The following is a 116354-nucleotide window of genomic DNA, read 5'->3' on the forward strand; positions in this document are numbered from 1 at the left end:
TGTACCTGTCTGGACACGCCCCTCTGCTGACTGCTCCTGTGGCTCCTCCCACAGACCCTGGTATAAAGGCGATTGGAGGCACTGCTCCCCCCTCAGTCTCCAGGATGTTGTGTGGTCGTTTCTTGCAGCTAATAAAAGCCTATCGTTCACCTCCCGTCTCCGAGAGTTATTGATGGTGCATCACTCCTCATCGTCTGTGATTAAACCGACAGCAGTGGTATCAACAGTGGATTCATAGATGGAATTTGAGCTGTGCCGAGCCACACGGTCATGTCTGTAGAGAGAGTAGAGCTATGGGCTAAGCACACATCCTCAAGGTGTTCCTGTTTTGATTGTCAGTAAGGGGGAGATTTTAGATGAACGTAAGACAAAGGAGCAGAATTAGGCTATTTAGCCAATTGGGCCAGCTCTGCTATTCCACTATGGCTGATATATTACCCCTCTCAACCCCTGTCTCCTGCCTTCTCCCCATAACCTTTAAGGCCTGTCTAATCAACAGCTTATCAGCTTCTGCTTTAAATATACTCAATGACTTGGCCTCCACAGCCATCTTGAGCAATAATTCACCACCCTCTAGCTGAAGAAATTCCTCCAGATGTCCCTCTGTTCTGAGGCTATGTCCTCTGGTCCTAGACTTCCCAACTATAGGAAGTATCCTCTCCACATCCACTCTATCGAGGCCTTTCAATATTCAGCTTGTTTCAATTAGAACCCCCTCATTCCTCTAAACTCCAGCAAGTACAGGCCCAGGGCCACCTTCATACATTAACCCATTTCATTTCCAAAATTATTTTTGTGAACCTCCTCTGGACCTTCTCCAGTGCCAGCACATCTCTTCTTAAATAAGGGGCCGAAAACTACTCACAATACTCAAAGTACAGTCTGACCAATGCCTCATAAAGGCTCAGCATTACATCCTTGCTCTTATATTTTAGTCCCCTCGAAATGCATTACATTGCATTTGCCTTCCTCATTACCAACTCACTTGCAAGTTAGCCTTCAAAGAATCCTATACAAGGACACCCAAGTCCCTTTTTGATTTCCGAATTTTCAGCAAATCATAGAAACATAGAAACCCTACAGCTCAACACAGGCCCTTCGGCCCACAATGCTGTGCCGAACATGTACTTACTTGAGAAATTACCTAGGGTTACCCATAGCCCTCTATTTTTCTAAGCTCCATGTACCATAAAACCAGCAAATTTATTGATGGCGATTGGGTTGTGCCTAGGCATGCAGTCATGACTGTAGAGAGAGCAGAGCAGTTGGCCAAGTACACACCTTTGGATGCACTGGCATTGGGGAGGAGGAGTTGTTTCTGATCCGCACAGACTGTTGCCTCCTGGTGAGGAAGTCAAGGACTCAACTGTAGAGGGAAGTACAGAGTCCCGGGTTTTGAAGCTTGTTGATTAGTACTGTTGGACTCTGATGGTTTTGAGGTTCTTCTGAAGTAAAGAATAAGGCATAAAACTTGTTGCTTATGATTGTTTTATTAATTGTTACAGCAACAGAGGAAACGAGGGGAGAAACATGAGAAATGAAGATGGAGCAAGAAAAATGAGGCAAAGAACAGAGGGAGAGTGTTGTGTATTTAATATTTCCGTAATATTTGAATAATCTTGTGTATAGATTGGTTGATTAAGCAGATTGTAGATTGTAAAGTCAAGGTTCTATCTCACTGGCCAAACCCATCCCTACTCAATCTCCCCGTAATACATCCACACTACATTGCCATCAACTCCACTCCACCACTACCCCCCTGCCTCGCCCTGATTCCACCCCTCACACCCACACTGGGGACGGTTTCCAGTGGCAAATTAACCAATCAAACCAGAGGGTAGATGCTTAAGCTGAGGCGGATGGGATCTGGGTGAGTTTTGGTCATTTAATTGATGACTGCTACGTGTACTGAGATACAGTGAAAAGCTTTGTCTTGCACACTGTGCATACAGATCAGATCGTTACACAGTGCACGGAGATACACAATGCCGAGTGAGCACTGCAGGAAAACTTTCCGTGTGGTTATTGGTATGAGAATTGGTTGACTGGATTAGAGAGTATGTCAAATGAGCATAGGTTGAGAAAATTCAAGCTTTTCTCTTCAGAAAGAAGGAGGATTGTTGTGTATTTAATATTTCAGTAATATTTGAGTATTCTTGTATATATATTGCTTGATTAAGCATTCTTGCTTCTTTAAATAATTTGTTACAAGTTATATGTACAGTATATATATGTGAATTGTATACGTCATCATGCTAACGTGATACATAGCACCTCGCTTAAAGCAAACACAAAATTAGACGTGTTTCAGACTCATGACTTTTGTTGCAATTAGTTTAATGTTTTGAAGTTACAATACATTACAAAGATGAGAAGCAACATGATAGAGGTGTACAACGGGATAGGAGGTGTAGATCGAACGAAGAGTCAGAGACTTTTTCCTGAGACAGAAGTGGCTAATACAAAGCGGGCATAAATTTAAGTGATCAGAGGAAAGTATAGAGGGGATGTCAGGGGCAAGTTTTTTACACAGAGACTGGTGGGTGTGTGGAACATCCTGCCAGGGGTGGTGATAGAGGTAGATACATTAGGGACATTTAAGAAACTCTTAGAGGGGCATATGGAAGATAGAAGAATGGAGGTAATGTAGGAGGGAAGGGTTAGATTGATCCTGGAGTAGGTTAAAAGGTCAGCGCCAAAGGACCTGTACTGTGCTGTAGTGATCTATAATATGTTCTATTACTGTTCTATGTACCGCGATACCGAGAAAATCTTTTGTTTTTGTACAATCCTGACAGATAGTTACATACATAGGTATGTCGTGTCAGGCCTGCTCCCACTGACACCTCCCAGCCTGAACATTGAGGCACCTCCCAGTCTAACAGAATTCACCTGATGTTCATTCCACACTCTTCACCTGCTGCCTATTTAATCCCAGTTCTCATGCTTACTCCTTGTTCACTCATTGAACCAGCTGGCCTCAACCAGTGGCTCCTGCTTTCACTCTCCCCGGCCTAAAGTTTAACTTGTTGCCTGTTGTGCTTGGTTTCTGTTCTCACTTGTGTTGTAGCCCATTGTTAGTGTTAGTATTTACTGCTGAGTCTTGTCCAGTGCCCTGCATTTGGGTCAAGTCTCCTCTAGGTTTCCTGACACACTGAAGTTACACACTGTAGTGTTGTATCTGAAGGGAATACATCTTTACTGTATGAGAGGTCTGATCCAAGATGGGAAATGGATCAGAAATATCGTGCAGTTGTCAATACATCCAATTGGGAGATGGGAGTTCTGAAAAATATTCCTTACACATGGAGAGGTGAGAATCTGGGTCTGGCTCCCACTGGGAGTGGCCCACGTCAGGCACACTGACAGGGTTAAGGATAAACTTCAACTCATTTAGAATGCTGCTGTTAGGCTTTTTACTAAAACCAGTATGAGGGAACTTATCACTCCCATTCAAGCTACTTTGCATTAGATTCCTATATCTTTTAGAATTGATTTTAAAGTTCCCTTACTTGTTTTTAAAGATTTCAATGGTCTAGGACCAGAGTATATCACAGAATCGTTTTTGTTTTATAATCCTGCTTGAACTCTCAGATCTTCTTCTGCTGATCTCTTAAATTTAAACAATCTCCCTTAAAAGATTATTGGCAAGTCAGCTTTTTTGAACTACGCTCCTAAACTGTGGAATTCAATCTCTAAAACTATAAGGGATGAAAACTCAGTTGACACTTTTAAACACCATCTCAAAACCTATTTATTTAACCTTGCTTTTAACTAACTTTTATTCATCTTTTATTTTCATATTTATTTTTGACTTGTATTTTATTTTGATGTTTACAGTTTATCTCATTGTAAAGCCCTTCAAACTACATCATCTGGATGAAAAGTGCTGGATAAATAAAGTTATTATTGTTGTATTTTTTTCTCATCACAAGTTGGTAAAACCTGAGGTACAGGCATAGCCAAGCACACTCATTTCTCAATGGTTAGGAACTTTTGGACAATTCTAGTGGTGTTTAGTATTATGGCTTTCTGGATATTTACACAAGTATTGCTGTGTATCCCTAATTGTTTAATGCAGTTGTGTAGTAGCTTTGGATGATACCAGTTGCAGATATTGCTACTGGGACAATGTATACCCTGTTCATGTTTCAAAGTCTTTCAATTTCCTCATTTATCTCAACATATTTCTGTTTTTTTCACTCATTGATATCTGTAATTTGTGTGCGTTTCTGTGTAGCAGGGTGAAGATATGTCTCTACCAGAGGAGGTGTAATTCACTCATTCCCTCCACTAGCCCGTAGGTCACCTCTGGATAAGGTGTAGCACCTGCTTAGCTATGGTTCTTACCACCCCCCCCCCCCCCCCCCCCACCGATCTGGGTCACATGAAGCCATGGGAGCAGCTGGTGCAGATCACAAGTCCTGGTTATGTGACCACTGACGCCAGGCAGACAAACTCTGAAGAGTATTGATAATGGCTGGGGTCACCCATCTTGTAAAGACACTGCCCTGAAGAAGGCAATGGCAAACCACTTCTGTAAAAAAAATTTGCCAAGAACAATTATGCTCCTGGAAAGACCATGATCGCCCACGTCACGAACGAACGATATGTGTTTGGAATGGCTATATCTGTTAAGTAAGTTCTTCTTACTTGTTTATCCTGTAATATTTTATCAGACTGATATTATGGATTGGTCGTAATATAATTTGTAGGATTCTGACTCTAAAACTGGGTCAGGCTTGTATTTATAGTAGGGTATTGTCTTATGCATTTGTATTTTAAAGCAAGGGTTTGGTGAATGCTGTTTGTGCCCATGTAAGTAATCAGATTGAGTTAAACTGCTCCAGGATCCTGTAATGTGTTGGACTGTTTTTGGTTTCTCTTCACATTTTATGCATTTATCATCTTGAATTTGTTGGACTTTATCATGTATTTTGGAATTTTTTCCTGTTAACCGCCTACTCCTCTATTGCCACAAGAAACCCCTCTTTTTAGAATCAAATCCTTTTTGGTAGTCAATATAACAGCATGAATGATTTCTGCTTTTCCAACAGGCTTGATTTATAATTACGGAATCTATTATCAGTTGTCCTTTACATCCTTATGGCTTCCTTTCTGCTCTTCTGTAAGTCTATTGTGAATACCTAAGTGAGTGGTGATTAGTTGCAAGATGCACGATGTTACAATTTTATATATGGTTTGTAAGCAGGTAATAGGACAATGTTTTGATGGATCTTTTGTGATGTCCCCTTTAGGTAAAAGATATGTTTTACCTTCTGTCAAAAATTCAGGCACTTTTTCAGGATTTAAAAATATTGTTGATATGTATTAATAGATATAGATGAAGGCAAGTACATTGTTATATCAATAATTATGAATATTATCACTTCCAGTACTTTTCCAGTTGTGGGTATTTTTATAACCGCTTTCAGCATATCCATTGTAACTTCAGGTGTTTTCATTCCTTCAATTGTGTGTGTGCATTTTTTCCCTCCCTAATCCATCCTGCTTCATGATTGTATCTCACCCTAATTGACCAGATATTAGACCAAAAGTTCATTATCTCTGTTGGTAATTCTGTGCTGGTGCTGGTGACTATTTGGTGTGTTGAATTTAGTTTCAGTGTCCCATATAAACCTTTTTCATTGTTTCAGAACTGATAATTCTGTTTTCTTCATTTGGCATGTTTAATGTATTTAATTCAATCTGGCTTTGTGTGCACCAAGGTTCTGTTTAGTGTATCTATAAACTCTACAGTGCTTTTGTTAGGCTGATTGTACTTGCATGGGCCTTCATACTTCCTTAATATTCCCTTAGCTTTCCTCTTAACTTTCTTGCTCAGGCTATCTATTTTATACTCCATTAGGTATTTCTGCTCCTAAGGTTTCAATTTGTTTTTTAATGTCTTCTGCCATTTCAGTGTTCTCATTTCATTACTCAGTTTTGAGTTTCTATTAATGCATTCCTCTATTTTGAAGCCATTGCCATTAATGCTGCACTATGTTATTGAGTGTACTTCTTCAAATGTTTCAAGTTTTCCTAAATGTTGTGGTAATATAATACTGTTGAGAATATTAACAGCTTTTGCAAATTTTGATGAAGTATTTGGTTTTCATATGTAGGGCCTTGTTGTTGGGTCAATGCCCAAACATTCTGTTAGTGTGGTGTTAAATATAAAGATAACTTTGTCTGTAAGCTCAGTTTTGTCATCAGCATTCTGCAAAGGCTCTAGATCGGTGTTATTGCTGTCAATGTCCAGCTGTGAAACAGTTGAAACAGTCATATTTTCATCAATGCTTCAGTGGGTGGCATCTTCATTATTTTCTTGCGTGGTATTGTTGTGATCTTTAGGTTGGTTTCTTTCTAGCTCTTGTGCAGCTACATGTTTGATTTGGTTATCATGTCTTTAGGCATTAGGTTATTTTTCCTATCACTCTACATTAATCTGCGATTTGTTGTGCATTCACTTGCAAGGAGGGATATTGCATAATAAACTGTTGATGAAGTTTGTCCCTGTATGCTGTCATGTTGGTTCCAAGTTCCATTACTTGGTAATATACAAGCACAATGAATGTGTTTACTTCTAATGACCATTTCATGTGTGTCTTTCTTCTCTTAGTCCCCGCTTGGTGATGCAATAATGTCAGTGCCAGACTCCGGAGCGAAGGTTCCTGAGTTCGAATCTAAGTCGGGTTGAGCGTCGAGCTGGCAACTTGGACTCGTAAAAACAAGAATAGCTTGCTACGGAAACACTGTCATGATGGTGCCCCGATAACTCCACTGCCGAGTTAAGGCCTATTCTTCTTCTTTTCTTCTCATAACTGCTTGAGTGTTCTCAGTTGTAAGTGAACTGCTACCCTAACAAATACTTGCAGCAGTCACTGCCTGAGGTGTTGAGGTGCTACTTTAAACACTGACTGTATCTTTTTCAGATTTCCTGCCTGCCTTTTCAGCACTAGCAGTTCACTTACTGTCATGCCCAGGCATGCCCTGGTAATCTCTACACAACGGCCAGAACACTTTATTCCATAGATATATCTCCAATTCTAAAGCTTTTTTCTACCTACAGCCTGGAGAATAGACACGGACCAGAGCACTGCCCAATCTGGATTTGTTTGTTTGGACCTGAAGAGCTTTCCTCAATCTGCCACCTGGAGGTGTGCTCGATTAGGGGACAGTAAACCCCTCGTGGTCTGCTCAGATTGAGGGGATGTCTTCCGGGGAGGGTCATGCTCTTCCATTGGTTAACCTTTTCTTCCATAGTGATAATCCCTTCATTTTTCATGGTTGTGCTCTCACTTAAATTTAGAGTGGTGTGCACTTCTTATCATGAATTGCATGTGCTCACGTGAGGTGCTGAATCCTGTTTTCATTGATGAAAATATATCCTTAGAAGTTACTATTATTATTAAATCACATAAAAGAGAAGAGCGGAAGGTGAGGAGTGATGCAGTTGGAGACAGGAAAGAGAAAACTAGCTTGGTTCAGCAGGGAGCAGAAAGATGAATTGCCATTTTCCATTTTAATCTTCAAATATTTCATGTAACCTTTCTTCTTTTTAATTTTACTTTGGAAAATATTGGTTTAAAATATAACTATTCGGTTATATAATGATTTCACAGGCAGATAGGTTTGTAAAGAGAGCTTTTGGCACATCGGCCTTCCTAAATCAAAGTATTGAGTACAGGAGTTGGGCTGTTATGTTGAAGTTGGATAAGGCACTGGTGAAGCTTGATTTGAAGTATTGTGCACAGGTTTAGTCACCTACCTACAGGAAAGATATCAATAAGATTGAAAGAGTACAGGGAAATTTTACAAGGATGCTGTCAGGACTTGAGGACCTGAGTTATAAGGGAAGGTTGAATAGGTTAGGATTTTAATCCCTAGAACGTAGGAGAATGAGGGGAGATTTGATAGAGTATACAAAATTATGGGAGATGTAGATGGGGTAAATACAGGCAGGTATTTTCCACTGTGGGTGGATGAGTCTCAAACTAGTTTCAGTGATAGTTTCAGTGATAGTTTCAGAGTGATAGGTGAAATATCTGATACCAAATCCCCACCAGTCCTAGGTAAGAGTGAATGTTGATGAAACTTGTAAAGTTGCTTTGCTCTCCAGCTAAAACTCATTCTCTACACACACTGAGAATTTTGACTCAAGTAGCACGAGTCATAGTGTCATAGAACATTCCAGCACAAAAACAGGCTCTTTGGCTCATCTAGTCCATGCTGAACTTTTATTCTGCCTAATCTCATTGACCCACTGCTGGTCCATATCTCTCCATACCCTTCCCATCCATGTATCTATCCAAATTTCTCTTAAACGTTGAAATTGAACCTGAATCCACTACTTCCACTGGCAGCTCATTCCATACTCTTACCACCTTCTGAGTGAAGAAGTTCCCCCTCAGGTTCCCCTTAAATATTTCACCTATTGCTCTGAAACAAGATATTATTGTCCACAGAACTGCCACTCACTGGATATTTTTTTGTTTTTTGCACCATTCTCTGGAAACTCTAGAGACTGTGAAAAGCAGTTTCTGAAATACTCAAACCACCCCATCTGGCACCAACAATCGTTCCAAGGTCAAAGTCACTTAGATCATATTTCTTCATCATTCTGATGTTTGGTCTGAACAACAACTGAACCTCTTGACCATGTCTGCATGCTTTTGTGCATCGAGTTGCTGCCACATGATTGGCTGATTAGATACTTGCATCAATGAGCAGGTGTACATGTGTACCTAATAAAGTGGCCACTGAGTGTAAGCCATCATATATTAAAGACAAATTTCTTTCTTTCTCAGTCATTGTAACTGTTCCTCAAAGAGTGGTGTAGCAGAGTCATTGAATATTTTTAAAGGTGAATAGATCACTTGTTAAATTAGGCAGGTGAAAGGCAATGTGGAGATAAGCAGGAATGCCAAGTTGAAGTGAAGTTATTCATGCTCACATTGCTCTTAAGTCTATGGTCTTAACGTTAGGTCATCAAAGCTCCCCCCCCCCCCCCCACCCCACCACCACCACTATGATAGGATTTTTTTAATGCTCTGGTCTAATATTTTCAGAGGGCAGGAAAATGATGGATCGATTTGTAGCCAGGCTGACTGGGGCAGAAAGGTGTTCAGCAGTAGGTAGGAGAGCAGGAGCCCTGGAGGGGAGATTTGTAAAGGGCAGACACGTTGGGCCTACTTTAACACCTGCAACCATATACAGTGTGTCACACAGACCCTTTGTACTCTGAGCATACAAAGTTGTTGAACAACTGAAAACTGAAATAATATTATTGTGGAATATAACTTTATTCTGCAGCATAAGGACAGGAATACAACATTAACATAGAGGTCATAGGTTAAGGGTGAAAGCTGAAATATTCAAGGGGGGTGAACTTCACTCAGAGGGTGGAACAAGCTGCCAGAAGAGGTGAATGTGAGTTTGATTTCAACATTTGAGAGAAGTTTGGACGAGTGCATGGATGGGAGGGGTATGGAGGGCTACGGTCTAGGTGCAGGTCAGTGGGACTAGGCAGAGTAACAGTTGAGCATGGACTAGATGGGCCGAAGCAACTGCTTCTGTACTGTGCTCTGTGCCACTGAAGTTGTATTGTCCATGCATCTGTTTAGGAGTTCACTACACCGCAGGGTTTAACCACGATATAAGTGACTCCCTCAGCCTCATTCCTGCATTCTGTGCTGTTGATGTGCGGGCATTGGAGAAGACCCGAGGAGGTTCACGAGAATAATTCCAGGAATGAAAGGGTCAATGTACGAGGAGCGTTTGATGGCTCTGGGCCTGCACTCACTGAAGTTTAGAAGAATCAGGGAAACCTACTGAGTACTGAAATCTCTAGAGTACATGTGGAGATGTGGGTGAGTCTTGGACCAGAGGGCACACCTTCAGAGAGATGTCCCTTAGACAAAGGGTGTAAATCTGAAATTCATTGCCACAGACGCCTGTGGAGGCCAAGTTATTGGATATATTTGAAGTAAAAGTTGATAGGTCCTTGATTAGCCAGGGTGTCAATGTTATAGGGGAAGACAGGAGATTAGAATTGAGAGATATCGACTCTGTCATGTTGGAATGTCAGAGCAAACTTGATGGGCTGAATGGACTAATTCTGCTCCTATTTCTTGTGTGTGGGTGAGGTGCTGAGTCAAAACTAGAATTGTGATCAACATCTGACAAACACCAAACATGGGACAGACTAACTCACAAACGAACGCAAACTAACTCTGAGAATTCTCTCTGCTGTGGCTGTAAAACATTCAGCGGGAAGTCCAATAACTTCTGGAGAGGAGAAGCAGCAGCACTGGGTCAGAATCATGGAGCTTGTCTCTACTCGGCCTGGGTCTCTGGTTCATCGCCTTCCTTCCCAGTGAGCCACCAGGTGATCATCTCTCCCTTCCCCTAAGAGGAAGAATATAGCAAACAGTGATGAAGGTTTAGTCTGACACATACAGCGTGGAAATTGTGCTTTCGACCCATTGAGTCTGTGCTACCCACTTGCACCAATCCCATTTCATTCTCCCCACATTCCCAACAACTCCCTCAGATTATTAATTTAGAGATACCGTGCAGAATAGGCCCTTCCAAACCTTCCAACCACATCACCCGGTAATCCCAGATTTAACCCTAGCCTAATCACAGGACAAATTATACAAAGACCAATTAACTTACTAACCAGTACATCTGTAGACTTTGAGAGGAAGCCCATGTGAACACGGGAAGGAGCATACCAACTTTCCTACAGAGGACGCTGGAACTGAACTCCGAATTCTGGAACCTGTAATAGGGTCCTGCTAGTTGCTATGCTCCCATGCGCCTAACCTGCTGAGTCTATTTATTTCTTGGACTTCAGCTGAAACCAGGGATGGAAAATTGATTCTTTGTGTATACACAACTCCTTATCACCTTTAGAAGAAATTTGCTTCTTAATTCCAAATTGAATTTTACTAAGATATTTTGACACCTCATTTTAAATTTGCTCAATTTAATCTGCATATGACTGTTTTCTAAATGGAGAGGAAGTACAAAAAACTGAGGTGCAGAGGGACTTGGGAGACCTTGTGCAGGATTTGCCGAAGGTTAATTTGCAGGTTGAGTCTGGTGAGGAAGGTGAACGCAATGTTAGCATTCATTTCAAGTGGACTAGATGTGCTGAAACTGGAGAGAGTTCGACGAAGGGTCATGAAAATGAGTCCAGGATTGAATGGCTTGTCATATGAAGAGTCTTTGATGGCTCTGAGCCTGTATTCACTGGAACTCAGAAGAATGAGGGGTGACTTCAGTGAAACCTATCAAATTATAAAAGCCCTCGATGGAGTGGATATGGAGAGCTTGTTTCCTATAGTGGGAGAGTCTAAGACCAGAGTTCACAGACTCAGAATAGAGGTGCATCCTTTTAGAACAGGCTTGAGAAAGAATGTGTTCAGCCAGAGAGTGGTGAATCTGTGGAATTCTTTACCACAGGCAGATGTGGACGCCAAGTTTTTACAAAGTTGTATATTTAAGGCAGAGGTTGATAGATTCTTGATTGGTCAGAGCATGAAGGGATACGGGGAGAAGGCAGGAGATTGGGGCTGAGAGGAAGATTGGATCAGCCAAGATGAAATGGCTGGGAACAGCCCGTAAGTAGAAGATAGAGGTGAGATTTGATGTAGGTATACAATTACCAACTTGTGTGATATGTAGAGGAAATATTTTCAAAATGAGATGTCAAAAATATGTCAACAAAGTCCAATTTGGTGAAAGGTGAAATGTTTAATGGGAATATGAGAGGAATCCTCTTCACACAGTCTGGTCTAAAGTCACTTTTTGACGTTAAGGAGAGTAGATTTCTTTCTCCCTCAAGAGAATTGGTATTTATTTTTTCACAATTAGTGAGGCTCTCTCTTGATTCCAGAATTATTTCATTAATCTTAAATTGAAAGCTGACATGGTGGGATTTGAATCCGGGTCTCCAGAGAGATAGTCCTGGCCTCTGGTTACCGGTCCAGTAATTTAATCATTATGCTGCCAGAGTAAAGTGGACTAGTGGCTTGTAAACAAGCTCACCGAAATTGTAGCTAGTCTATTGAAAGTTGACTGATAATTTGGTAGCAAACCATACCTTCACAAGGAGTGGACCACGGCAGGCCAGAACATAACCTCCAATTTCTTTCAGCAGGTCGGAAGTACTGGAGCTGCATTGTATTTTCAAAGCTGAGAGGAAAAAATGGCAACTATCAACATTCATTAAATTGGTTTAATCTGAAAGAGGGGGTATCTTATTGAAATCTTGTGAAAATTATTTATTTACTTATTTAGAGAGAGTATTTGTGACAGGTCCTTCTGGCCCAAACAACTGCTCTGTCCAGTTTCCACCTATTAAATCCTAGCCTAATCACAGGACTATCCACAATGGCCAATAACAAAATGGCCGGCATGTCTTTGGAGCGTGGGAGGAAACCGGAGCATGCAAAAGAAACCCATACACACAGGGAAGGAATTTATAAACTCCTTACAGATTGCGTCAGAAGTGAACTCCATACTCCGGTGTTCTGAGCTGTAATAGCATCGAACTAACTGCTACACCGTAGCTTTAGAAATCAAATTTGAAGGCAGAGTACAGGGTTAATGGCAGGATCTTAGCAGCATGGATGAACAAAGGAATCTTGAGATCCACGTCCATAGATCCCTCAAAATTGTCACGCAAGTTGATAGGGTGGTTAAGAAGGTTGGTCTTCATTAGTCAAGAGATTGAGTTCAAGAGCCCTGATGTAATATTGCAGCTCCATAAAACCCTGGCTAGACCACACTTGGAATGTTGTGTTCAGTTCTGGTCACCTCATTATAGGAAGGATGTGGAAGCTATAGAATGTGCAGAGGAGATTTACCAGAATGCTGCCTGGATTTTGAGTGTTCTGTGATGATAGGTTGAGTGAGCTTGGACTTTTCTCTTTGGAATGAAGGACAAGGAGAGGTGACGTGATAGAGGTGTCAAGATGATAAGTGGCATAGATCAGGTGTACAGTCTGAGACTTTTTCCCAGTGTGTAAGTAGCTAATAAAAGAAGACATGATTCTAAGGTGATTAGAGGAAAGTACAGGGGCATATCAGAGGTAGTTTTTTTTAAGAGTGGTGCATACATGAAATGCCCTGCCATGGGCAGTGGTAGAGGCAAATACATTACAAACATTTAAGAGACTCTTAGAAAGTCATGTGAATAATATAAAAAAATGGAGGGCTATGTGGGAGGGGATGGTTATATTGATCTTGGAGTAGATTAAAAGGTCAGAACAACATCATAGAGCTGAACTGTGCTCTACTGCTCTATGTTCATATGTTCTATGCTGAAAGTCACTGAAAGGTCTAAAATCTTACCTTCACTCGTTGACTCCATCCTTGACGCAGTATTCACTGTGTCTCCAAATAAGCAGTATCGAGGCATTTTGGTTCCAACCACACCCGCTACAACAGGACCTATCAAAGTTCAAAACTCAGTGTAAATGATCAAAGTACACAGTGTATCTGTCACCATATACTGTACAACCCTGAGATTCATTCCCTTGCAGGCATTCACAATAGAACAAAGAAATACAACAGAATCAATGGAAAACTACACACAAAGGCTGACAAATGACTAATGTTCAAAAAAGTCAAACTGTACAAATACAAAAAATAATGAATAAATAGGTGCAGAAGCCTGAAAACACATACTCAGTGATTCAGAAACAACTTCTTCCCTTTTGCCATCTGATTTCTGGATGGACATTGAACCCATGAATACCACCTCACTTTTTGTTCTGTCTTTGCACTAACTATTTTAATTATTTAATTTGCATATTTATATACTTATGTAATTTATTTTTTTCTACGTTATCATGTATGGCATTAGACTGCTGCCGCAAAGTTAAATTTCACGACATCTGCCAGCGATATTAAACCTGATTCTGATGCTGATAAGTTGTATTGAGGACGAGTTGTAGACTCCCTGCAACTGAGTGCATAGGCTGTGTGCTGCGATCAGTTCAGAGTTGAGGTGAGTGAAGTTACCTGTTGGTTGTACAGTAATAAATGTTCCTGAACCTGCTGGTGTGGGACCTCAGGCTCAAATCAGGGAGAGGCAGATGGAGAAAGCTGTTAGACCTTCACACTGCCAACTCCGTTCAGGCAATGAAAGGGGCGCGTGGTAGCACGGTGGTTACTGCAATGTTATCACAGCACCCGCAACACGAGTTCAGTTGCTGCCACTTTCTGTAAGGAGTTTGTACGTCCTCCCAATGACCATGTGTGCTTCCTCCGCTTTCCTCCCATATTCCAAAGATGTGCAGCTTAGTGTTATGAAGTTGTGATGATTGTAGGAATGCTGTGTTGGCACCGGAAACTTTGTGACGCTTGCGGGCTGCCCCCAGCACATCCTCGGACTGTGGTCATTGACACAAATGACACACTCACTGAATGCTTCAATGTACATGTGACAATTAAAGCTAATGTTTATTTTTTTTAATCAGGTTATTTACACATTGAAGGTGTTAAATATTTGTCTTTATCTCTGCGTAGATAGACCTGGAGGAAATCTGTTCAAGGGGGATCTGTGCTACACGAGAGAGACCTCCGCTGTGCACAGAGAACAAGTGGCAACTATGAGAGGAAAGGCTGAACAACCAAGCGACCCAACCACTAACGACAGACACCACCTAGAATATATGGATCCCAGATGGGCTCCTACAGCCACCTGAGGACCACCAATAGACAGCCCCTCAACAGAACATTGTACTTGAATCCAGAGATCACAGAAAGAGAGGAGGAGGTAGCCCCCAGCCTCAACATGAATTGGGCCTAGTGGGGGAACGGTCCAGGTTCAAGTACACCCATTATCAAAGTATGTATACAGTATACAAGCCTGAGATTCATCTTCCCACAGACAGCCACGAAACAAAGAAACACCATGGAAAACATCAAACACCCAATGGCCAATTAAAAGAACAAATCGCACAAATGACAAAAAACGAGCAAAAAAAAAACACACAATATATAAAATGTCAAACCACAGAGTCATTGAAACACTCTAGGAATGTTCGCGTTAGTTCAGTTCAGTTGCTTGTGGTAGCTGTGGTAGATCGTCACACTGTCTACTCCGCTCAGGGAATGGCATAGCTGTCAGCGTGACGCTACTGGAACACCAGCACCAGCCCCTCGTGTGTTTGCTGAGTCTCTGCGCTTCATCTTGTGGCATTTATGATCCCATAAAGGGGTCATTAAGATGGCTCCAATAAGTGGTGACGCTGCGCTGCAGCTCCAATGGGAATCATCAAATATTCCTGTTTAGGACCCACTACATCTGAAACCCACAGTCACAGCCGCGGGTAAGCAACTTCATTCTAAGATGTTTTTAAAAATCTCAATGTTTCAGGAACAACTTCTTCCCCTTCACCATCAGATTTCTGAATGGACAGTGAACCCATAAACACTACCTCATGTTTTTCTCTCTCTTTGCACTACCTATTTAATTTATTATCTGTATGTGTGTGCCTATTGTCGTAGTTTTTGTTATTATGTGTTGTAATGTACTGCTGCCACAAAACAACAGATTTCACAATATTTGATATGAATCTTCTGATTCTGACAGATTCTTTTCATTGCTGTTATCCTGATTGAGCTTGATTTGAGGCATGAGGGCCTGATTCCCAAGGGGAGGTACCTGTCTGACAGAGCAGTTGTGATAATGATCGTGATAGAACTGAATTAAATTTCCTTTTACGAGAAGGGTAGACATTAGGAGCAACGGGTGACACTGGGTCGGTTCGAGATATATTCGGGGCTCAGAACGGTTTGGGGTTTATGGTAGTGTGAGATGTTGGTGGGGTTTTGTAATTGATCATGCTTTGTAGTTGGGGCTGGTGTTAGCATTCACACTTGTTTCTTGCTGACAACACCACCATTAGACAACAGAGAATCATTAAGTCATTCGGCCCATCAAGTGTACTCTGCCATTCCATCCCCCCATTCTCCTGCCTTCTCCCTGTAATCTTTGACACTTTACTAATCAAGATCCGATCAACCTCCATTTTAAATATACTCAATGACTTGGCCTCCACCACTGTCAATTCCACAGACTCATTATTCCACAGGTTTCAATGAGATTCCCCCCCCCCCCCCCCACGTCATTCTTTTAAGCTCCAGCGAGTACAGGCCCAGAGCCATACGTTAGCCCTTTCATTCCCAGAATCATTCTCATGAATCTCCTCTACACCCTCACCAGTGCCAGCACATCTTTTCTTAGATAAGGGGCTCAAAAGTGCTCCAAGTGTGGTCTGACCAATGCTTTATACAGCCTCAGTATTTCATCCTTGCTCGTATATTCTAGTCCTCTCAATGTGACTACCATTTTCCTTCCCTGCCATTGACTCAGCCTACGATTAACCTTTAGGGGATCCTGCACAAGTACTCCCGTGTCCTCGGTGCGCGGGGTCTTTGATGAGCTAGAATGCTGGCTGCAGTGAGAAGTGTAGACGGTCCGTGGAGGGCAGCCTGGTTTCTGTGATGAGATGTGGCCACAGCTCTCTGCAGTTTCTCTGACCACTTGTCTGTTACGCCAATTCATGTCTACTGGCCACTAATTAAACAAATCGGGCCAGTTTAAAGGGAGATAAAGACCTGGTCAGAAGGCACAAATCCAGCATTGCAGGACTGTTTAGGTGAAAAACTGTTAGGATGGGAAACAGCTTCTTCCCCGAGGTTGTGAGACTACTGAACGTCCCCACCACCACCCTGGCCTCATCATATATGAACTTCCAGAAGCATTATACTGTTTATCTTTTAACTTGTATCGAATATGCACCATATTATTTGTTAATTAATTTGCTGTAATATTATTTGTGTTGTGTGTGTTAGACCAGAAGATACAGGAGCAGAAGTAGGCCATTCAGCCCATTGAGTTTGCTCCACCATTCAATCATGGGCTGATCCAATTCTTCCAGTCATCCCCACTCCCCTGCCTTCTCCCCATACCCTTTGATGCCCTGGCTAATCAAAAACCTATCTATCTCTGCCTTAAATGCACCCAATGACTTGGCCTCCACAGCCGCTCTTGGCAACAAATTCCACAGATTTACCACCCTCTGACTAAAGTGATTTCTCCGTATCTCTGTTCTAAATGGACATCCTTCAATCCTGTAGTCGTGCCCTCTTATCCTAGAATCCCCTACCATGGAAAATAATTTTGCCATATCTGATCTGTTCAGGCCTTTTAACATTTGGAATGTTTCTATGAGATCCCCCCTCAGTCTCCTGAATTCCAGGGAATACAGCCCAAGAGCTGCCAGACGTTCCTCATATGGTAACCCTTTCATTCCTGGAATCATTCTCGTGAATCTTCTCTGAACCCTCTCCAATGTCAGTATATCCTTTCTAAAATAAGGAGCCCAAAACTGCACACAATGCTCCAAGTGTGGTCTCACGAGTGCCTTATACAGAACCTCAACATCACATCCCTGCTCTTATATTCTATACCTCTAGAAATGAATGTCAATATTGCAGTCGCCTTCTTCACCACTGACTCAACCTGGAAGTTAACCTTTAGGGTGTCCTGCACAAGGACTCCCAAGTCCCTTTGCATCTCTGCATTTTGAATTCTCTCCCCATCTAAATAATAGTCTGCCAGTTTTTTCTCATCCACCAAAGTGCATGACCATACACTTTCCAACATTGTATTTCATTTGCCACTTCTTTGCCCATTCCCCTAAACTATCCAAGTCTCTCTGCAGGCTCTCTGTTTCCTCAACACTACCTGCTCCTCCACCTATCTTTGTACTATTGGCAAATTTAGCCACAAATCCATTAATTCCATAGTTCAAATCATTAGTGTACATTGTAAAAAGCAGCGGTCCCAGCACCAACCCCTGTGGAACTCCACTGGTAACCGGCAGCCAGCCAGAATAGGATCCCCTTATTCCCACTCTCTGTTTTCTGCCGACCAGCCAATGATCCACCCATGCTGGTAACTCCTCTGTAAGTCCATGGGCTCTTATCTTGCTAAGCAGCCTCATGTGTGGCACCTTGTCAAAGGCCTTTTGAAAATCCAAGTACACCACATCTACTACATCTCTTTTGTCTACCCTGCTTGTAATTTCCTCAAATAATTGCAGTAGGTTAGTCAGGCAGGATTTTCCTTTCAGGAAACCATGATGGCTTTGGCCTATCTTGTCATGTGTCATCAGGTCCTCTGTAATCTCATCCCTAACTATCGATTCCAACAACTTCCCAACCACTGATATCAGTCTAACAGGTCTATAGTTTCCTTTCTGCTGCCTCCCACCCTTCTTAAATAGCAGAGTAACATTTGCAATTTTCCAGTCATCCGGTCTATTGATTCTTGAAAGATCATTGTTAATGCCTCGGCAATTTCTCCAGATACTTCCTTCAGAACCTGAGGGTACATTCCATCAGGTCCAGGAGATTTTATCCACCCTCATAACCATTAAGCTTCCTGAGTACCTTCTCAGTTGTAATTTTCACTGCACATTTGTGTTATACATATGTACTGTGGTATACATGTGTGTGGTTGAATTACAGTAATCTGAACTTGATCTTGAACTTGAAGGTGTTACCTGAGTGGATGCCTGCCCGGATTTTCAACTTCTTATCTGGTATGTGTGGGATCACGAAGGACCTGCAGACGGAAACCAGATCCAGGGCCATGCTGGCAATCTCTCCCGCGTGGTTTAGGCCATTTTCTTTGGGAACTCCAGATACGACCATATCTGTGAGGGGAAAGCAAGAGAGACCATGAGTGTCAGCTCTTGGCACCTGATGGGCTTCCATAATCCATCTGTTAATCCCACGGGAACACCGGCATGTGATCAATCACCACTAATCTTCAAGCAGACAATACTGATATCACAGCCATTTGACAAGGTCTCTCATGGGAGGCTCACCCAGAAGATTAGGATGCATGGGATCCATTGTGAATTGTCGATTTGGATTCAGAATTGACTTGTCTATAAAAAATGGTCAAGGGGCTTGTTCTGACTAGATTCCATGCTTAGTGCTGTTCCACAGAGAACTGTACCGAGAGCTTTGCTGTCAGTGATGTACTGTATATAGATGTGGATGGGTGGTTAGTAAGTTTGCAGATGATACAATGATTCGTAGTCCTGTGGATAGCGTAGAGTATTGCCAACAGTTGGAGTGGGATATTGGTAGGCAGATTGAGTTTGGAGTTTAACACAACCAATTGTGAAATGTTGCACTTTGGAAGATCCAGTATCCAAGGACAGTACACTGAGAGGAAAGTTGAGGTTGTGTTATGCTGGTGGCAGAAGCCACAGTGACACTTGTGGGCAGCCCCCAGCACATCCTTGGACTGTTTTGCTGTTGACGCAAACAATGCATTTCACTGTAAGTTTCAATGTCCGTGTGATAAGTAAAGCTGATCTTTAATCTTTAGCATACGCAGAAGAAATTCTGCAAATGCAGGAAGTCCAGAGCAACACGCACACTCAGTGCTGGAGGAACTCAGCAGGTCAGGCGGCGTCTATGGAAATGAATAAACAGTCAATGTCTCGGGCTGAGACCCTTCTTCAGGACTGAAGAGAAAGGGGAAAGATGCCAGAATACAAATGTGGTGGAGGGAAGACAGATCGGCTAGAAGGTGATGGGCAGAGACAGGTTGCTGGGGAAGAGGAGGTGAAGTGAGAAGCTGGAAGGTCATAGGTGGGAAAGGCAAAAGGCTGGAAAAAAAGGAATCTGATAGGAGAGCAGAGTGGACCATGGGAGAAAGAGACTTCAATCTTTCAAATTTGATCAATGCCACACTTTACTGAGTAAAAGCCCCAGAAAGGTGAAAGTTTATTTGTTTAGGGATACAGCGCAGAACAGGCCCTTCGAGCCACACTGCCCAGTAAACCCCTATTTACCCCCAGCCTAATCACGGGACAATTTACAATGACCAATTAACCTATTAACAGATACGTCTTTTGACTGTGGGAGGAAACCAAAGGACCCAGAGAAAACCCACATATTCCATGGGGAGGACGTACTGACTCCCTACAGCTGGAGTCACAATTGAATTCCGAATTCTGATGTGCCGAGCTGTGAGAGTGCTGTGTTAGCCTTTACACTACCGTGACATACAAAAAATGTGCCGGACGAACTGTGGGAAAATCTACTTACACGCATCACCGATCGTCTCCACCTTGTAGACGTCATGGTGGTCGATGATGTCATCAAAGGTGGTGTACAGGCAGTTGAGGAAGTGCACAACTTCATAGGGAGTGCTGGCACTGGACAACTGGGTGAAGCCAACTATATCACTGCAAGAGGTGAACACAACGGTTAATGGAATCAATGACCCAACAATACCAAGCTCAGGGGTCAGGGGTTAGATTAGGTACCCGGAAAGGGCTACAGAGGTGGTGTGGAACCAGAGATGATAATAGTGTTTAAGAAGCTGTCAGACACATTGTTATGATTGTGTTTTCTAGTGGTGTATTGGATCTGGAATAACAATTATTTTGTTCTCCTTTACACTTGTGCTCTGGAAATGACATTAAGCAATCTTGAATCTTGAACTAGTTGTAGCTGTCTCACTTTGGGAAAGATGTGATTGTGCTGGAGAGAGTGCAGAGGAGATTCACCAGGATGGTGCCTGGATTGGAGGACTTCAGTTACAGGGAGAGATTGGAGAGGCTGGGCTTGTGCTCCCTGGAGTGAAGGAAGCTGAGGAGTGATCTGAGAGTTATGAGGGGCTTAGAGGAGGAGTGTGTGGCATGTCCAGGGACGGGTAGTTCCTCTGGTGAAAGGGCAGCTCACTCATCTTTGAGCCCCACTGGGCACTCAGCTCTTCCCTGCGACTCCACGTAGCTGTTTGGATGAGACAGTGGCCACTCCCAAGTACACCACTTCAAAAGGCAGGCTGAACCAGGTGAGATCTCATACCCCAGGGAGAAAGGGACAGGTCTGTCCTAGCATGCAAAGTCAACTCCAGCGGACTGGGCAGATGGGATCAGCAGTGAGATCCAAGGGCCAGTCAGGTGGATGTGCTACTCTCCTTGGAGAGCGAAGGGCATGACGAGGCACACAGGAACTCATGGGCATTCACAGCAACCACACAAGACCCTGGATTGTCCTGACTACTTGTACCACTGGACCCAGATTTCTGAGGTCAAGAGAGCACCCCCAGTGCAACAGCTTTCCCACTTTAAATACCCTCCTGCACAGGTCTCCTTTTCCAAAAGACCATAAAATCATAAGGTAGCAGAATTAGGCCATTTAGCCCATCGAGTCTGCTGCATTATGGCTGATTTATTTTCCCTCTCAACCCCATTCTCCTGCCCTCTCCATGAAACTTTTGACACCCTGACTAATCAAGAACCAATCAAGCTCTGCCTTAAATATACCCAATAACTTGGCCTCCAGAGCTGTCTGTGGCAATGAATTCCACAGATTCATCACTCTGGCTAAAAAAATTCCTCCTCATCTCTGTTCTATAGGAATGTTCTTTTATTCTGAGGCTGTGCTCTCTGGTCCTAAACTCCTCCACTATTGGAAACATCCTCTCTAATTCCACTCTTTCCAGCCCTTTCAATATTTGATAGGCGTTAATGATATTCCACCCCCCCCCACTCCCAATTTCTTCTAAACTCTAGGGAATACAGGCCCAGCGACATCAAAAACTCCTCATGCATTAACCCTTTCATTCACGGGATCATTTTTCATGAACCTTCTCTGGACCTACTCCAGTGTGAGCACATTCTTTATTAGCTAGTGGGACCAATGAAGGCATTGTTCTGGCCGTGCCAGTGCACTGTCATTGGATACAATGGATAACCAACAGAGGGTATGGAGGGAAATGGGCCATACACAGAGAGAAGACATTTAATTTATCAAGTTCGGCATGATAACATTGGCTGAAGGGCCAGTTCCTGTGTTGTACTATGCTCAGTGTTAATCTGCTAAATCTCTGGGTCGTCCTCGGATGGGAGTTGTCCTGGCTGCACTCACCAGAGTTTAGAAGAACGAGGAGGGTGTATTATCAAAACTGATGGAACTTTGGAAAGCACGGTGGTGTAGCAGGGTGTCAAGGCAGCATGGTCTTAGGTGCCACAGTAGCATAGCGGTTAGCGCGATGCTTTTACGGCTTGGGGCGTCAGAGTTCAGTTCCAATGCCGTCTGTAAGGAGCTTGTACATTCCCCCTGTGGGTGCATGACTTTCCCCCAGGTGCTCTGGATGCCTCCCATAGTCCTCTGGTTAGCAGGTTAACTGGTAAATCTTGCCCTGTGATTAGGCATGGGATAATCAGAGGGCTGTAGGACAGCACAGTTCATTGGGCTGAAAGGGCCTGCTCAGTGCTGTATCTCTGAATAAATAATAAGACAGAACAGATGTTGAGAGAGCAGACTTGATGGTCAAATGGCCTAATTCTGCTGCTGTGTGTTACAGACTTATGGTTGGGTGGGGTTTGGATTGCTGATGGTAGGAACAGGATTTGGCTGTGCTTGGATGCAAACTTCAGGATGGGAATGTCCATGTTTGTGCTCCGGCGGGACGGACCGTGGCCCTGCTCCGGCGGGATAGACGTGGCCGAACTCAGGACTGTCTATTTTCAATCATGCTGGGATTGGCTCTGTTTGGATTGAATGCAGTTTGGCAGTGACAGGTTTGTTTGGGATTGTCCATGGTCAGGTGGGTGGATTGGGTTGGAATTGGCAATGGCTGTCCATGGTTGGCTCCATTTGGGACTGGCCATCACTGGGTGAAATTGGTCAAGGTTGGGTCAGTTTTGGATTGGCCTTGATTGAATGGGATTGGCCATGGTTGGGCCAATTTGAGATTGGCTGTGATAGGCTGGTATTGGACATGATTGTGTGGGATAGGGATTGATCACGTTTGGACTGGGTTTTGATTGGCTGTTTGGAATTGGCTTTGTTTCAGTTGGGAGTATCTACGGTCTGCTGGATTGGACTGGCTTCATTTAGGTGGGATGGGACTGGCTCTAGCTGGATGGGATCAGATTTTAATGTGACCCTAAATGGACATCCAAGGATTGCAGCAGAGATTTAAGGTGTCCTTTAGAGGTAATGTTTTTCCACAGCCTGTCGAGGCAGCTGCAACAAAGTGGTCCAACTTACTCACACCTGTGAGTTAATGTAAAACACTGTGCTAACATGCCTGAAATAGACCGTGGCGCTGGAGTAACTGTGTGCCTCAGATACGATCCCCTGGCGAAGGTCATCAGCCACTTGTCTAGGTAACATACCTGGAGGCATAGAACATCAACCCATCAGTTTACAAACAGCCTGAATGTTGGTTCAGAACAATGGGGTGGAAGATGAACCAAGCTTCCTTACTATACAGGAGGGAGTCTGTCTTCTGCTTCTCCTGGAGCAGGTCTTGAGTCCTTTCAGCCACAATAACTTCCAAATGCTTGCTGTACTTTTCCATCTGAAACAAAAGTAGTTCAGTTATCTGAAGTAACACACAAATTTGTCCCCCTTGGTTCAGTCCGTTCCCACTGACATCCACGACACTTCACACACTTGTAAACTCTTCAATCACTTTCAGTCCCCTGTGCTGATTGGCTCATTTTCAGTGTGGGTGTAACCAGTTCCAGTTCTGTAAGCTGATTGGCCAGGGAGAGTGAACTGGCAATTTTAGCAAAAGCACATAGTCATACAGCACAGAAAGTGGCCCTTTGGCCCAATTGGTCCGTGCCGACCATGAAGACAAACAAGCAAACCCCATTTGCTTTAAAGTACAGTACTACAGAGAAAATTTATTATCAAAGGCACATAAATATCCCTATATAACTACCTTGAGTTCCTTAATGTTGTTATAGCCAGGAGTGGTAATTGGAACAAGCTCCCACTACCTATTAAATGCTCTCAATTCCATGTGTCTCAAATAGCCTCAGAATACCAAGTCCATTTCCTAGCCTTCACACTTGGCTCAGCTACTAAACCCGGTGGAATTATTTCTACTGACAGAAGAGGGGACAAAAGTAGGTTACTATCGCCTTATAGCTGTTCTGGACAGATAAGGCTCGTCAGCCATGATTGCAGTTCATCTAGGATAAGGTAGACTCTGATCTCAAAACTGGTGGCTATAAACGGGAAAGGCTTCGGGAGTAAACCCCGGAGCTTGAATCCCTAAGGCAGTCCTGCATTGAGTTCAACACTGACCGGTAACTCCTGCGGTGCCACTGGTGCCAAACTGTATCGGTCGCTGCTGTTCCTTTGGGCTCATCAGATGCAAGGAGAGGGGGAGCCCGCTGCACGGGGAACCCTCGCTCTCCATAACATATTGCTCCGGCTCGCACATTCATGGACATCTAGGACGCAACATCCATGGTCAACCCCGATCACATCATCACCCACCCCAGATATTCTCTCTTCTCTCCTCTCCTTTTAGCCAGATGATACAAAGCTTGAAAGAACATGCCACCAGGCTCAAGGACAGCTTCTACCCACTGTTATAAGACTATTGAATGATTCTCTAATATGGTAAGATGGACACTTGACCTTACAATCTACTTTGTTATGATCATGCACCTTATTGTCTACCAGCCCTGCAGTTTCTTTGTAATTGTGACACTTTATTGTTTTACTTTATGCTATCTCAATGCATTTTTGAAATGAAAGGATTCATATGGACAGTAATCAAGACAAGATTTACAAAACCTTGATACATGTAGCAATAATAAACCAATTCCAATTCCAATTCCCACTCCAAGGTGTTCTAAGGGGATGGGAACCGTTGGTGACCCTGTCCTACCCAAACCAGGCTGGCGGTGTGTGGGGGATGCTGTGAGCCAATGAGAGTGGCCCCCAAATCCCAGCTGAGTAACTACTGGCCCATCACTCAACCAATCGGAAAAGAGTTCTTACCAAGTTCATCATCATGTCCACAGGGCTCACTTTATGGGGATTCATTTTATCAAGCATCTTCTTAACTTGTTCAAACGTTGGCCTCAGGAGAGGGTTGTGAGCCCAACACTTGCTAATCAGCTTTCCAAAAGAAAACACAGAACAATATAAGAATGACTCTTGAAACCAAGTGAAGGATTGTTAAGATTATGTCACTAACAATGGTAATAGATGCAGTAAGGCAATTGGCCCATCATACCCACGGTAGTTCTTTGGAAGAGTCTTCCATTAAGCCTGGATTTTTGTCTTTGGAGCAAAGAATGATGGGAAGTGACTTGATGGAGATGTATAAGGTGATAAGAGGCATTGATAGATTGGACTGTCAAAAGTTTTTTTGCCCAGGGCATAAATGGCTAATAAGAGGGGCATAATTTTAAGGTGATTGGAGGATGTCAGAGGTAGGTGTTTTACAGAGTGTGGCAGGTGGGTGGATGCTGCTTGACCTACTGAGTTCCTCCAGTAGCTTGTTATAAAACTATTGAACAGTTCCTGGAAAAATGATATGATTGTTACCCTTTTACAGATGTACCATGGAGAGCGTTCTAACTGGTTATATCACTGTCTGGTATGGAGGGCCACTGCACAGGATCAGAAAAAACTGCAGCAAGTTATAAACTCAGCCAGCTGCATCATCAAGGACTCATTCAAGAAGTAATGCCTCAAAAAGGTGGCATCCATCGTTAAGGACTCCCATCATCCAGAACATTGTCTGCAGAATGGGAGATCATGGAGTGAGTTGTAGACAACTCCTCGTGGACTTTACACACCAGTTTTAAAAAGCGAGGGGGCCTGTTGCAACTTGTCTGCTGAATGGGAGATTTCTTGGGTTAATAGTAACTAGGGTTAACTAGCAAGAGCCAATAAAAAGATGCAAGATTTAAGTTGTTGGAGCAGTTATTATTGGAGTGGGCCAGTGTTAGAGTGGTCAGGTTTTGGTTCAACAGGCTTAGGTGAGAACTGGCAGAGTCTAGAACTTAAGTTGGAGAAATTAGAGGCATAACAAGTGTAGGCCAAGCAGTAAAATTCTCCTCCTGTGAGATGTGGTTTTTTGGTGTACCTACCAGTCTCCCCAAGGACTACATTTGCAAGAAGTTGCACCCAACTTCAACTCCTGACTGACAAGGTCAAGGAACTGGAGCTGGAGCTGGACATATTCAGGACCATCTGGGAGGCTGAACCTGAGGTGGTCACACCCATTGCAGACTTCAGATATTAGATGGGTGACCACCAGGAGAAGCAAGGGCAGTAATCAATCAGTGCTGAGTTCCCCAGTGGCCATTCCCCTCAGCAACAATACTGCCGGGGGAAATGACCTATCCGGACACAGCAACACAGCCAGGCCATTGCACTGTAGCCAACACTGAGGCCCAGAAAGGAAAGGTAAAGTCAGGCGGAGTAATAGTGATAGACTCGATAGTTAGATGGGTTGACAGGAAATTCTATGGACACAAGAGAAGCAAGGGTGTCTCAGAGGGACTGCAGAAGATTCTCAAGAAGGAGGGTGAGCAGCACATTAGTGCCAATGACAAAGGCAGAAAAGGAGACAAAAGTCCTGCATTGTGAATATAGGAAGCTTGGGAAGAGACTGAAGAGCAGGATCTCCAAGGTAGTAATCTCTGTATCTTCCCAATTCTACATGCTAGTCAGGGCAGGAATAAGATGTTAGTTCAGGTGAATGAGTGGCCAAGGAAGTGGTGCAAGGTGCAGGGTTTCAGATTTCTGGATCATTGCAATCTCTTCTGGGGAAGGTAAGACCTGTTCAGATAGGATGGACTTGAACCCAAGGGTCATAGGTGAGATCTTAACATCCAAGGATACACAATGTATCAAAAAGACAGGCAAGTATGCAAAGAGGGTGGCACGGCTCTGTCGGTAAAAAATGAAATCAATTCCTTAGAAAGAGGTGTCTTTGGATCAGAAGATATAGAATCCTTGTGGGTATAGAAACTGCAGTAGTAAAAAGACCCTGCATATATGGGAGGTATATACAGGCCCTCAAACAGTAGCCAGGTTGTGGAGTATAAATTTCAATGGGAGATAGAGAAAGTATGTAATAAAGGCAATCTTACGATAGTCATGAGGGATTTCAATATGCAGGTAAATTGGAAAAAAACCAGTTGGTGCTGGATCCCAAAAAATAATTTGTAGAATGCCTATGAGATGGCTTTTTAGAGCTTAAGGCAGAGGAACCCTTAGGAGACAGTGATCATAAAATGATAGAATTTACCCTGCAGTTTGAGAAGGAAAAAATACAGTCAAGTGTATTATTATTACAGTGGAGTAAAGGTTCCTTAAGGTTGTCATTGCTGAGGAAGGGAGGTAGTGGGGAATAGCTCCAGCTGCCTATTAAATGCATCTCAAATAGCCTCCGACAAGTTCCTTGGCTTCACATGTGGCTTAGCTACCAAGCCCGGTGGAAATATTTCTACTGATAGGAGAAGGGGCAAAGGTGGGTTACTGGCGCCTTAAAAACATTACTTCAGTCAAATGGGACTCAGCAGCTGCGGTTGGTAGCTCATCTAGGAGAAGGAATTCAGATCTCAAACCTCTGCTGCCTTGCAGCTGTACCCACTCATGGAGAAGGCTCTGAGGAAAATTTCAGAGCCAGCGTCCCTAAAGAAGTCCAACATTGAGTTCAATGCTGACTGGCATCTCCTGCGATGCCACTGATACCAAACTGTACCAGTTTCTGCTGTTCCTTTGGATTCATCAGCTGTGTGGAAAGGGGGAGCCTGCTGCATGGGCAACAACCTGCTCTCCATATCGTACTGCCCTGGCTTGCATATCACGTGGACCGGTAGGACACAACATCCATGACCCCAACCAACAGAGGCATGGGAGAGGAGCTGGCCACAGTTGAATGGAAGGAGACACTAGCAGGGATGATAAAACAGCAATGGCAGGAGATTCTGAGTTTAGAATGTCCAAGATAGAAACATCCCGAAGAAGTACTCTAAAGGGAGGCTGAGGCAGTTGTGGCTGACAAGGGAAGTCAAAGACAACATAAAAGCAAAGGAGAGGGCATATGCAGTAATAGAGCAAAAATTAGTTGGAAGATTGGGAACTTTTTAAAAACCAAAAGAAGACAATTTAAAAAAGATGAGAGAAAAGATGAAATATGAAGTTAAGCTAATCTATATTATCAAAGAGGATACTAAAAGTTCTTCAGATATATAAAGATTAGAAGAGAGGTGAGAGTGCATATTGGACCACTGGAAAATGATACTGGAAAAGTAGTAATGGCGGACAAAGAAATGGCAGACAAGCTTAATAAGTATTTTGCATTTATCATCGCTGTGGAAATCTCTAGCAGTATAATCAAATATTTGACTATCAGGGGCAGAATTGAGTGTCAATGCTATTACTAAGGAGAAGGTAACTGGAAAACTGAAAGGTCTGAAGGTAGATAAGTCACTTGAACCAGATGAACTACAGCTCAGGGTTCGGAAAGAGATGGCTGAAGAGATGATGAAGGCGTTAATTATTTTTCAAGAATCACTGGATTCTGGAATGTTTCCGGAGGAGTGGAAAATTGCAAATGTCACTCCACTCTTTAAGAAGGAAGGAAAAGTATAGGCCTGTTAGCCAACCTCAGTGGTTGGGAAGATGTTGGAGTCCATTAGATTGGGACAGGTTGTTCTCTGGCAAGGATGTGATTGGTAAGTGGGAGACCTTCAAAGGAGAAATTTTTGAGAGTGCAGAGTTTGTATGTTCCTGTCAGGATTAAAAGCAAAATGAATAAGAATAAGGAACCTTGGTTCTCGAGGGATATTGGAACTCTGATAAAGAAGAAGAGAGAGATGTATAAAATGTATAGGCAACAGGGAGGAAATAAGATGCTCGAGGAGCATAAAAAGAGTAAGAAAATACTTAAGAAAGAAATCAGGAGGGCTAAAGGAAGACATGAGGTTGCTTTGGCAGTCAGGGTGAAGGATAATCCTAAGAGCTTCTACAGGTATGTTAAGAGCAAAAGGATAGTAAGGGATAAAATTGGTCCTCTTGAAGATAAGAGTGGTCGGCTATGTATGGAACCAAAAGAAATGGGAGAGATATTAAAAGGGTTTTTTGCATCTGTATTTACTAAGGAAACTGGAATGGAGTCTGTGGAAACAAGGCAAACAAGTAGGGAGGTCATGGAACTTATACAGATTGAAGAGGAGGAGGTGTTTGCTGTCTTGAGGCAAATCAGAGTAGATAAATCCCCAGGACCTGACAGGGTATTCCCTCGGACCTTGAGGGAGACTAGTGTTGAAACTGCAGGGGCCCTGGCAGAAATATTTAAAATGTCGATATCCACGGGTCAGGTGCCGGAGGATTGGAGGATAGCTCATGTAGTTCCATTGTTTAAAAAAGGCTCAAAAAGTAAGCTGGGAAATTATAGGCTGGTAAGTTTGACATCGGTAGTAGATAAATTATTGGAAGGAATACTAAGAGATAGGATCTACAAGTATTTGGATAGACAGGGACTTATTAGAAAAAGTCAGCATGGCTTTATGCATGGTAGGTCATGTTTAACCAATCTATTAGAGTTTTTCGAGGAAGTTACCAGGAAAGTGGATGAAGGGAAGGCAGTGGATGTTGTCTACATGGACTTCAGTAAAGCCTTTGACAAGGTCCTGCATGGGAGGTTAGTTAGGAAGATTCAGTCGCTAGGTATACATGGAGAGGTAGTAAATTGGATTAGACATTGGCTCAATGGGAGAAGCCAGAGAGCGGTAGTGGAGGATTGCTTCTCTGAGTGGAGGCCTGTGACTAGTGGTGTGCCACAGGGATCAGTGCTGGGTCCATTGTTATTTGTCATCTATATCAATGATCTGGATGATAATGTGGCAAATTGGATCAGCAAATTTGCTGATGATACAAAGATTGGAGGTGTAGTGGACAGTGAGGAAGGTTTTCAAAGCTTGCAGAGGGATTTGGACCAGTTGGAGGAATGTGCAGAAAAATGGCAGATGGAGTTTAATGCGGACAAGTGTGAGGTATTGCACTTCGGAAAGTCAAACCAAGGTAGAACATACAAGGTAAATGGTAGGACACTGAAGAGTGCAGTAGAACAGAGGGATCTGGGAGTACAGATACATAATTCCCTAGAAGTGGCGTCACAAGTAGATAGGGTTGTAAAGAGAGCTTTTGGTACATTGGCCTTTATAAATCAAAGTATTGAGTATAAGAGTTGGAATGTAATGGTGAGGTTGTATAAGACATTGGTGAGACCAAATTTGAAGTATTGTGTGCAGTTTTGGTCACCTAATTACAGGAAGGATATCAATAAGGTTGAAAGAGTGCAGAAAATGTTTACAAGGATGTTGCTGGGACTTGAGAAACTGAGTTACAGAGAAAGGTTGAATAGGTTAGGACTTTATTCCCTGGAGCGTAGGAGGGGTGATTTGATAGAGGTGTATAAAATTATGATGGGTATAGATAGAGTGAATGCAAGCAGGCTTTTTCCACTGAGGCCAGGGGAGAAAAAAAACAGAGGTCATGGGTTAAGGGTGAAGGGGGAAAAGTTTAAAGGGAACATTAGGGGGGCTTCTTCAAGCAGAGAGTGTTGGGAGTGTGGAATGAGCTGCCAGGTGAAGTGGTGAATGCGGGCTCACTTTTGACATTTAAGAAAAACTTGGACAGGTATATGGATGAGAGGGGTTTGGAGGGATATGGCCCAGGTGCAGGTCGGTGGGACTAGGCAGAAAAATGATTCAGCACAGCCAAGAAGGGCCAAAAGGCCTGTTTCTGTGCTGTAGTGTTCTATGGTTCTATTATTAAAGATGAGGTTTCAGGGCACATGGAGGTGCTCACATGAACAGAGCATTGGCTGACTGGCAGGAGTCAGGGTGAGAATTAAGGGGCCCTAGTGGTATTGGAACGGCTTCTTTTCACATTATATGTTAATGACTTGGATGATGGGATTAATGGCTTTGTGGCCAAATTTGCAGGTGATACAAGGATAGGTGGAGGGGCAGGTAGTGTTCAGGAAGCAGGGAGAATGCAGAAGGATTTGGACAGATTGGGAGAATGGGCAAAGTGGTAGATAGAATACGTATAGTGAAGGGAAATGTATGGTCATTTACATTAGGAGACTATTTTCTAAATAAGGAGGGTTTTTTTAAACTGAGGCTAAATGGCCTATAATTTTCTTTCTTTGGCTTCTCTCCCTTCTCAAAGAGTGAAATGACATTTGCAATCTTCCAATCCTCCAGAAACATTCCAGAATCTAGAGATTCTCAAAAAATAATTAATGCCTTCATGCTCTCATCAATCATCTCCCACCTTGGAGTTCTTGTGGAACTCCCTAAAGGTTAACTTGCATTTTGAGTTAGTGGGAGGAAGGCAAAGGTAATGTTAGCATCCATTTCAAGAAAACTAGAATACAAGAGCAAGGGTGTGATGCTGAAACTTTATAAAACACTGCTCAAACCATACTTGGAGTATTGTGAGCAGTTTTGGATCCCTTATCTAAGAAAAGATGTGCTGGTATTGGAGAGGGTTCAGAACATGAAGGGGATTTCATTGAAACCTATCGAATATTGTAAAGCCTTGATAGAGTGGATGTGGAGATGATTTTTCCTATAGTGGATGAGTCTAGGACCAGACGGCACACAACCTCAGAACAGATGACATACATTTGGAATAAAACTGAGGATGAATATCTTTAGCCAGAGGGTGATGGATCTGTGGAACTCATTGCCACAGAAGGCTGCAGAGGCCATGTCATTAAGCCTACTGTATTTAAAGCAGATGTTAATAGGTTGTTGGTTAGTCAGGGGATCAAAGGTTATGGGGAGAAGGCAGGAGAAAAACATCGAGCAGTGTCTTAAGGATATGACTAAACACATAGATGAGGGTAGAGCCGTAGATGTAATGTATATGGATTTCAGCAAGGTATTTGATAAGGTACCCCATGCAAGGCTTTTTGAGAAAGTAAGGAGGCATGAGATCCAAGGGGACATTGCTTTGTGGATCCAGAACTGGCTTGCCCACAGAAGGCAAAGAGTGGTTGTAGATGGGTCATATTCTGCATGGAGGCCAGTGACCAGTGGTGTGCCTCAGGGATCTGTTCTGGGACCCCTACTCTTTGTGCTTTTAATGAATGACCTGGATGAGGAAGTGGAGGGATGGGTTAGTAATTTTGCTGATGACACAAAGGATGGGGGTGTTGTGGATAGTGTGGAGGGCTGTCAGAGGTTACAGCAGGACATTGATAGGATGCAAAACTGGGTTGAGAAGTGGCAGATGGAGTTCAACCCAGGTAAGTGTGAAGTGGTTCATTTTGGTAGGTGAAATATGATGGCAGAATATAGCATTAATGATAAGACTCTTGGCAGTGTGGAGGATCAGAGGGATCTTGGGGTCCGAGTCCATATACCACTCAAAGCTGCTACGCAGGTTGATTGTCATTAAGAAAGCATACGGTGCGTTGGCCTCCATCGATCGTGGGATTGTGTTTAAGGGCCGAGAGGTAATGTTGCAGCTATATAGGACCCTGGTCAGACCCCACTTGGAGTACTGTGCTCAATTCTGGTCGCCTCACTACAGGAAAGACGTGGAAACCATCAAAAGGGTGCAGGGGTTATTTACAAAGATATTGCCTGGATTGGGGAGCATGCCTTATGAGAATAGGTTGAGTGAACTTGGCCTTTTCTCCTTGGAATGACGGAGGATGAGAGGTGACCTGATAGAGGTGTACAAGATAATGAGAGGCATTGATTGTGTGGATAGTGAGAGGCTTTTTCCCAGGGCTGGAATGGCTAGCATGAGAGGGCATATTTTTAAGGTGCTTGGAAGTAGGTATAGAGGAGATGTCTGGGGTAAGTTTTTTTTACACAGAGTGGTGAGTGCGTGGAATAGGCTGCCAGTGGTGGTGGTGGAGGCGGAAATGATAGGGTCTTTTAAGAGACTCCTAGATGGCTACATGGAGCTTAGAAAAATAGACAGCTATGGGTAAAGCCTAGGTAGGTCTAAGGTAAGGACATGTTCAGCACAGCTTTGCTGGCTGAAGGGTCTGTATTGTGCTGTCGGTTTTCTATGTTTCTAAACCAGCCATGATGGAATGGCAGAGCAGACGATGGGCCTATGTTTTATGGTCTTATTTACGAGGAGAAGGCAGGAGAATGGGGTTGAGAGGGATAATAAATCAAACGTGATCAAATGGTGGAGCAGACTCAAATGGCTGAATGGCCTAATTCTGCTCCATTGTCTTATAACATATAACCATATAACAATTACAGCACGGAAACAGGCCATTTCGGCCCTTCTAGTCCGTGCCGAACGCTTACTCTCTCCTAGTCCCACCGACCTGCACTCAACCCATAACCCTCCATTCCTTTCCTGTCCATATACCTATCCAATTTTTTTTTAATGACAAAATCAAACCTGCCTTTACCATTTCTACCGGAAACTCGTTCCACACAGCTACCACTCTCTGAGTAAAGAAGTTCCCGCTCGTGTTACCCCTAAACTTTTGCCCCCTAACTCTCAACTCATGTCCTCTTGTTTGAACCTCCCCTACATCAACTATGTCAAAGTCTATCCACGTCAACTCTATCTATCCCCCTCATAATTTTAAATACCTCTATCAAGTCCCCCCTCAATCCTCTATGCTCCAAAGAATAAAGACCTAACTTGTTCAACCTTTCTCTGTAACTTAGGTGCTGAAACCCAGGTAACATTCTAGTAAATCTTCTCTGTACTCTCTCTATTTTGTTGACATCTTTCCTATAATTTGGTGACCAGAACTGGACACAATACTCCAAAATTGGCCTCACCAGTGCCTTGTACAATTTTAACATTACATCCCAACTCCTATACTCAATGCTCTGATTTATAAAGGCCAGCATACCAAAAGCTTTCTTCACCCTATCTACATGAGACTCCACCTTCAGGGAACTATGCACCATTATTCCTAGATCACTCTGTTCTACTGCATTCTTCAATGCCCTACCATTTACGATGTATGTCCTATTTTGATTATTCCTACCAAAAGGTAGCACCTCACACTTATCAGCATTAAACTCCATCTGCCATCATTCAGCCCACTCTTCTAACTGGCCTAAATCTCTGCAAGCTTTGAAAACCTACTTCATTATCCACAATGCCACCTATCTTAGTATCATCTGCATACTTACTAATCCAATTTACCACCCCATCATCCAGATCATTAATGTATATGGCAAACAACATTGGACACAGTACAGATCCCTGAGGCACACCACTAGTCACCGGCCTCCAACCTGACAAACAGTTATCCACCACTACTCTCTGGCATCTTCCATCCAGCCATTGTTGAATCCATTTTACTACTTCAATATTCATACCTAATGATTGTACCTTCCTAACTAACCTTCCGTGCGGAACCTTGTCAAAGGCCTAACTGAAGTCCATATAGACAACATCCACTGCTTTACCCTCATCAACTTTCCTTGTAACCTCTTCAAAAAATTCAATAAGATTTGTCAAACACGACCTTCCATGCAACATGTCTTCCACATGGTCTTCAAACATGACCTTTCACATCTTGTGGTCTTAGAGCGGCAGAATGGATTCGTTTAACCAGGCATCAAGGTCTCGAGGTCATGTATACAGACAGCTTCTACCACGCTTTTATCAGACCATTGACTCAGAATCAGACGTACGTTATGAAATATCTTATTTCGTGACAGTACATAAAAATCTTAAAATTACAATACAATATATAAAAATATTTCAATTTAATGTAAATTCATTTTAATGAATGGACCACACGTACAATAAGGTTGGACCCTTGATCTCACAGTCAATCTCGTTATGGCCCTTGTGACATTAATAAACCTATTCCATTTCTTTTTAATTCGAACACCTCTACCTCTGTGTGAATGTACTAACTACATTGGTGCATAATCAGTTGGATCTAATGTTCTATTAAAAAAATACTTGAGGACCGAGTTTCACATTTATTTATATTATTTTTATTTACGGATGCAATGTGGTAACAAGCCCTTTGAGTCAAGGAGCAACGCTCCCTCTATTTTGTTTTACATTGCGGGGCAGTTTAATATTAATATGATATAAAAGAAAATTCCAGAGGCACGGCAGCAAAGGCTACATGTGTGGGAGCATTTCCGCTGCCGCGCACCCGTGCAACTTAGAGGGTTGCAATCCAATGCCAATGAGCCTGATTGCACCCATGAGACCAATTAACCCACAGTAGCCACCGGTACATCTTGAAATGTGGGAGGAAACTGGAGAACCCAGAGGAAACACACATAGTCACAGGGAAAATGTGCAAAAGCCTTACATACAACAGTAGGAATTGAACCCAGGTCTCTGGAGCTATAAAACTATTGCGCTAACTGCAATGCTATCACACTGCCCTAGTGTGTTACCTCATCGTAGTCTTCCTGCGCCGGGCAATCACTGTCAGACTTTCCGGCACGAATTTCAGGAAGATTAGGACGCCAGGTCAGCTCGACTTTGTTCAGGTCGACATCGCCCTGCGTACAGAGTGGGTAAAATGCAGTGCGGTTTCAGTGATCACGAGACACGAGTTAGAACCTACAAAGGTGGCAATGAGGAAAACATGAGCAACACACCGACACAAAATGCTGGAGGAACTCGGCGGGTCCAGTCAATGTTTCGGGCCGAGACCCTTCATCAGGACTCAAGGGTCTTGGCCTGCAGCATCGACTGATTATTCCTCTCCATAGATACCGCCTGATCTGCTGTGTTCCTCCAGCATTTTGTGTCGGTGTGTTGCTCAGGATTTCCAGCATCTGGAGAAACTTCGATTTAATATTTTTATTTAGAGACACAGCATGACAGCAGGCAATTCTGGCTCAACAAGCCCGTCCCACCCAATTGAGCTACTAAGCGGTACATCTTTGGACTGTGGGAGGAAACCCGAGCCGTCGGAGGCAACCCGCGCAGTCACAGGAAGAACGTACAAGCTCCTTCCAGACAGCAGCGGAAGCTGAGCCCGGATTGTCAGAGTTCTAACAGCTTTATGCTAACAGCTACCCCGCGGTACCACCCTTCTCTTTATTAATAAAGAAAGCATTTTTACATACCGGCAGTGGATCGCATCGTGTCGCGATTTCAAGCAATATTATAGAGTAGCTGGAAACACAAACAATGCAGAATTTGTCTGGGAGGAGCAAGTTCACCATTTAATACCACTTAACGACAAGAAAACAAATACGGCTTGTGCTACACTCAAAGAACTGGGAGCTCTGTTTGGTCAGTCTGTTACATACAACACAACCGCCCAGTAATGTGGGTGCATGGGGTGTCCGGGGAGAGGTAGAACCCCCGGTGAAGGGGCTTGTCATGTCCATTCCAGGGCAGCTCACTCACCTTTGGTCCCCACCGGACACTCAGCTCTCACCTGTGGTTCTACCTGCGACAGCGGCCACACCCGGTGCACTGACGGGCTGAACTAGGTAGGGGCAGCCACTGGGCCCCAAACCCCGGTGAGATAGGGACATGCCTGGCCTAGCATAGGCAGATGAGATCTATAGTGAGATCCAACGGCCAGGGAGGTGGCTCTGCTACACTCTGTGGAGGGCGAGGGGCACGATGAGACACAGAAGTCGTCATCATCATCCACTGTGAACAAGGAAAACCGCAGTTTGTGACACCTGTTCATAGCACTGGCCTCGGACTTCTGAAGTCGAGAGTGTGGAACAGGCCCAGTGCAACATTCTTTTCCACTTTAAAAGCACCGGACAACCATCAGTACCGGACCTTCAGTCCATGATGTTGTGCCAACCTTTCAACCTACTCCAAGATCAATCCTTCCCTCACACATAGCCCTCCATTTTTCCTAAATCCATGTGCCTATCTAAGAGTCTCTTAAATGCTCCTAATGTATCTGCCTCTACCACCACCCCTGCCAGTGCATTCCAGACACCCACCAATCTCTCTGTCAATAAGCTTTCAAATCGTATCAATGGCTTTAAAAACATATGGTGGCATTGCTATAAGGCTATTGAACGGTTTCCTATAACGATAAGACTCTTGACCTCATTATGCCCCGCACCTTGTTGTCTACCTGCACTACACTTCCTCTGTAACTGTGACACACACTCTGTTATACCACCTCAATGCACAGATGTGATGAAATGATCTGTATGGATCAGCCGGTCAGGCAGCATCTATGGAGGGGAATTAATAGTCACCGTTTCCAGCTAAAACCCTTCGTCAGAACTGATGATAAATAGATCAGTTGCTTCTACCGGGAATCGCAGAGACTGTTCCTGCTCCTAACGCATGCAGTACATGGGGATGTAGGAATTTGTTTAAAAAAAACATTTTGCAATTCTCCAAATTCTATATGAAATAAAGTTTAAAAATTATCATGCCTTCCTCAGAAAACATTTACACCCACCCAGCCCAAATCTTGTTGTCTGTCTGATAGGATTGGGCCGAGCCAGCATGGATTTACCAAGGGTAAATCATGCTTGACTAATCTGTTGGAGTTTTTCGAGGATGTAACCAGGAAGTTAGACAGGGGAGATCCAATGGATGTAGTGTACCTTGATTTTCAGAAGGCATTTGATAAGGTCCCACATAGAAGATTGGTGGGTAAAATCAAAGCTCAGGGCATTGGGGGGAAGGCATTGACATGGATAGAAAACTGGTTGGCAGATAGAAAGCAAAGGGTAGTGGTGAATGGGTGTTTCTCGGAATGGCAGGTGGTGACTAGTGGGGTGCCACAGGGCTCGGTATTGGGACCACAGCTGTTTACCATTTACGTTAACGATTTGGATGAAGGCATAGAAAATAACATCAGCAAATTTGCTGATGATACTAAGCTGGGTGGCAGTGTGACATGTGATGAGGATGTTAGGAGAATTCAGGGTGACTTGGATAGGCTGGGTGAGTGGGCAGATACTTGGCAGATGGTGTTTAATGTGAATAAGTGTGAGGTTATCCACTTTGGGAGTAAGAACAGGAAGGCAGATTATTATCTGAACGGTGTAGAGTTGGGTAAGGGAGTAATACAAAGAGATCTCGGAGTCCTTGTTCATCAGTCACTGCAGGTGAATGAGCAAGTGCAGCAGGCAGTGAAGAAGGCTAATGGAATGTTGGCCTTTATTACAAAAGGAATTGAGTACAAGAGCAAGGAAATCCTCTTGCATTTGTACAGAGCCCTGGTGAGACCACACCTGGAGTATTGTGTACAGTTTTGGTCTCCAGGGTTAAGGAAGGACATCCTGGCTGTAGAGGAAGTGCAGCGTAGATTCACGAGGTTAATTCCTGGGATGTCTGGACTGTCTTACGCAGAGAGGTTAGAGAGACTGGGCTTGTACACGCTGGAATTAAGGAGATTGAGAGGGGATCTGATTGAAACCTATAAGATTATTAAGGGATTGGACAAGATAGAGGCAGGAAATATGTTCCAGATGCTGGGAGAGTCCAGTACCAGAGGGCATGGTTTGAGAATAAGGGGTAGGTCATTTAGGACAGAGTTAAGGAAAAACTTCTTCTCCCAGAGAGTTGTGGGGGTCTGGAATGCACTGCCTCGGAAGGTAGTGGAGGCCAATTCTCTGGATGCTTTCAAGAAGGAGCTAGATAGGTATCTTATGGATAGGGGAATCAAGGGATATGGGGACAAGGCAGGAACCGGGTATTGATAGTAGATGATCAGCCATGATCTCAAAATAGCGGTGCAGGCTTGAAGGGCCGAATGGTCTACTTCTGCACCTATTGTCTATGTCTGGGATTTGGACAAGAATTCCAGGCTGACCAGCTGGACATGTCCTCCTGCCCCGCACTTTGCAACTCCCACATTCTATTTCCCATTGCAACGCACACAAAATGCTGCAGGGGCTCAGCAGGTCAGGCAGCATCTATGGAAATGAATGAAGAGTCGATGCTTCAAGCCATTTCAGTTCCATAGATGCTGCCTGACCTGCTGAGTTCCTCCAGTATTTTGTGTGTGTTGATCTGAATTTACAGCATCTGCAGACCGTTTGTGTCTGTATTGTCTATTTTTCTCCTGTCTGTGCTCCCACTCTCTGCCCTCTCCCATTCAATCCCTGAACTAGTAATTGCAGTCATCCTGGTTTCTCTCTATCAGAGACACCCCCTCCCTGTATCTTCTACAAGCTTAAACCAACTTCTACAAATCTACCACCACCCAGCTCATCAACCATCTTATTTAGAGATATGGTGTGAGTCACGCCACCCAGCAAATCCCAACCTGACGCTAGCCTGATCATAGAACAATTTACAATGACCAATTAACCGACTAACCGGTAAGTTTTTGGACTGTGGGAGGAAGCCAGAGCACCCGGTGAAGAGCCACACATTCCAACGAGGAGGGCGTACACACTCTTTACAGATTGAACTCCAAACCCTGACATCCCAAACGGTAATAACATTGCACTAATCGCTACACTACCATATCATTCCCCCCTCCCATTCCAAGTACCCACTATGCATGCAGTCCATCTGCAGGCTTCACAACCCCCTCCTCTATCTGGTCTTGGTTCCATTTGCCATGTATCTCTCCCCATCATTACCTCCTTTATTTACTAGTTCAGCACTGGCAACTTTTCACGCTCCTGCTCATCTCCCTACAAAACCTCTCTCCCACCTTTGCACTGCCCTCCACAGACCTGACACCCTCTCCCTCTCTTCCCCCTCCCATCCTTTTCCCTTCTCATTCCCCCATTCCCTCCCCCTCCTGCCCTTTTCACCCTTTTCCCCTCTCATTCCCCATTCCCTCTCACTCCCCCGCCCTTTTCCCCTCTCATTCTCCTATCCCCTCTCCCTCTCCCCCTTTCCTTCTGGCCAATTCTTTACTCCACTCTCATTCCTGAAGCAGGGTTTCAACCAGAAATTTTGACAATTCCTCCCCACTCTACTGATGTTGCTCAACCTGCAGTGTTTCTCCAGCAGATCTGAATGTTGGTCCACATTCCAATACCCTCAGTCTCTTTGTGTCCCAGCTTTACAAGCTTCTAGTATCTCCCAGCACAGGAAAATCTGCAGATGGTGGGAATCCAAAGCAACAAAGACAAAAAGCTGGAGGAACTCAGCAGGTCAGGCAGCATCTGCGGAAAGGAGTACACAGTCGACATTTCGGGCCTAGACACTTCTTCAGGATTCACTCTTCATTTAGTATCTCCTTCGCAGTTCTGACGAGGACTCTTTGAACTTGTTGGATTTTGGAAGTCAGGAAAGAGGCACAAAACTTGTTGCTTCACAGTTGTCAGGAAGCATCAATAGAGCAAAAAGAATTGGAAGCAGACAGGAACAGAAGGGAGGAGAAGCAAAAGATGGCAGAACCACGTGCTCAGATCTCTTTATACCCCAAAGATAAAGAAACATTCCATTCAAATTTTCAGATAAGATTCAGTCAGATGGCACCTATTCAAATAACACAATACCAAGAGAGATTCCAGAGCTTTCCAGAATGTTAAAAAGGACTCTAATCATGTGAGGACACAATGAATAATGGCATATACATACTGTGACCACTAGGGAACATCCTAAAGAGTTACGTGTATATAAGCAGTTATAAAAAATAAGAGCCAAAAATTCAAGCTGCAAAGAAAATAACAATTAAACAGTCTAATCAAACAAACTGAAAAGTGCCTCAGTTTCTCACCCCACAGATGCTGCCTGGTGGGTAGATTGTTTCCAGTGTTTCAGGTTTTGATTTAGGTGCCCAGCATTTGCACTTTACGATTCAGTTACCTTGTTTTTCATTTTCTGTTCCATTTACTTCATATTGTTGTAACTTATACTAAATTATAAACCTTGCACTGTAAACCTGAAGCAAAATTACAAATTTCACAACATCTGCCAGGGATAATAAACCTGATTTTGATTCAGCAGTGAATAAACGCCGTCAATGCAGTTATCACCTTTGACACATTGACAGGAACCTGGGGGGTATTGTAGAACAGAGGGAGCGAGGGGTACAGGTACAGGGTGTCCCGGGGAGTGTTGTAGAACAGAGAGAGTGAGGGGTACAGGTACAGGGTGTCCCGGGGAGTGTTGTAGATCAGAGGGAGCGAGGGGTACAGGTACAGGGTGTCCCGGGGAGTGTTGTAGAACAGAGGGAGCGAGGGGTACAGGTACAGGGTGTCCTGGGGAGTGTTGTAGAACAGAGGGAGTGAGGGGTACAGGTACAGGGTGTCCCGGGGAGTGTTGTAGATCAGAGGGAGCGAGGGGTACAGGTACAGGGTGTCCTGGGGAGTGTTGTAGAACAGAGAGAGCGAGGGGTACAGGTACAGGGTGTCCCAGGGAGTGTTGTAGAACAGAGGGAGTGAGGGGTACAGGTACAGGGTGTCCCGGGGAGTGTTGTAGATCAGAGGGAGCGAGGGGTACAGGTACAGGGTGTCCTGGGGAGTGTTGTAGAACAGAGGGAGTGAGGGGTACAGGTACAGGGTGTCCCGGGGAGTGTTGTAGAACGGAGAGAGTGAGGGGTACAGGTACAGGGTGTCCCGGGGAGTGTTGTAGAACAGAGGGAATGAGGGGTACAGGTACAGGGTGTCCCGGGGAGTGTTGTAGAACAGAGGGAGTGAGGGGTACAGGTACAGGGTGTCCCGGGGAGTGTTGTAGAACAGAGGGAGTGAGGGGTGCAGGTACAGGGTGTCCCGGGGAGTGTTGTAGAACAGAGGGAGCGAGGGGAACAGGTACAGGGTGTCCCAGGGAGTGTTGTAGAACAGAGAGAGTGAGGGGTACAGGTACAGGGTGTCCCGGGGAGTGTTGAAGAACAGAGAGAGGGAGGGGTACATGTACAGGGTGTCCCGGGGAGTGTTGTAGAACAGAGGGAGCGAGGGGTACAGATACAGGGTGTCCCGGGGAGTGTTGTAGAACAGAGGGAGTGAGGGGTACAGGTACAGGGTGTCCCGGGGAGTGTTGCAGATCAGAGGGAGCGAGGGGTACAGGTACAGGGTGTCCCGGGGAGTGTTGTAGATCAGAGGGAGCGAGGGGTACAGGTACAGGGTGTCCCGGGGAGTGTTGTAGAACAGAGGGAGCGAGGGGTACAGGTACAGGGTGTCCCAGGGAGTGTTGTAGAACATAGAGAATGAGGGGTACAGGTACAGGGTGTCCCAGGGAGTGTTGTAGAACAGAGAGAGTGAGGGGTACAGGTACAGGGTGTCCCGGGGAGTGTTGTAGAACAGAGGGAGCGAGGGGTACAGGTACAGGGTGTCCCAGGGAGTGTTGTAGATCAGAGGGAGCGAGGGGTACACGTATAGGGAGTCCCAGGGAGTGTTGTAGAACATAGAGAATGAGGGGTACAGGTACAGGGTGTCCCAGGGAGTGTTGTAGAACAGAGAGAATGAGGGGTACAGGTACAGGGTGTCCCAGGGAGTGTTGTAGAACAGAGAGAGTGAGGGGTACAGGTACAGGGTGTCCCGGGGAGTGTTGTAGAACAGAGGGAGCGAGGGGTACAGGTACAGGGTGTCCCAGGGAGTGTTGTAGATCAGAGGGAGCGAGGGGTACACGTATAGGGTGTCCCAGGGAGTGTTGTAGAACATAGAGAATGAGGGGTACAGGTACAGGGTGTCCCAGGGAGTGTTGTAGAACAGAGAGAGTGAGGGGTACAGGTACAGGGTGTCCCGGGGAGTGTTGTAGAACAGAGGGAGCGAGGGGTACAGGTACAGGGTGTCCCAGGGAGTGTTGTAGAACAGAGGGAGCGAGGGGTACAGGTACAGGGTGTCCCGGGGAGTGTTGTAGATCAGAGGGAGCGAGGGGTACAGGTACAGGGTGTCCCGGGGAGTGTTGTAGATCAGAGGGAGCGAGGGGTACAGGTACAGGGTGTCCTGGGGAGTGTTGTAGATCAGAGGGAGCGAGGGGTACAGGTACAGGGTGTCCTGGGGAGTGTTGTAGAACAGAGAGAGCGAGGGGTACAGGTACCGGGTATCCCAGGGAGTGTTGTAGATCAGAGGGAGTGAGGGGTACAGGTACAGGGTGTCCCGGGGAGTGTTGTAGATCAGAGGGAGCGAGGGGTACAGGTACAGGGTGTCCCGGGGAGTGTTGTAGAACAGAGGGAGCGAGGGGTACAGGTACAGGGTGTCCCGGGGAGTGTTGTAGATCAGAGAGAGTGAGGGGTACAGGTACAGGGTGTCCCAGGGAGTGTTGTAGAACAGAGGGAGCGAGGGGTACAGGTACAGGGTGTCCCGGGGAGTGTTGTAGAACAGAGGGAGCGAGGGGTACAGGTACAGGGTGTCCCGGGGAGTGTTGTAGATCAGAGGGAGCGAGGGGTACAGGTACAGGGTGTCCCGGGGAGTGTTGTAGAACAGAGGGAGCGAGGGGTACAGGTACAGGGTGTCCCGGGGAGTGTTGTAGAACAGAGGGAGCGAGGGGTACAGGTACAGGGTGTCCCGGGGAGTGTTGTAGATCAGAGGGAGCGAGGGGTACAGGTACAGGGTGTCCCGGGGAGTGATGTAGAACAGAGGGAGTGAGGGGTACAGGTACAGGGTGTCCCGGGGAGTGTTGTAGAACAGAGGGAGCGAGGGGTACAGGTACAGGGTGTCCCGGGGAGTGTTGTAGAACAGAGGGAGTGAGGGGTACAGGTACAGGGTGTCCCGGGGAGTGTTGTAGAACAGAGGGAGCGAGGGGTACAGATACAGGGTGTCCCGGGGAGTGTTGTAGAACAGAGGGAGTGAGGGGTACAGGTACAGGGTGTCCCGGGGAGTGTTGTAGATCAGAGGGAGCGAGGGGTACAGGTACAGGGTGTCCCGGGGAGTGTTGTAGATCAGAGGGAGTGAGGGGTACAGGTACAGGGTGTCCCAGGGAGTGTTGTAGAACAGAGGGAGCGAGGGGTACAGGTACAGGGTGTCCCAGGGAGTGTTGTAGAACATAGAGAATGAGGGGTACAGGTACAGGGTATCCCAGGGAGTGTTGTAGAACAGAGGGAGTGAGGGGTACAGGTACAGGGTGTCCCGGGGAGTGCTGTAGATCAGAGGGAGCGAGGGGTACAGGTACAGGGTGTCCTGGGGAGTGTTGTAGAACAGAGGGAGTGAGGGGTACAGGTACAGGGTGTCCCGGGGAGTGTTGTAGAACAGAGAGAGTGAGGGGTACAGGTACAGGGTGTCCCGGGGAGTGTTGTAGAACAGAGGGAGTGAGGGGTACAGGTACAGGGTGTCCCGGGGAGTGTTGTGGATCAGAGGGAGTGAGGGGTACAGGTACAGGGTGTCCCAGGGAGTGTTGTAGAACAGAGAGAGTGAGGGGTACAGGTACAGGGTGTCCCGGGGAGTGTTGAAGAACAGAGAGAGGGAGGGGTACAGGTACAGGGTGTCCCGGGGAGTGTTGTAGAACAGAGGGAGCGAGGGGTACAGATACAGGGTGTCCCGGGGAGTGTTGTAGAACAGAGGGAGTGAGGGGTACAGGTACAGGGTGTCCCGGGGAGTGTTGTAGATCAGAGGGAGCGAGGGGTACAGGTACAGGGTGTCCCGGGGAGTGTTGTAGATCAGAGGGAGCGAGGGGTACAGGTACAGGGTGTCCCGGGGAGTGTTGTAGAACAGAGGGAGCGAGGGGTACAGGTACAGGGTGTCCCAGGGAGTGTTGTAGAACATAGAGAATGAGGGGTACAGGTACAGGGTGTCCCAGGGAGTGTTGTAGAACAGAGGGAGCGAGGGGTACAGGTACAGGGTGTCCCGGGGAGTGTTGTAGAACAGAGGGAGCAAGGGGTACAGGTACAGGGTGTCCCGGGGAGTGTTGTAGAACAGAGGGAGCGAGGGGTACAGGTACAGGGTGTCCCAGGGAGTGTTGTAGAACAGAGGGAGCGAGGGGTACAGGTACAGGGTGTCCCGGGGAGTGTTGTAGATCAGAGGGAGCAAGGGGTACAGGTACAGGATGTCCCGGGGAGTGCTGTAGATCAGAGGGAGCGAGGGGTACAGGTACAGGGTGTCCTGGGGAGTGTTGTAGATCAGAGGGAGCGAGGGGTACAGGTACAGGGTGTCCCGGGGAGTGTTGTAGATCAGAGGGAGCGAGGGGTACAGGTACAGGATGTCCCGGGGAGTGCTGTAGATCAGAGGGAGCGAGGGGTACAGGTACAGGGTGTCCTGGGGAGTGTTGTAGATCAGAGGGAGTGAGGGGTACAGGTACAGGGTGTCCCGGGGAGTGTTGTAGATCAGAGGGAGCGAGGGGTACAGGTACAGGGTGTCCCGGGGAGTGTTGTAGATCAGAGGGAGCGAGGGGTACAGGTACAGGGTGTCCCGGGGAGTGTTGTAGAACAGAGGGAGTGAGGGGTACAGGTACAGGGTGTCCCGGGGAGTGTTGTAGAACAGAGGGAGCGAGGGGTACAGGTACAGGCTGTCCCGGGGAGTGTTGTAGAACAGAGGGAGCGAGGGGTACAGGTACAGGGTGTCCCGGGGAGTGTTGTAGATCAGAGGGAGCGAGGGGTACACGTATAGGGTGTCCCAGGGAGTGTTGTAGAACATAGAGAATGAGGGGTACAGGTACAGGGTGTCCCAGGGAGTGTTGTAGAACAGAGAGAGTGAGGGGTACAGGTACAGGGTGTCCCGGGGAGTGTTGTAGAACAGAGGGAGCGAGGGGTACAGGTACAGGGTGTCCCAGGGAGTGTTGTAGAACAGAGGGAGCGAGGGGTACAGGTACAGGGTGTCCCGGGGAGTGTTGTAGATCAGAGGGAGCGAGGGGTACAGGTACAGGGTGTCCCGGGGAGTGTTGTAGATCAGAGGGAGCGAGGGGTACAGGTACAGGGTGTCCTGGGGAGTGTTGTAGATCAGAGGGAGCGAGGGGTACAGGTACAGGGTGTCCTGGGGAGTGTTGTAGAACAGAGAGAGCGAGGGGTACAGGTACCGGGTATCCCAGGGAGTGTTGTAGATCAGAGGGAGTGAGGGGTACAGGTACAGGGTGTCCCGGGGAGTGTTGTAGATCAGAGGGAGCGAGGGGTACAGGTACAGGGTGTCCCGGGGAGTGTTGTAGAACAGAGGGAGCGAGGGGTACAGGTACAGGGTGTCCCGGGGAGTGTTGTAGATCAGAGGGAGTGAGGGGTACAGGTACAGGGTGTCCCAGGGAGTGTTGTAGAACAGAGGGAGCGAGGGGTACAGGTACAGGGTGTCCCGGGGAGTGTTGTAGAACAGAGGGAGCGAGGGGTACAGGTACAGGGTGTCCCGGGGAGTGTTGTAGAACAGAGGGAGCGAGGGGTACAGGTACAGGATGTCCCGGGGAGTGTTGTAGAACAGAGGGAGCGAGGGGTACAGGTACAGGGTGTCCCACAGTGTGTTGTAGAACAGAGAGAGTGAGGGGTACAGGGTATCCCACGGAGTGTTGTAGAACAGAGGGAGCAAGGGGTACAGGTACAGGGTGTCCCGGGGAGTGTTGTAGAACAGAGGGAGCGAGGGGTACAGGTACAGGGTGTCCCGGGGAGTGTTGTAGAACAGAGGGAGTGAGGGGTACAGGTACAGGGTGTCCCAGGGAGTGTTGGAGAACAGAGGGAGTGAGGGGTACAGGTACAGGGTGTCCCAGGGAGTGTTGGAGAACAGAGGGAGCGAGGGGTACAGGTACAGGGTGTCCCGGGGAGTGTTGTAGATCAGAGGGAGCGAGGGGTACAGGTACAGGGTGTCCCGGGGAGTGATGTAGAACAGAGGGAGTGAGGGGTACAGGTACAGGGTGTCCCGGGGAGTGTTGTAGAACAGAGGGAGCGAGGGGTACAGGTACAGGGTGTCCCGGGGAGTGTTGTAGAACAGAGGGAGTGAGGGGTACAGGTACAGGGTGTCCCGGGGAGTGTTGTAGAACAGAGGGAGCGAGGGGTACAGATACAGGGTGTCCCGGGGAGTGTTGTAGAACAGAGGGAGTGAGGGGTACAGGTACAGGGTGTCCCGGGGAGTGTTGTAGATCAGAGGGAGTGAGGGGTACAGGTACAGGGTGTCCCAGGGAGTGTTGTAGAACAGAGGGAGCGAGGGGTACAGGTACAGGGTGTCCCAGGGAGTGTTGTAGAACATAGAGAATGAGGGGTACAGGTACAGGGTATCCCAGGGAGTGTTGTAGAACAGAGGGAGTGAGGGGTACAGGTACAGGGTGTCCCGGGGAGTGCTGTAGATCAGAGGGAGCGAGGGGTACAGGTACAGGGTGTCCTGGGGAGTGTTGTAGAACAGAGGGAGTGAGGGGTACAGGTACAGGGTGTCCCGGGGAGTGTTGTAGAACAGAGAGAGTGAGGGGTACAGGTACAGGGTGTCCCGGGGAGTGTTGTAGAACAGAGGGAGTGAGGGGTACAGGTACAGGGTGTCCCGGGGAGTGTTGTAGAACAGAGGGAGTGAGGGGTACAGGTACAGGGTGTCCCAGGGAGTGTTGTAGAACAGAGAGAGTGAGGGGTACAGGTACAGGGTGTCCCGGGGAGTGTTGAAGAACAGAGAGAGGGAGGGGTACAGGTACAGGGTGTCCCGGGGAGTGTTGTAGAACAGAGGGAGCGAGGGGTACAGATACAGGGTGTCCCGGGGAGTGTTGTAGAACAGAGGGAGTGAGGGGTACAGGTACAGGGTGTCCCGGGGAGTGTTGTAGATCAGAGGAAGCGAGGGGTACAGGTACAGGGTGTCCCGGGGAGTGTTGTAGATCAGAGGGAGCGAGGGGTACAGGTACAGGGTGTCCCAGGGAGTGTTGTAGAACATAGAGAATGAGGGGTACAGGTACAGGGTGTCCCAGGGAGTGTTGTAGAACAGAGGGAGCGAGGGGTACAGGTACAGGGTGTCCCGGGGAGTGTTGTAGAACAGAGGGAGCAAGGGGTACAGGTACAGGGTGTCCCGGGGAGTGTTGTAGAACAGAGGGAGCGAGGGGTACAGGTACAGGGTGTCCCAGGGAGTGTTGTAGAACAGAGGGAGCGAGGGGTACAGGTACAGGGTGTCCCGGGGAGTGTTGTAGATCAGAGGGAGCAAGGGGTACAGGTACAGGATGTCCCGGGGAGTGCTGTAGATCAGAGGGAGCGAGGGGTACAGGTACAGGGTGTCCTGGGGAGTGTTGTAGATCAGAGGGAGCGAGGGGTACAGGTACAGGGTGTCCCGGGGAGTGTTGTAGATCAGAGGGAGCGAGGGGTACAGGTACAGGATGTCCCGGGGAGTGCTGTAGATCAGAGGGAGCGAGGGGTACAGGTACAGGGTGTCCCGGGGAGTGTTGTAGATCAGAGGGAGCGAGGGGTACAGGTACAGGGTGTCCCGGGGAGTGTTGTAGATCAGAGGGAGCGAGGGGTACAGGTACAGTGTGTCCCGGGGAGTGTTGTAGAACAGAGGGAGTGAGGGGTACAGGTACAGGGTGTCCCGGGGAGTGTTGTAGAACAGAGGGAGCGAGGGGTACAGGTACAGGGTGTCCCGGGGAGTGTTGTAGATCAGAGGGAGCGAGGGGTACACGTACAGGGTGTCCCAGGGAGTGTTGTAGAACATAGAGAATGAGGGGTACAGGTACAGGGTGTCCCAGGGAGTGTTGTAGAACAGAGAGAGTGAGGGGTACAGGTACAGGGTGTCCCGGGGAGTGTTGTAGAACAGAGGGAGCGAGGGGTACAGGTACAGGGTGTCCCAGGGAGTGTTGTAGAACAGAGGGAGCGAGGGGTACAGGTACAGGGTGTCCCGGGGAGTGTTGTAGATCAGAGGGAGCGAGGGGTACAGGTACAGGGTGTCCCGGGGAGTGTTGTAGATCAGAGGGAGCGAGGGGTACAGGTACAGGGTGTCCTGGGGAGTGTTGTAGATCAGAGGGAGCGAGGGGTACAGGTACAGGGTGTCCTGGGGAGTGTTGTAGAACAGAGAGAGCGAGGGGTACAGGTACCGGGTATCCCGGGGAGTGTTGTAGATCAGAGGGAGTGAGGGGTACAGGTACAGGGTGTCCCACAGAGTGTTGTAGAACAGAGAGAGTGAGGGGTACAGTGTATCCCACGGAGTGTTGTAGAACAGAGGGAGCAAGGGGTACAGGTACAGGGTGTCCCGGGGAGTGTTGTAGAACAGAGGGAGCGAGGGGTACAGGTACAGGGTGTCCCGGGGAGTGTTGTAGAACAGAGGGAGTGAGGGGTACAGGTACAGGGTGTCCCAGGGAGTGTTGGAGAACAGAGGGAGTGAGGGGTACAGGTACAGGGTGTCCCGGGGAGTGTTGTAGAACAGAGGGAGCAAGGGTTCCAGGTACAGGGTGTCCCACAGAGTGTTGTAGAACAGAGAGAGTGAGGGGTACAGGTACAGAGTGTCCCGGGGAGTGTTGTAGAACAGAGGGAGCGAGGGGTACAGATACAGGGTGTCCCGGGGAGTGTTGTAGAACAGAGAGAGTGAGGTGTACAGGTACAGGGTGTCCCGGGGAGTGTTGTAGAACAGAGAGAGTGAGGGGTACAGGTACAGGGTGTCCCGGGGAGTGTTGTAGAACAGAGGGAGCGAGGGGTACAGGTACAGGGTGTCCCGGGGAGTGTTGTAGAACAGAGGGAGCGAGGGGTACAGGTACAGGGTGTCCCGGGGAGTGTTGTAGATCAGAGGGAGCGAGGGGTACAGGTACAGGGTGTCCCGGGGAGTGTTGTAGAACAGAGGGAGCGAGGGGTACAGGTACAGGGTGTCCCGGGGAGTGTTGTAGAACAGAGGGAGCGAGGGGTACAGGTACAGGGTGTCCCGGGGAGTGTTGTAGATCAGAGGGAGCGAGGGGTACAGGTACAGGGTGTCCCGGGGAGTGATGTAGAACAGAGGGAGTGAGGGGTACAGGTACAGGGTGTCCCAGGGGAGTGTTGTAGAACAGAGGGAGCGAGGGGTACAGGTACAGGGTGTCCCGGGGAGTGTTGTAGAACAGAGGGAGCGAGGGGTACAGGTACAGGGTGTCCCGGGGAGTGTTGTAGAACAGAGGGAGCGAGGGGTACAGATACAGGGTGTCCCGGGGAGTGTTGTAGAACAGAGGGAGTGAGGGGTACAGGTACAGGGTGTCCCGGGGAGTGTTGTAGATCAGAGGGAGCGAGGGGTACAGGTACAGGGTGTCCCGGGGAGTGTTGTAGATCAGAGGGAGTGAGGGGTACAGGTACAGGGTGTCCCAGGGAGTGTTGTAGAACAGAGGGAGCGAGGGGTACAGGTACAGGGTGTCCCAGGGAGTGTTGTAGAACATAGAGAATGAGGGGTACAGGTACAGGGTATCCCAGGGAGTGTTGTAGAACAGAGGGAGTGAGGGGTACAGGTACAGGGTGTCCCGGGGAGTGCTGTAGATCAGAGGGAGCGAGGGGTACAGGTACAGGGTGTCCTGGGGAGTGTTGTAGAACAGAGGGAGTGAGGGGTACAGGTACAGGGTGTCCCGGGGAGTGTTGTAGAACAGAGAGAGTGAGGGGTACAGGTACAGGGTGTCCCGGGGAGTGTTGTAGAACAGAGGGAGTGAGGGGTACAGGTACAGGGTGTCCCGGGTAGTGTTGTAGACCAGAGGGAGTGAGGGGTACAGGTACAGGGTGTCCCAGGGAGTGTTGTAGAACAGAGAGAGTGAGGGGTACAGGTACAGGGTGTCCCGGGGAGTGTTGAAGAACAGAGAGAGGGAGGGGTACAGGTACAGGGTGTCCCGGGGAGTGTTGTAGAACAGAGGGAGCGAGGGGTACAGATACAGGGTGTCCCGGGGAGTGTTGTAGAACAGAGGGAGTGAGGGGTACAGGTACAGGGTGTCCCGGGGAGTGTTGTAGATCAGAGGGAGCGAGGGGTACAGGTACAGGGTGTCCCGGGGAGTGTTGTAGATCAGAGGGAGCGAGGGGTACAGGTACAGGGTGTCCCGGGGAGTGTTGTAGAACAGAGGGAGCGAGGGGTACAGGTACAGGGTGTCCCAGGGAGTGTTGTAGAACATAGAGAATAAGGGGTACAGGTACAGGGTGTCCCAGGGAGTGTTGTAGAACAGAGGGAGCGAGGGGTACAGGTACAGGGTGTCCCGGGGAGTGTTGTAGAACAGAGGGAGCAAGGGGTACAGGTACAGGGTGTCCCGGGGAGTGTTGTAGAACAGAGGGAGCGAGGGGTACAGGTACAGGGTGTCCCAGGGAGTGTTGTAGAACAGAGGGAGCGAGGGGTACAGGTACAGGGTGTCCCGGGGAGTGTTGTAGATCAGAGGGAGCAAGGGGTACAGGTACAGGATGTCCCGGGGAGTGTTGTAGAACAGAGGGAGTGAGGGGTACAGGTACAGGGTGTCCCGGGGAGTGCTGTAGATCAGAGGGAGCGAGGGGTACAGGTACAGGGTGTCCTGGGGAGTGTTGTAGATCAGAGGGAGCGAGGGGTACAGGTACAGGGTGTCCCGGGGAGTGTTGTAGATCAGAGGGAGCGAGGGGTACAGGTACAGGATGTCCCGGGGAGTGTTGTAGATCAGAGGGAGCGAGGGGTACAGGTACAGGGTGTCCTGGGGAGTGTTGTAGATCAGAGGGAGTGAGGGGTACAGGTATAGGGTGTCCCGGGGAGTGTTGTAGATCAGAGGGAGCGAGGGGTACAGGTACAGGGTGTCCCGGGGAGTGTTGTAGATCAGAGGGAGCGAGGGGTACAGGTACAGGGTGTCCCGGGGAGTGTTGTAGAACAGAGGGAGTGAGGGGTACAGGTACAGGGTGTCCCGGGGAGTGTTGTAGAACAGAGGGAGCGAGGGGTACAGGTACAGGGTGTCCCGGGGAGTGTTGTAGAACAGAGGGAGCAAGGGGTACAGGTACAGGGTGTCCCGGGGAGTGTTGTAGATCAGAGGGAGCGAGGGGTACACGTACAGGGTGTCCCAGGGAGTGTTGTAGAACATAGAGAATGAGGGGTACAGGTACAGGGCGTCCCAGGGAGTGTTGTAGAACAGAGAGAGTGAGGGGTACAGGTACAGGGTGTCCCGGGGAGTGTTGTAGAACAGAGGGAGCGAGGGGTACAGGTACAGGGTGTCCCAGGGAGTGTTGTAGAACAGAGGGAGCGAGGGGTACAGGTACAGGGTGTCCCGGGGAGTGTTGTAGATCAGAGGGAGCGAGGGGTACAGGTACAGGGTGTCCCGGGGAGTGTTGTAGATCAGAGGGAGCGAGGGGTACAGGTACAGGGTGTCCTGGGGAGTGTTGTAGATCAGAGGGAGCGAGGGGTACAGGTACAGGGTGTCCTGGGGAGTGTTGTAGAACAGAGAGAGCGAGGGGTACAGGTACCGGGTATCCCAGGGAGTGTTGTAGATCAGAGGGAGTGAGGGGTACAGGTACAGGGTGTCCCGGGGAGTGTTGTAGATCAGAGGGAGCGAGGGGTACAGGTACAGGGTGTCCCGGGGAGTGTCGTAGAACAGAGGGAGCGAGGGGTACAGGTACAGGGTGTCCCGGGGAGTGTTGTAGATCAGAGGGAGTGAGGGGTACAGGTACAGGGTGTCCCAGGGAGTGTTGTAGAACAGAGGGAGCGAGGGGTACAGGTACAGGGTGTCCCGGGGAGTGTTGTAGAACAGAGGGAGCAAGGGGTACAGGTACAGGGTGTCCCGGGGAGTGTTGTAGAACAGAGGGAGCGAGGGGTACAGGTACAGGATGTCCCGGGGAGTGTTGTAGAACAGAGGGAGCGAGGGGTACAGGTACAGGGTGTCCCACAGAGTGTTGTAGAACAGAGAGAGTGAGGGGTACAGGGTATCCCACGGAGTGTTGTAGAACAGAGGGAGCGAGGGGTACAGGTACAGGGTGTCCCGGGGAGTGTTGTAGAACAGAGGGAGCGAGGGGTACAGGTACAGGGTGTCCCGGGGAGTGTTGTAGAACAGAGGGAGTGAGGGGTACAGGTACAGGGTGTCCCAGGGAGTGTTGGAGAACAGAGGGAGTGAGGGGTACAGGTACAGGGTGTCCCAGGGAGTGTTGGAGAACAGAGGGAGCGAGGGGTACAGGTACAGGGTGTCCCGGGGAGTGTTGTAGATCAGAGGGAGCGAGGGGTACAGGTACAGGGTGTCCCGGGGAGTGATGTAGAACAGAGGGAGTGAGGGGTACAGGTACAGGGTGTCCCGGGGAGTGTTGTAGAACAGAGGGAGCGAGGGGTACAGGTACAGGGTGTCCCGGGGAGTGTTGTAGAACAGAGGGAGCGAGGGGTACAGGTACAGGGTGTCCCGGGGAGTGTTGTAGAACAGAGGGAGCGAGGGGTACAGATACAGGGTGTCCCGGGGAGTGTTGTAGAACAGAGGGAGTGAGGGGTACAGGTACAGGGTGTCCCGGGGAGTGTTGTAGTTCAGAGGGAGCGAGGGGTACAGGTACAGGGTGTCCCGGGGAGTGTTGTAGATCAGAGGGAGCGAGGGGTACAGGTACAGGGTGTCCCAGGGAGTGTTGTAGAACATAGAGAATGAGGGGTACAGGTACAGGGTATCCCAGGGAGTGTTGTAGAACAGAGGGAGTGAGGGGTACAGGTACAGGGTATCCCGGGGAGTGCTGTAGATCAGAGGGAGCGAGGGGTACAGGTACAGGGTGTCCTGGGGAGTGTTGTAGAACAGAGGGAGTGAGGGGTACAGGTACAGGGTGTCCCGGGGAGTGTTGTAGAACAGAGAGAGTGAGGGGTACAGGTACAGGGTGTCCCGGGGAGTGTTGTAGAACAGAGGGAGTGAGGGGTACAGGTACAGGGTGTCCCGGGGAGTGTTGTAGAACAGAGGGAGTGAGGGGTACAGGTACAGGGTGTCCCAGGGAGTGTTGTAGAACAGAGAGAGTGAGGGGTACAGGTACAGGGTGTCCCGGGGAGTGTTGAAGAACAGAGAGAGGGAGGGGTACAGGTACAGGGTGTCCCGGGGAGTGTTGTAGAACAGAGGGAGCGAGGGGTACAGATACAGGGTGTCCCGGGGAGTGTTGTAGAACAGAGGGAGAGAGGGGTACAGGTACAGGGTGTCCCGGGGAGTGTTGTAGATCAGAGGGAGCGAGGGGTACAGGTACAGGGTGTCCCGGGGAGTGTTGTAGATCAGAGGGAGCGAGGGGTACAGGTACAGGGTGTCCCGGGGAGTGTTGTAGAACAGAGGGAGCGAGGGGTACAGGTACAGGGTGTCCCGGGGAGTGTTGTAGAACAGAGGGAGCAAGGGGTACAGGTACAGGGTGTCCCGGGGAGTGTTGTAGAACAGAGGGAGCGAGGGGTACAGGTACAGGGTGTCCCAGGGAGTGTTGTAGAACAGAGGGAGCGAGGGGTACAGGTACAGGGTGTCCCGGGGAGTGTTGTAGATCAGAGGGAGCAAGGGGTACAGGTACAGGATGTCCCGGGGAGTGCTGTAGATCAGAGGGAGCGAGGGGTACAGGTACAGGATGTCCCGGGGAGTGCTGTAGATCAGAGGGAGCGAGGGGTACAGGTACAGGGTGTCCCGGGGAGTGCTGTAGATCAGAGGGAGCGAGGGGTACAGGTACAGGGTGTCCTGGGGAGTGTTGTAGATCAGAGGGAGCGAGGGGTACAGGTACAGGGTGTCCCGGGGAGTGTTGTAGATCAGAGGGAGCGAGGGGTACAGGTACAGGATGTCCCGGGGAGTGCTGTAGATCAGAGGGAGCGAGGGGTACAGGTACAGGGTGTCCTGGGGAGTGTTGTAGATCAGAGGGAGTGAGGGGTTCAGGTACAGGGTGTCCTGGGGAGTGTTGCAGATCAGAGGGAGCGAGGGGTACAGGTACAGGGTGTCCCGGGGAGTGTTGTAGAACAGAGGGAGCGAGGGGTACAGGTACAGGGTGTCCCGGGGAGTGTTGTAGAACAGAGGGAGTGAGGGGTACAGGTACAGGGTGTCCCGGGGAGTGTTGTAGAACAGAGGGAGCGAGGGGTACAGGTACAGGGTGTCCCGGGGAGTGTTGTAGAACAGAGGGAGCGAGGGGTACAGGTACAGGGTGTCCCGGGGAGTGTTGTAGATCAGAGGGAGCGAGGGGTACACGTACAGGGTGTCCCAGGGAGTGTTGTAGAACATAGAGAATGAGGGGTACAGGTACAGGGTGTCCCAGGGAGTGTTGTAGAACAGAGAGAGTGAGGGGTACAGGTACAGGGTGTCCCGGGGAGTGTTGTAGAACAGAGGGAGCGAGGGGTACAGGTACAGGGTGTCCCAGGGAGTGTTGTAGAACAGAGGGAGCGAGGGGTACAGGTACAGGGTGTCCCGGGGAGTGTTGTAGATCAGAGGGAGCGAGGGGTACAGGTACAGGGTGTCCCGGGGAGTGTTGTAGATCAGAGGGAGCGAGGGGTACAGGTACAGGGTGTCCTGGGGAGTGTTGTAGATCAGAGGGAGCGAGGGGTACAGGTACAGGGTGTCCTGGGGAGTGTTGTAGAACAGAGAGAGCGAGGGGTACAGGTACAGGGTGTCCTGGGGAGTGTTGTAGAACAGAGGGAGCGAGGGGTACAGGTACAGGGTGTCCCAGGGAGTGTTGTAGAACAGAGGGAGCGAGGGGTACAGGTACAGGGTGTCCCGGGGAGTGTTGTAGAACAGAGAGAGCGAGGGGTACAGGTACCGGGTATCCCGGGGAGTGTTGTAGATCAGAGGGAGTGAGGGGTACAGGTACAGGGTGTCCCGGGGAGTGTTGTAGAACAGAGAGAGCGAGGGGTACAGGTACAGGGTGTCCCGGGGAGTGTTGTAGATCAGAGGGAGCGAGGGGTACAGGTACAGGGTGTCCCGGGGAGTGTTGTAGAACAGAGAGAGTGAGGGGTACAGGTACAGGGTGTCCCACAGAGTGTTGTAGAACAGAGAGAGTGAGGGGTACAGGGTATCCCACGGAGTGTTGTAGAACAGAGGGAGCAAGGGGTACAGGTACAGGGTGTCCCGGGGAGTGTTGTAGAACAGAGGGAGCGAGGGGTACAGGTACAGGGTGTCCCGGGGAGTGTTGTAGAACAGAGGGAGCAAGGGTTCCAGGTACAGGGTGTCCCACAGAGTGTTGTAGAACAGAGAGAGTGAGGGGTACAGGTACAGAGTGTCCCGGGGAGTGTTGTAGAACAGAGGGAGCGAGGGGTACAGATACAGGGTGTCCCGGGGAGTGTTGTAGAACAGAGAGAGTGAGGTGTACAGGTACAGGGTGTCCCGGGGAGTGTTGTAGAACAGAGAGAGTGAGGGGTACAGGTACAGGGTGTCCCGGGGAGTGTTGTAGAACAGAGGGAGCGAGGGGTACAGGTACAGGGTGTCCCGGGGAGTGTTGTAGATCAGAGGGAGTGAGGGGTACAGGTACAGGGTGTCCCGGGGAGTGTTGTAGAACAGAGGGAGTGAGGGGTACAGGTACAGGGTGTCCCGGGGAGTGTTGTAGAACAGAGGGAGTGAGGGGTACAGGTACAGGGTGTCCCGGGGAGTGTTGTAGAACAGAGGGAGTGAGGGGTACAGGTACAGGGTGTCCCGGGGAGTGTTGTAGAACAGAGGGAGTGAGGGGTGCAGGTACAGGGTGTCCCGGGGAGTGTTGTAGAACAGAGGGAGCGAGGGGTACAGGTACAGGGTGTCCCGCGGAGTGTTGTAGAACAGAGAGAGTGAGGGGTACAGGTAGAGGTTTCCCTGAGAGTGATGTAATAGGTAAACTTGGTAGTGACGATGCATTTGGCATTTTGACCTTCAACAGTCAGGTCTTTAAGTACTTTGCTGCCATGCCAAACAACACATTTCACATTTGCCAGTGATCATATCTGATTGACGTCTCTCGTCCTAGCTGAGGTGATGTGGCAAGTTTGAAGTTCAAAGTAAATTTATTATCAGAGCCCACGTTTGTCACCACGTATAACACTGAGCGTCACTTCCTGTGGGTATTCACAGTAAATACAAGGAGTCAATGAAAAAATCAAGAGAAGTAATAACTATAATGAATATTGAGAACATGACATGATGGATCCTTAAAAGAGCGTGAAGTTCAGTATTGGGGTGAGTGATGTTAACCCCTCTGGCTCAGGAGCCTGCTGGTTGAGGGGTAATAACTGTTCCTGTGGGTCTTGAGGCTCTTGCTCAATGGCAGCAGCAAGAAGAGCAGAGACATGGTGAGCAAGAGGAGCAGCCTTACCTGTAGACATCTGCCGTGGGGCTCAGGTTAGAAGCAGTGCCTGCAACCACTTCAGGAGCACAGAAAATACGACCCATCTTCAGAACGAAACCATCATCGAATTCCTGGAAATCAGCGCTCCTGTAGGCTACCAGTCCGTAGTCTTCACAAACAGACAGATTGAGATGTCAGTTACAGACTCAGATATGGAAAGGATACTGAGATCACAGAGTTTTCAGACACATACAAACTCAGGTGTGGCCACTTTATTAGGTACGGTACCTCCTGTAGCCCAACCATTTCAAAGTTCAATGTGCTGTGTGTTCGGAGACGCTCTTCTGCCCACCACTGTTGTAATGTGTGTTTAAGTTTGAATTACTGTCAGCTTGAACCAGTCTGGCCATTTTTCGCTGACCTCTCTCATTAACAAGGCATTTCACCCACAGATCTTGTCTTTTTTTAGTGTCTCACGCCATTCTCTGTAAACTCTTGTGCGTGGGAATCCCAGGAGATCCAGCAGTTTCTGAGATACTCAAACCAAATATTCCACAGTCAAAGTCACTGAGATCACACTTCTTCCCCGTTCTAAAGTTTGGTCTGAACAACTGAACCTCTTGACCATGTCTGCGTGCTTTTATGCATTGAATTGCTGCCCCACGATTGGCTGACTAGATATTTGCATTAATGAGCGGGTGTATATAATAACGAGGCCAATGAATGTACTTGCAGCAGCATCGCAGGCACATGGTATCAGATACAGTAAGTGCTGGAGGAACTCAGCAGGTCAGGCTGTATCACTGGAGGAAAATGAATAAACAGTCAACATTTTGGCTGAGACACTTCATCAGGATATTATTCCCTTGGGGAGTATTGTAGAACAAATCGAGCTGGGGTACATGTACAGGGTTCCTTGGGGAATAACTGTGAAGAGCCTTGGCCCAAAACGTCTACTGTTTATTCCTCTTCATAGATGTTGCCTGACCTGCTGACTTCTTCCAGCATTTTGTGTGTGTTGCTCTGGACTTCCAGCACCTGCAGAATCTCTTGTGTTTATAAATAAGAGGCTGTTGTTACCTGCGATCTTGCACACCCATCTGTCATCAATAATACAGTTGGTCGATTTCAGTCTCCCATGGTACACTTTGCGATGGTGGAGATAAGCCATTCCCCGAGACACATCCGTGGCAAATGATAATCTAAAGCAACAACATCTTGAGGTTAAATGTACCATATCCCAAAAGGAAATATATGGGTGATGGGGGAGAAGGGTGAGATATGTGTGGTGGGTGTTGGGGACGAGAGTCTAGGCTTTTGACCAAGGTTTAAATGGGCCCTGAGGGACACATTTTCACATTGAGAATGATTTTGTGGAGCAAGTCACAGGCAGAATGGTCGTGCAGCAATTAGCGTAAGGCTTTACAGCACCAACAACCAGGGTTAATAAGGAGTCTGTACGTTCCCTCCACATCAGTTTCCTCCGGGTGCTCCCATTTCCCCTTAACCCTGCAAAGACGTACGTTTAGGGTTAGTGAATTGTAGACATTCTATATTGGCACCGGAAGCATGGCGACACCCGGGCTGTCCCTGGCAAACCAATCCTCATAGAGGGATCAGAAGTGGAGAGAGTGAGCAGCTTCAAGTTCCTGGGTGTCAAGATCTCAGAATCTAACCTGGTCCCAACATATTGATGTAGTCATAAAGAAGGCAAGAGAGCGGCTATACTTCATTAGGAGTTTGAAGAGATTTGGCATGTCAACAAATACACTCAAAAACTTCTTCAGTTGTACCGTGGAAAACATTCTGACAGGCTGCATCACTGTCTGGTATGGAGGGGCTACAGCACAGGACCAAAAGAAGCTGTAGAGGGTTGTAAATCTAGTCAGCTCCATCTTGGGCACTAGCCTACAAAGTACCCAGGACATCTTTAGGGAGCGGTGTCTCAGAAAGGCAGCGTCCATTATTAAAGACCTCCAGCACCCAGGGCATGTCCTTTTCTCACTGTTACCATCAAGTAGGAGATACAGAAGCCTGAAGACACACACTCAGTGATTCAGGAACAGCTTCTTCCCCTCTGCCATCTGATTCCAAAATGGACATTGAATCTTTGGACACTTTTTTTTAATATACAGTATTTCTGTTTTTGCACATTTTTTAAATCTATTCAATATATGTAATTGATTTACTTGTTTATTTATTATTATCATTATTTTTATTTTATTTATTATATTTTTTTCTCTCTGCTATATTATGTATCGCATTGAACCGCTGCTGCTAAGTTAATAAATTTCACATCGCATGCCAGTGATAATAAACCTGATTCTGAATCTGATACCTCAGACTGTGTTGGTCATTGATGTAAGCAATGCATTTCACTGTATGTTTTGGTGTTTTAATGTACATGTGACAAATAAAATTCAATTAAAATGTTTAAGAGATATTTATACAAGTACATGGATAGAAGTTTAGAGGGATGTGGGTCAAAGGCGGGCAAATGGTGGCAGCAATGAGAAGAGGGCATATCCTGGGTGATAGGGTCCTTAATGGTGGATGCCATATTTGTGAAGGTGTCCTTGAAGCTGGAGTGGCTAGTGCCCATGATGGAGCTGGCTGAGTTTACAACTTTTTGCAGCTTTGCAGTGAGCCCCACACACTACACCAGACAGTGACGGACCCAGTCAGAATGCTCTCCATGGTACATCTATACAAATTAGTGAATGTCTTTGGTGACATGCCAAGTCTCTCAAACGCCTAATGAAATATAGTTACTGGTGTGCCTTCTTTGAAATTGCTGGACCCAGGATAGATCCTCAGAGATGTTGATACTGAGAACCCTGAAGCTGCTGATCCACGTGCCAGCACTGGAACAGAGAGACCAGGGAGGGCCGGAGAGCTGGAGGGTATTATGAGGGTTGAGATGCAGGCAGGATTCCACGCATGGAACTGGTTACGGTGATGGAAGGACTGAGGAGATCGTATTGATTGATTCTGAGGGGAATTGAGGTGGTGGAAGCCAAGAGGAAGTTTGTCCTGGGGAGGGGAATCTAGAACAGAGGCAATGGCTTCAGAATCAGAATCAGGTTTGTTATTACTGACATATGTTGTGAAGTTTGTTGTATTGTGGCAATAGTAATTTGCAAAGTATAACAATTACTTTATATTACAATAGATTGATAAATAGATCAATAGACCATAAGACACAGAAGCAGAATTAGGCTATTCAGCCCATCGATTCTGCTCCATCATTTGATCACAGCTGATTTATCATCCCTCACAACCCCATTCTCTTGCCTTCTCCCCATAATCTTTGATGTCTGGCTAATCAAGAACTTAACAATCTCCACTTTAAATATATCAAAGACTTGGCCTCCACAGCTGTCTGCAATAATGAATTCCACAGATTCACCACCCTCTGTCTAAGGAAAATCCTCCTCATCTCTGTTCTAAGTGGATGTCCCTCTTATCTGAGGCTGTGATAGATAGATAAATAGATAAGTAGAGAGATAAAGAGGGAGAGAGATAGATGCATAAATTGAGATAGATAGATTGTGAGGTAAATGAAGGATCGGCTCTACATTTCATTCTACGTAATGATTGTTTCTACTTCTTCTCCCTCAATGTCCTGCGTAATGATCTGTCCTGTATCAACAGAATGCAAGACAAGTTTTCACTATGTCTTGGTGCATTTTAAGTATTGCAATGTATTTCTGCCGCAAAACAAATTTCACGAGATATGTCAGCGATTATAAATGTGATTCTAATTCTTCTCAGCCACATGGGTTTCGGAAAACAGGTGAGCAGAGCACCCAAATCTTCCTTGAACATTGGGATTTCTTATCCGAGAGGACAGATCCGCTCTCAGTTCAAGGCCTCGTGTGTGGAAAGATTAAAGATTAACAATTAAAGATTTTTTTTAAATTAAAGATTAGCTTTATTTGCTTTATGTCTATCAAAACATTAAAACACACAGTGAAGTGTTATTTCTGTCAACGAACAACAAATTCTGAGGATGAGCTGGGGGCAGTGTACAAGTGTTGCCACACTTCCAGCACTAGCACAGCATGTCCACAACTCACTAATCCTTGCCATACGTCTTTGGAATGTGGGAGGAAACCAGAGCAGCCGGAGGAAACCCCCACTGTCACAAGAAGAATGTACAAGTCCTTACAGACAGCAGTGGGAACTGAACCCTGATCAGTAATGGCTGGGGCTATAAAGTGATTGCACTAACCACTGTGCCACCATTATGGGGAATAAACTAAAGAATATGAGATGTAAAGGAACATTAATGCAAGTGTGATATTAAAATAATGCAATTCAATTTGATAATAATGTGACAATGACTAACAAAGCCCAAGGATATGCTGGGAGCAGCCTGCAAGGAAGGTTTTTGAAATTCACAGGTACTTACACCAGCATAAGTCAGTGAGGCCAAGGCTCTGGGCTAGTGGGGGGTTGAGAGTTGGCAAAGTTTCCGATGAACAGAGGTTATGGTTTGGGATGGCGATAGAGACACGTACCCAGTGAGACTTGCAGCAGCCTATGAACTGAAGAGGGACTGAGTTTGGGCCCCTTATGTGCTGGCATTGGAAAGGATACTGAGGAGGCTCATGAGAATGATCCTGGCAAAGAAAGGGTTAACATGTGAGGTGTGTTTGTTGGCTCTGGTCCTGGAGTGTAGAATAATAAGGGGAGGCTCTCACTGAAACCTATTGAACATTGAAAGGCCAAGATACAGTAGATGTGGAGAAGGTGTTTCCTATTGTGGATGAGTCTGGCACCAGAGGGCACCATCTCGAATGGAAGGACATCCCTTTGGAACAGAGATGAGAAGGAATTTCTTAGCCAGAGGGTGGTGAATCTATGGAATTCATTGCCACAGACGGCTTTGGAGGCCAAGTCATTGGATATGTTTTAAGTAGAGGTTGATAGGTTCTTGATAAACAAAGGTGTCAAAGGCTACGGGGAGAAGGCAGGAGAATTTGGTTGAGAAGGATAATAAATCTGCCATGATGGAATGGTGAAGCAGACTCGATGGGCTGAATGGCCTCATTCTGCTCCGATGTCTTATGGCTTTACAATTAGTCCATTCTGTAAGTTACACTACACAGGCAGATCTACAAACCACAGCTCCTTGCAAGTAAATGAGAAATGTGTGGGTGTTACCTGAAGCCCCAATTCAGGGGAATATCTTCATTGAACAGTACGTCGGACAGACTCCCTTTAGGGCAATATTCGGTAACTATAGTAACGTTAGGCACCTCCACAGATCCACCGATAAACTTGCACAGGTTTGGATGGTCGAGTTCCCTGGAATGATGAACAGTGCAATTAATATCCAGAAAGAACAATAAATACCACTGAGCTGACTGGACAGAGTGCTGTTTTCCCCTTAACACAGCTCAAGGTCCAAGATAGTTGAATGTCATTTCCAGTACGCAAGTGTAAAGGAGAACAAAATAATCATTACTCCTGATCCAATGCAGCACAAAAAAACACAAAGAGATAAAGAACACAATCATAATAAAAAAACACAATAAATATAAATACATAAGATAGCTTATACATGTAGATTGATTGTATGTCCATAAAGTGACGCTCGGCACAGGAGTGTCTGTACATAAGGTGACTGACAGGAAATTATAGAGTTAGTGGTGGTTGGGGGTGTGGAGGGGTGGGTTAGTGGGTGGAGGTGTTGATCAGCCTCACTGCTTGGGGAAAGAAACAGTTTTTGAGTCTGGTGGTCCTGGTGTGGATGATACGTGGCCTCCTCTCTGATGGGAGTGGGACAAGCAGTCCATGAGCAGGGAGGGTGGGGTCCTTCATGATGTTTCTGGCCTCTGTCTGGTTCCCTTCTGCACTTTTGCCCTTGATGGTGGATAGGCTGACACCGGCGACGTGCTGGACAGTTTTCAGCAGTCTCGCCACTGCCCGTGAGCAGTTTGTATCTTCTCCTCCTGAGCACTTGGGTTTCCCCCCAAAGATGTACTGATTGGTAGGCTAATTGGCCATTGTAAATTGTCCTGCGATTAGGCCAGGATTAACCCAGGAGTTGCTGGGCAGCACGACTCGAAGGGCCAGTTCCCTGTTGAATCTCAATAAATAATTAAAGAAATAAAGAACAACACAACCAGCAGGACTTTCCTGTCAGTCAATCACCTTATATACAGACACTCCTGTGCCTAGCGTCACTGTATGGACATACAATCAATCTATATATATAAGCTACCTTATGTATTTGTATTTTTTGTTTTTTATTATTATGTTCTTTTCTTGTGTTTTTGTGCTTCTCGGATCCAGGGTAACAATTATTTAATTCTCTTTTACACTAGTGTACTGGAAATGATGTTAGATTATCTTGAATTCTGGGAGAAAGACTGTATGTGTTAACCCTGTCTCTGCCAAGTGTCCTGGTACACACTGCAATCAGAGAGAGTCTCATTCCTCAAACCACTCTTTTCCCTGAACCTGAACTCATAACATTGTTTTCTTTATAAACAATAATCCTGTTTATCTTGTGGACTGTGCATTTATTCTTAAAGAGTCAGTCCCTCGTTTCAAACAATCAGCTGTACCCACTCTGCCCTTCGGTATTCCTGACTCAATTCATCTCCTAAGATTTAGAAAAAACACCACTACTTGGAATTCCCCCTCACTCACCACTCCTTCATTGTCGCTGGGTCAAAATCGTGGGATTCCCTCGCCAACAGCACTGTGGGTGTACCCACACCTCAGGGACTGCTGCGGTTCAAGAAGGCAGCTCATCACCACCTTCTCAAGGGCCACTAGGGATGGGCAGTAAATGCTGGCTTGGCTGGTGTAAATGAATAAATTTTTTAAATTTAAAGATTAAATATTTTTAGAGTTTGCTTTATTTGTCACAAGTACACTGCAGCATGCAGTGAAACGTGTTGTTTGGGTCATCAGCCAACACAGCCCGAGGATTGTGCTGGGGCAGCCCGCGAGTGCCACCATGCCTCCAGCACCAAGACAGCATGCCCACAACCCGCTAACTCTAACCTAGAACATGGAACATTGAACAGCGCAGGAACCAGACCTCAGCTCGCAATGTTCTGCTGAAGCAATTAAGTTAGTAATCAAATGGCCACCTGAACTAATCCTCTCTGCCTACACGACGTCTATATTCTTCCATTTTCATCACAATCAAGTGCCTATCTGAATGTCCCTTAAAAGTTTCTAATCTCTCTGCCTTTATCACCACCCCGGGAAGTGCATTCCGGGCACCCACTGTGTAAAAAGCTTGCCCCTCACATCTCCTTTGAACCTGTATGTCTTTGGAATATGGAAGGAAACCGGAGCACCCGGAGGAAACACACACAGGCATGGGAAGAATGTACAAATTTCTCACAGCAGCAAGAATTCTGATTGCTGACGCCATAAATAGCTACATTAGCTGCTACACTGCCCTGTCACCTACCCATGGCGTCAACCCTCCCATACATCACTCCGCCACTCACCAGCCCCTGCCTCTTTATCCTCTCCCAGTCCGGTCCACCTCCTGGACGACCCAGTCTCTCAATAAACCGTGTTTGTTTTTGCCGCGCCCTCCCCGCATTTCTCCGAAATACTTCATTTCCAAATCGCCCAAATTCTGAAGAATGATTAACTCGCTTCCTTTCCTCAAAGGTGCTGCCTGACCTGCTGAAGTGCCTGACCGAGGGGGTAGTGTAGCAGTTAGCGTGACGCTATTACAGCCCGAGGGCTTCGGAGTTTGGAGTTCAATTCCGTCATCCTCTGTAAGCAAGTTTGTATGTTCTTCCCATGTGCACGTGTTTCCTCCGGGTGCTCTGGTTTCCTCCCACAGTCCAAAGACGTCCCAGTTAGTAGGTTAATTGGTCATTGTAAACTGTCCTGTGATTGGGCTCGGGTTAAATAGATGAGCTGCTGAACGGGCCGAAAGGTCCCATTCTGTGCTGTATCTCTAAATAAAATAAAATACTATGCAATAAAATTTTAGGATCATAAAATGGGCGGGCAATCTAGACCTATGTCTAATACCAGAGGGCATTCTTTTAAGGTGGGAAGGGGTAAGTTCGGGGCAAGAATTCTTTACAGGTGGGGAGTACATTTTGTATTCAACCAACACAAGCTCTTGATGCGTAAAGACGAGTGTGTACCTCACTTCCTTCACTTCTTGTCTGATGGTTTTCGAGAGATTAAAAGTTTTCTTCTGTATCCACTTGATGGCCACTGTTCGACCGTCACTGAAAGAAAAGGGAGCAGAGACATCGAGACACTCAGAATCAGAATCAGGTTATTGCTCAGTGGCCTCTTCATTGGGAACCTGCCATGCCTAATAAAGTGGCCACGAGTGTGTGCTCGCGGTCTTCTGCTGCTGTAGCCCATCCGCTTCACTCTTGTGCATTCAGAGATGCTCTTCTGCACATCCCTGCTGTGGGTTATCGAGTTACTGACACCTTCCTGTCAGCTCGAACCAATCTCCTTTGCCCTCTCTCACTGACAAGGTGTTTTTGCTCACAGACTCTTGCTCACGAGATGATCTTTTTCTCTCTCACACCATTCTCTGTAATATCTAGGGACTATTGTACATGAAAACCCCGGGTGATCAATAGTTTTGGGATACTTAAACCACCCCATCTGGCACCAACCATCATTCCACAGTCAAAGTCACTTAGATCACACTCCTTCCCCATTCTGATGTTTGTGCTGAACAAGAACTGAACCTCTTGACCACATCTGCATGTTTTATGCATTGAGTTCCTGTCGCATGAATGGCTGATTAGATATTTGCCTTAACGAGCAGGTGTACAGGTGTTCCTAATAAAATACCACTCTATATAAAAAATAAATATTGAATTGAATTGACTTTATTTCTTACAGCCTTCACATACATGAGTAAAAACCTTTGTGTTATGTCTCCGTCTAAATGTGCAATGAGCAATCATAGTAATTTATAATAATTTGTAATAAATAGAATGGTCAATGTAACATGGAAAACACTCAGATCAGCGTGAGTTAATCAGTCTGATGGCCTGGTGGAAGAAGCTGTCCCGGAGCCTGTTGGTCCTGGCTTTTATGGTGTGGTACTGTTTCCAGGATGGTAGCAGCTGGAACAGTTTATGGTTGAGGTGACTTGGGTCCCCAATGATCCTTCGGGCCCATTCTTCACACCTGTCTTTGTAAATGTTCTGTTCACACCTCCAGCTGTGCTGGGCTGTCCGCACCACTCTCTGCAGAGTCCTGCGATTGAGGGAGGTACAGTTCCCAGACCAGGCAGTGATGCAGCCAGTCAGGATGCTCTCAATTGTGCCCCTGTAGAAAATCCTTAGGATTTGGGGGCTCATACCAAACTTCCTCAACCGTCTGAGGTGAAAGAGGCGCTGTTGTGCCTTTTTCACCACACAGCCGGTGTGTACAGACCACGTGAAATTTGTTGTTTTGCAGCAGCAGTACAGTGTGATACATAATAAAAATAAACTGTGTTACAAAATGAAATATTAAAAATCATATAAACAAAAAGTTCAAAAGAGAGCAAATTAGTGATGTAGTGTTCATGGGTTCAAGGTCTCACTGTTCACAGCTGCTTTTCCCAGAAACTATAATGAAATATCCACATTTAGCATTCCAATAGTCAAAACCTTTCTATGGACAGTGACGATTCAGGCCAAGACCTTTCATCAGGACCTTTTATCATCTTGGCCCGAAGCTTCGACAGTTTATTCATTTCCATAGATGCTGCCTGACCCATTGAGTTCCTCCAGAATCTTGTGCATGCTGCTCTACATCTCCAACATCTGCGGATTCTCCTGTGCTAATGATTTGACAATCAGAGTCTTTCTCTCCAGGGCAAAACCGTCAAACACCAGAGGGCATAAACATGAGAAACCCTGCAGATGCTGGAAAACTAAAGCAACACACACGGGGCTGTTGGGTTGCTGGTCAGTGTGGCTCGGAGGGCCACTCTGCACTATATAGCTAAATAAATACCCAGCGTTACAGACCTCATCCCTGAGAGAGGAAGGATCTCCCCCTTGAAGGTGTATGAAGTCATGCGGAGAAAGCAGAAGACACAGGGCCAACCAACCTTCTACTGGCCCAGGACAGAGGACTCCAGTGAGCTGCTGTCAGTGGACTTGGCCCTAGTAGGGGTGATAGGCTTAAGAAAAAGAAGGTATTTTATGGTGACATATATCTAATTTGATAATGGATTTACTTTGACTGTCCCGTGTTTACCAGATATATAAAGTTCAAAGTTGAAAGTAAATTCATTATTAAAGTACATCTATATTACCAGATACAACCCTGAGATTCATTTTCTTGCAGGCAATCACTATAAATCCAAGAAAAGTGAGAGAATCAATGAAAGACTGTGCCCAACAGGATGGACAAACAACCAACGTGTAAAGAAACAAGAAACTGTGCAAATACAAAAATAAAGGGGAAAAAAAGGCTAATCATCAGAAGAAGAAGTAAGCAATAAATGAGATCGAGAACATGAGGTGAAGAGTCCTTGAAAGTGTGTCCACAGGGTGTGGGAGCAATTCAATGCTGGGCCAAGTGAAGTTGAGTGAAGTTATCCCCTTTGGTTCAAGAACCTGATGGTTGAGGGGTGATCCTGACCCTGAGGCTCCTGTACCTACTTTCCTGATGGCAGTCGTGAGAAGAGAACGAGGGGGGATCTTTGAATATGGTGGACCATGCATGCAATAAAACTAAGAACTCTGTGACTTACTAGATGCCAGTCTGTATGAAGCCCGGCTTGTGAACCGGGCTTGTGGCAAAACCACTCGTAGAAGCGTCATTCACCTCACTTGGAATCGAAGTGCCATTAGTATGATGGATTGTTGCCACGCTGCCGAATCCCATCAGGAAACCGCTGCCTAAAAACATACAGTGAGCGCTTGACAAAAGACCATTACCACAAGACATCGGAGCAGAATAAGGCCATTTTGGCCCATCAACTCTGCTCTGTTATTCCATCCCGGCTGATTTATTTTCCTTCTCAACCCCATTCTCAGTGATTGGTTAACGCAGGAATGTGGCCTTGAGGTTAAAGGTTAGAGGTTAAAGATTAGCCATAATCCTACTGAATGGTAGGGCAGCCCACCGTTTGACCCTCTTTCATTGAACAGTTCCGCACCCTCTCTGAGTCTTTCACGTAAGGCCATGACGTAGAAGCAGTATTGGGCCATTTGGCCCATCGAGGTTGCTCTGCCATTCCATCATGGTTGATTTATTATCCCTCTCAACCCCATTCTCCTGTCTTTCCCCTGTAAACTTTGTTGCCCTCACTGATCAAGAACCAATCAGCTTCCACTTTAGATATACCCAACAACTTGGCCTAAACAGCCATCTGTGGCAATGAATTCACCACTGCCTGGCTAAAGAAATTCCTCTTCATCTCTGTTCTAAAGGGACGTCCCTCTATTCTGAGGCTGTGCCATCTGGTCCTCGACTCCCCACCACAGGAACATCCTCTTCACGTCCACTCCATCTAGGCCCATAGGTTTCAATGAGGTCATTCCTCATTTTACTAAAACCCAACGAGTACAGACCCAGAGCTATCAAATGCTCTTCATATGTTAACCCTTTCCTTCCCGGGATATTCTCATAAAGAATCAAAAGAAACAAAGAACATTGTGGTAAGAATGGGAGAGTGGACAAACAAACAGGTTTCTAGGCAACCACCAATTCCTGTGTAGAAAACCTGCCGCTCATATCTCCTTGGAAATTAGCCCCTTCTCACCTTAAATGCATGCCCTCTGGTATTAGATATTTCAACCCTGGGGAAAAAATACTCACTGTCTATTCTATCTGGTCATTGATGACTAATTTAATTGGGTCAGTACAGCAGTGTAGGCTGAAGGGCCTATGCCAATGCTATACTGTTCAAAGTTCTATCTAAACCCTCCGAGCAGACAGAAATACCTGTGCTAATCTCCTTGAGACTGATGATCCAGCTCTCGTCCCACAGCATCTTCTGCTTCTGATATTGCAGCCACTACAAGTACAGAAACTCCGTTAGAGTCAGACTGGAATTGAGTAAAGGCATCTGCAAGAGGTTCACTAAAGCCCTCCCCGCCATTGAGCACACCTGCAAGGAGAGGTGTCGCAGGAAAGCTGCAACCATCATCAAGCACCCTGCTGTCCAGGCCTTGCCCAACTCATGCCACTGCCATTGGGACTCAGGGACATTTAAGGATGGGCAATTAATGACGGTCCTCTTAGCAGTATACAAACATCTAAAAATAATTGATGAAGCGATGCCCACACGCGCAGTTAGAGTATAATACTGCAAGTCCCAGGGATGGTCTGCCTGGGTGACACTCCGTTTGTAACCTGGAAGTTGATTTCCAAGCACAGAAGCTTCATTTGTCACACGTACATTGAAGCACACCAGGTGAAATGTGGTGTTTGCAAGGATGCAGTGCTGCCGGAGCTGTGCAGGCACCTCTGTAATAAAAAAGTCAAAATAAACAAGCGGGGAATTTAACAGCGGGGGTTGGGGAGTGGGGGTGGTGGCTGGTGGGGTAAATACCACTATTAGCATTCAGATATTTGAACATTTTTGGTGAAATCCTGGAGCTGTGACTGTTTTGTGAAATTCCTCCTGGAATGTCCCAGCATACCCTGCTGTAGCCTCCCGCCATTTCACAGATCCTCAGTCTCTCTCCAGCACTCGTTGTTCGAGCATTGTTCGCTGAGAAAATAAAAATCTTAGATCTTTTGAAAAGTGTCGTGTCGCTAGCCGAAGTGGGCCGTTAGGTCGGTGAGAACGGATCGAGCATTCGCACGATAAAGCAGAAAGAAGCTGAAATTCGTGGAAGTGTTAGTGCCACCCCTACAATGGCAAAAATGGTCTCTCTGGTTCGTGATAAAGTGCTTGCAAAGACTGAGAAAGCATTAAGTGTGTGGCTGGAGGACATGTCACAGAAGCATATCCCTGTTGTTGGCAAAATTATGCGTGAAAAAGCACAGCCTCTATGGGCACGACTGTGAAGGGATTGACAAGAGCAAGAGGAAGGAGTTTAAGGCTAGTAAGGGATGGCTGGCCTGCTATGTAAAGCACTACAGCCTCAAGAACGTAAAGATCATGGGAGAATCGTCATGGCAGATGTACCAAGTATCCTATTATGGAGCCGATCAAAGTACACGCTTGAAGTCTCTCAGAAAAAAATTGTTGATCACAAGCTATCAAAAGCTCACCGTGCTGTTGTAAGTGTTGAAAATATAGCTAGTGAAGATACTCTTGGAAAATTACGTGACACCATGAATGCTTCACATCTAAAGGCAACTTGTTCAATTTTTCGAAGGGTCTCAGCCCAAAACGTCGACAGTGCTTCTCCTTATAGATGCTGCCTGGCCTGCTGTGTTCCACCAGCATTTTGTGTGTGTTGTTCAATTTTTTGTTCTGCATATCATTTAGCTCAGAGTAACAGACCATACTCTGATCACTTTGGCTTATTGGAACTTCAAAAGAAATGGTATTGACATTGGAACTGGACTGCATTCCCGCACTAGTGCTACAGAGATAATTAATCACATAGCCATTAATATGAAAAAGACAATTTACCAGCATACCAAGCAAATAAATGACAAATTTTCTGTTCTCATTGACGAATCAACAAGCCTGAGCATTGAGACCGCCCTAATAGTTTATTTGAAATGTGAAAGTGATAAGGAAGATGATCCCCATTTTATGTTTTTAGATCTAATTGAACTGCCTGATTAGAAAGCTGAAACTATTGCTAAGCCTCTATTGAACTCTCAATAACCATGGGTTTGATGGCTCTTACTTGAAACAGAACCTAGTAGCATTTGCTAATGATGGGGTGAGTGTAATGCTTGGTGTCAAATCTGGAGTTGCTACAATTCTCAAGGAACAGTATCCTGATGTGATAATTTGGCACCGTCTTAATCACAGATTAGAACTTGCAGTAGGTGATTCAGTGAGAGAAGTTCATGGAATAAATCATTTTCAATCATTTATGGATAAATTGTACTCTGTTTACAGTAGATCACCTCTAAATCAAAAGGAACTTTCTGAATGTGCCTCTCAACTAGAGCAACAAATTTGCAAAATAGCTCGTAGCCGTGTTCTGGGCACCAGGTGGGTAGCTAGCTCGTTTCGAACAGTTTCAGCAGTGCGACAAAATTATGAAGCACTGTGTTTTCATTTTGAAGAAGCAATGAACAATGAAACAAGATCTGGTAGCGACAGAGAAATCTATGAAGGTCTGTTCAACAGACTCTCTTCAGAACAGTTTCTATTGGACTTAGCTCTAATGTATGACACGTTGTATGAACTTGGTTTACTGTCAGAGTGTTTACAGAAACGCACTACTACAATTGTTTATGCAGACAAACTGATTCAACGGAGCATAAGATCACTTCATGGACTAAAAGGGCAACCTGGTACAAAAACACTAGAAGCTCAAGAGGCAGTTGAAAAGGGGAAGTTTGGAGAAATTTCCTTAACAAGCAACAAAATTGTCTCCATTAATTATCTACCATTTCTTACTAGTCTTATAAACAATTTGCAGCACCGTATATTCACGGCAATATCCTTGAAAGGTTCTGAAACTTCTAAACCTCGAAGTATGTATAAATCACTGCTAAATGAAATGTGTGTCCTTGATAAAGATAACTGGCCTGCTGAAATACCGTCTAATTATGGAGAAGCTGCAATATCATGTCTCTGTAAGTGGTTTAAGCTTTCTTCTTCCTCTGTAATAAATGCCTTCAGAGATTATGTGGAGGATCATGGATGCCGCATCCCCCAAGATTTACACCCATTACTGAGCTGTTCACAAGTTATTCCTATTAGTACTGCTGAGTGGGCGAGAGGATTCACTCGCTTCAACTTGATAATAACAGCAGCTGGCTCAAGAATTCTCATATACATGTATCATCACTTATGTTTGTTAAACTACACGAACCTCCTCTAGTTCAGTGGAATCCTGAGCCGTACGTCACATCGTGGCTGCGGTATCACAGATCAGCAGATGACAAGAGTTATTTCAGACCCCCGGACACATATTACACCAGACCCTTTGTGGAAATTATTCTGAAACTTCTCATTGGTGGCATTTGGTAAGTAGGTAAATACTTTTAAATTGCTAAAATACATGATTACCGTCTTTTTCTTTACTTGTTTGATAATTATATTTTATGATAATTAGTGAGTGCAACCATGCAATACTTTGTCATATTATTAAATTAAGTATTATATATTTTATTGTACCAGTTATACACTGAAATTTAACTATCACTATATTTCTGTGGAGCTCTGGAATTCATATATTTCTTTCATCTTGGTTTAGTGTTTGACATTATAAGAAGCCCTATTCATATATATATATATATGTAACACCCAATTTGTGTACCTGCTCATTAAATGAATGGGCAAGGAAGTTGCCCAGTACATGAAATGAGCAGGTACACAAATTGGGTGTTACATATATATAGAGAGAGGATATAGGAAAGGGCAAGCATTTTGTCAGCTCCAGCACCTAAAAAGTTAGCACTGCACCCCTGGGTGTTTTCCCCAACAACCAGCAGTCTGAGGATGTGCAGGGGAAGGCCACAAGTGTCACCAAGCCTCCGGCACCAGCATAGCATGCCGACTATTTATTTGTTTGTTTATTTTTTTATTGAGATACAATGTGGAAAAGCTCCATTCGGCCTTTCCCGCCACACCTCCCAGCAACCACAGCCTAATCACGGGACAATTTACCATGACCAATTAACCTACCAACCGGTACGTCTTTGGACTGTGGGAGGAAACCGGAGCATCTGGAGGAAAGCCATGTATTCATGAGGAGAATGTACAGACTGCGGCAGGATACTAATCAAGTTTATATAAATTATAAAGATTATAAATATTATTTATTTGTCACATGTACATCAAAACATTGAACCGGACAGTGAAATACATCATTTGCATCAAATTGAATCAGCGAGGATGTTGCTAGGAGTGTTTTACGGCTTACTAGCCACCTGTACGTCTCTGGAATGTGGAAGCCAGAGCACCCAGAGGAAACCCACTTGGTCACGGGGAGAACATACAAACCCCTACAGACAGTGGTGGGAATCGAACCCGAATCGGTGATTGCTGGCACCGTAGAGCAATTATACTAACTAGTGTTACTGTGCCTGTCCTACAGAGAATCAGGATTCAGTTCACCTACCAGCAGAGTGAGGATAAACCCCGTACACAGAAGGGCGATTGGAAGTCCAATTGAAGCTTTGATCCTTATGGACATGGGACATGGTCCACAGTCAGCCGGACACGTGTCACATCGCTCATCCTCATCGCACACTCCATCATCACAGACTGTGGCAAGACAGCATACAGAGCAGAGCGGTTACACCAGACACCATTTAGTTTCAATCCTCTCTTATTAACAATGCTAAGTGCTCCTGAACATTGGAGTTTAAATTCTAATTAAAATATATAATGGCCTAAGATTATTAATCGTAGAGAATTACAGCACAGAAACAAGCCATTCAGCCCATCTAGCCTATGCAAACTGATCTTCAGCCTAGCCCCATCAACCCTCTCCATACCCCTCCCAAATTTCTCTTCACTGCTACAATTGAACCCACAATCCACTACTTCTGCCGGCATCTCACTGCAGGAAGGATGTGGAAGCCATAGAAAGGGTGCAGAGGAGATTTACAAGGATGTTGCCTGGATTGGGGAGTATGCCTTATGAAGGCAGGTTGAATGAACTCAGCCTTTTCTCCTTGGAGCGACAGAGGATGAGAGGTGACCTGATAGAGGTGTATAAGATGATGAGAGGCATTGATCACATGGATAATCAGAGGCTTTTTCCCAGGGCTGAAATGGTTGCCACAAGAGGACACAGGTTTAAGGCGCTGGAGAGTAGGTACAGGGGAAAAGTCAGGGGTAAGTTTTTTTACGCAGAGGTGGGTGAGTGCATGGAATGGGCTGCCGGCAATGGTAGTGGAGACATACGATAGGGTCGTTTAAGAAACTTTTAGATAGGTACATGGAGCTTAGAAAAATAGAGGGCTATGAGTAAGCCTAGTAATTTCTAAGTTAGGGACATGTTTGGCACAACTTTGTGGGCTGAAGGGCCTGTATTGTGCTGTAGGTTTTCTATGTTTCTACGTTATAACTCGTTCCACACTCACACTACTCTCTGAGTGAAGCAATTCCCTTCAGATCCCAGGCATAGTAGACAGTGAAGAAAACATTGAAAGCTTGCTGTGGGATCTGGACCAGCTGTAAAACCGGACTGACAAGCATGAGGTGTTGCACTTTGAGAGGACAAACCAGGATAGGACATACACAGTAGCATTGGGAGAGTGGTAGAACGGAGGGATCTGAAAATAGAGATTTTTATTGGAAGTGGCATCTCAGGTAGATAGGGTCATCAAGAGAATTTTTGGCACATTTGCCTTCATAGATCAAAGTATTGAGAACAGGAGATGGGTTGTTTTATAAAACATTGGAGTATTGTGAGCAGTTCTGTTCACCTACAGTAAATAGAGGAAAGATATCAATAAGGTTGAAAGGATACAGAGTAAATTTACAAGAATGTTGCTGGAACTTGAGATCTGAGTTATTGGGAAAGGCTGAAAAGGTTAGGACTTTATTTCCTGGAGTGTGAGAGAATGAGGGGAGATTTGATAGAGGTAACAAAATTATAAGGGTTAAGATAGGGTAAATGCAGGCAGGCTTTTTCCACTGAGGCTGGGAGAGACTAGAACTTGAGGTCATGGATTAGGGTGAAAGGTGAAATGTTTGAGAGGAACCCGAAGGGAAACGTTTTCACTCTGAGTGTGGAATGCACAGCCAATGCAAATGGTCGGTGCAGATTCAATTTCAACACCTAAGAGAAGTTTGGATAAGGACTCGAAAGTGAGGAGTCAGGAAGTCTATAGTCTGGATGCAGGTCACTGATACTAAGCAAAGTTACAGTTTGGCACATGCTAGATGGGCCAAAGGGCCTCTGTGCTTTGGTGCACTATGACTCTATGTCTCTGTCCAAGGTGCTAAGTGATGTGCTTGCAAGGGCTGATGTAGTGAACATGGTGATTCCGCTTTCAAGGATGAGGAAGTCAAGAAACTGTCTGCAACAACAGCAAATAAATTGGTACCTTGAGCGCTTTGCACCGTGGTCTTGGACTCCAAGGCTGCGTGCATTTTGCCCACTTTAACGTGAGCTATCAGTGAAGTCACTCCAACTTGGACTAACACGACCTGAAAGCAGATGGGACACCCGTCAGACAGCCAGAAAGTCTCGCTTCTGGGGATTCACTAAAGGGCATCATAAACCTGCAGGTTGAGTCGGTGTTGAGGAAGGCAAATGCAATGGCATTCATTTCGAGAGGACTAGAATATAAAAGCAAGGATATAATGATGAAGCTTTGTAAGGCATTGGTTAGAATGCACTTAGAGTATCGGGAGCGGCTTTGGGCTCCTTATATAAGAAAGGACGTGTTACATGGGAGAAGGTTCAGAAGATGTTCTTGAGGATGATTCTGGGTTCAGATAGGAGGAGTGTTTGATGGCTCAGGGTCTGTACTTGCTTGAGTTTAGAAGAATGATGGAGGCAGATGGAGTTCAACCCAGGTAAGTGTGAAGTGGTTCATTTTGGTAGGTCAAATATGATGGCAGAATATAGCACTAATGGTAAGACTCTTGACAGTGTGGAGGATCAGAGGGATCTTAGGATCAGGGATCTTGGGATCAGAGGGATCAGAGGGATCTTGGAGTGTCCATAGGACACTCAAAGCTGCTGCACAGGTTGACTCTGTGGTTAAGAAGGGATACGGTGCATTGGCTTTCATCAATAGTGGGATTGAGTTTAAGAGCCAAGAGGTAATGTTGCAGCTACGTAGGACCCTGGTCAGACCCCACTTGGAGTACTGTGCTCAATTCTGGTTGCCTCACTACAGGAAGGACGTGAAAACCATAGAAAGGGTACAGAGGAGATTTACAAGGATGTTGCCTGGATTGGGGAGCATGGCTTATAAGAATAGGTTGAGTGAACTCGGCCTTTTCTCATTGGAGTGACGGACGATGAGAGGTGACCTGATAGAGGTGTACAAGATTGTGTGGATAGTCAGAGGCTTTTCTCCAGGGCTGAAATGGCTAGCATGAGAGGGCAGTTTTAAGGTGTTTGGAAGTAGGTACAGAGGAGATTTCAAAGGTAATTTTTTTATGCAGAGAGTGGTGAGTGTGTGGAATGGGCTGCCAGTGACAGTGGCAGTGGCGGATAAGATAGGGTCTTTTAACGGTTTCCTGCATAGGTACATGGAGCTTAGAAAAATAGAGGGCTATGGGTAACCTGAGGTAGTTCTCAGACAGGGACATGTTCAGAACAGCTTTATGGGCCAAAGGGCCTGTATTGTGCTGTGGGTTTTCTATGTTTCTATGGATCTCATTGAAACCTATCAAATATTGAAAGTAAACACAAAGTACACTGCAGATGCTGTGGTCAAATCAAGACGTACAAACAAGCTAGAGGAACTCAGCAAGTCGGGCAGCATCCGACTGGATGAAAAAAGACTGGATTTGACAATAAACTGAATAAGATCCACAAACCTGCCTGTCCAGGTAAATGCATTATTTCTGTTTGTTCCTGTCCCGCTGAACTTATATCTGCATACCTCAACAATTTGTTCTCTCCGGTTCAGTCCCTTCCTACTTACATCCATGACACTTCACACGGTCTTGATCTTTTCCAGGATTTCAAGTTCCCTGGCCTCTATCATCTCATTTTTACCATGGATGCCCAGTCCCTATACACCTCCATCCCCCACCAGGAAGGCCTCAAAGCCCTCAATTTCCTTCTGGACAACAGACTCAACCAGTTCCCCTCCGCCACCACTCTCCTCCCTCTGGCAGAACTGGTCCTCACCCTCAATAATTTCTCCTTCGGCTCCTCCCACTTCCTCCAAACAAAAGGTGCAGCAATGGGCACTCGCGTGGATCTCAGCTGTGCCTGCCTGTTGTCACCTTGTGGAACTGTCTGTGTTCAAAGCCTACAATGGTATCAACCCTCCAACTTTTCCTACACTACATCAATGACTGCATTGGTGCTGCTTCCCGCACCCATGCAGAGATTGCTGACTTCAACAACTTTGCCTCCAACTTCCACCCTGCCCTGCCCTCAAATTTACCCGGTCCCTTTCTAACAACTCCTTCCCCTTTCTCAATCTCTTTGTCTCTATCTCTGGAGACAGCTATCTACTAATATCTTTTATACACCCACTGACTCTCACAGATACCTGGACTATCCCACCCTGTTCCTAGTAAAAATGCCATCCCCTTCTCTCAATTCCTCTGTCTCCACCTCATCTGCTCTCCGGATGAGACCTCACCTGTGATTCTGTTGGGGTAATTTACTCTGTCTGGTGCTCCCCGTGTGGCCTCCTGTATATCAGTGAGACCTGATGTAGATTGTGAGACAACTTGGCCAAACATCTACGCTCCATCCGCCAGGGAAAGTGGGATCTCCCATTGGCCACCCATTTTAATTCTACTTCCCATTCCACTAGCCTCCAACCTAATGGCACGAACATCGATTTCTTGAACTTCTGGTATTGACCCCGCCCTCTTCTTCAATAGGTTTCAACAGGTACATTTAATGTCAGAGAGATGTATACAATATACATCCTGAAATTCTTCTCCTTCGCAAGCATCCACAAAAACAGAGGACCACCCCAAAGAATGAACAACAGTTAAATGTTAGAACCCCGAAGTCCCCCCCCAGCTCCCCCCTCCCATGTACAAGTAGCAGCAAGGCAACGACCCCCCACCGAGCACTCAAATGTGCAGCAAAGCCTCAATAAAGACACAGACTTGCAGAACCCCAAAGACTACTCATTCACCCAGTATTCGGCATACCACAGGCTCTCTCTCTCTCTAATAAGGGAAAAAGAGATGCCCCATTTCACTATGTCTCATTCCCATTTCCCTCTCTCAACCTGCCCATCACCTCCCTCTGGTACTCTACACCTTTCCCTTTCTTCCATCTTCCCCTATCAGATTCCCCTTTCTCCAGCCATTTATCTCTTTCACCAATCAACTTCACCTTTCACCCCCCTCCCAGTTTTACCTATCACCTACTACCTTAATTTCTCCCTCCCCTCCCCCCACCTTCTTACTCTGACTTCTCATCCTTGTTTCCAAGTCCCACTGAAGGGTCTCGGCCCAAAACACCGACTGTTTACTCATTTCCATAGATGCTGCCTGGCCTGCTGAGTTCCTCCAGCATCTTGTGTGTGTTGTTTGGATTTCCAGTGTCTGCAGATGTTCTCTTGTTTGTAACTGAATTTGAACCTGAACTTGTACCTTGGTGGTCCAGTTTCGTTGGGACATCTTTCCAGCTTGGGACGCAGTGTGAGTCATGATTTCCCCGTCGTCTGGAATCCAAGGGCCGCAGATCCCTCCTTTTTTCTGAAACAGATAACGCTTGAAATTACAGGTGGCCACATTCAACAGAAACAGCTCATTAGGGCTACATGCTTATCTTCATTTAGTGGGGTCCAGGTCCTGGATCCAGCTCTGAAGGGCCATTACAAAGAAAACACGGCAGCTCCTTTACTTGCTGAGAAATTTGCAAAGTTTAAGCATGTCATCTAAAACTTTGACAGATTTCTATAGATGTGCAGTGGAGAGTGTATTGACTGGTTCCACCATGGCCCAGTCTGCAAACACCAATGCCCTTGAAGGGAAAACCTACAAAAGTTCAAAGTAAATTTTTTAATCAAAATACATATATAGCACCATATACAACCCTGAGATTTGTTTTCTTGTGGGCATTCACAGTAAATCCAAGAAACATAATAGAGACAGTGAAAGACAGTGAAAAACGAATTGAAGCAGCAGAGATGTGGTTTTTGAGGAGGATGCAAAGAATATCACGGACGAAATGAATATCTAATGAGGATGTCATGAACAGAACAAGCACAAAAAGAGAAATAATGTATGAGATCATGAAAAGGCAACGTAACTTCATTGGACATGTGATTAGGAAAGAGGAGTTAGAATGCTCGGTAATTATGGGAAAGATTGAAGGGAAGAAAGCAAGAGGAAGGCAAAGACAAATGACGATGGAGACAGCAGCCAGAGAACTGAAAATGAATACCAATGAATCGATCCACTTGAGCCCAAACAGGAGTGTGTGGGCCATGGCAGTCAAAGCTCAAAGTGGACATGGCACCTGATGATGATGAAAGACAATACCCTATTAGACAGACAAACAACTAATGTGCAAAAAACAACAAACTGTAAAAATAAAAAAGAAAAGTAAAAAAAAAGTAATTATTGCTTATTTATTTGTAAATATTGAGAAGGACCCCCACCATCTAGGACATGGTCTTTTCTCACTGCTGCCATCAGGAAGGAGGTACAGAAGCCTCAGGACCCACAACACCAGGTTCAGGAATAATTATTACCTCTCAACCATCTGGTTCTTGAACCAGGGGTTAACTTCACCCCTTACCCCAACACTGAACTGTTCCCATAACCTGTGGACTCACTTTCAAGGACCCTTCATCTCATGGTCTCGATAATTATTGTATATTTATTTACTATTATTTTGTTTGATGTTTTGTTGTTTCTTTGTATTTACTGTGAATGTCCACTAAAAATAAATCTCAGAGTTGTATTTAGTTACATATAAGCTCTTAGAGAGAAAAAATTACTTTGAACTCTATAGCTCCCTGAAAGCGGCCTCACAAGTTGACAATGTGGTAAAGGAGTTTTATGGCCTCTGCTGCCTACCCTGGTGGGTTCCTCCAGTACCTTAGGTGTTGCTCTTGTGCTTCTACCCCTAGGAACTCCCCACATTAAAAAAATTCAGCCAAATACTAGAGGGTGTGCATTAAGCTGAGAGGGGAAGCTCAAAGAAGATGTGGAGGTTAACATACACAGACAGAATAGGTGCCGGAAATACACTGGATTGTTCTCCATTCCTGGCAGTATCCTGGTGAGCCTCTTCTGCACCCACTCTGAACACTCAACATCCTTCATGTCACAGAGAAAACAGAACTCAACATAATACTCCAAATGAGACCTGACCAAAGTTTTAAAAAATTGATTGGTCACAACATAAGACATAGGGGCAGAAATGGACCATTCAGCCCATCGAGCTGCTCTGCCATTCCACCATGGCTGATTTATTATCCCTCTCAACCCCATTCTCCTGCCTTCTCCCCATAACCTTTGACACCATGATTAATCAAGAACCTATCAACCTCTGATTTAAATATACTTGTTGACTTGGTCTCACAGCTGCTTGTGGCAAAGACTTACACAGATTCTCACTAAAGAAATTCCTCCTCATCTATATTCTGAGGTTGTCCTAGTCTCCCTACTATGGGGAACATTCTCTCCACATCCACTTTATCTGGGCCTTTCAAACTTCAATAGGTTTCAATGAGATCCCCTCCTCATTCTCCTAAACTCCAGAGAGCCTAAAATGCTCCTCATATGTTAACCCTGTCATTCCTGGGATAAACAACAGTATATCTGTAGAAATTTACTAGAGTCTTTGATGATATATCAAACCTGGTCCAAGGATAGCCCCACTGGACATCAGAATTTCTGCCTAACAGTTTTAAACAGCTGCAACCTGACTTAAGACCATCAAACCTCATGATATAGGAGCAGAATTAGGTCATTTGGCCCAGCAAGTCTGCTTTGCCTTTTCATCATGGCTGATCCATTTTCTCTCTCAGCCCCAGTCTCCTGCCTTCCCCCTGTATCCCCTCATGCTTTGATTAATCAATAATCTATAAACCTCTGCCTTAAATATACCCAATGACTTGGCCTCCACAGATGCCTGTGGAAACAAATTCTATGGATTCACCACTCTCTGGCTAAATAGTCCTCCTCATCCCCATTCTATAAGAATGCCCCTCTATTCTGAGGCTCTGCCCTCTGGTCTTAGACTTCCTCACCATAGGAAACATCCTTTCCACATCCACTCTATCGAAGCTTTTCAAAATTCGATAGGTTTCAATGAGGTCACCCCTCATTGAAACCATGTGGATCTTATACTGATTCACCCCATTAATGAAGGCAGGTCTACCACCTTTTCTAACTGTGTTATCATTTTCAGTGTGTTATACCCTAAAATCCTCCAGCATCCAGACCTGGCTCACGTGTCACTGTTGCCATTGAGAGGGAGGTACAGGAGCCTTAGGACACACAACACCATGCTCAGGAACAGTTGTAACCCCTCAACCATCAGACCCCTGAAGCAGTGGGGATAACTTCACTTACCCTCAACTCCGACTGATTCTACAATCTATGGACTCGTTTCAAAGACTCTACAACTCACGTTCTCAGATTATTATTATTGTATGTTTTTTTTCTGCATTTGCACATTGGTTGTCAGTGTGTGTTTGTGTGTAGTTTTTCATTGATTCTATTGTATTCCTTTGTTCTACACTGAATATCTGCAAGAAAATGAATTGCAGGGTAGTACAGGTTGACATATACACACAGTGATGATAAATATACTTTAAACTTTGAAAATCCCCCTGTATATCAATTCTCTCAAGGGTCCCGCCATTTACTGTAAACTTTCTTCTAACATTTGATATCACACTAGCCCAGATTAAACGCTGTTTGCCATTTCTTAGGCCCAATTTCCAACTGATCGAGAGCCACACACAGAAAATGCCGGAGGAACTCATTAGGTCAGGCAGCATTCATGGAGAGGAATAAATAGTCGACCTTTCAGGCTGACATCCTTCACCAGGACTGAAAGGAAAGCTGGAAGAAGCCAGAATAAGAAGGTGGGGAGGGGAAGGAGGTCAAGCTCGAAGGTGATAGGTGAAGCCAGGTGGGTGGGGAAGGGAGGCGGGATGAAGTAAGAAGCTTGGATGTGATAGGTGGAAAAGGCAAAGGGCTGGAGAAGAGATATTTGATAGGAGAGGAGAGTGGACCATGGGAGAAAGGAAAGGAGAAGGGGCACTAGGGCGAAGTGATAGGTAAGTGAGGAGAAGAGGTGAGAGAGATGCCAGAATGGAGAAGTGTGAAGAGGGAAAGAGGGACTTTATTCCCTGGAGCGTAGAGGAATGAGGGGAGTTTTGATAGAGGTATATAAAGTTATGATGGGTATAGATAGAGTGAATGCAAGCAGGCTTTTTCCACTGAGGCTAGGGGAGAAAAAAACCAGAGGACATGGGTTAAGGGTGAAGGGGGAAAAGTTTAAAGAGAACATGGGGGGGGGGGCTTCTTCACACAGAGTGTGGTGGAACTGTGGAATGAGCTGCCAGATGAAGTGGTGAATGCGGGCTCACTTTTAACATTTAAGAAAAACTTGGACGGGTATATGGATGAGAGGGGTTTGGAGGGATATGGCCCAGGTGCAGGTCAGTGGGACTAGGCAGAAAAATGGTTCGGCACAGCCAAGAAGGGCCAAAAGGCCTGTTTCTGTGCTGTAATGTCCTATGGTTCTAAGTTCTGTGGAAGAAGGAAGGGAAAAAGTTACCTGAAGTTGGGGAAATCAGTGTTCATGCCATCAGGTTGGAGATGGAATAAGAGGTGTTGCTCCTCCAACCTGAGAGTGCTCTCATTTTGGGAGTAGAGGAGTCATGGACTGACGTGTCAGAATAGGAATGGGGATTGGAATGATAATGGATGGCTGCCAGGAAATTGTGGGTAGAGCAAAGGTGCTCAGCAAGGCAGCTCCCCAATCTATGTTGGGTCTCACCAAATGACCTACATCCTGCTGTGTCCTCATCCAAATGTTGTAAACCATGAAATTATTCTTTAAAGAAAGCACACACCATGAAGGCCATTGGACAGGAGTGGATGTTTGCGTGGTAGATGCAACAATTGTGCTCCGTCGCATGTTTCCAGTTCGAAGGACAGTCCTTTTCTTCGCAGAACCGTTTGGCTTCACTCGCATTACTGCGCCAAAGAGCAGGAAACAAGACATATGTGAAACACATTGAAGTATTGGCAAGGAGAAACAAGCACTCACATTAATACAAACACTAGAGACTCTGCAGATGCTGGAACTCCAGAGCAACACACACAAAATGCTGGAGAAACCCAGCAGGCCAGGCAGCATCTATGAACATGAATAAACAGTTGGCGTTTCGGGCTGAGACCTTTCATCAGGACCGGAAAGGAAGAGGGAAGAAGCCGGAAGATGCTGGAATAAGAAGATTGGGGGGGGGGGGGATGGAAGACAAGGAAGGTGAGAGGTGAAGCCAGGTGGGTGGGGAAGGGGAGGATGAAGTAAGAAGCTGGGAGGTGATTGGTGGAATATTGGTGGAAGAAGGAATTTCACATTAATGCATTTAAGATACCGACACCACTAAAACTGAAGTGTCATATGTGTCCAAGTTACACTCCATCTCCTACAGCGCCCCCTAGTTTGAGGAGGTCTCCAGTGAGCTTTCAGCAAAGGTGCTCCCTCCCAAAAGACAGTCATTGGTACTGCTTTATCATCATCACAGGCACGGAGATACAGTGAAAAGCTTGTCTTCCACACTGTTCATACAGATCCGGTCATTACACAGTGCATTGAGGTAGAACAGGGGGACCTGCAGTGTGTAAGAAGCTTCTATGTTCTCCCAGTAACTATGCAGGTTTCCTCTGGGTGCCCTGGTTTCCTCCCACAGTCCAAAGATGTATCGGTCAGGGCTAGTAAGTTGTGGACATGCTAGGTTAGTGCTGGAAGTATTAAAAACTTATCCGTAAGATAGAGTTGGGGGATAATGTATTAGCATGGCTAGAGGACTGGTTAACTAATAGAAAGCAGAGAGTTGGGATACAGGGCACAGGATAAGATAATGCAAAGTCAGCATGGTTTCCTTCAGGGAAAATCCTGCCTGACGAACCTGTTGGAATTCTTTGAGGAGATTACAAGGAGGATGAATAAAGGGGATGTAGTGGATGTTGTATGTTTGGACTTTCAGAAGGCCTTTGACAAGGTGCCACACATGAGGCTGCTTACCAAGTTAAGAGCCCATGGTATTACAGGAAATTTACTAGCATGGTTAGAGCATTGGATGATTGCTAGGAGGCAGCGAGTGGGAATAAAAGGATCCTTGTCTGGTTGGCTGCCAGTGACTAGTGGTGTTCCACAGGGGTCGGTGTTGGGACCACTTCTTTTTATGCTGTATATAAATGATTTAGATGATGGAATAGATGGCTTTTTTCCCAAGTTTGCAGATTATTTGAAGATTGGTGGAGGGGCAGGTAGTGTTGAGGCAACAGGTAGGATGCAGAAGGACTTAGACAGATTAGGAGAATGGGCAAGAAAGTGGCACATGAAATACAATGTTGGAAAATGTACAGTCGTGCACTTTGGTAGTAGAAATAAATGTGCAGACTATTTTTTAAACAGGGAGAAAATCCAAAAATCTGAGGTGCAAAGGGACTTGGGAGTCCTTGTGCAGAACACCCTAAAGGTTAACTTGCAGGTTGAGTCAGTGGTGAGGAAAGCAAATGCCATGTTAGCATTCATTTCAAGAGGTATAGAATACAAGAGCAAGGATGTGATGGTGAGGCCTCACCTTGAGTATTGTGAACAGTTTTGGGCCCCTCATTTTAGAAAAGATGAGCTGGCATTGGAGAGGGTCCAGAGGAGATTCACAAGGACATTTTGGGAATGAAAGGCTTATCATGCAAGGAACATTTGATGATTCTGGGTCTGTATTTGCTAGAATTCAGAAGGATGAGCGGGGACCTCATTGAAACTTTTCGAATGTTGAAAGCCAAGACAGAATAGATGTGGAAAGGATGTTTCCCATGGTGGGAGAGTCTCGGACAAGAGGACACAGCCTCAGGATAGCAGGGTGCCCTTTCAAAGCAGAGATGCGGAGAAATTTCTTTAGCCAAAGGGTGGTGAATTTGTGGAATTTGTTGCCACATGCAGCTGTGGAGGGCAGGTCATTGGGTATATTTAAGGCAGAGGTTCAAAGGTTCTTGATTGGACATGGCATCAAAGGACACAGGGAGAAGGCTGGGAACTGGGGTTGAGGAAGAGAAAAAAAAAGAAGCAGCCATGATTGAATGGCGGAGCAGACTCAGTGAGCCAGATGGCCTAATTCTGCTCCTATGTCTTATGGTTTTATAGCCTTATACATGGATGTTACTCCGGTTGGCAATCAGTGGAGTGCTGCAGGGGTTGGTGCTGGGCCCACAACTGTTCATGATACACATTAACGATCTGGAAGAGGGGGCCTAGTGTATCGTATCTAAGGTTGTTGATGATACTAAATTGAGTGGAAAAGCAAATTATGCACAAGACACGGAAAGTCTGCAGAGAGATATAGATCGGTTAAGTGAATGGGCAAGGGTCTGGCAGATGAAGTACAATGTTGGTAAATGTGAGGTCATCTATTTTGGAAGGAAAAATGAAAGAGCAGATTATTATTTAAATGGTAAGAAACTGCAGCATGCTGCTGTGCAGAGGGACTTGGGAGTGCTTGTGCATGAATCACAAAAGGTTGGTTTGCAGGTGCAGCCCGCCATCAAGAAGGCAAATGGAATGTTGGCCTTCATTGCTCGAGGGATTGAATTTAAGAGCAGGGAGGTTATGCTGCAACTGTACAGGGTGCTGGTGAGGCTGCACCTGGAGTACTGTGGGCAGTTCTGGTCTCATTACTTGAGGAAGGATATACTGGCTTTGAGGCTGTGCAGAGGAGGTTCACCAGGTTGATTCCAAGATGAGGGGATTAGACTATAAGGAGAGATTGAGTCACCTGGGACTGTACTCACTGGAATTCAGAAGAACGAGAGGAGATCTTATAGAAACATAGAAAATTATGAAAGGGACAGATAAGATAGAGGCAGAAAAGTTGTTTCCACAGGTAGGTGAGACTAGAACTAGGGGACATAGCCTCAAGATTCAGGGGAATAGATTTAGGACAGAGATGAGGAGGAACCGCTTTACCCAGAGAGTAGTGAATCCGTGGAATTCTGTGCCCAATGAAGCAGTGGAGGCTACCTCAGTAAATATATTTAAGACAAGGTTGGATAGATTTTTGCATAGTAAGGGAATTAAGGGTTATGAGAAAAAGGCAGGTAGCTGAGATGAGTCCATGATCTAATGGAATGGCGGAGCAGGCTCGATGGGCCAGATGGCCGACTCCTGCTCCTATTTCTTTTGTTCTTATGTAAGCATGGTGACACTTGTGGGCTGGCTCCAGCACGTCTCCAGACTGTGTTGGTCATTGACACAAACGATGTATTTCACTGCATGTTTCAATGTACTGTACATGTGACAGATAAAGATGATCCAATCAAATCTAATCAAATAAAATCAATAACAATGCAAAAGCTACTAAAAACGAGCTAGATAAGTTGGGTGGCATGGTTAGCATAACACTTCACAGTAGCAGCTGTAAGATTAGGGTCCAATTTCCACCGCTGTCTGTAAGGAGTTTGAACGTGCTCCCTGTGACCAAGTGAGTTTCCTCCCATGAGCTAGGGTTAGTAAAATTGTGGGCATGCCTTCTTCTTGCAAGAAGAATGGTTACCCTCGCACATCCCCAGCACATCCTTTGATGCAAGTGATGTATCTTTCAATGTTTCAATGTACATGTGACAAATAAAGTTAATCTAATTTAATCTAATTAAAAATAAAAAATAATACAGAATAAATGTACTGAAAAGGGGCTGGCAGAAAAACAATAAAGTCTACAGTCATAATGAGGTAGATTATGAGGCCAAGAGTTCATCTTATTATAAAAGAGGTGAAATAATTCACTTTTATGAAGGTTTAGTTTATATCCCGAAAACTTTCCAAAATCGTTTAATAGTTTCAATAAACTAGGAATGGATTCTTCAGGATTCAAAATATAAACTAAGAGATTGTCAGCATAAAGGGAGATCTTATGAACAGTCCCATTTATGAGAATTCCATGAATACCTTTAGCTTCATGAAGTGCAATAGCCAAGGGTTCCAGCACCAAATTAAATAACAAAGGACTTAACGGACATCCTTGTCTCGTACCACGAGAAAGCCGGAAAAAAAGATCTGCAATTGTTAGTAATAACAGTAGCAATGGGGCTTTTATATATCATTCTAATCCACTTATTAAAATTAATACCAAAGCCGAATTTCTCTAAAACATTAAGTATTTCCATTCAACTCTGTCAAATGCCTTTTCAGCATCAAGAAAGACAAAACATTGGGGAGTCTTAGAAAAGGATGAATATATAACATTTAACAGTCTCCAAACATTAGAGAAGGAATAATGGAATATCCCCTAAATGATTCTGCTTGTATATATGATGATATTCCTTTTAGAGTTACAGACTCATTTAAATATTTAGGTATTATTATCACTAAAAATCATAAAGACCTTTATAAAGCTAATTTGGTTCCTTTAGTGGATTTTATGAAGCAATTATTTTGCACTTTTGTTAGCCGGCTGAATTCATGCAGTTAAAATGATGATTTTACCAAAATTTTTATATGTATTTCAAAATATCCCTATTTTTTTAACTAAGAAGTTTTTCAATCAGGTTGACTCTATTATTTCATCTTTTGTTTGGAATAATAAAAGACCAAGAATTGGTAAATATTATTTACAAAAATTAAAAAAGGATGGAGGTCTTGCTTTGCCTAATTTAATAATGTATTATTGGGCTGTTAATATACATTATATGTGTTTTTGGTTATATTGGGCTGATAGAAATGAAAAACCACCTTGGGCTGATTTGGAATTGAATGCTGTGAAACTGTTTCACTGAACCTTATTATTAGGAGCTTCTCTACCTGTACAATTGGCCAAAATTACTAATTTAGATTTATGTCCTGTGATTAAGCAGTCATTACAAGTTTGGTTCCAGTTTTGTAATTCTTTTAATCTCAAAAAATTTAAACTTTTTAGTTTAATTTATCAAAATTATTTATTTAAACCTTCATTAAGTGATCCTACCTTTCTTCTTTGGAGGAATAAAGGAGTTTATTCCTTCACGGATCTGTTCCAAGATGGCTGATTGATGTCTTTTGAGAAATTAGTAACTAAATACTCTCTCTCGTATTCACATTTCCTGCAATATCTTCAGGTCAGACACTTCTTACAAAAATACGTAAGTAATTTTCCGTATCTACAAGGTTCTGAGCTGTTAGATATTATTTTTTAAATGAATCCTTTAGAGAAGTGTTTTATTGGGAAAATTTATAATTTATTGTTACAACAGCACAATTACCCTTCACTTAAGATTAAGCAAGATTGGGAGAGAGAGCTTAACACGACCCTGATAACAGAAGATTGGTTGCGGGATTTGAAGTCGGTTAACTCTTCTTCGATTTGTGCCAATCACTCTTTAATTCAATTTAAAATTGTACATCGTTACTATTTGACAAAGGAGAGACTGTCTAAAATGTTTCCTAATTTAGACATTCCTGTCTAAATGTGACGGATGTAAAACCGAGACAGCCACATTGACACATATGTTTTGGTCGTGTTCTGTACTGAAACATTTTTGGAAGTCTATTTTCTCTACAATTTCTAAAGTTTTAAAAATTAATTTACAACCTAATAAATTGACAGTTTTATTTGGTATAATCCCTCAATATATTCATGGTATTTCTCTATCAGACCAACATGTAATTGCATTCATTACATTATTGGCCAGAAGGGTTATTTTGTTGAAATGGAAAGATGCTTCTGCTCCTACTTTGATACAATGGTTCTCTCAGGTGATGCTATGTCTTAGTTTGCAGAAAATCAGAAGTCGAACTTTTGATCCTCAATTCGATTTTGAGAAAAGGTGGGGTTCATTCGCCCGCTACTATCATCTGATTTGAGTTAATTAATATGGTTTCCTTCCGATTTTTCTTTAAGTGGATTTGAGTTGGCGGATTGATTTTTTTCTATGGAAGCTTGTATGATGTATAGCTCCGGGGTTGTACTCCCAATTGGTTTTTTTTGTATTTTTGTTTTTTTCCAGTTAGTAGGGGTTTTTTTAGTTAGGAGGAGTTCTTTTTTTGCTTCTTTTTCTTTCAAAAGTATTCTTAACACTTTATTTTTTCTTATTATTATTGATATATTGCTTAGCTTTGTTAATCAGCTATTTGTTAATTTAATTCCTTATTGTACATAATGACATATTGACTTAATGTATCTTTTTTGTCAGTCTTCAATAATAATGAATAAAATCAATTTTAAAATGAAATGAAAGAGGTCCATTTATGAGTCTGAAAACAGTGGTGTAGAAGCTGTCCTCGAGCCTGGTGCTATGTGCTTTCAGACTTTTGTATCTTCTGCCCGAAGGGAGACAGGGAAAGACAGAATGTCCGAGGTAGGTGGGGTATTTGATTATGCTGGCTGCTTTACTGAGGCAATGAGGAAAGGTTGGTTCCCATGATGTGCTGAGCTGTGCCCACAACTCCCTGCAGTTTCGTACATTCATTGGAATTAGACCATAAGACTACGAAGCAAAATTACACCATTCAGCCCATTGAATCTACTCCACCATTCCATCATGGCTGATTTATTATTTCCCTCAACCCCACTCTCCTGCTTTCTCCCCGTAACCTTTGACTCTCTGACTAATCAAGAACTTATCAACCTCTGCCTTAAGCGTACCCAATGACTTGGCCTTCACAGTCACAGTGGAGTGTGTGACAATGAATTCCACAGATTTGCCACCCTCCAGCTGAATAAATTCCTCCTCATTTGTGTTCTGAATGGGCGTCCCTTTGTTCTGAGGCTATGGCCTCTGGTCCTAGACTCCTCCACCATCGGAAACTTCCTCTCCACATCCACTCTACCCAGACCTTTCAAAGTTCACTAAGTTTCAATGACATTTATTTTCCTAAGCTCCAGCACATACAGGCCCGGGCAGCTTGATGGCTCATGACCTGTGAATGCCCAAGTTGACCATGCCCAGGAACAGGCAGAGGAGGGGGTCTCATACCCTCTGTACCACAGCAATGTTGTACTTAAAAGCATTTATTTAGCTGATATTCTGAAGTGATGGGGGTGAACAGGGCATCTCAATGATCAGTCAGTTGTCTTTTTTCTTCATAATGAAAACTAATTTGTTTTGAAAATCTACAACGAAACCAATATACTAAATAGGTCTGCTGAATACATTCTCTGTACAGAAATGACCTGCACAACAGCTTTTCAGAACAGTTAGTGCATTTGTGAATTACCATAGGGAACAATCACATTCAAATCAATCTTGTTCTGAAAAAAATCATACCAGACTGAAAAAGTAACAAGTAACTGGCTTCTAATCTAGGGAGTCTCGGACGAGAGGCACAGCCTCAAAAAAGAGGGAAGTGCTTTTAGAACAGAGATGAGGAGGAATTTCTTTAGGCAAAGGGTAGTGAATCTGTGAAATTCATTGCCACGGGCGGCTGTGGAGGCCACGTTATTGGGTATATATCAGAGTAGAGGTTGATAGATTCTTGATTAGTTAGGGTGTAAAAGGTTATGGGGAGAAGGCAGGATATTGGGGGTTGAGAAGATAATAAATCAGCCATGATAAACCGGTGGAGCAGACTTGATGGCCCAAATGGCCTGATGCTGCTCCTATATCTTATGGTCTAATCTCAACATTTGCTTTCACATGATTTGTAACTATCCATTTTGAACAGATTTGCAGAACCAATTTCAACTGGGGACTAGCCCCCCCCCCCCACCACTGAGGACATCTTTAAAAGGCAATGCCTCAGGAAGGTAGATCCAGCATGAAGGTCCCCCACCATCTGGGACAAACCTCTTCTCATTGTTACCATCAGGGGGGAGCTACAGGAGCCTGAAGACACGCACTCAACTTCTTAGGAACAGCTTCTTCCCCTCCGCCATCTGATTTCTGAATGGTCCATGAACCCAACAACACCTCCTCACTGTAACTCTCTTTTTGCGCTACTTACTGAGACAGACACACAGAGAATGGAACGGTATGGACAATGTGCAGTTTAAATCAGAGCAGAGACAGGACGGGCCCAAAGGCTAGTTTCAGTGCAGCACACCCACCTGTGCTTCAGGATCCCGTTTGTGACGGCCATGTGGTAGAAACCATCGGAAGCACTGACGCTGTAGGTGACATTAAACTCCTCACCGCTCCGCACTTTCTCTGGAGGTCTGTCCACCCAGCTCATCTCCAACCCTGGAGGAAGAACAGCGGAGATCACTGTGATGTTAGCAGCAATGTCACCAGTGGGAGGTAAGTGAGGACTCTCACTATCTGGGACACTCTCTCTTTTTATTGATGCAATCATGAATAAGGTAGGCCAGCATCTGTACTTTGTTAAGAGTTTGAGGAGATTCGGTAAATCACCAAGGACACTTACAAATTTCTACAGATATACAATGGATTCTGACTAATTACATCACAGTCTGGTACGGAAGCTCCAATGCACATGATTACAGGAGGTTGCAAAGGGTTGTAGACTCAGCCAGCTCCAGCATGAAGGACATCTTCAAGAGGTGGTTCCTCAAAAGTGCAGTATCCATCAAGAAAGACCCTCACCATCTCTCATTACAGTCATCAGGGAGGAGGTACTGGAACCTGAAGACAGACACTCAACGATTCAGGAACAGTTCCTTCCCTTCCACCACCAGATATCTGAATCGACAATGAACCCATGAACACTACCTCATTGTCCCTCCTTTACACTATTTTAACCCTTACTAGTTTTTTTTTAATGTCTTGTACTGTACAGTTGCCACAAAACAAAAATCTTTACGGGAATAAATCCAATTCTGATTCTGATTTTGTAGCCATTCCCCCAGTTGTAAGTTTCCCTCCCCTGTGCAAACTTCCTCTCAGCTTCCACCAAATTATTCTTCCAGTCATCTATTAACTCTGTCAGACTCCAGGACTCTATCAGCACAGACATCCCCTCCAGGATATGACAAATCTGCTGAAGTTTACTGGCAGATCTCCATGGTCATCGCCAAACAGCCCAGCCAACCTCCAATAATATTCCATGCCTAACAGGTCTACAAGAATCAGAATCAGGTTTAATATCACTGGTGTTTTTCAAGAAGTTTGTTGTTCACGGCAGCAGTACCTTGCAGTGCATAATAATAAAAAATCTACAATAAGAAATATAGGCATATATACAAAAATTAATTTAACTATGTAGCGCAAAAATTAAGAAAAAATGTAGTATTTGTGGGTTCATTGTCCATTCAGAAATCAGGTCACCTGGACTTGTGTACCATTGTTAGGCCGAGATGGTGCACGGGGTGAGTGACTGTCCTGAGCGTTTTTGTTGTTATCACAAGACCCTGTTGGACATTGGTAATGTTGAATACAGCAAGTCCGGTTCACCAGTGGTGAGGGAGCTGCGTTGCCTCCATTGTGGTGGGGATTAGGCCCTCAGACCACAGAGTCACCTGTTGCATCTGCCCACAATGTTACGCCAACTTTTAACCTACTCTAAGATCAATCTAACCCACATAACCTTCCATTTTCTTTCATCCATGAGATTGGGAGGCTCTTAAATGCCCCTAATGTACCTGCAGCACGTTGCACATGCTCACCACTCTCTGTGTGAAAAAACACCTCTGTTCTTTCCTCCAATTAACTTAAAATTATGTCACCCTAACCCCGGGGAAAAAAATCTCTGGCTACCTACTTTTAAGCCTCTTACCACCTTGTACACTTTTTCAAGTCACTCCTCATTCTCTTTCACTCTCTAATCCAGGCAGCAGCCTAGTAAATCTCTGTATCCTCTCTAAAGACTCTACTTCATTCTTATAATTAGGCAACCAGAAATGAACACGATACTCCAAATGCTGTGGGGGGAAAAAAGAAGTTTTACACTGCATCTTTGCACACAGCATCAATAAGATTGAAAGAGTACAGAGAAAATATATGAGGATGTTGCTGGGACTTAAGGACCTGAATTATAGGGAAATGTTAAATAGACCAGGACTTTATTCGCTGGAGCGTATTGTAGAAGAAAGGGGGGAAGATTTGATAGAGATACATGAATTAGATGGGGTAAATGCAAGCAGATGTTTTCCCACTGAGACGGTTGAGACGGGAACAGAGGTCATAGTTTAAGTGTGAAAGATGAAATTTTTAAGCAGGAACCGGAGTGGGAACTTCTTCACTTTGAGGGTGGTGAGGGGGTGGAACCAGCTGTCAGTGGAAATGGTGGATGGTGGTTTGGTTTCTATATTTAAGAGAAGTTTGAGTAAGTAGATAGATGGGAATGAGTCAAAGTCAACATAGTTTCTGTAAAGGGAAATCTTGCCTGACAAATTTGTTAGAATTCTTCAAGAAGCAAAAAGGAGGGTGGACTAAGGAGAGGAAGTGAATGGCATTTACTTGGATTTTCAGAAGACATTTGATAAGGTGCCACACATGAGACTACTTAACAAGATAAAATTCTTTGGCGTTGCAAGAAAGATACTGACATGGATAGAGGAATAGTTGACAGCCAGGAGGCAGCAAGTGGGAATCAAAGAGGCCTTTTCTGGTTGGCTGCCGGTGACTAGTGGTGTTAATAGTGTGGATGAATATCTAAACGGGGAGAAGATTTGAGCATCAGAGGTGCAGAGGGACTTAGGAGTCCTCGTGCAAGACTCCGAGAAGGTTAATTTACAGGTTGCGCCTTTGGTAAAAAAGGCAATTGCAATGTTGGCATTTATTTCAAGGGGAATAGACTATAAAAGCAGGAGATAATGCTGATCCTTTATAAGACACTAGTCAGGCCACAGTTGGAGTATTGTCAACAGTTCTGGGCTCCATATCTCTGAAAGGATGTGTTGTCATTGGAGAGAGTCCAGAGGAGGTTCACGAGGATGATTCTGGGAATGAAGGGGAGCGTTTGGCATCTTTGGGCCTGTACTCACTGGAATTTAGAAGAATGCTGGGGGATCTTATTGAAACCTACTGAATGTTGAAAGGACCAGATAGGGTGGATGTGGAGAGGATGTTTCCTATGGTGGGGGGTATCCAGAACCAGAGGGCACAGCCTCATAATTGAGGGGCATCATTTTAGAACAGAGGTAAGGAAGTATTTTTTAGCCAGAGAGTAGTGAATCTGTGGAATGCTCTGCCACAGACTGCAGTGGAGGCCAAGACCATTTAAGGTGGAAGTTGATAGTTTCCTGATCGGTCTGGGCATCAAAGGTAATGGTGAGAAGACAGGTGTATGGGGTTGAGTGGGATCTGGGATCAGCCATGATGGAATGGCAGAGCAGAATTGAAGGGCTGATTGGCCTAATTCTGCTCCTATGTCTTATGGACTTAAGTGGAATGGAGAACTATATTCCTAATGCAGGTCACTGGGACTAGGTATAGTTCGGTATGGATTAGATGGGCCAAAGGGCCTGTTTCTGTGCTGTAGTGCTCTATGAGTCCAAATGATAATTCCAGGTCACAGTGCCTTACCAGCGCAGTCGATCATGTTGTGTTCATCTGGCTGTTCCATGGGCCAGCAGTCGTATTCAGTATTGTCCAGGTCATGCCAGCTCTGAGCAACCTGTGGAGAGAGATTACAACTAGACCTATCACAGCGGTGAGACCCACAGCAGCAGGCAGGAGACAAACAGTTGATTAGTGATGTCTGCACGATTAAGGGAAGCAAGCCTCATAAACCAGCCTTCCCTTCGTGGACTCTTGCTGCCTCTTTAAACAATAGGCTCACTATGCCCAGATCCATGTTTAACATAATGAATTCCATTCGTCAGATCCTTGTGTCACAGGTTGGTTTGGCAACTGCTCCGCCCGTGACCACAAGAAACTGCAGAGAGTTGGAACAAAGGACACAGAACATTTCAGCACAATGCATCCCTTCAGCCCACGATGTTGTGCTGACCTTTTAACCTACTTCAAGATCAATCTACCCCTTCCCTACCACATCACCCTCCATTGTTTTATCATCCATGTGCCAAACTAAGAGGCTCTTAAATGCCCCTAATGTATCTGCCTCTACCACCACCCCTGGTGGACACAGCTCAGCACATCACAGACAACTGCCTCCACGCTATGGACTCTATCCACACTTATTGCTGCCTTGGTAAAGCAGCTGGCATCATCTAACACCCCACCCACCCCGGGTATTCCCTGTTCTCTCCTCCCCCATTGGGCAGAAGGCACATAAACCTGAAAATGCGTACTACCAGGCTCGAGGACTGCTTCTACCCCACTGTATAAGACTATTGAACAGTTCCAGAATACAGTAAGATGGACGATTGACCTCACAATCTACCTCATTATAATCTTACACCTTAGTGTCTGTCAGCCCTGCACGTTCTCACAGCTGTTATTTTATTCTGCATTGTTTTTACCTTGTTCTACCTCAATGGCATCTGTATGGAGACAAGATTAGTTCATGGCATTTCCAGTACACAAGTGTAACATATCATCATTGTTATGTGCCGTGTCGTATAACGTGGGCAAATTTTTCTACAGAGCTGGTTTGCCATTGGCTTCTTCTGGGCAGTATCTTTACAAGACGGGTGACCCCAGCCATTATCATTGTCTGCCTGGCGTCAGTGGTCACATAACCAGGACTTGTGATCTGCACCAGCTGCTCAGACAACCATCCACCACAGGGTCCCATGGCTTCACGTGACCCTGACCAGGGGTTTGTAGGGTTGTGGGGGGGGGGGGGCTTGCCCGAGGACAAGTGTAAAGGAGAACAAAATAATCATTACTCCAGACCCAATGCAACACAGAAAACAATACAATAAGATAAATAACATAATAATAATTTAAAAGCATGGTATATGTAAAGACATAAGATAGCTTATACACATGCATTGATTGTATGTCCGTAATGGCACAGGAGTGTCTGTACATAAGGTAACTGACAGGAAATGATAAAGTAGTCATAGTTCGGGGTGTGGAGGAGTGGGTTAATGGGTGGAGGTGTTGGTCAGAATTACTTGTTGGGGAAAGTAACTGATTTTGAGTCTGGTGGTCCTGGTGTGGATGCTACATAGCCTCCTCCCTGATGGGAGTGGGACAAACAGTCCATGAGCAGGGTGGGTGGGATCCTTCATGATGTTACTGGCCCTTTTCCAGCACCTTTCTGTATATATATATATCCTTGTTGGCAGGTATAGTCTGTGCTGGTGATGCACTGGACAGTTTTTGACTACCCATCGTTGAACTTCCTGTCCGCCTCAGCACAGATTCCAAACCACACGGTGACACAGCTCGTTAGAATGCTCCCTACTGCATGTATATAGAGTGATGTGAGTGTAGGTGTGCACAGACCAGCTCTCCGACATGCAGAATAACATTTTTCACTATACCTCAGTACATGTGAAAAGATTAAACCAAATTTTCCAGTTTCAGAACACAAAGAATGGGACTACAAAGAGGCTGTTTAAACACCTGAGGCTCTTCCAAATCTGATTCAGAGCAAAGCTCAGATTATTTTAGCTCAATCCAGTCAACTGGGTTCTGAAGCTTTCAATACACAGATATCAATCTCATCTAGAAATCATCAATAGTTCACTCAACAGCTTTTTAAAGATTTAATCATTTAAAATTAGCTTTATTTGTCACACGTACATCCAAATGCAGCTAGTCATTGGGTGTATTTAAGGCAGAGGTTGATAGGTTCGTGATTAGTTGGGGTGTGAAAGGTTATGAAGAGAAGGGGGTTGGAAGGGAAATGAATCAGACATGATGGAATGGCGGAGATGACTCGATGGGTTGAATGTCCTAATTCTGTTCCTAAGTCTGATAGTCTTATGGTCTTATAACATGCAGTGAAATGCATCATTTACATCAATGACCAACACAGTCCGAGGATGTTCTGGGGGCTGCTCGCAAGAGTCACCACATTTCCACTGCCAGTATAGCATGCCCACAATTTACAAACCTAACCGGTATGTTTTTGAAAACTAGAGCACCCAGAGGAAAGCTACCTAGCCTAAAGGAGAACATACAAATTCCATACCGACAGCGGTGGGAACCGAATGTCAAATTCTGATCACTGACACTGTAAAGGGTTGCACTAACTGAAACACGACTGTGCTGTGGATGAAGCTCGAGAACCCCACTAGCTCCTGATGGCAGCAGCGAGAAGAGAGCGTGATCTGGGTAGTGGGGGCGTTCTCTAATGATGGACGCTGCTTTCCTGCGAAAATGCTCCATGTAGATATGCTCTATTGGTGGGGAGGGCTTTACCCATGATGGACTTTTGTAGGATTTTCTGTTCAAGGGCATTGCTGTTTCGATGCCAGGCTGTGATGCAATCAGTCATCATACTCTCCAGCAAACGTCTATAGAAGTTTGTCAAAGTTTTGGAAGCATGCTAAATCTTCCCAAACTCCTAAGGAAGTAGGAGGTGCTTTCTTCATAATCACACTTACGTGCTGGGCCCAGGACAGGTCCTCTGAAATGATAGCACTGAGGAATTTAAAGTTGCTGACCTCTCCACCTCTGATCCCCCAGTAATGACTAGGTCATGGACCTCTACTTTCCTTCTCCTGAAATCCTGGTTTCATGTTCACTGGATCAGTTCCCGTCACCAACTCCATTAGATCACCAGCCTACCTGCTATCAAAAACGTATATACAGAAAGGTGCCAGAAGATGTCCAGTAACATCATGAAGGATCCCACCAACCTTGCTCATGGACTATTTGTCCCACTTCCAACAAGGAGGAGGCTACGTACCAGACACAAAAACAGTTACTTTCTCCAAGCTATAAGGCTGATCAACACCTCCACCACTACTTCATCATTTCCTGTCAGTCACCTTATGTCCAGACACTCCTGTGCCTAGCGTCACTTTAGTGTCATTCTGGAGCTAAACGGCGACTCCTTTGTTTGCATCTTCAGAAACAGCTCTATTTCCTTCTTTAATATCTCTATTTTTCCCTTTCAGGGCTCTTTTGAAGACCCTGACCTGGAGTTACACGCTGACTTTGGTTCTTTGCAGGAATGGGACCCGTTCTCAGGGCTTCATGCCTGGCCGTTATTCAGCATGTCAATGACGCGGCCTATGAGCTTCGCTCACCTTCAGAGGCCCGAGATCTCGTGGCTCTGGAGACAAACAAATCGAAGATCGGTGTCCTGGCAGGAGATCGGTGTGTTGTGGGAGTCGGGAGACCTACGCTGGAGTGCCCAGAGACCTCAGATCTTTGGGTACGGAACTCGGAAAAAGCGACTCAACAGACTTCAAACATCATAAACCAATGAGTTGTTTGTTATGTCTCTCCTCTCGCTGTGAAACAGAGTTATCGCTTTCTCCCTTATTCAGGAGAGAGAGAGAGCCTGTGGTATGTCAAATACCGGGTGAATGAGCAGTCTTTGGGGTACTGCAAGTCTGTGTCTTTGCTGTTACTTTGCTGCACGCTTGAGTGCTCGGTGGGGGGTGCTGATGCTTTTATTTTGCTGGTGGGGGGAGGAGGTCCATTGCTTGCTGCCACTTATGCGCGGGAGAGGGAAGCTGGGGGGGGCTTTGGGGTTCTAACATTTAGCTGTCATACTTTCTTCTGTTTTCATGGATGGTTGTGAAGAAAAAGCATTTTGGGATGTATATTGTATACATTTCTCTGACATTAAATTTACCTTTGAAACCTCTGAAACCTTTACGGACATACAATCAATCTATGTATATGAGCTATCTTATGTATTTGTATTTATCGTGTTTTCATTATTATTGTGTCCTTTATCTTGTTGTGTGCATTTTGTGCTGCTCACATCCAGTGACAATGATTTTGTTCTCCTTGACACTTGTGTACTGGAAGTAACATTAAACAACTGGGAATCTTGAACTATGCACCTTCAGTTTGACTCAGAGGAGGTTCACGAGAGTGAAAGGTTAACATAGGAAGAGTATTTCATGGCTCTGGGCCTGTTCTTGCTGGAGTTTAGAAGAATGGAGAGGGTGGGGGATCTCATTGAAAACTATCGAGTATTGAAAGGGCGAGATAGAGTGGACTTGGAGAGGATGCTTCCTATTGCAGCTGAGTCTAGGACCAGAGGGCACAGGCTCAAAATAGAGGGACACTATTTAGAACAGAGATGAGGAGGAATTTCTTTAGCCAGAGGGTACTGAATCTGTGGAATTCATTGTCACAGATAGTTGTGGAGGCCAAGTCATTGAGTATATTTAAAACTGAGATTGATACATTTTTGATTAATGAGCACATCAAAGGTTATGGGGAAAGGCAGGAGAATGGGGTTGAGAGGGATAATAAATCAGCCATGATGGAATGATGGAGCGGACTTGATGGGCCAAATGGCCATATTCTGTTCCTATGTCTTACAATTATATGAATTTTGTTAGAAATGTTTGGATGAAAGGTTAATTGAGTTAAATCATGTTCAGTCTGCAATGAGGAACAATCTTCTTCCCCCAGGCTGCAAGACAACTGAACCCCCTGCCAGCACATGTGAATCTCAGCATCGGTCTCAACACGTGTGAATCTCAGCATCGGTCTCAGCACGTGTGAATCTCAGCATCGGTCTCAGCACGTATGAAGTGGCAGTAGCATTTCCCTGTTTACTTTTAACTTGTACCCTATATGCACCATATTAGATGTTAATTTATTTGTGATAATATTACCTTAAGCATTATGTGTGAGTTATATGTACTGTGTTGTGCACTTTGGTCCGGAGGAACGTTGTTTTGTTTGGCGGTGTACATGTGTACAGTTGAGTGACAATGAATTTGAACTTAAACTTACATAGAACATAGAACATGTAGCATAAAACATGCAACATACAACTTGGAACATAGAACATAGAATAGAGAACATAGACTCAGAAGAGTAAAGCCAGGTGCAGGCCATTCAGCCCACAATATCTGTGCTGAACACAATGCCAAACTAAACTAAATCTCTTCTGCCTGCACATGACCCCTATCCCTTCATACCTTGCATCTTTTGTGTCCATTCGTCAGCCTCTTACACGCCACTATCATATCTACCTCCACCACCCCGGGAAGCATGTTACACTACCCTCCACCCTCTGTGTAAAAGTCTTGCACCACACATCTCCTTTAAACTTACCCTCTCTCTCCTCGAATGCAGGCTTCTGGTACTTGACATTTCTAGCCTGGGTAAAAGACTAACTGACCACCCTCTCATATTTTTTATTACTTTCTAAAGGGTTTCCCTCAGCCACTCCAGAGAAAATAACCCAAGATTGTCAGATCTCTCGATATAGTTTACACTCTTTAATCCAGACAGCATCCTGGTAAACCTCTTCTGTACCTTCTACAAAGACTCCACATCCTGCCTATAATGGGGTGACCATAACTGTAACTTCCCTCCAAGCTTATCCCCATCCTGCATCACTGCATGGGTGGAAACTGTGTGATAGTGGACTGGAAGGCTCTATAGTGGGTAGTCAAAACTGCCCAGCACCTCACTTGAACCAATCCATAAAATTTAACATTACTCAATTTTCCTAATTTCTGGTAATTTCTCCCCCTTCCCCTTCTCTCTTCTCCTTTGCTCATTCTGGTTCCCCTCCTACCCCTTCTCTTCTGCTCACCTCCCTCTGGTGCCCCTCCTCCTCCCCTTTCTCCCATGTTCACTCTCCTCTCCTATCAGATTCCTTCTTCTTCAGCCCTTTACATCTTCCACCTATCACTTCTCAGCTTCTTATTTCACCCCCACTCCCTGACCTCTCACTTGATCTCACCTGTCACCTGTTATCTTGTAATCCCTCCCCTCCCCACCTTCTTATTCTGACACCTCCTCCCCTTTGTTTCCAGTCCTAATGAAGGGTCTCAGCCCGAAATGTTCACTGTTTCAAGATTCAAGATTCAAAAACTTTATTGTCATTCTGACCGTACATCAGCTCTGCAGGGCAGAATGAGACAGCGTTTCCCAGGAGCAGTGCAATCATAACATAACAAATGCAACACTAAATAATAAACATAACAATAAATAGTAAAACACAACAGCCACATGTCAGTTAAAAACAAGTTATAAGTGTCCAGTGCAAGTTAAAAGTGTCCAAAGCAGAGTCAGGTAGAGCAGCTATTTAGCAGCCTGACTGCCTGTGGGAGGAAGCTGTTTAGTAGCCTTGTGGTTTTAGTTTTGATGCTCCTGTAACATTCCTCTCCATAGATGCTGTCTGACCTGCTGAGTTCCTTCAGCATTTTTGTATGTCACTCTGGATTTCCAACGTTTGCAGAATCCTGTGTTTATGATTTAACATTACTCGTTTCAAATCCAAGGCAGAGGGGCTCTGAGAAGACTACAGAGAAATGTAATCACTGAAAATTTCTCAGATTCCCCTCCAATACTTCCGTGAAAACAAACCAAGTTTTCCTACCCTCTCCTTATAATCCATACCTCTAATCCAGGCAGCATCCTGGTGAGTCTCTTCTGCACCCTCTCCAAAGCCTCCACATCCTTCCTGTAATGGAGCAACCAGAACTATAACGTCTCTCCAATTTATCCCCATCCTGACAAGTTGCTTCCCGGCGTGGTACGCAATGTGGTGGCTTGGAAGACTCTGCAACAGGGAGTCAAAACTGCCCAATGCATCACCAGCAACAGCCGTCCCACAATCAAGGACATTTATACAGAAAGGTTCCAGAAAAGGACCAGTAACATCATGAAGGATCCCACCCTTCCTGCTCATGGACTCTGTGACTCACCCCCATCAGGGAGGAGGCTACGTAGCATCCACACCAGGGACACCAGACTCAAAAACAGTTACTTTCCCCGAGCAGTAAGACTGATCAACACCTCCACACACTAACCCACCCCTCCACACCCCCAACCACCACTAGTTCATCATTTCCTGTCAGTCACCTTATATACAGACACCCCTGTCCTTAGCATGATTTTATGAATATAAAACTTAATCTATGCATAAAGACCATGAAACCACAAAACATAACTCATTCTGATCAACACGTACAAACAAGCTGGATGAACTCAGCAGGTCGGGCAGCATCCGTTTAAATGAGCAGTCAACGCTTCGGGGCCGAGAACCTTCGTCAGGACTGAAGAAGGAGGGGGCAGGGGCCCTATAAAGAAGGTGGGGGGAGGGGGAAGGTGCAGGTGAAAAACCAATCAGAGAAAAGATCAAGGGGTGGGGGAGGGGAAGCAGGGAGGGGATAGACCAGAGAGGTGAAGAAGGAATGTAAGGGGAAAGTACTATGGGTAGTAAAAGGTGGCAGAATCATGAGAGAGGTGATAGGCAGCTAGAAGAAGAGACAGAGTGAAAGTGTGATAGCGGAAAGGAGAGGGAGGGAATTACCGGAAGTTGGAGAATTCGATGTTCATACCAAGGGGCTGGAGACTACCCAGACGGTATATGAGGTGTTGCTCCTCCAACCTGAGTTTGGCTTCGTCATGGCAGTAGAGGAGGCCATGTATGGACATATCCGAATGGGAATGTGAAGGAGAGTTGAAGTGAGTGGCAACCGGGAGATCCTGTCTGTTGTGGGTTGTGGGTTGACGTGCTGAGTTCCTCCAGCTTGTTTGTACATGTTGATTTGACCACAGCATCTGCAATGTACTTTGTGTGATAACTCATTCTGACAAGGGATCTTCAACCTGAAACCTGCTTCTTTCTTGAGGACTTGAGGGCCTGATTTACAGGGAAAGGTTGAATAGGTTAGGACTTTATTCCCTGGACTGTAGGAGAATGAGGGGAGATTTGATAATGATACACAAAATAAGGTGGGATATAGACAGGGTAAATGCAAGCTGACTTTTTCCACTGAGATAACACACATGCCACCCTCTGACTAAAGAAATTCCTCCTCATCTCTGTTCTACATGACATCTCTCTGTTCTGAGACTGTGCCTACTGGTCCTGGACTCCCCCACTATTGGAAATATCTTCCCCATATGCACCCTAACTAGGTCTTTCAATATTTGATAGGTTTTAATGAGATCCCCCTTCATTCTTCTAAACTCCAGTGAGTCATGCCCAGAGCCATCAAACACTCCTCGTGTTAACCCTTTCATTCCCAGGATCATTCTCGTGAACCTCCTCTAGACCCTCTCCAATGCCAGCACATCCTTTCTCAGATAAGCAGCCCAACAATTCTTGCTTTGTATCTGTACCATCCACAGTGCCCAGCTGATATATATAAACACAAAAGATTCTGCAGATGCTGGAAATCTAAAGTAAGCCACACAAAATGCCAGAGGAACTCAGCAGGTCAGGCAGTGCCTATGGAAAAGAGTAAACAGTCACAGTTTCGAGCTGAGGTCCTCTAACGGGTCTTTTTCCCCTTCCCGCCACCCCTTCCTTCTTATTAGGATTCTGTCCCCTTCCTTTCCAGCCCTGAAGAAGGGTCTCAGCCCGAAACATTGACTGTTTATTCCTCCTGTTAAATACCGCCTGACCCGAATTCCTCCAGCATTTTGTGTGTGCTACTCTAGCTGATCTCTACTAACAACTTAACCTCTGCAATTTTCACCACTGGCACGTATTCTAAAACAAGGATCCATTGGATAAAACAAGCACACATCCGGTGAAGTGAAGGGGGGAGACTGTTTCTTAACAGAGGTGTGCTAATTAATTCAAAGTTCAAAGTAAATTTATTATCAAAGTACATATATGTCACCATATCATACCCTGAGATTCATTTTCTTGCAGGCATTCACCATAAATACAAAGAAACATCTTCCAAGCAATGGAAAACACAAGACACACAAACAAAAGACAACAAACTATTCAAATACAAAAAGAAGAAAATATAATAAATAAATAGATAGATAGATAGGTAAATAAATAAATAAGCAAGCAAGCAAGCAATAAATATTGATGTTGAGATGAAGAGTCTTTAAAAGGAGTCAATAAGTCATGGGAAAAGTTGAGTGATAGGGAGAGTGAAGTTGAGTGAAGTTATCACAAGTACTTACCACAAAGAAGAAAGGGAAGACCCATAAAACAACGGACTGTTTCTCACGTCCCATTGCAGAATGCTCCACGGTGCCTGTTCTGTAGAGCTATGAGCTATCGTGACCTCACTCTTCCCTTCCTGAGATGTCACAAACACTCCAACATGTTTTTCTGCTCCGTTCCCTGACAGGTACAACGGGGATTGATTAATCACCTCCTCCAGTGACCCTGATTACAGCTCCCTGATGTCAAAAGGAGACGTGATAAAGAAGCCACTTTGGTTCTTAAGAGGCTCCAAAGGGCTAATCAATGAGCTCTCCTCCTCAGGGGTGGCAAAGGCCTTTAGCTGTCCCTGCTTCCTGTTTTTTCCCCTCCAACCTCATGAGTCCAGGGATAGGAAAAGAAATGAGAGGTTGGACAAACTTGGGTTTTCTTCTCTGGAGTAGCGAATGCTGAGGGGAGATCTGATAGAGGTTTACAGGATTCTGAGAAGCATAGATAGAGTAGACAGGCTCCCAGGGTTGAAATGTCTAATGCCACAGCACGTGCATTTAAAGTGAGGAGGGGCTAACTTCAAAAGGGGAGTTTTGCACAGAGTGCTGGACGCATTGGAGACTGTGGTAGAACAAAGGAACCTACGGAAAATCCTGGCAATTCTGGACAATGTTTCTCACCCTCTGCATGCCACCTCGGCTGAACAGAGGAGCACTTTCAGTGATAGACTAAGACAACTGCGCTGCTCCAAAGAGCGCGATATGAGGTCATCCTAATCCTCAGCCATTAGGCTCTATAATGAGTCACCCTATAGCCCCCTCCTGTTGACCCCTCCTGTTCAACTGCTTGTGGTAACTTACTTTTTTATTCTTTCTTACTTCTAATATTTATATCCATGAACTTGTAATGCTACTGTGACATTGTAATTTCCTTTGGGATCAATCTATCCATCTGGGTGGTGCTGGAAGCAGAAACATCAGGGATATTTAAAGGATGTTTAGATAGGCACATGGGTGTGAGGTGAGTGGGAAGATATGGACATTGTGTAGGCAGAAGAGATTAGTTTCGTTAGCTGTTTGATTACTAATTTAATTGGTTTGGCACAACATTTTGGGCCGAAGGGCCTAATCCTGTATTGTACTGATCTATGTTATATATTCTATAAAAGATCATGAACTGTCAGCAGAAAGAATCATGACCATAAGACTCTAAGACATAAGAGCCGTTCTGTGGGGAGTGTCTATACATCCTCCCCGTGGAATGTGTGCGTTTCCTCCGGGTGCTCCAGTTTCCTCCCACAGTCTAAAGATGTGCCGGGAAGAATCATTAGGCATTGTAAATTGTCTCATGATTAGGCAGCATAGTTTAAAGGGCCAGAAGGGCCTACTCCATGCTCTATCACTGAATTACATTAAAAACTAAAAATTAATACATCTTCTTGCACTCTTACTAGTTTAATGCCTTCTTTCATGTAGCGAGGCCACCAAAACTGTCTGCAATACTCCGTGTGTGTCGTCACTAACTTCTTAGATAACTGCAACATAACTTCCCAGCTTCTATACTCACTTCCCTGACTGATAAAAGCCAGCACGCCAATCGCCTTCTTCACCTTGTTGCTGCTTTCAGTGAACTATGAACTTTTAGTCCTAGCTCCCTCTCTTGCATAACACACCCCAGAAACAGAGGAGACAAATTGTGTTGTGCATTGTCCACTCTGTAAGTGCTATCCTGATATGATCTCCCAAAATGCAATTCCTTACATTATCTGGATTAAAAGCCATTTGCTAATCTTCAGCCATGTACCAAGCAGACCAAGGTCATCCTGTTACTGTTCATCACAATTACGTGGAGCGCTGTAACAGGAAAGCAGCACCCATCATCAGGGACCCCCACCACTCAGGCCACGCTCTCTTCTCACTGCTGTCATCAGGGAGGAGGTACAGGAGCCTCAGGATTCACACCACCAGGTTCAGGAACAGTTATTACCCCTCAACCATCAGGCTCTTGAACCAGAGGGGATAACATCACTCACCCCAACACTGAACTGCTCCCTCAACCTATAGCCTCACTTTCAAGGACTCTTCATCTCATGTTCTTGATACTTATTGCTTATTTTTTATTTTTTTTTATTTTTATATTTCCACAGTTTGTTGATTTTTGCACATTGGATGTTTGTCCATCTTGTAGTGTGCAGTCTTTTATCAATTATATTGTGTTTCTTTGTATTTACTGTGAATCCCACAAGAAAATGAATCTCAGGGTTGTATATGGTGACATTGTGCTTTGGTAATAGACTTACTCTGAACTTTGATCCTCAGCATTGCCTATTTTGAGATCATCCTCACACTATCTGTGCCTTGTGCAATCACATCGGAGTCATGTAGACGAAAACTAGAGGAAGATTCTGTGTGTTCTCAGTAACTGGAGCCTCAGAACAGATGTTAATGCATGGGGGAAGATGACAGTTTCTTTTTATTGCACGGAAGAATATCCTTAATTGAAATTATCCCTCCTCCCAGAGGATACAATTAACAACCAAAGCCCTGCCTTCAGCATCGTAAGCCCTGGAAGATGCTAATCTGGAAGAGAGGCAACAAATAAAAGAATCCGCTCTGCACCTGTGGGGCAGACGTGACTCCGTCCCAAGCCAGCTCAAGGCTCCTCCTTCACCTCCATCGGCAGGACCCAGGGTCGATGATGAAGCTTGAAGCCCGATGGCTCTGGCCTTGCACTCACTGGTGTTTAGATGAATGGGGGGGGGGGGTCTCATTTAAACCTATTGAAAATATTGGAAGGCCTCAATAGAGTGGCTGTGGAGAGGCTGTGGGTGGGTCTAGGACCCAAAGGCACAGCTCCAGAATAGAGGCATGTCCATTTAGAACAGAGATAAGGAAAAAATTCTTTAGCCAGAGGGTGATGGACCTGTGGAATTTTTTTGCCATGGATGGCAGTGGAGGCCAGGTCATTGGGTATATTAAAATGGAGGGTGATACATTGGTGGTTAGTAAGGACATCAAGGTTATGAGGAGAAGGCAGGAGAACGGGGTTGAGAGGGATAATACATCAGCCATGATGGAATGGTGGAGCCAGCTCAATTGGTCAAATGGCCTTACTCTGCTCCTGTGTCATATCGTCTCATGGTCTTAAGTCCAGAAATGGGTGGAAGCCTGGATCTGTGAGTCCATCGGGGAAGTTGAAATCCATTGTCTATAAATCCGAAAGTCTACTGGAGGCCGAAGATAGCTAATCTTAAGGTTGAAGAATTGTGTGTGCATAGGTGGGTGGGGGGTCAGGGAGGGAGGGAGGAATGGCACTTGTTTAGCTCTTGTTGTTTTGTTGCTGTTGTATTGTTCTACCGAACATTGCAGACTAGCTGTGTTGCTGTCGGAATATGTAGTGGCAGATCTGGGCTGCAACCTGCACATCCCTAGGTGATATTGTTTATTAATGCAAACTAGGCATTTCACTGTACGGTCCAATGCACACGCAATCTGAAACTGAAAAGCCTCGTCAAACACACAGTTTGGCAAATGAGTGATGTTTGGGTTCAAGTCCATCATTCCTGGAAATTGGCTATGCAGGCTGATAGGGTGGTACAGGAAGCATTTTGCCTGTCTTTATGTGTTAAGAATCAAGTTCAAGTGTCAGAAAGCTGTGATGCAGCTTTATAAAACTCTAGTTAGGCCACACCTAACAAAGTGGCCATTGAGTATCTGTTGTGGCCTTCTGTTGCTGTAGCCCATCCACTTCAAAGTTCAACCTGTTGTGCATTCAGAGATGCTCTTCTGCACACCACTGTTATAACGAGAGGGTATTTGAGTTCCTGTCAGCTTGTGCCTAGTCTGGCCATTCTCCTCTGACCTCTCATTATTAAGGAGCTTTTGCACAAAGAACTGCTGTTCAATTTACACCAATTCTCTGTAAACTCTGGAGACTGTTGTGTGTGAAAACCCCAGATCAGCAGTTTCTGAGATACTCAAACCACCCTGTCTGGCACCAACAATCATTCCACAGTCAAGATCACTTAGTTCACATTTCTTCCCCATCCTGATGCTTGGTCTGAACAACAACTGAACCCCTTGACCATGTCTATATGCTTTCATGCATTGAGTTGCTGCCACTTGATTGGCTGATTAGCCAAACAAATAAAGGAATACAGGAAGAAAATACGAACAGGACTTTGGATAATTATTCGTGATTATATTGAATAGTGGAATTGACCACTGTTACTACAAGTTTCCATGTTTCTTCAGATAATATAACCATATAACCATATAACAATCACAGCATGGAAACAGGCCATTCCGGCCCTCCTAGTCCGTGCCGAACTCTTAATCTCACCTAGTCCCACCTACCCGCACTCAGCCCATAACCCTCCACTCCTTTCCTGTCCATATACCTATCCAATTTTACCTTAAATGACACAACTGAACTGGCCTCTACTACTTCTACAGGAAGCTCATTCCACACAGCTATCACTCTCTGAGTAAAGAAATAACCCCTCGTGTTTCCCTTAAACTTTTGCCCCCTAACTCTCAAATCATGTCCTCTCGTTTGAATCTCCCCTACTCTCAATGGAAACAGCCTATTCACGTCAACTCTATCTATCCCTCTCAACATTTTAAATACCTCGATCAAATCCCCCCTCAACCTTCTACGCTCCAATGAATAGAGACCTAACTTGTTCAACCTTTCTCTGTAACTTAAGTGCTGAAACCCAGGTAACATCCTAGTAAATCGTCTCTGCACTCTCTCTAATTTATTGATATCTTTCCTATAATTCGGTGACCAGAACTGTACACAATATTCCAAATTTGGCCTTACCAATGCCTTGTACAATTTTAACATTACATCCCAACTTCTGTACTCAATGCTCTGATTTATAAAGGCCAGCGTTCCAAAAGCCTTCTTCACCACCCTATCTACATGAGACTCCACCTTCAGGGAACTATGCACTGTTATTCCTAGATCTCTCTGTTCCACTGCATTCCTCAATGCCCTACCATTTACCCTGTATGTTCTATTTGGATTATTCCTGCCAAAATGTAGAACCTCACACTTCTCAGCATTAAACTCCATCTGCCAACATTCAGCCCATTCTTCTAACCGGCATAAATCTCCCTGCAAGCTTTGAAAACCCACCTCATTATCCACAACACCTCCTACCTTAGTATCATCAGCATACTTACTAATCCAATTTACCACCCCATCATCCAGATCATTTATGTATATTACAAACAACATTGGGCCCAAAACAGATCCCTGAGGCACCCCGCTAGTCACCGGCCTCCATCCCGATAAACAATTATCCACCACTACTCTCTGGCATCTCCCATCTAGCCACTGTTGAATCCATTTTATTACTCCAGCATTAATACCTAACGACTGAACCTTCTTAACTAACCTTCCATGTGGAACTTTGTCAAAGGCCTTGCTGAAGTCCATATAGACTACATCCACTGCCTTACCCTCGTCAACATTCCTCATAACTTCTTCAAAAAATTCAATAAGGTTTGTCAAACATGACCTTCCACGTACAAATCCATGCTGGCTACTCCTAATCAGATCCTGTCTATCCATATAATTATAAATACTATCTCTAAGAATACTTTCCATTAATTTACCCACCACTGATGTCAAACTGACAGGTCTATAATTGCCAGGCTTACTTCTAGAACCCTTTTTAAACAATGGAACCACATGAGCAATACGCCAATCCTCTGGCACAATCCCCGTTTCTAATGACATCTGAAAGATCTCCGTCAGAGCTCCTGCTATCTCTACACAAACTTCCCTCAAGGTCCTGGGGAATATCCTGTCAGGACCCGGAGATTTATCCACTTTTAAATTTCTTCAAAGTGCCAGTACTTCCACCTCTTTAATTGTCATAGGTTCCATAACTTCCTTACTTGTTTCCCACACCTTACACCATTCAATATCCTTCTCCTTAGTGAATACCGAAGAGAAGAAATCGTTCAAAATCTCTCCCATCTCCCTCGGCTCCACACATAGCTGACCACCCTGATTCTCTAAGGGACCAATTTTATCCCTCACTATCCTCTTGCTTATAATATAACTGTAGAAGCCTTTCAGATTTACTTCCACCTTATTTGCCAAACCAAACTCGTAACTTCTTTTAGCTTTTCTAATCTCTTTCTTAAGTTTCCTTTTACATTCTTTATATTCCTCGAGCAATTCCTTTACTCCATGCTGCCTATATCTATTGTAGACATCCCTCTTTTTTCGAACCAAGTTTCTAATATCCCTTAAAAACCATGGCGCTTTCAAACCTTTAACCTTTCCTTTCAACCGAACAGGAACATAAAGATTCTGTACCCTCATAATTTCACCCTTAAATGACCTCCATTTCTCTATTACATCCTTCCCATCAAACAACTTGACCCAATCCACTCTCTCTAAATCCCTGCGCATCTCCTCAAAGTTAGCCTTTCTCCAATCAAAAATCTCAACTCTAGGTCCAGTCCTGTCCTTCTCCATAATTATATTGAAGCTAATGCTATTGTGATCACTGGACCTGAAGTGCTCCCCAACACATACATCTGTCAGCTGACCTATCGCATTCCCTAACAGGAGATCCAACACTGCCCCATCTCTAGTCGGTACTTCTATGTATTGTTGCAAAAAGCTATCCTGCACACATTTCACAAACTCTAAACCATCCAGCTCTTTTACAGAATGAGCTTCCCAATCTATGTGTGGAAAATTAAAATCTCCCACAATCACCACCTTGTGTTTACTACAAATATCTGCTATCTTCACGCTCCAGTGCCCTTTGATCCATTGATTTATCTTTTCATCTTGTAAGAGTCTAAAGTCCTTTAATAATAACATAAAATCGTTCTGAGGTATATTTGCTCTTGTTTCTGCCTCAAGGTTTATACCGTGAAATGATAGCACAAAGGATGGACTTTTTAGTACATCCTCATTTACAACCCTGCCAGTTTGTACCTTTGGGACTGATGGATTAGTTTGAAGAAATTGCTTGTCTTTACCTATTTTGAAGGGAGCTACTCCACTATAAAATATTTCTAGAATATTTCCTGGAATTCGTAATTATAGAGAGCTTTCACAAAAGATCAATTGTCATCATCTATTTAAATTAATGAATGGCTTAATGCAATTTCAGTATAAGTTTCTTGGTTGAGTCAGCTAATGTAGAAATAAAATTTAGATTCAGTGATCACCTGATCTGTTTGGAGGGAAGCAACGCTGTGGGCTGAGGGGCGTGATCTTGTGCTGTGCTGTTTGATGTTCCAGAAACACAAAGCATTGAGGGTCAACACACACAATGTCGGAGGGGCTCTGCAGGTCAGGCAGCATCTATGGAGAAGAATAAACAGCCAACGTTTCGGGCTGAGACCTTCCATCGGGACTTAGCAGGCCTTCATCAGGTCTCGGCATATTAAGCCGGGAAATGGGGTTGAGGAGAGGAAAATAAAAGGATCAGCCATGATTAAATGGCGGAGAGGACTCAATGGGCCAAGTGGCCTAATTCTGCTCCTATGTCTTATTTGCATTAATGAGGTGTACAGGAGCACCTGATAAAGAGGCCACTGAGTGGACTATAAATAAACGAAGGCTGCAGGTAGTGCAGATGTGAGCCAGCGTTCATGGGTTCATAGACTGCTCAGTAATCTGATGGTGGAGGGGAAGAAACTTTCCTAAAATTTGCTCTGCACTGTTAGGACCCTGTACCTCCTCCCTGATGGTAGTAATGAGAAGAGGGCATGTGCTGGATGGCGAGGGTCCTTAATGGTGGATGCCACTTTCCTGAGGTATCATCTGTTAAAGATGTCCTCGAAGGTGGGGAGATTTGTGCCCGTGACCTAGCTGGTTGAGTCTACCTCTAACACAGCTTCAGAACTGGCTACCAAAATCTGGGTTGTTTTGAAAGGGAAGTGAAAGATGTTATGGAAACACCACTCTTTTCCTTTAGAGTAACACCACACAAAATGCTGGAGGACCTTAGCAAGTCAAACGGCATCGGTGGAAATTGTCACCTATGTATCTCATCCTGACGAAGGGTCTCGGCCCAAAATGTTGACTATTTATTCCCTGTGTAGATGCTACTTGACCCGCTGGGGTCCTTCAGCATTTTGTGTGTGTTACTCCGGGTTTCCAACACCTGCAGAATCCCTTGTGTTTAGATTTCTGTGGAAATCTCCACTCAGCCGGTTTCTGTGGTGCCAGCTTGTGGAGGAATTGTTTTGCTGTTGTTGCTAGGGTTACGGAGCGGTTTTCTCTGATCCTGGCTCCCGTGAGTCTGAGGCGGCCGCAGCCCTGTCCTCTGTGACCTTCAGGCCTCTCGAGCAATGAGATGATGATTTGTGCCCATCTGTAATCACCGCATGGATAAAACGCTGGTTAAATTGCTGCTCTCTGAATGACATTAAGTGGGCAGCTTATTAATCACCACTCATTGTGAGGGAAGAGGCAGTAAGCGTTCTGCGGCTGGACTCTTTCTGTGATGTAAAGGGGATGGGGGCTGGAGGGCAATAATGGCAAGGAAAAGGGGCAAGGGTGAAGGACAAGTGGTAAGAAATTACCTGACTTGCTGAGTTTTGTGCGTGTTGCCAGGAGGTTCTTGAATACCCCAAATGTATCTGCCTCAGCATCACACCTAGCAGAGCATTCCACAGTTGTGGACACAGCTCTGCACATCAGAGAAACCAGTACCCCCTCCATGGACTCGGTGTACACTTCTCACTGCCTCAGTGTAGCAGCCAGCACAATCAAAGACCCCACCCACCCTGGGCATTCTCTTCACCCCTCTCCCATCAGGCAGAAGATACATAAATCTGAAAGCACGTATCACCAGGCTCAAGGACAGCTTCTACCCCACTGCTATGGGACTCTGTTGTTTGGAATCATACCTGATTCAAAGGAAGATGGTTGTGGTAGTTGGAGGTCAATCATCTCATCCTCAGGACTTCATTGCAGGAGTTCCTCAGGGAAGTGTCCTAGGACCAGCCATCTTCAGCTGCTTCATCAATGAGCTTCCTTCTGTCATAAAGTTAGAAGTGGGGATGTTCGCAGATGATTGCACAGTGTTCTACACCATTCATGACTCCTCAGATAGTGAAGCAGTTCATACCCAAAACAGGAGGACCTGGACAATATCTAGGCCCGGGCTAACAAGTGGCAAGTGACATTTGAGCCACGCAGTGCCAGGCAATGACCTCTCCAACAAGAAAGGCTCTAACCATTGTCCCTTGACATTCAGGGGCATCATCATCACTGAATCCCCTATTATCAACACCTTGGGGGCTTACCATTGACAGGAAACTGAACTGGTCTAGCCATATAAACAGCGTGGCTACCAGAGCAGGTCAAAGGCTAGGAATCCTGCGCCGTGTGACACTCACCTCCTGACTCCCCAAAGCCTGTCCAGCATCTACAAGGCTCAAGGCAGGAGTGTAATGGAATACTCGCCACTCGCCTGGATGAGTGCAGCTCCATCAACACTCAAGAAGCTTAACACCATCCAGTACAAGGCAGCCCACTTGTTTGGTACCCCTTCCACGAGCATCCATTCCTCCACCATCGATGAACAGTTGCAGCAGTGTGTACAAGGCAGAGCCTTCCAGACCAATGACTACTACCTTCTAGAAGGACAAGAACAGCAGATACCTGGGAACACCACCACTGTAAGTCCCCCTCCAAGTCACTCACCATCTTGACTTGAAAACATATTGCTGTTCCTTCATTGCCGCTGAGTCAAAATCATGGAATTCCCTCCCTAACAGCACTGTGGGTGTACCTACACCTCAGTGACTGCAGTGGTTCAAGAAGGCAGCTCATCACCACCTTCTCAAGGGCAGCGAGGGATGGGCAATAAGTGCTGGCTTAGCTGGCGATGTCCACATCCCGTAAATTAATATATTTTTTAAAATGACAAGTTCTCTAGTATAAGATGGACTCTTGACCTCAGAGTCTACCTTGTTATAATCTTACACTTTAGTGTCTGTCAGCACTACACGTTCTCATGGCTGTTATTTTATTCTGCATTGTTCTACCTCAATTCACTGTGTAACAAAATCTGTATGGATTCAAGATTGTTTTATGTCATTTACAGGACACAAATGTAGAGGAGAACAAAATATTTGTTACTCCAGATGTGATGCAGAAAAAAAATCACGATAAGGTAAAAAACATAATATAAATACATAAGATAGCTTATATACATAGATTGATTGTATGTCCGTAAAGTGACACTAGGCACAGGAGTGTCTGTACATAAGGTGACTGACAGGAAATGATGAAGTAGTGGTGGTTGGGGGTGTGGGGGGGGGAGGTTAGTGGGCGGAAGTGTTGATCAGCCTCACTGCTCGGAGAAAGTAACTGATTTTGAGTCTGGTGGTCCTGATGTGGATGCTACATAGCCTCCTCCCTGATGGGAGTGGGACACACAGTCCATGAGCAGGGTGGGTGGGATCCTTTACAATGTTACTGGCCTTTTTCTGGCACTGTTCTGTATAGACTGTATGCCCCTGATGGTGGGTAGGCTGGTGCCGGTGATGTCTAACTACCTCATAATTCCTTTTATTGTGCACTTTTTAATTACCTTTGTAACATATGGTAACTTCGTCTTTGAGCCACAGTGCTGATGCAAAACAACAAACTTCATATCATCTAAGTCAGTGATAATAAACCTGACTTCTGATTCTTGACACAGTTGACAGAACTGCTGGCAAATGAGCCCACAATTAAAGATGATGGAACCATTAAAGTTGAAATTGTGAATGTATACAGATTCTTGTAAACCAGCCGACAAGGAGATGTTTACACAGACAGAGAGGCAGCTTTGGGAACAACACAGTCTAGTAAAAAGAAAATAATTGACCAAGTGGAACTTAATAAACACTAGAGATTCTGCAATTGCTGGAAGCCTAGAGTGACGTCTACAAAAAGGAATAAACAGTCAAGATTTCTGACCAAGATCCTTCATACCACTACCCTCTGAGTGAAGTTCTCCCTCATACTCCCCTTAAACATTTCACCTTTCACCCTTGACCCATGACCTCACCCAACCTCAGTGTAAAAGCCTGCTTGCATGTACTCTATCTATACCCCTCATAATTGTGTATACCCCTATCAACTCTCCCTTCTATGCTCAGGTGGGGAGAGGGGGAGGAGTACAGGCTGGCAGGTGAAGCCAGGTGAGGGAGAAGGTGGGTGGGTGAGGAGTGGGTATGAGGAAAGAAGCTGGGAGGTGATAGGTGGGAAGGGTAAAGGGGTGAAGAGGGAATCTGATAGGAGAGGAGACCAGACCATGGGGAAAGAGATGGAGGAGGTGCACAAGAGGGGAGTGTGAAATTTGTTGTTTTGAGGCAGCTAATTACTATAAGTTACAATCAGAAATATATAAGTAGTGCAATAAGAGGTTGTGTTGTCTTTAATTTAAAGATACAGTGTGTAAAAGGCCCTTCTGGCCCTTCAAGCTGTGCTGCCCAGTAACCCACCGAATTAACCCTAGACTAATCACAGGACAATTTACAATGACTGATTAATCTACTAACTGGTATGTCTTTGGAGTGTGGGAGGACACTGGAGCATCGGGAGGAAACCCACAGTACACAGGAAGGAACACAGCAGAAATGAGCCCCGAGCTGTAATAGTGTCACATTAACCGTTACTCTGCCGTGGCGTTGGTTCATGCAGGGAATGGAGAGATTTCTACAAGATTGGTTTGGATTGGTATTGTGGTGGACAGAGAGATTGTGGGCTGAAGGGCCTGTTCCTGTGCTGTACAGGCTACAAACACCCAACTCATTAACGGCCCATGCAATAACTTGTGACGTTGTTGGAGAGGAGTGAATCAAGACCCAAAAAATTCACAGTAATAGTGGTAAATCTTTAGAATGGGTTGTCCAAGCCTCAGGTAACCCTAGTGATGTCAGTAACTATTACAGAAACATGTCTTGTGTGAGATATGGGTGGCACAGTACAGTACTGTACAGTACTAGCGACCCAGGCTCATTACCCCCCACTGCTGTAAGGAGTTTGTACATTCTCCCTCAGACTGCATGGGTTTCCTCCAGGTGCTCCGGTTTCCTTCCACAGTCCAAAGACATACCAGATAGTAGATTAATTGCTCGTTGTCCAGTGATTAAGTTAGGGTTAAATCAGTGGTTAATGGGTGGGACGGCTCAAAGAGCCGGAGGGACCTATTCCATGCTGTATCTCAATAAACAAGACGTGGCTGAGGCCTAATTTGGAACATTGTGTGTAGTTTTGGTCACCTACCTACAGGAAAGATTTCAATAAGACTGAAAGAGTACAGAGAAAAGTTATGAAGATTTTGCCGAAACTGGAGGACTTGAGTTAGAGGGAAAGGTTGAGTAGGTTAGGACTTTATTCCCTGGAGTGTAGGAAAATGAGGGGAGATTTGATAGAGGTATACAAACTTATGAAAGGTATAGACAGGGTAAATGCAAGCAGGCTTTTTCCACTGTGGTTGGGTGATACTAGAATTAGAGGTCATGGGTTAAGTGTGAAAGGTGAAATGTTTAAGGGGAACGTAAGGGGGAACTTCTTCCCTCGGAGGTGAAATGAGCTGCTGGTGCAAGTGGTGGATATGGGCTGGATTACAACATTTAAGAGAAACTTGTATAGATACATGGATGGGAGGGGTATGGGTGGGGGGGGGGCTATGGTCCTGCTGTGGGCCAATGGGACGAGGCAAATTAATAGTGTGAAATGGAACATATGGGCTAAAGTGCCTGCTACTCTGCTGTAGTGTTCGATAATACTTGACTCTAAAACGGGGGAATTGAACTCGAGAAGCACAGAATTGTGTGGGCCACTTTCCAACCTCATTTGGACCAAAGACAATGTTTTACTTTGATACATCATCAATGTTCCCAGAAGCAAAGATCAGCAATCTTAGTGTTCTATCTCTGGATGATCATGTTCTGCCCAAGTCAGTTCTGTTGGCATTCGTCTGACTT

The 116354-nt window shown here is 45.5% G+C and overlaps 1 protein-coding gene across 4 annotated transcripts; it reads right to left on the reverse strand.

The window, feature by feature from the left end:
- Positions 1-9281: 9281 nt before the first annotated feature.
- LOC140736693 (atrial natriuretic peptide receptor 2-like) lies at positions 9282-103548 on the reverse strand. 4 transcript variants are annotated; one of them, XM_073062527.1, is made up of 24 exons: positions 103410-103483; positions 100875-100938; positions 93993-94083; positions 90617-90749; positions 82445-82568; positions 77994-78098; positions 74792-74894; positions 72853-72998; positions 68591-68663; positions 67395-67542; positions 64819-64905; positions 61847-61990; positions 57758-57879; positions 56705-56846; positions 35949-35997; positions 35268-35375; positions 24871-24990; positions 23335-23428; positions 23165-23243; positions 20158-20306; positions 18594-18746; positions 13366-13464; positions 12113-12204; positions 9282-10410 (listed from the first exon to the last, which is right to left on the reverse strand). In XM_073062527.1, exons 2-24 carry the CDS (start codon positions 100890-100892, stop codon positions 10339-10341), a joined length of 2451 nt encoding a protein of 816 aa, XP_072918628.1. In that variant the 5' UTR covers positions 100893-100938; positions 103410-103483; the 3' UTR covers positions 9282-10338. The 4 variants fall into 4 exon arrangements, with proteins under 4 accessions (XP_072918628.1, XP_072918626.1, XP_072918627.1 ...); XM_073062525.1 differs by lacking the exon at positions 103410-103483 and adding an exon at positions 101791-101825; XM_073062526.1 differs by lacking the exon at positions 100875-100938 and having other exon boundaries at positions 103410-103548.
- Positions 103549-116354: the final 12806 nt, after the last annotated feature.

This window comes from Hemitrygon akajei, chromosome 12, assembly GCF_048418815.1.
Source record: "Hemitrygon akajei chromosome 12, sHemAka1.3, whole genome shotgun sequence".
Lineage (NCBI taxonomy): Eukaryota > Metazoa > Chordata > Chondrichthyes > Myliobatiformes > Dasyatidae > Hemitrygon > Hemitrygon akajei.

What these genes read in the sequence shown, in the direction of transcription:
- LOC140736693 (XM_073062525.1), bottom strand. Translation starts at nt 101,816, where the DNA reads ATGAACATCGAATTCTCCAACTTCCG. An exon ending in ATCGAATTCTCCAACTTCCG is followed by an intron (nt 100,939 to 101,790) that starts GTAATTCCCTCC and finishes GCTCCATTACAG; the next exon opens with GAAGGATGTGGAGGCTTTGG. An exon ending in AACGGGATCCTGAAGCACAG is followed by an intron (nt 82,569 to 90,616) that starts GTGGGTGTGCTG and finishes TCTTTGGCGCAG; the next exon opens with TAATGCGAGTGAAGCCAAAC.